Below are 144,179 nucleotides of genomic sequence, written 5' to 3' on the forward strand. Positions count from 1 at the left end.
TTCCCAATTTGGAAATGATTATGAAGATGTTTGGTCTCACATTTTGTGCTTCTTTTAAGATAAAAATAAATGTTTTACTATGCTATATACCTTTTCTATATTCTATATGGTTTTATTGAACAGACAAATTCATTATCTCAGGATAAAAGTTTTCTCAGCGGAAAAGTTCTTGTATGCTTTCGATGTGTCTGAAAGCAGTAACAATAAGACAACTGCATTGACAAAGAATGAAAAGAAAAATGGTAAGCTTACCGTAATAATGATAGGCCCTTGTAATTGTTACCTTAAAAGGGAAGTAATTTGGTATAACATAATTATTAAACTATTGTTTATGAAGGATGAGCTGCATACTATGCACATTCAATATCTTTTTTAAGAATTAGTATAAATAGAGGGAAAATGGACTGTTATTTAAGCAATATTTGGGTTGAATCTTCAATTTTTTTTTTTTAATAACATTTCTCCTGTCTGTAAGAGTAAAGCTTCTTAAGCTTTACCTGCCTGGAATTACCTGGGAATCTTGTTAACATGCAGATTCTGATTCAGTAGGTCTGGGAACACACTCAAAGTCTGAATTCATAACAAGGTACTGCGAGCAAGAAGCTAGAGCAAAGGAATTATTCAATTTAGTTATATTTTAAATAATACCAGATAACAGTGCTTCTGCTCTAAGAAAGCCTTATACAAAAGAATGAAAACAAAGTAGATGCTTTTATAATCTCCCAGTCCTTCTCATACAGCAGAATTTTTCCTTTTACAAAGGGAGTTGGCAAAAGAGTGCCTAGCAAATTCTGCTAGCGTTTTTAACAATAAATTAGAAAAACCTTCTTTGGAATCCATTAGAGTGAGGGATGCTGGGCCCGGGTTAACGTGTGTTGGAAAAAGTTCTTGGACTTGAGCTATTTTGCCCTTTTGAGAGTCAGCGTGTGTCCCATTGTTTCCTGCTTGTAAGCTTTTGTGCTATGCTTATCTGAATGAGTGCTAAGAATCAATAAGCATGATTTAGAACCAGAAGACCTGGATTTGTGTGTATCAACTGTGCTGTGTAACCTCGGTCAGGTGTCCTCGCTTTTCTGAGCCTCATTTTCCTTGTTGGCAAAAATGAAGTCAGTGCGTTTGCCTCTCTGGGTTAATGCAGAGTTTAAATAAAAGTGCTTAAAATAGTTTTTGGCGTGCTTACTATGCACCAGCCATTACTGATATAATTCTTCCTTTCTCTCACCCAAAGCTTAGGACATCACGTGATACAGGGAACAGTACTGATTTGTTTTTCTTGTTGAAGCCTTGGATTCTTTTAGGCTACTCCCTTACTTAATGTTAATCAGAATCCGAGCATTTCAAATCTGAAAGGGTTAGTAGACTCCAACCCTACTACTAATTTAAAAAGAAAAAAAAGTGCGGTTTCAGTTTTATTGAGTAACTTTTCTTTTTTTCTTAGTGCTCACAGGAATTATTCTCTACAGACATCTTAAAGATTACCTTCTAACTGAAGAACAGTTACATGAAAATAACCACCCCCATCCCAACCCTGACCTGGAAGTATTCTTTTAAAGTCCCGCAAGGGTGGTGGGCTCTGCCCCCTGCAACTAAGATTGAACACGGCACCTTGAGCTGAGCTGCCTCCCGGATGGCTCAGTAGGTTGGAGCGCATCCTCTCAACCACAAGGTTGCTGGTAACCCGCAAGGGATGGTAGGCTGTGCCCCCTGAGAGTTGCAACGGCAACTGGACCTGGAGCTGAGCTGCGCCTGACACAACTAAGACTGAAAGGACAACAACTTGAAGTTGAACGGCACCCTCCACAACTAAGATTGAAAGGACAACAACTTGACTTAGAAAACAGGCCTGGAAGAACACACTGTTCCCCAATAAAGTCCTGTTCCCCTTCCCCAATAAAATCTTTAAAAAAAATAAAATAAAAAAGAAATAAACGTAGGCATGACAAAAACTTGTGAATGGTGATAAGTATAAGGGACTGAAAAATCACCCTTTCTACGTTCCCCTACCTGCCTCCAGGGTCAATGCCACTTAATTGTGGTTTAGCACCACAGTGTGATTGTAGCGAAGATGATTAGTCATCTTCTCTAAAACATAGCACCTCCTGAAATGGGACACAGGTCTTCCTTACAATTTTCCCCCTTTTATACATATAGTGGTCTGCGCGGTTTTTTAATCATTGAGAGTATATCGGGACTCTTCACTAGACCCATGTGCGAATACGTTTTTTTTATTAATAACCCTCAAATTGATTCTAATGATAATCATGGTTGATGATGAGTATGATGATAATAGCAACTCATTTGCGGGTCTGGTATGAGCTTCTGAGGCAGGCACTGTGCCAAGCACTTCACACGCGTTATTTTAATGGATTTTCACAACAACCTGATGGGGTAGCCATCAGCATCACATTATTCAGAATGGGGAAACGGAGGCTGGGAGAGGTTAAATGACTTGGCCAGCATCCAAACTCAGCTCTTCCTGACTTCCTCCTTCAGAGCCCACGTTCATAACTGCTAAGTGTACTGCCATCCACTGAGAAGATTTTTCAAAAGTAAAGCAAACGGTGCAGATAATCCCAAAAGAAATATTATAAAGATGCAAATGATAAAAACTATTTCTATAACTGCCTTTCAAACTCCACTAGACTTCAGACTTGACAGTTGTCCTGTTACATATTTTATTTGTCTATCTTTTTTTGAGTGGAGGGTGGGGCATGAATATTAACCAGTTATGGAACCGTAAAAGGGTTATTTCCCTTTCCATTTCATTTCTGTTACCTAAGTACTTTATTCATCATCTATTTTATTAAATCTTCTTAGCAACCATTTTAGGTAGGTACTGTTATTACCTCCATTTCCACAAACAAGGAGGCTGAGGCTCAGAGAGGTCAAATAACTTATCAAAGGTCACTTTCAAAATGAGGGGGAGAGCCAGGATTTGAACCCAGGAAGTCTGACTCTGGAGCTCCTACTTTTAACCGCTATTCACATACATATGGAGCACCATGTTGTGAATAATTCATACCTTTTCATAAGGAAGTCGTATCAAAAGATTTAGAATTAGTCTTATTTTGCATTTTTTCCAAATACTGGGCATAACTGGTTAATATTCATGCCCCATCCTCCACTCAAAAAAAGATAGACAAATAAAATATGTAACAGGACAACTGTCAAGTCTGAAGTCTAGTGGAGTTTGAAAGGCAGTTATAGAAATAGTTTTTATCTTTTGCATCTTTACAATATTTCTTTTGGGATTATCTGCACCGTTTGCTTTCCTTTTGAAAAATCTTCCCAGTGGATGGCAGTACACTTAGCAGTTATGAACGTGGGCTCTGAAGGAGGAAGTCAGGAAGAGCTGAGTTTGGATGCTGGCCAAGTCATTTAACCTCTCCCAGCCTCCGTTTCCCCATTCTGAATAATGTGATGCTGATGGCTACCCCATCAGGTTGTTGTAGTGAAAATCCATTAAAATAACACGTGTGAAGTGCTTGGCACAGTGCCTGCCTCAGAAGTTCATACCAGACCCGCAAATGAGTTGCTATTATCATCATACTCATCATCAACCATGATTATCATCAGAATCAATTTGAGGGTTATTAATAAAAAAAACGTATTCGCACATGGGTCTAGTGAAGAGTCCGGATATACTCTCAATGATTAAAAAACCGCGCAGACCACTATATGTATAAAAGGGGGAAAATTGTAAGGAAGACCTGTGTCCCATTTCAGGAGGGGCTTTGTTTTAGAGTAGATGACTAATCATCTTCGCTACAAGCACACTGTGGTGCTAAACCACAATTAAGTGGCATTGACCCTGGAGGCAGGTAGGGGAATGCCTGTTGGAGCAGTGGCTGCCCTGGTGCAAGGAGCAGCTCACCTGCAAGTACGCCTTTGAGTAATCCTGTTACTTTTCCTGTGGTTACGTGACCACACTGGGTATGTGAAGACTATGGGATCAGGAATGCAAAGGCAAGTCCCTGCATTCAGGTCCCTTTTTCTTTTCTCTCCCATCTGTTCATGAATAATTCTACTTCATGTTTTGTTTTAGCTTCTAAGGAGACCTGTTGTCGACGTCAGGAATCTATGGTGTGACTCCCGCAGGCAAACACAGTCGGGTAGAAGAATGTAACTACCGCATTAGCCGACTACTAAGTCAAAAAGGCAAGTGTTTGGTAGTTCTGTTTCCTTTATTTGACAAGCCAGTGCCAAAGGTGTTCAGGGAAAAGGGGAATAAAATATTCAATTCAATGTATATTTATTCAGTACCATCCAGTAAAGAGAAACTTACATCGACTCTGAAGTTTCAGTTACAAACACCTACTTCTGGCCACCACTTCTTCCCTGTGCAGCTCACTGGCTCAGGAACTCCGGCTAGACAGTTCTTCTGCCTTTGTAAGACCTCAAGTTAATCAGCTATCGCCTGATTTCACAAGTGCTTTCCCCATGCCAGCGTTGTCATAATGTCTTTGCTAATAGCTTCCATTCCTTGTTCCCTGCCCCACGCTGAGTGCAAATGAATTCCTGATTCCTTGCCTCCCCACCCTCATCTCGGCTCCAGGACAGTCAGTTTCCTACAGTCCACTCAGCTGTTTCCTTTTTCCCTAGTCAAACAAAAAACTTAAGTGCCATCATCATCTCGCTTTTATGTACCCTTTCATCTAAGGGGTGTACATGTTCTCTTTGTTCCCCCGCAAAAATGCATCCTGAACCTATCTCTTCTCCACCTCTGTTGCCACCCAGGTCCGCACCACCCTCATCTCCGTCCTTAACTGCTGCACCGTCCTCCTTCCCAGTCTCACTGGGCCCTTTTTTCTCTCCAACCTGCCCCTCCCCCAAATTCTCACCTAACGAGCCCCACAGTGATTTTTTACATCACATTTCTGTTCAGATCACTCCCTTGCTTTAATGAGCTCTTCCATTACGTCGCTGACCCTGTCTAATTTGGCCTCTGCCCCCTATACCTTCGACCCTTTCCAGCAATATCTTCACACCACCCTGGCCACCTTTCTGGAGCCTTCTCACTTGCTATTCCCTCTGTTTTTGACATGGCTGATTCCTTGTCATCCTTTAAGTCTCTGCTTAAATAATAGCTCCACAAAATCCTACCCGCACCAGATATGTCCACCCTCTTCTATCGCAACACCCTGCCTCTTCCTTTCATAGCACTTAACTACATTTTGTAATGATTTAGTAATTTATCGGCCATCCCCAAAAGGCTATAAGCTTTTGGAGAGACCATTCATTTTTTTTTTTTTTATCCCTACTGTCTCCTCAGCATTTAGCATAGTACCAAACATATAGGTCATCAATAAATATTTGGTATATCGTATGTGTGGACAGATGAATTATTTATGTAGATATGGACATGAATATGGATGACATTGTAATAAATGCTGTGAGGAAATAAAGCAGGTGAAGGAAATATGAATGGTGGGTATGACTGAATGACAACATAAATACATGAATAGAAAGTGTAGTCAAGTAAATCAGGTATATTTGCCCTGAGTATCTGAAGCATGGAGGGCTTAGTTTCAGAGGGTGGAGGAATATGACTTCCAAAGGAGGAAGACACTGAAGAAGTAGAGTAGCAGGTAGACCAGTTGGGTTAGCGAGACCATACAGCATAAGGAACAGAATAGGGGCTTTGGAACCAGCAGACCTGAAATCAGGAGCTATTTTGCCACCTACTTTCTCTGAGACCTTGGGCCAGTTACCTAAGCTCTCTGAGCTTCTGTTAGAAGGAACTTTGTGTGGCAATTCAGTTAGTTGATGTGTCAGATTCCTGTATATAATGAATGCTCTGTTACTACTGGTTCTCCGCCTCTCTCACCACAGGGGAAGGTAAAGTAAAGCTATGGGATGCCAAGGTTGGATGTGTAATATAAGGTTGGCTAAGCAAGAGCCTTCAGTGCCAGCCTGAGAAATTTCCATTTGCTCAATAATGTAGACGTGAACCACTTGAGGAAAGTGAGATAATGAAAATGCACTTTAGGAAAGTCAGTCTAATAACATTTTATAGGAAAACCGGTGCAGAAACCACTGGAGGCAGAGGGATTTATTAGGGAGCAGTTAGGAGAACATTACCTTGGGCCAGAGGGAAGAAGGGCTCAGGGTGGATCAGGGTACAGATGAGCGAGAAGGTGGGTTGGGGTAAGAAAAGAAATATGAAGGCTTGGGATTATTGCAGGGAAAATATGCAAAGTGCCTGGCCAAGAATGCAGAAGAATGGGGTGTGAGGATTTTGGAGGTCCAGCCGAGGTGGGAGACCACGCCTGTGTTGTGGTGCTGACCTACATAAATGGATGATGTTTCTTGGGTCAGATCAACAACTCAAATACAGGAAGGGAGAAGGTGGTAGTTGGAGCCAGTCATCCAAATGGCTGCAGCGGAGAGAAAAAGAAAAGGTCGGGGAGTAGGAGATGTGGAGAGGATGGCTGAGGGGCAGTCAGGGCAGTGACGCCAGTCTGAGGAAGTGATGCCAGAGGGGGAGATGAGGAATCAGGGCAAATCATGGGGGAAAGAGGGAAGGAAGGGGAAGAAAGGTGTTCAGGACAGTGGCAATTATAATTCACTTCAAAGTGCAACCCTTGAGAACTCTGATTCCAGGGCCAGTTTTTCCTGCTCACCATGTAATAGCTAAAAAAGTGACCGGAGAGTGGTAACAATAGATACTTGCACGGTCAAGTCCTTAAAAGTCTTTGAAGGTAAAATAAGACACATGCTCTTGGAGTTAGCCATTCTTCCTTGTAAAGCTTGCTTGTTGTGATTTTTATTTTTTAGTTGTTTTGTAGTCCTTGGTGGTTTAGAGATACGGGATAGCTGTTGCAAAGGTATCCTTGGATCACCTGGATGTCAGGTCGCCAAGGTAAGGCTTGTCTCCCAGAATGCTGCTTATTTCAGAATCCGCGTGGCTGCCTCCAGCACAAACCTTGGGGATCGATAGGCCTTTGAAAGAATTAATTAGCTAATTTTCAGTTGATGAAACTTTTATGAGCTTTATGGCGCTTGCAAAACATACAGTAATTTATTTGGCAATGTTCATTTCAGCTTCAGGTTCATGACCAAAAAGAATACCTCGAAGGCTTTGTGACTGACGACTTTTGTCAAGTTCCCACCCCTTGACGGTAATCATGGTGTTTTTGCTGTGAATTGTGAGGTGGTATGTCGATTTTATATTTTACATTAATTACAACAGAATGGTTGTGGAGCACTCTGTGTTGTAAAACGCAGTTGCCTAGGCTTTATCTCTCAATTCCACATGTTCTGCAATGCTTTTCACATATTTTCAGATGAAGCAACAGAAGCTGAAGAGGGTTAGGTGACTTGGCAGAGTTCCTGCACTTGGTAAATGATGGAGCCAGGAATTGGTCCACAATCCTCTTTTTATTTATTAATTTTTCTTTATATGCTATAAACACTGGTTGTTCTACTCATCAAATTGCTGAAATTATATGGGTGGAAAACGTAATGAATGCTACTGTTATCCCCCCAAATCAGCATAAAAGCTTTAATAAGTACTTTTTAAAAATACTGTTATTTATAGAGACAGTAAAATGTTTATAGGGATTTATCTTCCTCCATATGAGAATCAATACTAAAAAGTAGGGAAAACAGAATGGGGAATCATGAGAGCTGGGAAGCTCCACCACTTACCAGCTGTGATCCCTGAGCAAGTCTCCTCGATGCTCTAATCTATAAATTATAGGGTTTAATAACTCCACAGTGACTGTGAGAATCAGATGTGCTAACATATGGGAAAGTGCTGCGTTCTTGTCAAATATCATGTGAACAGTCATCTTTAACTAAACAGGTAAGATTAAATTTTTATTCCCTGTAGTATATTCAGAGGGCAGCTTTGTGGAGTTTAATTATAATAAATGTAGAAGGGCAGCGTTCAGTTTTCAAGCTCAGATCTTTAACGGAAAACAATGTAGACTGCTTTTAGCTTAGAAATTAAATACCATTATGTTGCTGTCCTCTGTGATGCCATGTTTATATAACTGAGGTAGGAGTTTTCTTTTTTGGTTCAAGCAACAAGGTCTAGAACTGCATTATCCAGTATGGTAGCCACTTGCCACATGTGACCATTTACACTTAAATAAATTCAAATTAAATAAAGTGAAACATTCAGTGCCTCGGTCTACACTCACCGTATTTCAAATACTCAATAGCCACATGTGGCTACCATAATGGTCCACCCTGAAATAGAGCATTTCATCATCACAGAAGGTTCTGTTGGATAAGGATGATCTCTAATGAAAATAATTGTAAAGGCAGAGCCAAGAAAAGGAATTTATTTAATTAGCAGAAATATTACTAACATTAAGGAGAAAACTAAAGCTTAGAACCTCTTTCTCATGACTGTCAGATCCACTGACTGGCTTTAGTTGGCAAAACTGAATATGATTAAATACGATTGAATTGTATATTCTAGCTAGAAATATTCTTTTAAGACATCCAAGCTGTTAAAAGAGAATAAGTTTACTTAATATGACGTTAATATGCCCCCCCTTTATAGTGCTGTGTAGCCAAAGACTTGGAACTTCCTCGAGTGACTGTGGTTGATCCCATCCTCTGGGGGGATCCATGATCCATTTGTGAAACCAGATGAAGTCATTGACTATAACACAAGGTATACATCGCATAAAGTTATTTGCTTTTGAGACTGTACATGCAGCTTATAGTTCATGTGAAGTTTTAGTACAGGTACTTTTATTGGAGTCAACTTTGGAGCAAGGGTTACACTGTTTTCCTTTGATTCATTCATTCACTCACTCAAAAACATATTTTACTGAGTCCCTGCTAAAATTATGCAGACACTGTGCTAGGCCCTGGGTTGTAACCGTAAATGAGAGATAAGGCCTCAGACGTTAGGGGGCTTACATGTTGGAGTGGTAGGAAGGAGTCTAGAGAAACAGGCAAAAATATTGAACAAAACTAACATTCATTCATTTGCTCAGTCATTAATCAGTTCAATCTCAACATACCATCGTATCATTCCTATTAGGTAAATATCTCTATAATCTTGTAGGTGTGACCTTGAGTATACATAGCTTTGATAGGGCATGCAGAATAATGGTTCGGTGCACATTCCATTTTTATTAAAGTATGATATATTTCAGATCCACGTTCAAGGCAAACTTGAGATGGTACGATATAGATGTGCCTTAAATTTTTAAAAACCTCATATGAAACACCAGTAAAATCACTGATCACCTTAAAGTGGGTTTCCTAAAGGTATATGAGCCATGACATGACATATTTATTTAAATATAAAAGGCACATCTTATTCTAGAGTGAAAATGTAGAAGTGTTTATTGCTGGTGTGATTGTATTTGTTCAATTTTCTTTGAATAACAAATTCCCCAATTGCACTTAAAATAGGATTTGTTTATATGTATAACAAATATGACTTGTACACATACATATACATATATAATATGCATTATATTATATATACCATATATATGCTATCTATAGGATATATACTATCCTATGTATATACTATATATAGTATATATATGGTACATATGGTATTATATAGTATATACATATAGTATATGTAATATATGTTACATAATATGTGTGTATGTCTATTAATTTTAGAACACAATAAAATTGTGGTCATGTAAGTTAAAAGTTGTCTTGGTGATAAATATTGAATAATTATAATGAATTCTACTAACAAGCATTTTTTAACCTAAATTCCCTCACAGTTCAGGAAAAGATTGCCCTAGGCATAAAAACTCAAAGGTTGCTCTTATCAGAAAATGCATTTTATGTACTAATTTCTCTCCTGACCACGTTTAATTTTTTCCCTTTACTACTCATTTTGGCCAGATCCTGGCAGCCCCATCTATTGTATTTTTTTCTCCAGCTTTATTGAGATATAATTGACATATAAAATTGCAACATATTTAAAGTTATTGTACTCTTCTTGGTTCTTATTCTGCCATGGGTTTAATGGGACATTCCCTGACTCCTTCTTGAAAGAAGTCAGGAAATGCTTTGGTAATTATTAATAGTTCATAATGGCAAAGTGACAACTGAAGGGCTGGCATTATAAATATAAGAAACTTTGAATCTTAAAAAAAAGTCCAATTCAAGTATTACATTCTTTAAAAAAATGTTGTAAAATGAACCCAAGTACTCCATCTATGATAATTACCTCTTAATCAAAATATTTGATCGTATATCTTATTTCCTAATTACGCCGAATTATGAAGTCAGGTATGTTTTGTTTCTTACAGGAGACAATAGTTTCAATCTATAATTAAAACTATTGCAAAGGTATTTTCAGTTTAATCTCTTGCTTTTCTCCTAAATTGCAGTGAAGCACAGCAGTAGCATGTTTCTGAACATTTATTTAGTCTGTGCTTCACGGCGACCACTAGAACAGTCAGATTCCTGCAGGTATTTTCATTGGGTCCTCATTAAACCAGTGAGTTTGGTAATTTACAGATGGGAAGACTGAAACCAGAAGGTTAAGTAACTTGCTGAAAATCAAATAGTAAGTACATGGCAGATTATACAAAGATCAGAGTTCAAAAGGTACTATATGAGTTTGTAATAATGTCTTTCATCCCACTACCAGCCTTATATTATTGGTCCAAATTATAAATTTCACTAAGTTACCAGTATAACTTAGTAAAGGGGTAGTTGATAGTCATACAAATAAGATCTTTATTTTGTTCAGTGAATGTTTATCACATTGGGTCAATAATATGTTCTAGCTGTAATTGATGAAATTCACTGAGTTATATTCTTGACTTAATAAGCATTATGCATCTATTGGGGTAGGTTTTCTGGTGTGGTGGAAGATCACTGGAAGAACACTAAACCATCAATCTGTGATGTGCAAGCCGTCTTGTTGAACCTGTTCAGTGCTGACATTGTACTAATTGGACATAGCTTTGAACGTGGTCTATATGCTCTTAAGGTAAAGAATCACAGGCTCATATTTTTGCAAAACAATGTGTGTTCAGATGGTAGTCATTAACATTATGTTGTCATTGATGCTTGATTTGCCATATTAACCAAAACAAGAATCGTCATTGCTGATGACATAGTCCAGGTATCACAAACCAGAAGCAGTATATGATAGCTAAAATCATTTGGCTAATCAGATCAGAAAGAAAGTCCGTCAACAATTATGATAAAACCCAAATCACTGTTTAACATTGTCTTTAATCATCGTCTTTAATATTCAAATGAGTAAGACTAAGTTTATCAGGTTATTTTATTCACATACTTGGAGATACTTTTTCAAATTAAGTCAGATAGGCTCAAAATCAAATGTCATGTTCATTTTTCTTGGCATGATAGACTTGCAACCACTCCCCCCCACACACACCCCATGCTTTAACATCCTCCAGGTTAGAATTGTCTGTTCTTTGCTCCATGTTCTAGAACAGGAGTCAGCACACTACGACCCATGCTGGCCACCTGTGTTTGCAAACGTTTTATTGGGACAGAGCTACCACACTCATTCATGAACGTATTTCTTATAGCTGCTTTCATACCACAGCGGTGCTGTTGAGTAATTTGACACAGACTGTGCAGCCTACAAGCCTAAAATACTTACAATTTGGCACTTTAACTCTTTTGCTGCGTTGATTTATTTTTTTTTTCAAAATGTGTCAGAGATCCACAAAAAACAAAAAGTTGATATTTTGACTATTTCATGCATTTAATAATAACAATTTGAGCTGCTTTGTCTACAAATGACATTATTTTTATGTATAAAAATTTCCTATTATTCATTCTTGAAAAACACAAAAATATAGAAAAATGTACATCTGCTTTCCTAAACTTCCTTTCTGGAAGTTTCCATCCACGGTCATCAGATGGAAATACTCTTTCGGCTATATCTGACCATTGTGGCAAAAGAGTTAAGAGTTTGGTGGCCACCCCTGTTTTAGAACCATGCTACCCAATAGAATCTTCTGTTCCATGTTTTCACAAGCCAACATGGCAGACCCTAGCCCCATGTGGCTATTGAGCACTTGAAACGTGTCTGATGTGACTGAGGAAATGTTTTCATTTTGCTTAAATAGTCACATGGGGCTGGTGGCTGCCACATTGTACAGCACACCTCTAGCACCTCAGGGACCTTTCAGGGACTGTGTTTCCCTGAAAATAAGACCTAGCTGGACCATCAACTGTAATGCGTCTTTTGGAGCAAAAAACGAATATAAGACCTGGTATTATACTAGATATTATATTATATTACATTACATTATACCTGGTCTTATATTAAAATAAGACCGGGTCTTATATTAATTTTTACTCCAAAAGACGCTTTAGAGCTGATGGTCCGACTAGGTCTTATTTTCGGGGAAATACAGTATGTGTTTGTTTCAGCCACCCCTAGGAATTAGCTTCACGCAGAGAAGGGCTAGTTCTTCACTGCAAGGATCCAAGTAAGGCCATTTAATTTTCATAGGTGAGTACTAACCTTTTTCTCTGTAAACCTGCCATCGAAAGTGTAGCTCTATATTTCACACAGCAACGTTGTGTTTGCATGCGATAGATAAGACTGGAATATGCGTCTATCTAAACCCTAGCTAACTATGGGAAAAGAAAAGTTGGGGACATAAGTTTTCTGTAAGAAAGCTCTTCACAAGGACATTTTTCTGCCACCCAAGACACCACCAAACTTCACTTCTTACCATGACTTTCATATCATTTTTCAGAAATCATCCTATTCCGCCTGTCTCCCAGACCAGAAAATTTCAAACCATCACTTTTCCTTCATTCCTTGTAATCTCTTTTCCTTCCATCCAATTAACTCATGGATTTTTCTATTTTTCTCTATTTCTACCTCCACCTTCTTTTATATACTCAGTATCCTGCAGCCAGGAACCAGTCCTAGGTGGTGGCTGACACATTAAGAGAATTTAAAGTGCTTATGGACACGGCACAGTAGGTACTAAACGTTAAATTTCAAACTTGCCATTTCTCAGCCATTCTTTAAATTACTCTTGGCCTGAGGCTAATCTCATTCATTGCTTTTCCAAAACACAGCTCTCCTAAGGAGGAATCCAAAGTGGTACCTGACTTTCTTGGCTTTCAGGTATTTTACCCCTCTGCCCCCATATCCTACTGTATCTCAGGATTTACCAAATTGCAGTAAAAATTGATTCAACTTCATTTGTAAGCACAGAGGATTTGGACCTAGAAGGGACTGAGCGCTTGCCCACGCTCCCTCCACAGAGACAGACCAGTAAACCACTGAAACAGAACTTTTCTCTCAGCTGAGTCACAAGGTCGGGGGAGTCCGGCTCTCTCAACACCCCAAGTCGTTATTGGAGCCTCTCTGCTTATGCTGCCCCCTGGTGGCGCTCTCTAGGTAGGAAAGTGAACTTTGAGGTTAGGTGGCTTAGATTTGATTTTCCTCTTCAACTCTACTAGTAACTCAATTTAGGCAACTTTGTTAATCTCTCAAAGCCTCTGTTTCCTTGCCTGTCAAATGGGACAATAACATACCTACCTCGTTATGTTCTCAGCAAATTGCAGTGAGATAATCCATGTAAAGTGCTTAGTGACTGACACATCACAACTGTCCCATGCTACTTCCTATGGTAGCAGTTACTGCTGCTACAGTTATTGTTGCTGCTGTGAGTAGTATCCTTATTCTTTGGGAAGAGCTTCTGATGTGTTTCTCCTTCATACTTCAGTTGTGGACATGACAGTTATGTTTCCTCATCGGCTAGGCTTGCCTCACAAAAGATTCCGTAGGAGTCTAGTGGCTGACTACCTGTGGGAATCCTTCAGGATGATGGTAAGAACCCATTTGCTTGTGATTAATATCAGGATCCTAAGTCTGACTTGACTGAACAAACCATGAGGTCCATGGTAAAGGTCTGCTGTCTGAAATGCTTTGATGATGGGTTCTTCTCTATGGAGTCTCTAAACCTGTGGAGACTAAAGCATTGGCTTGTGTAAAAACCGTTAGATGCTCTCTGCCTGGCATAGTCTTGGGTGTTCCACAGGCATCAAAACAGCAATTACACAGACAATAGTGGCCAGATAATTGTCTAGCAAATTGCCTAGCCTATGAATTCATACATAAAACTTTTGTTAGTAGGGAGATCTAATTCCATTCTAAATTTTGCTGTGTACCTGTTTTCATATGTGCTTTTCACTAAACCAAAAAGATTCTAAAGTGGATTCGGTCCAGGTTATCTCACCCAGGGTACATGAGAGAAAGTGTGTGTGTGTTCTTAGAAGTATAGCTCAAATTCAAGGTTCATTATGCATGTGCTTGCTTTATACCGGATTGGTATATCTTCTTCTCAGAACTTTTTTTTTGTCTTTTTAGTTTTTCTGATGAAATATACCCAGCTTTAAACAAGTTAGTCAAGCACAAACAAGTACAGTCCGCAATTCCCCTGTTAGTGGCATTGCCTTGTGCACAATTACCAGTGTCTGGCTTGGAATGGAGGTTAATTACACCGGGGTGCCAAAAAAATGTATGCATGTGACTTGTATTCCTCTTCTGTTATTGGTATATATTGAGTATAAAAATTTTAATAAAGTTTTTTTCCTTTCTTAAAATGTGTATACATGATTTTGGCACCCTCTGTATATCCAGACATACCAATATAGATGCCTCTTATGCACAAGATAGAAAAGAAATTAATTTTGAGTATATTAAAATTATGTTATAACACTATGTTTCTAAAGATACTTAAGAGATGGGATGTTCCTCTGATTATGTCATTAATTGTACAAAATACAGATTTTTATCCTATGTCTTTATTTTTTCATTCTATATCTGTTAGACACTAATACCATCTTGCAGAGGATTTTTAACTATCAGCTTTGTTAAAAAATATATCTCAGAAAGAATTCCCACAAAATTCTGTTATATTATTTGTAATGTGTTCTATTGAAGAAAACAATCTTGAACCGTGGACATGAAAATATGTCACTTAACAACCAAAAATAGCCTGTATAAAAAATCTTCTAAAAGTTATATACCATAGTTTTCGCAAAGTAAGACACAAGGAAATGAAAAATATTATTAGAAGTGATGACCATATTCTCAGTCTCAGACATCACTGATTCTTCTCACCAGAACTGTAGGCTTTAGATTTTGGGTAAATTTCATCTACTTTTTAAAACCACGTAACCTTGTATCTAATGTCCTTCTTTTGTTTAGAGAGGTGTATTTTTTCTAGCATTCCTTATTTCCCCGTTCTTGCCAGGTCTATGTCTTAGGGGTACCTGTCACTTTATTGTTGCATCTCCCTGGAAAAGTGGTACAAGAGGTACATGGGGAAGGTACCGACGTGTTACCCAGTGACAGTGAGGCAGTGACAATGTGACAGGCTGTGCCTTGCAGAAAAGGAGATGTTTGCTAACCTACAGTTACGTAAAACATTTACAAAGCACCTATTAGGGGCTGTTTCAGGTGTGAGGGAATCATATTTTGGTAATGTGGCTAGTGTTGATTTTATTATAAACAAACTCAAGGCACCCACGGGTAACATCACAGATACATAGTCTCCTTATGCCTAATGTGTTTTTATATTCTGTCCTATTTGGAGGTCCCAATTTGATGAAAAAGCTACCGCCTGCATGGAACTGGTCCTCTGGAAGGTAAAAGAGGATCTGAAAGGAAAGATGAAATCTCTTTGCCCAAGAATATCTTAAATCTCTACACTGTTGTTTCAGTGACTCCTCTGGCCTCCACAGCTGGCAGTGGACTATGGTCAGGAATGCATGAGGTTTTGGGATGGTTTCAAAGAGAAGGGAGGAGGAAAAGTGCTGTTGAGGTTTATTTATTACACTTTAAAGGTTAAATTGCCGTGATGATTTCTAAAGTTGTGACTGGACTGGATGGTGTAGGGAAGAATTAAGTTGGGTGGAATGTTTGACTCACCTTCGTAGGTAGTGTGCAAATAACTGTGGGAGATAGTTTATAGTTGAAGCAATGGGTCCATGACTTTCACAAAGGTGGTTTCTCAGGTTACCTACACGTCCTTTTTTGTCTAAATACCGAAAACCATCATACTTCTTGGAGTTACAATTCTGTTAGGTAAAGATGTTTTTAACAGTTTTCTTTAGCTATCCTATATGTAAATACAAGTATGGGTTTTCCTTACAAAACTTATGGAAGTAACTGTAAACTTTTCAGGACACCCTATTAACATAAAGGTTTTGGTCATTTGGCTATTATGTAACTGTTGTTATTTGAAATAGTGTACTGTCACTTGATTTTAATTGACATCAATAACTCATTGCCTTTTTTTTTTTTTTAAAGGCAGTGTCCTGTGGATCTTTTAAACACAGTAAGTTCTAAGCCATATTCCTAATACCTGATGTTTTTGAGGGGCTTAGTTCTTTCTTAATTGCTCACTGATAATGTGGAAACTACATGCTTTATTCAATTTGACAATTTACTTTTGAGTACAAATCCATGAATCTTCAATATTAATGCTGCTAACATGCTACAAAACTGCAAAGATTTCTTTGACAATGGCATAGATGAGTCAGAGTAACCAATAGTGTGGCATCTGTGCCAGAAGTAAATTAGTCACCTTCTGACAGGGGATTGTGATGATATGCCCTCAATAAGCATATTTCAGGTTTGCTGGCTTGATATGTTGAATTTACAAGTCAATCTTAATCATTACTCAGTATCTTTTTTCTTGCTACCATAAGTACTTAGTCATCCTTTTTGTCATGTAATTGATGAGAGAGAAACTCATAATGATGTAATTTTAATTATTTCAAATAACATAATAAAAAACCCTATTGTGCATTCCAAAACCATATGCAAAATTATCTGCATTTTTAAAATCATCCTTGTTCTTGTTCAGTTTCATATACATGCAAAGTATTGCTGTATCATTTGGGTAAAAAGCAAAAAGAGCAATTGTATATACAGTTGACTGTTGAACAACACAGGTTTGAACTAGGTGGGTCCATTTATATGTGGATTTTTTTCCAACAAATACTGTAAATGTATTTTTCCTTCTTTGTAATTTTCATAATTTTCTCTAGCTTATTTGCTTATAAGAATACAGTATATAACATATATACAATATGTGTTAATCGACTGTTTATATTACCAGTAAGACTTTGGGTTTACAGTAGGCTATTAGCTTTTTTGGGAGTCTAAAATTATATGTGGATTTTTGACTGAGCAGGGGGTTCACACCCCTAACTGCCCCCTCCCCATATTGTTCAAGGGTAACTGCATTTGGACCTATCTTTAATGGCTCTTCAGTCAAGTTTTCACTTACTTGATTACCTAAGTGGTATACCAGCAGCAGTCTTGCTTTTTTGTTCTGTCTCCACTTAAACATATTGTTGCGAATGAAGAGCTTTTGGGATAAATTTAGTTTCCTGGTCATCGTTTCTGAATATATAAGGTTTATTAGATGGCAGGAATATGAAGTTTATGTGGTATGTTCACTATTTAATATCGTAACACAATTAAAAGGGATTCCAATTCTAAGCCCTCAGTTCACACTGGAACACCAGCAACAATGTAGTGCCCTCGTGCAGTACAGAAAATGGACTAAAAAGTAGAACACTTCTAGAAGACATTTCCAATCTTGTGAGCTTGATGTACCATGCCTAGTGGAGTATACCCACCAACTGCTCTACATGGATATTACACAAGTCAGACAATGATGATAATTTAAGGTGTTTTTCTTTAAAGCATAATGAAGACATTTGGGAATACCTATGAAACACATTCCTGGACAACAGGTGGGTAGGCAAGACATTTATTCACTTACTATATGATCTCAGTGTAACATGTGCCCAGAGGATAAATAGTAAACTTACAACTGATCAAAACGAAAAGTTTTTATGCTGTACAAAACCTGTAAGAATGTTAATTTGATATGATAAATGTCACGTCTCCCAAATCTAACTCCGGGCTTCCTATTTTAATTTCTTAAAACACACAAATCAATGTTACCAGAAAAACTAAAACCAAATACCATTAATTTATTTTTTAAACTTATTTATACACAGAAAAGGTCTTAGGCATCTAAGGAATGAGATTTAATTAAGTCTATCTTTAGATGTTAACATTCGGGACTGACTGGTGGGCTCTGGAAACACATGACAAAGTTGTCAAATGATCCAATGAAATTCAATGGCTTCTACAAGTGAGAGAGAAAATTGAGAGAGAGAAGACTCTTTTCCATTACGTGCATTTTTCAGTCTCTTGATAACAGTTGGAAGACGGTTTAAAGTTGTAACCCATGTCCTGTTAGAACTCATGCATTTCCCCACTTTTCTTACCTGTGTTATCAGGATCAGTGTTAAGTTGTTAACAGGATTTTACTTCTACACAGCAAAACATTTTGTAGCATTCAATATAAAGGTAAATATCAAAAATACCTAGGACAATAATGAGTTATGCATTATAGTAATAGTACTCACACTTTCCTATAAAATCCACATATTTAGAAAAATATATTATTGCATATGAAACCACAAACAGGCATTCTGATTTCAGTACATTCTTACTCCAAACAGTATATACAGTTCCATGAGTCACAGTGTGCTACAGATTCACACACACGGGGGGTTTGTGGTGAAAGTCCCAGACATACAGCGATATATATACACGTCTATATTCCATGTCACTTCTCTTGGCAGAGGCTTGCTTGGCACCAAGGTATCAAGGGTGTCTCGTGACAGTGAAGGGGAAACAGAATATACAGATGAAGATGGTCTGTCTTAGGCTGCTTCTTCAGCAGAGCAGTCAATCCCCGCATAGGTAAACTTTTCATAAAGCGTGGTATTCACGTAGGTCTAGAAGAACAAAAAACACAGGCTGCCTCAGTACTGCCTCTGCTGGGGACAGTCAGGAAATACCCAGGTTTCTTGAGCTTGTTTCAATTCAAATACTACTTGCTACTTGGGGGAGGGATATTTTTCGGTCCTTAATTCCTCTTTTGTATTTGACAAGTTTCTTCCTGAAATGCACCCCTTGACTTTTGCCAGTAATATTTCATCCTCCCACTTTCCTTGGTTTTTGAGCTTCTCCTTCTCATTGTCTCACTGGTCCCTCCTGAATGTTCCAGTTCTCTCAGTCTCCTTCTTCTGTCCACATCTCCCTGTGTGATCGCACCCACATATCTGGTTTAATTACCACTTGAGTTTTGATGACTTTCCAAATCTGTGTTCCTAACCTAGATTTATCTTTTGACCTCTAGATACATATAGCCAGCTACCTTCTAGAATGTTTTACAGATTTCTTGATCCTCCTAGTAGCCTGTAGACCAGGCTCTGTTGTCTACCCGCTGTGTGCCCTTGGGCAAGTCACTTTTCACCTCTGAGTCTGTTTCTTCATCTATAAAATTAAAGGGTCAGGCTCTATGTTAAGATTTAAGATTCCTTGTAGCTCAAATAGGCTATTTCTATATGTTCTATTGTGTGTGACTCTATCTGGTATAGAAATCTTATTTCTTTCAAAACTAACTTCCTGAAAGTCTGGGCCCACATCTTTTCTGTCTGTGTAATACCCAGGGCTTCGTCCAGAAGAACCTGTTAAATTGCATCAACTACTTTTATTAACCGCACTGGGCCTATGAGGAATCCCAACTCCAGAGTGCCTGTTTTGCACTCCAGACTCACCTTCCGTTCTTCTAACATCCTGTTTAAGGACACCAGTATCTGGGCAAACGAGGGCCTCTCGTAAGGCTTCTCCCGCCAGCACTGTCTCATTAGGTCATACCTTTGAAAACAAAAAGAGGATGAACTCAGGGACTGTGCTCCAGTCCTGGGCACGGCCAAGTGTAGGGATCGGGAAAAAGAAGAGAATACAGCCATTCCACACCTGGTCATGACGCTTAGGCAGCAGGAGACAAAGGCATGTTCCGAGGAAGTCCCTATGAGGCCTCCCTATCTTTTCTCTGTAGATCTAGTGCCTGCCCTGGGTACCATTCCTGCACGATCATGGTCTCCGCCATTCTGATCATCTGGAAAGAACTGACTTATGTTTCTAGGGCAGCATTTCCCTTGGGATACTACATCTCTCAAAATATTAGTGTTTCATTTATATATAAAAAAGCGTTTCATGCTCAAATTAATTTGCAAAATGCCACCTATTACATCTCCCTGTTAGGGCTTAGCATAGTAAAATCTTGAGAAGTCCTGCCATTAAAAACGAAAAACCTGTTTAACCCGTTTTAACATGGTACTTCCCAAATGCAACTGACTACAGAACTCCTTTCCCCTGTATCCTTTGTTTACATCTTGCAGGTTCCAGGAACATAGTTTGGGAAACATTGGTCTAAGGCAGTACTTTCCCAAATGTGGCCAGAACGACTTGCGTTATTAAAATGCAGATTCCTGGGGCCCACGTACTACACCTACAGAAGCAGAATGTCCACTAGTGAGGCTCCAGATTTCACATACTGAACAAATGCCTCAGGGAAACGTTATGGGCTCAACCACTGGCCTCAGGTGGCACAGATTTTAGAACGGTTTGTACTGTAACAGACATTTTATAATGACTGAAAAACCTTACTCCTCATGGAATCGCAAAACGTGGAATTTTAGAAACTGTCCAGTGATGGTCCAAGTCCATCCAAGTTTGCCCAGGTTTATGCTACTTACGCGGGTGATATAATGGACAGGATCCTGTTTCACTTTTGAAAATGGCTCAACTTAGATACACTGTTTCCCTTCCACTCTTCAAATCACACCAACTAGGCAGCTGCTACCTCAGCTCAGTTCTGGGAATTCTGGAATCTCTGAAGTTAATAATGCTTCCCCTTGGAATAATTCTTACTCTTAGAAAATAATATTCATAGAAGCAAAATTCTACGAAGACAAATCTGTCTTCCTTCATGTAAGAGCTCTGAAATTGCTATCCCCGAAGTTAGTCTCAAGGTTTCGTACACTTATTTATTCACGAATAATTTCATCCATTTATTTCAGCTCTTTTCTGCATTAGTTGACCTTCCTTATCTCAACCTTCCCAAGAATCATCATCTTAAATTCCTCCTGGGTTTATATGCCTGGGAAGCTCTTATTCTCTGCCCATTGCATAACAGTCTTAGTTTAAAGAACCCCCTTTTTTTCCTGGCTCTTTGGGATCTCAATGTGTGTGTGTGTACAGAGCACTCCAGAAAAATGTATACACATTTTAAGAAATGAAAACTATTAAAATTGTAATACTCAATATATACTGATAACAAAAGATGAATACAAGTCACGTTTGACTTCTGCAATGACAAGAGGTGCTCAAAGTGGTTACCATCAGCGCCCAGATACTTCTGATTGTGGTGAAGTACTGCCTGAGTAACGCTGACCAAAGTGTCCACGTGTATACAGTTTTTTGGCAGCCCCGGTACATACAGGTATATGTGTATGAAGCAGATAGTTCCTCCGTTAGAGTCAGTCTGTCCGTGAAACACACAGAAGGAAGGTTAAGATAAAATGGCCCTGAAGGAGGCCTGACTTACACCTCATCATCACAGTTTAGGGGCTTCTCCAGTCTGTAGCCCTGCGGCAGCTTCTCATAGAGTTCTGCACATGTCATCCCGCAGTAGGGGGTGCCACCTGGAAGACAGGAAACAGTGTTGCCCTAAGGCCCCTCTGCTGCTGCAGAAGGTGTCTCCTGCCCAGGGACTCGGAAGCCAAGAGACTGCGAGAAAGCTGGGTAAGGCAAGGAGGGTGCGCTCCCAGCATGCTCTTTGGCTCTAAGCAAACCCACTGCACATGAAAGCCGGACTACAAAATGACGAAGGGTAAGCCACAGACCACGCTACAGGGTGGCCATTCCCTCAGCAGGAAGATCCCTCACGGGGTTCCTGACTTAGTGCTAGTTCCCTTCCCCACATCTGTCGACACACCGCACATCTATGATACCAAGGAGATGTATCTTTTTCCTAATTGGAAGTCTGTAGTTATGCACTTCCTAGTGTATCTATAATAGTTGCCCAGTTTTAATAATAAAGGCAATATACGTTTCTTATAGAAAACTTGGAAAATAAAAAAAAAAGCACAAAAAAAGACAATAGTTTTTATTACCCTTCTGTGTACTTTGGCCTGTTTTTTTTAAAAAAGTAGTATTTATAAAACTGGGATTGTGATGTATGTGAAATGTATTTTTGGGCATGTACATTTTCACAGGAGATTAGCCTTCAAAACGTGATTTTTCTTGGTTGCATAATATACCACCTTAACGTTGTGGAAGTAAACCTGTGACAGCACTGCGACATTGTTGCACAAGCGGACAATGAACCTATAACGAAGTTCATGGCTGCCAGGTTGTTAGGATTAAATATGACATTAGGTATAGGGCTTTCAAAAAGAGAAACGTGGGAACAAAACTCATCCATGGAAACCCACAGTTCTATTTCCAAGTCACCTCTGGTGGCACCACGTCCAACAGGTACCCAGCGGATTACACAGTGAGGGAGGGAACACAGCAGGGGCCCGCTCCCTTTGCCTAGAGTCTCACCTGGGAGAGAAAGGTGGATACTCACCTAAACTGACAATCTCCCAGAGTAACACTCCATAAGACCATCTGCAGAGGGAAATAGGGAAGCCGACAATCAGCAGACAGGTGGGACAGTCAACTTTGTGCTCCAACAGCCAGGGTGACTGACTCGTAGTCAGAAAAGGAAATGTAAATGTCTGCTCACTGGCATGGGACCGTGCACACAGCAGGTGTTTATCCCCTGGCAGGCCAATGGGAGGATTATAACAGGGAAACTCTTCGTTCTGCCAGAACACCCCCTCCCCCCCCAACACACACACCCTTAAGGGGGAGAATGCAAGGTGGTACTGTGCAAAGCAGGTGACGTTCTAAGCCAAACAGATCTGATTCAAATCCCGTCCCCCTCGGTCGCTCATGTGACTTAGGACAAATTACTGAACCCCTGAGGCCTCTTAGTATAATATTCTAAAAGTAGGGATACTTATTTCTACCCCAATGCTATGCAGAGATGACATGAGACAGCATATAAAAGTCACTGCACACAGTGAGGATACAGGAATCGCCAGCCCCCACCTCATCCCCAGGCACAAGTGAAACCCCCTGCAACAGTCTCTTCAACTGCCTAGGCCTGTTTTTCCTCCTGAAAATAGGGGGTGTGAGCACGATGGCCTACGTCTCAATCCCAACCCTTCCACCGCCAGCCTGAGGCTTATCACTGCTGGCCACAAGCAGGGATGGCCTCCCCTGTCCGGCCTTCCTGCCACCTCAGACCCTCAGCGGCTGCCTCCTCTCATCCAGATCCTGCCACCTGAGCTCAGTCTGGGAAGTGCAGCCACAGGGAGGCCAGCGTGCCCCTTGCTCCTCCGGAGATCAAGCATTCTCCACGTGAAGTCTCTCCTCGGCAAGCAGAAGGAAACCCAAATCCCTAATCACCAGTGATTCCCACGCTGAGAACTGGACTCTGTGGCTGCATTTATTCCACACATTTATTTCCTGGGCTTATTGATTAGCGTGATTCCCCAGAGGGATGTAATATTCTTGCTTCTCTTTAAAACCTCTATCAAATGTATATTTTTTTTCTGGGGAAAAAGAAAACACCCTTAGCAATATGAGGCTTGCTTACTTACACGTCACTGTTGGTTGTGTATACGCTGTAATTTAGTGACTCGATTGCCATCCAGCGCACAGGGAGCCTTCCCTGGAGAGAACAAAGGGAAATGCCTCTTAGGCCCCACAAGGCCCCTTCACGAGGCTGGCAGCTGGCTTCAGGCTGTGGCTCAGTCAAGTCCACAGGGAACCCTATTTGGAATTCCTCAGACATAAGGAATGCCAGACTCGGGAGCTGTTGTTTTGTATATGTTCCACCTACAAGTGTGTTTTCAAATTCAAAGACATGCAACTAGTGTTAAGTCCTACTTACCTCAAGGGGTCCCTGCTACAGTTTTATATGAAGAAAAAGGTGTGTGTGTGTGTGTGTGTGTGTGTGTGTTCATATACTTGGTAGTCATTCCCTTATTCGCTTTGTGGCTCTCAGAGGCACTCAGAGGTTTGAAAGAGGAGACACAGGCATAGGAACCGAGAATTAAATTGTAACGTGGGAAAGGCTAAGGTGGTGTGAGGAGACCGACTGCTCCTGGAGGAGACGGGGGAAGAATTTCCAGAGGAGAAGACATTTGAGCTGGGATCTCTAAGATGTATAGCTGTCATCAAGTAAAGGGGGAGGATGTAGCGTGTCAGGCCAAAGGGAACAGTGTGCATATATGTCACCAGAGGAGGAAATAACTTCTAGCCAATGTGGTTTACACTGGGTTTGGAGGCAGGATGAAAGACACTCCTCACCCCTCAGGATACCTCGCCCTGACTCCCTCCAGCTTGTCCCCATTTCTTGGCTTATTGAGTCCAGCCTAGGAAAATTGTGGACTGGACACTGGGAACTTTGACTTCAGAGTTTTATTCCTAGTTTTCTCAAATTCACTATGATTTGGGGCTCCCCTCCTATCAACCCATCCCAAGAATCCTATGAACTTTAGTGAGAGATGGATGCCTCCCTCCCAGGGGTTTAAAAACACAAACTGATGCCGGGGCCCCACCCCAGCAGAGTTGAGTAAGAATATCTAAGCAGTAGGGCTCAGTATCTGTATTTCTAAAAAACTTTCCAGATGATTCTGAAATTCAATGAGTTGAAAATCTAATTTCAGCAATAGGCCAGAGAAGGTAGCCACTGTGCCCTCTGCTGGTGTGTCTTGGAACTGCACCCTTCTTGAAGTCTGGTTTCCAGGCAATACTTTTTCCCTAAGCTTTTCAGAATTTGCCCCCACTTAAAGCAGATGCTTCTCTGGGGAGGGGCTGTGCTTATCTTAAAGAAGCAGGACCCACCACTCATCCATCTCCTCGGGCTGTCCCCCTCTTCTCCGGCCTCCTGTGTCCTTCGCAGAATCCTTTTCCTTGCTGCGCTCCTGCATTTGGGGCTGTGGTGCCCTACATGAGGGGTAGAGGAATGAACACAGTTTATCCCCACAACCTACACATTCTATTTGGATGCTCTCCTCAGATCCCCAAAGTGAGTACTGCTCTGCTTGGCATTTCATAAAGGGCAGGGATTTTTGTCGTCTTGGGGTGATTAGGAGAACGGCACTGGGTGAGGGAAAGGGCAAGAAGGGGAAGGGATTGCAGAAGAGCAAGCTCCCTGCAAGAAGAGGGACCCTTTCCCTCTTCTTTCCCTCACCCAGTGCCTTTCCCTCACCCAGTGCCGTTCCTCCTCAGACCCCAGGGTCCCAGGGAACACTTGCCCTGCCCTTAGGAAATAGAGGTCAACCCTGGCCAGTGCTTTGTATCTCTAAGAATTCCTCCTAATCACCCAAGACGACAAAAATCCCTGCCCTTTATGAAATGCCAAGCAGAGCAGTACTCACTTTGGGGATCTGAGGAGAGCATCCAAGTAGAATGTGTAGGTTGTGGGGATAAACTGTGTTCATTCCTCTACCCCCCATGTAGGGCACCACAGCCCCAAATGCAGGAGCGCAGCAAGGAAAAGGATTCTGCGAAGGACACAGGAGGCCGGAGAAGAGGGGGACAGCCCGAGGAGATGGATGAGTGGTGGGTCCTGCTTCTCTAAGATAAGCACAGCCCCTCCCCAGAGAAGCATCTGCTTTAAGTGGGGGCAAATTCTGAAAAGCTTAGGGGAAAAACGTTGCCTGGAAACCCGACTTCAGGGAGGCACCGATGGCTTCTAAAAAGCGTTGCTGCTGATCAGTACCCAGGGCCGGGCTGTGTGGTCATCTCTAAGAGAAAAACGGACCCCTTTCAAACCTTAAGCAAAAAAGGAGTGGGAAGAACCAAAATGGTTATGTTCACTGCGATCTTAACTGCAAAAATGTATCTGTTTGTGGCAGGCAATACTGTAAAAAAATGAAAAAAAAAATGTGTCCAGGTCGTGAACTACGGCTGATGTCCTTTTCAAAACATTTTTGAATATTGTTTGTGTTCTCTTGTCAGTCACTGAAATATGTTGAAAAGAAAGGAAACATAAATTTGAGGATAAACACAGAAACCTGAGTCTCGCGGAGGCAATGTGGTACCCCAAGAATGAAAGGAGCCTCTGGATCATATGAAAGCTGGAGGCGTCCAGGATAGCTGAGCCCAGGTAATGTTGATCAAACCTGGAGGTTTCTGAGGGAGCTACCTAGGGCCTGGACGGGATACAGACCCGAGCCTCTGCACCACTGGGCTTGCATGTTCCATTATTGGCCACCTGTGACAGCGGCTTCATCTCTGGGAATATGGACCCTGCATTCATTTTAGGAATCAAAGCTTAGAAAGGCTGTCTGCTGGGCCAGGGCAGCATTAACTGGGATACACTGTCAGATGCCCCAATCACCACAGAACAACAGTGTTCTAAGAGAAGGAATGTTAGGAGAGGGGTGCCTTGGAAAGGCAGTGTTTGGAACTTACCATTGTCTTTTTCACATAAACTTCTTGACCTCGGGACAATCCAAAATCTGCTATCTTGGCTACGTAGTTTTCACCAACTAAAATGTTCCTGGCAGCCAGATCCCTGTGGATAAACTGAAATTTGGGGGGGTGGGGGGAAGGAAGAAATATATATATATTTATTTATTTATTTATTTATTTATTTATTTATTTATTTATTTTCAGCATCATATTTGTCTTTTAATTTCGTTTTGTTAGCGCAATGCCCTAGAGGCAAGAACTTTGGGAACTAGAGGAAAGAGGACAGTATGAAGATGGACTTTAAAGTCACCAGAATCCAACTCCCTTAAAGAGGTCCTCTCCAAAACCCTCCGTTAGTGGCTTCGGCCAAATGACCCACCACATCTTGGGAGACGCATTTCAGGAAAGAAAACAGGTAGTGAAATCTTCCTGTTGCCATGTAAGTCCTTTGCTACTGAGCATTGTTTGGAGCCAACTGAAGCTCAGATCGGTGAAGGCAGCTCACCAAATACATATGATGAGAGTCACTGGACGAATATGTGTCATCAGTGTTGGGCATTAACGTCTATATAAATGGAATATTAACAGTGAGATTAACATTAGGGCGATTGTAAGAAGAACTAAAGAAGAGAGGTGGACTGGGGGGAAAAAAGAGGACACATTGAACGAAACTGATTCTAGAGAATTTCTAAGGAAAGATGCCCAAAGCAAGGTCCTCACGACACACCTGTTTCTGGCTCAAGTAGTCCATACCCCGGGCCACATCTGCCGCAAAGTGAAGCAGCTGCTGGGAGGACAGCGTGGAGGCGGTGCTGTTGGCGATGGCGAAGGCCGGGTCGGTCTCCAGCACTCGGCTTTTGCGTAGGAAGTCCAGCAGGTTCCCGTGCGGCGCATACTCGATGGCCAGGTACAGGTAGCCTGTGGGGGAACGGACAGACACTGCCTTACCGGGCCCCTCCCCGGCTTTGCTATGTCCGAGATGCGTGCTGGGCCTTGGCAATGGCTGATAAAGCTGCATTTCATCTCGGAGTAACAACCCGCGGGGTGGTGCCGACTTCAGTAATGCTGGGGACAGGGGGAAGGTAAGTACCATCCCCTGCAGTCCTTGAAGGCTGCCGCGCTTGACTCGCGGCTCGCCTCTTTCCCACTCGCCTCCTGTTTCTCACCAAACGTGAACCACCATGGAGGGTTTCCTGAATGTTTCCACCTACTCAGGAATCACAGTAGAAGGAAATCAAAGCATGTGTTTCCAGAGGATCTAAGACAGCTAGTCCACTTTACCTTTATTTGTTATTCAGTACTGATTGAGAACTTACTACCAGGTTTCCCCGAAAATAAGACCTAGCTGGACCATCAGCTCTAATGCGTCTTTTGGAGCAAACATTAATATAAGACCCGGTATTTATATTATATTACATTATATTATACCTGGTATTATATTATATTAGTCCCCGTTTTATATTATATAAGACCCGGTATTATATTATGTTATATTACATTACATTATATTATACCTGGTCTTATAGTAAAATAAGACCGGGTCTTATATTAATTTTTTCTCCAAAAGACACATTAGAGCTGATTGTCCGGCTAGGTCTTATTCTCGGTGAAACGCAGTATGAGCCAGGCATGTTATTCCTGTCTGTCTCTAGTTTTCCTTCAGGTTATATAAAAAATAAAAAATAAATAACAACAACAAACAATGATTAAATAGCCACAACTGATAACTTGTTCTCTCTTGCCTTCTACTCTTCCCTAAAACCCACACTAAATCACCATATTGCCAATTAGGTTACTGGTCAGCAGAATCCAGTGTCAGAGATTGCATTTTACTTACAGAAACCAGAAAACTCAAACTTTTAAGAAGAAAATAAATCAATAGTACCTAGAAGAAATTACGGTCCATTGTACGTGTATTCCAAATTGTTTTTCTCTTTTTCTTTTAATAAAAAGATAATCTTCTTTGATTAAAAAAATAAACATTGATCTTTAGAACCAGTAAAAAGTAGAGTTGTTTCACTGTCTTGTAAAGGTAATTTTTTTTGTATACCTTTCTTTTTAATTTAAATTGTTGAATGACTTTGAACTTAAAAGATATTCTAAGAAATTAAAATTCTGCCCCCCCAAAAATGTCTTCTACTATTAAATCCTGTTGTACTATAAGGAAAGATATACCTCAATTCTGGTATGAATGTGCTTTCTCACTTCTTTACTGGATTGTAAATTTGAAGAACCAACCAATATATATGCTAATGTGACGATAGAACAAAATTTTAAAAGGTATATATTTTTCTGTTGTTGGTTATTATTTGTTTAACTTTCATTTACTGTTGTCCCATGATGATTACAGTTTTCAGGAAATGTCTCAAAAATAAATGTCATTACTTCATTATTTAACCTAAGGGACATGATCTGGCTTTCAAAATTACACCCTTGTTGGATCTCAGAATGATATACTGTACAAAGCACTAGTATTTTTAGTTTAATAAATTGAGGAAAAGGAAATAGTCTCCTTTCTATTGTTGGTTTTGTGCTGCAAAGTCAACAAGAGGTTGTCAAGTTTGAAAATAATTACTTTGTGGAGATTTTTTTGTGGGAGAAAACTTTTCCACAACACATTACGTTTAAGCATAGACTCAGAACTACAAACCCAGGTAGCATGCGGAGGAAAACCCACAGAAGTACTCAATAAATATTTGAAGTAGTAATATAAGGTGAACGTTAAGGATATGTGTGACATAGGATAGTTGTAAAGCTCCAATGTAATTGCACAGAAAAGTGTACAATTTGGAAAGAACAGATCTCTATTAGATATGTTATTATTATTGCTATTATTATTATTATTTTACCCTAAGCATCACCAGCACTTTCATATTACAGTACATTGTTGGCATTCATAAATTTACCAATCAGAATATCAGTTTGTGTTAGGAACTGAAATGAGAGGATGGACCATCAAGAAGAAGCAATGCACATCACTCTTCCTGGTCCTGAGGGCTCCCCCAGTCTACGTAGTAGTGGTCGCTGAGAAAGCCTCTGGAATAGCAAGCAGGGGGCCTGTGGGGCCAGAGATACCTGTGGGCAGTAATGGCTGCCGCACATCAGAGGGCAAATGACTCAGCCTTGGATCCTACCTCCAAAAAGATGCCAAACCTCAGTACAATCTATAAATGGGATGAGACATTCAGATTGAAACTGCAACTTCAAAAAACAGGTAACATTCTAAAATTATTATCTTTCCTAATTCAAATATGGAATGTGCCTGTTTCGAAATAAGTTCTGGCAGGGAAGACAGGAAAAGAGCATCTTACCACGATGTTCACAGGCTCCCAAGAGATTGATGATGTTTGGGTGGTGTCCGAGTTTGCAGAGAACCTCCAGCTCCCCCGCAAAGTCCCTGTGGTCGTCTTTGGAGGCGTATTCTGGGAAGGAAGTCAAGAGTCATGATCCTTCTCCGTTATTGCTGCCCCCAAACCACTATCCCCTTCTGCTCTCTGGACCTTCAGGTGCACCCAGCCACCATCGGCCTGGAAAATTGGACAGAAATCATAGAGACTAAGGAAGAACACAGTCACTGTTGACACTTGGGGCTGATACTTCTGTGTTCTTAGGGGGTGTCCTGTGCATAGTAGGATGTTTAGCAGCATTTCTCATCTCTACTCACTAGCTACCAGTAGCCCAAACGAAAATGTACCCAGACATTGCCAAATGCCCTCCAGGGGGACAAAATCACCGCTGGTTGAGAACCACTGCTCTAAAATGTTCTTATTTAAGCTCTCAAATACCCAGGGAAATGACTTGGTAGAGATGGGGCTGCCTCCACTTGTAGACTCTCCCTCTTCCAGCTGAATCTACCGTCCAGAGACAAATATGCTGAGGAATAGAACCAAATTTCATTGAGACCTCAGCAATAGCACATACACCTCACTTTATTCAATAATTGTAACTTGCTTGCTTTTTCACCAACCTGTCCTATGGGGGAGAAACCTCAGATCTCAATGTCTTTTTTTTAATAGAAGTTGCTTGGTGGTCAGGACACTGACTTGCATTTCTTTCTGTTTGTCCTGTCTCTCCACTAGCACTTTGGTCAGAGGGAGAATCACCTGGCACCAACCAGGCTGAGGGAAGGCCCTCTGGTTGATGCACAAACTGATCAGCCTGGAGTGCTATTATCGTTTTCGGAAAAATAACAGAGGGGTGCTGGTGTCCATGTGCATGCCCGGATCTGCTTGGAAAGTATGGGCCTGTTTCCCAGGGGCTAAGGGCACCTGTAAGAGGAACTAGCAGGTGATCCCACATCAGATACCCTGTTCATACCATAGGATCCCGAGGGTCAACGCCTTGGGCGCATTTTACAAATGAAGTTCTTTAGAATGAGGTTGTCCGCTGACTTCAGGAACTGCCCTCGTTCCAATGCATCGCTCTCCCTGCAGAAATCTCTGCCCTGGTGCCGTTAAGCTACTTTACTTCCTCATGTGGGTATGACACAGACAGTCAGGCTTAGGCCAGATCCCCCCCAAAATGGATTTTACAAGGTTCTACACCCTCTCTCCTCTCACTAGCCTTACCACTTCCAAAACTCCCTGTGGCTAAAGTAGCAAAGCACAAAAAGGGATTTCTGGCAGCTAAGCAAGATTTGTGTGTGTGTGTGTGTGTGTGTGTGTGTGTGTGTGTGTGTACACTCTGAACCATTACCATCTGTAAGCATAGTTAGAATTTTATTTTGTTTTGTTTTGTTTTCTGACATGTGTTTCCTAACAGTGCAGAAAGCAGTGATGACTGAGTAAGACTTAGAGTTAATTCTCATCTGAGGCTCAATACTGTAGTCAAAAAGAAGGAAAACCCATCAGCAACTTTAGAGAGTCCTTATGATGGAGAACCCCACAATACTAGTTAATTACATTCCCAGCTGTAATACACCACTATCCAAGCCTGATGCTGTAGGAGCAACACTGCAGCTTCACCATCCAGGCACACACAAACTGCCGCTTCAAAGAGAAGGGGACACAGCTCATATTGCCAGAGAGCTAGCCATTCTGCTTCCTCAGAAGGTCGTTACTATTCAACCTTGTTAAATGGGTAGGCACTGAGCAGTCTTTAGATGAACACAACTGGGAAAGTGACCTTAGATCAGTGGTTTTCAAACATGAGTGTACAGAAGAGTCATTGAGAAAGTTTGTTGAGGACACAGATTCTCACATGCCACACCAGAAATCCGAATATAGTAGCGCTGCGGGTTTGGGGGTGCAGTGGGAGAAGCCCCAGTAGATGTATTTCTTACAATGTCTCCAGAATTTTGGCTGGCAAAGTGTGGTCTCCAAACGCTTAGTATCAGTCATCACTTGGAAATTAATTAGAAATGCAAAGTCTCTGGGCTTTCACCAGACTTACTGAATCAGAAATTGTGGAGTGGGGCCCAAGAGTCTGTTTTAGGTTTTGTAGCGAGCTTTCCAGGTGACTAATGCACACTGAATTCTGAGAACTACGACATCAAGAGAAACAATACCAAAGCTGCTCCCCATAAGATAGCAGGGTAGGACAGAGATTCTGTATTCTCATCTCCCAAGGAATCAACACAGTGGTGTTTAAATAGCTCGTGCCTTCATATTTTACATCCTGACCCTATCACAGGCTGACCTCAAAGGAAACAGCACCTTCACTTGCACATAACAGCTGGATCTGACATCATGCCAATGTTTTGCTTAAAGAATGCAAGACCACAGAGGAAAGATTCAACAGGAAGTCAAGTTTTCTCCCCACCCTCCTGAAATGCTGACTCGGTCTGTCCAGGCACTGACCTTTCATCCTTTTGATGGCAGCGTCCATCCGTAATCCATCCTTCTTGATGCGCGCCTTTAGAACCTGGCCAAAATTCCCTTCCCCAATCACATCTTGAAATTTGATGTCATTCCAGTCGAGCACTGGATAAATTGTAGGATCTGGGTTGTTTTTGGCCTTCCTGTTCAGGGCCAGAGTTCCTGAGTTGAACTGCACAGCTGGTTCTTCCCTCTGGAAAAATATTTTTTCATGGTTTCGTGTCAGGATTTTTCATAATTCTAAGGTACTCGTGTGTAACACCTCCTGGTTTGTCTCCATACCAGGTAAAAAAAAAAAAAAAGAAAAAAAGAAAGAAATACATCTAATTCTGGAATGGAGATGGCAATAGGTTTTATCTAACAAACTCATTCTGATGAACTGGCTGTCCACAGAGTGTGTGGGCACAGTTCCAGGCCTCGGTTGGAAAGCATGCCACAAGTGATTACAATGCCTGCAGAGGGCCGGGGAGGCAGGGATAATTGCACGTATGCTTGCCATAGCACAACCTCCAGTTAGTCACCCTTGATTTTCTGCTCTGGAATGAGCAAGAGTTCAGTTCTGATGTAAAAAAGAACTTGAAGATTCCATCTGGGGCAGTCACAAGCGTGCCTCCGTGAGAGCTTCCCTCGCATCACCGTGGTCTGTTCCTGGCTCTCCTCCACTCTCCTCCACTTGCCCTAAAGCTTAGGATTTCTCAAGCATACTTTGGAGCAGATTCTGCCCCTGGATGACTGATGTTTAGAGCAAAGCCCTCCCCAGTGTCTCCTTTTCTCCTGCGTTTAAGTGGCGGCTGACAACATCCTGAAGAGCTCTTTCAGCACTACCCACCTCCTTGCAGGGCGTCCCTCTCCAGTAAGAGCCTGAATTAAGCCATCTCTGGCATGGAGTCAGATAACAAATCTCCCCTTGTCCTCCACGGAGGGGACTCTCAGGGACTTGTGTGCATGAAGATATACTTCATTTGGAACATGTAATTGTGCTCAATGTTTTATATACAGAATTGATAAAGTTGGGTACAAATTAATTTTGCAGCGTCCCAAACCAGAAACGAGAGAAGTGTTCAGGCTGTAGTATAATACCAAAAGGACGTCAATGGTAACGTATGAGTTTATAGACTTTTGCTACTGGTGTAATTCCTAGATGAAAGAATGAGGCTGTGCCAAGTGCCATGAACTATGACCGCAGACTGAGGGGTACACAGAAATGGGAGATACGCACATTTATGTATATTCTTATATACAGGAGGCATGATAGGATCGATGAATACATTAGAAGTAGGAAATGGGAACAGGAAATAGGAAAATGTGGGGAAAACTTGTCCAGGGCAACACACCATTAGCTATCTCACCGAGGTCTGCTTACCCCCATGCCCTTCCTCACCCAAAGTGCTTCATTTGTTACAGTGTAAGGTTACTCTCTCTCTGGTGACTTATCCCAAGGGTGATCATACATCTCATTTTGGCAGGGCAATAGTCCTGTTCTAGGCCTGGCTTCTTTCATAATTATGAAGCGCAACCTTTTCGCTCTCAAAATTATTTCATTTTGGACTGGAAATTCCACAATCAGCCTATTATCTCCCATTTAATAATTGAAGCCAAAGAAAAAATGAGACTCGTCACCTAAGGGAAAGATTTACAAGTACATCGCCTGGTGCATGTCTGTAAAGTACAGGTATGCATGTGGGTGGACTTGACGGTATCAGCAAGTAGGAAGAGGAGACACTACCACGTTTTGGAAGGCCTGGGCCATCCTCCTCTGGACGTTTGCTCTCTTCAGCTGCAGCATGATCAGAAAGGCCAACAGCACCGTCAGGCAGGTCATCCCCGCAGAGCCAAGGATGGCTATAAGCAGCATCTTCCCGCCTCCGAGCTCGGCCGGTGCTGTGCAGGGGGACACGGGAGGAGCAGGAGGGTTAGTTTGGGTCGAGAGAGAGGCCAAGCCCATCTGTGGGGGGTGTTGCAGCGCAATGGGAATGGAATGGCAGCCCGAGCGTTGCCACCTAACTGCTGTGTGACCTAGGACTCCTCATTTGCTTTCTGAAACTCAGTGCGGTGAGTCTGACTCATGGGGCTGGTTTAAGATCTTTTTAGAAAAAGTACAAAAGTGTTTTTTAAATGGCAATGTGCTAATCGTTAGTTGTTGTCATTTGTTCAACTGTTACTTCCAAGTAAAGGCCCAAGCAGATGCACGTTATCGAATAAGAGTGCAAATGACTAACTAGATGTATGACTTTGGGAAAGTGGCTAAACCTCCCTACACAATTTCCCCACCTAAAAAAGCTTTGTGATGCCAAGAGCTTAGAGTCCGTAAGATTTTCTTTTCTTTTCTTTTCTTGTTTTAAAGAGCTGATGGAGAAAATCTGAGGATACTAATGGTAGAAGAAAGGAAGGAAGGAAGGAAGGAAGGAAGGAAGGAAGGAAGGAAGGAAGGAAGGAAGGAAGGAAGGAAGGAAGGAAGGAAGGAAGGAAGGAAGGAAGGAAGGAAGGAAGGGGAGGAAGGAGAGAGGGGGAAAAGGGAGGGAAAGACAGAAGAGAAAAACTGTTAAATTTAGGACTCAGGTCTAATCCTTCTACTTCTTCCCCTTAAGTTCAAATAAAATTAAATTCAATATGTTTGTATAAAAATCAGCATGTAGAGCATGACTTCGTCTTCTCACAAGTATTCTTTCATGATCATCTATCTTTCCCTCTGTCTCCATGCATGTGTGCATAAAGAGATGTCTAGAATGGAATGGCGAGGGTTTTTTGTTTTATTAATATGTTTTTTATTTTAATTCTTCTGTTTGTATTTTATGTATAGCTTGGACTTAGGGCCTGTAACACATTTTACCAAAACACCTATGAAAATGATGTATTTATTAAAGGCGTGGTCTGAAAACTACAACTTTATAGTTCGCAGACTCATCATTCCTTAGACATTTCAAAAAAGTTCCAAAGAATCAGCACAGAAAACATAGCTTGTTTGATTTTAATTTTCAAACCCTAGAAAACCCTCAAGAGAAGCCAGATGTTTTTAGTCCTATTATATTTTCTGTAGAAATAAACTCTAGTCCAAATAGTAAATTTGCAGAAATCACCATTTCTCTCTGTCTAAAATTTCCTTGCACATGTCGCAAATGCAGAGGGTTAAGAGGTGCCATTTCAGATGGATTTCAAAGGGAAGGCACTACACATTCTGCAGCCTCCCTCCTACCTCCAACCCCCACCTGTGTTCACTTCATTCAACAGATTTTATCAATCACAAACATTGGGCAAAGTGTGTTCAGCTCGTGAGGGATCTCCAAGAGCTTACTCTCTCTGCAGTGGGAGCTAGCAGTGGACGTGCAGACATAATAACCTACATCCAAAAAGGAGAAGAAAACTGAGAATAGCATAGTGCCATCGAAACTAAAAGAGGGGTTAATTTGGAGAGAGAATGGAGTGTGGTTCCTGGAGCCCCCCGCTGAAGCACTGAGCAGGCCTGACTCTCCTAAGCAGGTTCCACGTTCTTTTCTCCACAGAATCAAATTCATATTCCTCAGAGTTTCGATTGCTGGACTGTGGGTGGGAGTAGCTGGTAGGCTAACTTAGTCTAAGGTTTAATATTAGAAAATAGAGCCACAGGGTATCCTTCCCAAGGGGATTTTCATTTTTAAGGACCTATCTAGAGATGGTGAAGCCTATGAGGACAAATGAGTTATGTCCCATGACACAAATATGGGGTAAATATCTTAAGCCAGTGGGGCTTTTCTGATACTCTTCAGAAATCATCTTATGTAAATCTCTGTCTGCTCTACCAACCTTGAGACTCGGAGAGAGTCATCAGTTCATGAGAAAAAGCTGGGTTGCTTGACCCTATGTTGTTCTCTGCAAAAATTTCCACCTGGTACATTGTTTGGGGCTCCAGGCCCTTGAGCTGATACTGGGTGATGGTGACATTCTTGATTTTCACATCAATGTGCTGGTCTTCACTCTTGCCCTGAACCTTGTAACGGATGATAATAGAAGAAATGGAATAACCGTCCAAGATCGTCCAAGAGATCACAGCTGAGGAATCTGTGATGTTGAAAATCTTGATGTTTTCGGGTTGAGGAGGGAGAACTAGAAGTTAAAAAAAATAGTAACAGTTCACTGAAGATATTCTATCATCTCTTAGGTTATTATACTATCATCTGTTAGGCTTTTAAGAGACAGTTAATGTTGACTCATGAACCATGGATGGCTAATAGGTATTTTCTCAGACGGCAATTCCAAACAATTGGCAGTGGACTCCATGCAGACTCCACAGAGAGGCACAAGCTGGGACAATGGCAACACATATATCACATATTTGTCCTCCTTACACGAAATTAAGGCCTCAGAAATTCTGTTACTCCAAAAACCTATATTACACTGTTCTTGATGCTGGGGAGAACAGAAAGATTATGAGCAATGACATTTATATAAGCCCTTCCGCATAGTAACTCATTTCATCTTCATAACAATCTTACTATAACTATTGAGGCCCAGAATGTGAAGTGACTTGGCCAAGGTCACACAGCTATTAAGTAAAAGAGATAGGATTCAACTCCATAGGCAATTTGACTCCATAGTTTATACTATTAGCCACTGTCCCATGTGGCCTGCCCTTGCCCTAAATGCGTTTGTGGAGGAATCGCAAGTCAGTGTATATGTAAGACAATGTGTTAAGCTTTTAGTAGACAAAGTGATACAGGGATTTGGAAAAAGAGAGATAACATTCCACTGAGGGGCACAAGTAGGATGAGAGAGAGATGCTGTGAGGTTTTCCAGATGTGAAGATGACACGCACAGAATCGTCCTTGCACTCTCAAACTCCTTTCTGATAAAAGGCACAGGCCAGAGGGAACTTTGTAATTCTAGAATGCCTAAAATATTTTTACTCAAAGAAAGAATGGCTCCAAGTTCTCGCCTTTGATATTACCTGTACCTAACATTTGCTAGGCTGTTTACAAGGTGTTTCCATATGCAGGCTCTCTCTCTCTCTGGACCTTTATAACCACACAGTCAAGGAGGCAAACAATGCTGAGATTTTTAATTATCCAAATTTTAGCAATGAGAAAACTGAGACTTTAGAAACGTTAGGGACTTGCACTGGTCCCAGCAAGCAAGGATTGACCCAGGCCCTTTTCCTCCCTATGAAAGTTACTGCTTATAGAACCTTCAAGAAATGTCGTAATGTACATTCTTTCCATTCTATATTCTCTGAGATTCTTTCTCATTCTAAATTTCCTCTTTCTCTGATGTTGATTCTCCATATCATACTCTTAAGTATCTGTGGTAATCTATGAGAGTCAGGTATTGGATTGTGAGCCTTCCAATTCTGGTTGTCACTTTCTCTGTCTAACAGGTGATAAATGATACAAACTCACAATTAATTAATCAACAGTCTGTCATAACTCCTTTGCATCAAGTACCAAGCTTTTTGTATAACTTTACAATAGTATAAAGTCACCATTTTTCCCCCCATAGGGAGATTACAGAGTATTGGGAATATTAATATTTTCAGATTACTACGAACACATATCTAGTATTTGTATAGTTGTGCCTCAAAAAAAATTCTACTTCATAGACCAGTGGTATTCTAAGCCTGTCACAAAAGAAGCAGTACCTTTCAAACACCTGTGGGAAGAGTAATGAATATAATTTTGGTTACAACTAAAAATCATAAATTTGCATGTATCAATTGACCCATTTGATGCCTGAAGGAAGTCACCTTTTGGGCTACCTTTGTGGACCTCTGATTTAGATTTAGTGCGTCAGGACCCAACAATCTACATTTTAGCAGCTTCCCGAATGACTCTAAAGTAGACTCTAAAACACTTTCGGAAATGCTAATCAGATTGTAAATGATTTAGAAGTGGGATATAACTACTGAAGAAACTTCTGCAAGAACCAACCTTGCTTTGAAGAAGTTGGTTGCCCATCCAAAGAGACAAATGGGTGCATGGTTTAGCAAAAATAAACAAACAAAATATAGAACTGAAATGTGAGTTAGGATCCTAACCCCATGATGACTTATTAGCTGTATCAGTTTGGTTAAGTTACTTACTCTCCTCTGTGCCTCAGGTTCTTCACCTGTTAACTGTGATGCTAATTCCTGCTGTACTTTCCTCATGAAATCATTGTGTCAAATGCAATAATCTCCATATACATATACAGGAACACATTACACAAACATATATATATATATTTTACATATGTTTGGAACCATATGCCAAATCTAATTCATTTCACTCCTTACACTTGGTCCAGATGGAATGGCTAGGCTGAGCACCAACATAAACTTTGAACTAGAAGCATTAATTTTACTTCTGAACAATCTATATGCAAGATCGGCCACTGACAACACAGCATCTTAACACACATATCAGTTAAAACTGAAATGATCTCATCCACATCCTCCTTTCCCTAATTTCCTGACTCTGTAGGGACCGGCTCCCACCCTGCCAATCTCAGCATCTCTACCACCACCAGCAGCATAATTCCACCCCCACCCCATCAAATTCCATACAACCTCCTAAGGCAAGTCCTCCTCCAGTGACTACTAGCTAGTTTGCGTTTAAGCCTATAAATATGGTACTAATGATGTGATTTGATAATATATAATTCTAATGAGGGTAACATTTATATAGAATAGTGCATGAACATCTAACTGAAAAAGAAAATGATTCACCTACTGTTATCAAAACACTTAATAAATTTATAGTAATTTAAACAGGTTGGAAATGGTACAGGAACAAACGCGCAGATCAGTGGAAGAGAACAGAGTGCTCAGAAATAGATGCAAAACCAATATGAGAACTTGGCATAGGATACAGAAGGCATCACAAGTCACTAGGGGGACAATTCAACATATGGCATTAGGACCCCTGGCTTGTCATATGTGAATAAATGTAAAAGATGAAAATATTTATGCTATATCCCAAAATAACATCCCTATATCTTAAAGACCTAATAATGCTAAAACAAAATACTAGAACTACTGGAAAAAATATATAAAGACTATATTTATAACCTTAGGGTAAGGAATAACTCCAAAATACAAAAAATAGAAATCACAAAGACAAATATCGACATGTGTGATTACATCAAAATGTAACCTGTGTATAGGGTAAAAAAACACCACAAACACGGTGAAAATAAAGAGATTAGGAGAATATCTTTGCAATGTATATGACAAGGTTAGTATCCAAGTTATATGAACAATTTTAACAAATCAGTAAAAAAGACAATCAAGCAAATGGGAAAAGTATATCAACAAATATACTTTATTAAATCCTTAAACATGGTTTGGAACAGAGATAATACAATTCAACATTTTATAGACTTCTCTAATCTTTAGTTTTCCTTAAGTGATAAAGTCAAGATCATGAAGTTATGGAGTATTAGTGTCAGAATTAGAACCTGAGATGGATTTATAATTTGGTTCTCTCTCCTACCTGCCTACTGCCTATAGGTTTGCTTATAGGTTTGTGAGAGTTCTGGTAGACAAGTTTCTTCTGAGATTTAGCTCAAAATCTAGCTCCCAGTAGAATTATTGTCCTGCAGTGTACCATATAAATACAATTGCCAGTACCTAAAGTTCCTTGTGGAGAAAAAGGAAATGACAGATGAACCATTAAAATCAGTGCACACACTTTTCTTTGTCTCTTTCTTCTCCTTCATCCCTTTCCTCTCCATCATTACATGGAATTTTTAGAGAAGATCCCCCAAATGCTTGGATGTTAGGAATAGCAATTCTAGAGAATTGTAGAGAATTATGTTTCCTGTTTTAGTGGATGAAAACTAAACCGTGTCCTCTACTGGCTTTTCAGAGCGAAGATATTGGGCACAACTCCATTGGTTTATAATAGCCCAGGCTCTGATCAAAGAAGCCAAGTATTAGCAAGTGTCAGAGTGTCATAGAAATATTTGTGTTTCAGGTGCAAGAATTTATATATGCTTTTTCTGCTGGATTTACTCAATGGTTTTTCTTCCAGTGTGGGTTTTCCATCTTGATTTTTTAAAAAAAAATACCTATTTCCTCATAACGTTTTGTTTTTTGTTTCTGGAATGTATATAAGTTGATCTGATAACCTACAAATAAGGTCGTGAATCCATATGTGGACCTCTTCATTTCTGTGTCTTGGTTCTTAAATAATTTCTTTTTGCAATGGAAATACCGTGCCAAGCAGTTTATAACTGCTGCCTAACATGTCAGCTTTGTTTAGCAATTTTAGTTCTATAAAGACTGTTGATTAGGAAAAAAAAAAAAAAAACAACAAAAACAAACAAAAAAAACAAAAGAACAAAAACAAAAAACCACAAATATACTTCATTAGTATATAACAAATATAAGAAGAGACCCAGATACAGAACAGAGCCTAAGACTTCGGGGGTGGGTAATGCACCACATGATCCTGACTTAAGAGGTAGTTGGTCTGGCCGAGGAATATCTCGTCTTTCCAAGGGCTCCAAATGCACAGGCACCCTTCTAAAGCCTGGAATCAAAATGGAACTCTCTGCTTAATACTGAGAAAACTTTCAACACTACAAAGAAACCCAAGAAGTTCCAGCTAATGTTAAATGACCAATCTGAAACGAAGAAAAGCTTGAATTGCACAATATTTTGAAAGAAAAGTGGTGCTATTACTCTCAAGTACCTATGGTAGCGCCACGAATTGTCTGTTAAGAAAAATTTTTTTTTAATTAAAGTGTATTGGGGTGACAGTTGTTAGTAAAGTTACATAGGTTTCAGGTGTACAATTCTGTGATACATCATCTATATATCACATTGTGTGTTCACCACCCGGAGTCAGTTCTCCTTCTATCACCATATATTTGATCCTTTTGAAAAAGACTATTTTTCAAGCAAAATTATTTAGCTTTTAGGAAAGACACATCTATAACTAGTTGACATCTATGTATGTACAAATACATGACAATCCTGAAAACTGCCCTATAACAGAGTAAACATGCCCTGGAAAACCTTATTCATATTAATTAATGCAAAACTCCAGACCAAGGAAAGGTAAATTTTAGCACAGTCCTGCCTGAATTATTACAAACCCACTTACACGGAGCGTGCAGTTTATTAAAATGATTTAGTGTTTTGGGGTGGGGCTCTGATCAGCCTCCATTCACAGCCAAGTACCTTTTATGATTTCTAAGAAACAGTGCGGAAGTGACAGTAGCTACTAGGTCCAAATGGCAATAGTGAAATGTCAATCAGGTGAGGCTGGGACAGCAGGAAACACTTACTGTCACTAAGGGTCCACGCGGTGAGGTCTTCACTCCATTCCCCCTGCGCCTTGGTGTTGACTCTGGCTCGAACTATGTACTGCTCTCTTGGGTGTAAGTTGTTCAGTAGCACTGATGTCAAGTTGCCTGGCACTTTAATATTCTGCTGATCACTATTCATTTGCACAGACCTCCTCTCAACTTCAACGTAAAAGTCATCTTCTGAGCTTGGAAATATCGGTTGCCAGGTCAAATTTAGAGTGGTCTGGCTTTTTGGTAGGAGATTGAGACCTCTTGGAGGAGGCAGACCTAGGGGAAACCAGAAAGATCATGATTTTGGCACAGGGTGAAGGTAACAAACAGCCCCAAAGGACAGCTTTACAGAATACCCTTGGTTTCTAGAATAATATACAACATCACATGCTCTCAAAGATACACAAACTGGAAGCCACGTAATACTTTTTTCCTACCAAAACAGAAAACTTTTAAAATAAACCTAATAGGTAGTTTGACTAATTATAATACAGGAATACAACCCCTTTGGAGAACAATTTGGGAATATTTTTCAAGAGCCCTAGAAATTACATATACTTTGGTCCTATAATCTAACTATCAAGGATTTATTCTGAAGAAATAATCCAAAGGAAGAGAAAAACCTATGTGCATGAAGATGTTTATTACTTTATTTATAATAGCAAACAACTAGAAGAAACCTAAATGACCAAATAAGGGAAATGCTGCAATTAATTATGATATATCCATCCAAGGGCTTAAAATAGATTAACTGGGGAAACTATGGGAGCCCAATAAAAATATTTGTAATACATGAGAAAAAAATTCTGATCGGTAAAAATCATGTCTACAACTGGTGAAAAATAGGAAGGAAACTGATAAAAATGAAAACAGTGCATTTGCCAAGGTTGTGGGATTGTAGGTAAATGAATGTTTATTGTTTCTCTTACCATTTTGAGTAACACATTTTAAAGCAATTTGGGGATTACTTCCCCTTAGCAAAGAGAATTTCAGACAGCTGTGGTGGCAGGGCCAGGCCTAGCCCTGCTCTGATCACATCAAGGTATGAGTTCCTACCACATGCTGCCTGGCCGTAACTACCCACAAGAACCTAGGCTACCAGACAGGTAACAGGATGGAAACAATAGGGGTTTTGAAATCAGAGAGACAGGAGCATGCCACTTCAGTTTTGTGACCTTGGGAGAATTCACAGCCTCTCCAAGTTCACATGTAACACAAAATAAAAATACCCATCTTCCATCCTCAGGAGGAATAAATGAGATAACGGATGTGAAAATGCTTTGAAAGTGTCACATGCTCTATTATCATGACCTCCTTGTCTTCTTTTCTTCCTAAGATGTCTTATCTTGTGTCAATGGACAGAGGAGGAATCTGTGTGTTTTCAGTTAATAAGAATAAACTGATTTTTAAATTCCAGATATAAAGTGTATTCAAAACATAGGATAAGGATCCTTTAACTCATACATTCACAGTGGGGACATTATTGCCCCTAAGGAGGCAAAACTTGGTTCCTTGGGTGGGAGAAAATTTTAGATATTACAATGGTTTATGAAGGACCACAATACATAAACAGAATTGTTGTATTAAAATTCATGGCAGGGGAGACATTAGGACAAAATTGACATTTTTTCCTAAGGGCAAAATGATCTAAAGAGGTTGTTGGGGTGTGACAATTTTAAAAATTAAAAAAAAAAAAAAAGTTGAGAAACATGCTCTAACTCTTGGTTAGAAGCAAGAGGACGGAGTCTATTTCCATCCACAGAGAGTGTGACCCTGACCGCCAGCTCTGACTGCTCTTAGACTAGGGAGAATCAGCTAGCAGGTCCTACAGTTTGCCTGGCGTGATGCTAAAGGTCTTAGTGATCCTTTCTCTAGAACCTTTGCAAATTGAAAGAGGTGACGTCAAGTCTTCTTGCTCATCTCTAAAGTTTAAGTTCCAAAATAAGCCACCTAGAGTGGTTAGGCAGGCTTGCAATGACAAAGCAGAACAGAAGTCTTGGAGTCTTGGAGTCTACATGTAAACCTTCGAAGTCTACACCTGGTACAGAGAAGTAACTCAATAAATGGCCATTTCCCTTTTTCCATTCCCTCAGGGACATGACTCACCCTCCCCTCCACCATCCCCCACCCCGCACCTGCCCTCTTTCTGCCACACATTCAGCATGTGCTCTCTTGCCTCCCCTCCTGGCCTCCCTGGCCTTCACCACTCAGTCAACACAATTATAAATAGTGCCACTGCCAGATGAATTAAAAAAAAAAATCAGCAAAATTCAAATGATGGGAAAAGAAGAGCCTTCGAGAATTTTCTACCCACCCACCCTTGAAAACCACTTTGAAATATTCCGAGAGATCTCTAAATACATCCTGGCTGGAACATATTCTGAGGGCTGAAGACAGTACAGTGTGGGCCTGTGAAGTGTTTTATGTTGTGTTCCATAAATACTTTCCATCTGAGTCAGATTATGACCTTCCCCTTTTGATTCGTCAACACTGGCTTGAGAGAGAATTAACGACCATTTGCCTTTTAGCAACAACCTGACCACATATCAGGGACCTCTTTGATCAAAACCACTGAGATTCCTTTATCATATAATTTATATAGAGTTTCTGGTTTTGTGTATGTATGTATGTATGTACGTATGTATGTATGTATGTATGTATGTATGTAAGTATGTATTAACTACCTGGCAGGTTCCCAGGAAACCGTTTCTTACTTGTGCAATGGTTCTATAAGCTCCAGAATAACGTTTGAGTTCTATTTGCTTCTTTAAAGATGCTGCTGGTGAAGTGAAAACTAGGTGGGGTGTGTGGAGCCAGGAAACTTGGTTAGGGATGCACAGCCCCTACAGGAGAGCTAGATGTTCTTCCCAGTTTCTCACTAAATCACACCATATCCTCTCCCTGTAGTAAAGGACTAAAAAAGTAGGAAAACTTATCAATTGGGACAAAGGAATGGCGCCTTTGAGTTCCTAGGTAAAAACAATAATAATTGGGGAAACAAAGGATGGTAAGTCCGGAGATCTAACATGTTGATGCATCAGAGACACCTCCCTGGGCAGGTTATTAACCACTCTCAAACTCCACTTTTCAATCTATTAAATGGGGAAGATGATCATTCTTAGCCTTTACAGGGATATGAATTAAATATATGTGAACTTGAAACTATGAAGTGCTGACCAGGAGACAGTAACAGATGATTATACACGGTAAGCCCTAGAAAAGAGAACTTCACAAGGGATCACTCCAATATCTCAGAGGAGAGTACCTGGGCAGCAGAAAGCTAGAGCCCCAGTTAGCGTCAAGGAAACTTCACAAATATTAAGGGCTCCTCAATTAACACGATAGAAGGCCAATAGCTAGTGACTAACACTGATCAAGGGAGAAATATTGCTACACATATCCCTCAGACTGTGGACCCAGGACCAGCAGCACCAAGCATCACTTGCAAACTTTTTAGAAATGCAAATTCTTGAGCCCCACCCCTGTCTCAAGCCTATGGACTCAGAAACTGCGGTGGGGCCCAGAAATCTGTCTTAACAAGCTCTCCAGGTGATTCTGACAGACGCTAATGTCTGAGAACCATTGATTTAGAAACACGAAGGTATAAAAAACAGCTTAAGGAGATAAAAGTGGCTGCCTATAAGAAGCCGGAGTGGGAGGTGGAAAGGTGGCGTGAGGAACGGCTGTTCTTTAGATAAAAGCCTTTCATTCCATTTGATGTTTTAACTATGTGCATGAATTACTTTGAAAAATTAGGAATTATTTTTAAAAATAAATAAACTGGGATCTCTGAGGTATGTATGTGGCAAGAGCCTGGGCTTAAGATGGAAACAGGAAGTGGTGGTAAAACTCGGGAGCCAGGGTTCAGCGCGGTTGCTATTAAGTAAATCTAACTCCTAAGGGATGTCCCTGCTTTCCTGAAGGCTCATCTGCTTCCTTCTCTGTCTCCGTGGATTGCCACAGACCCTTCCCCAGGGAGATAGACCAGGAGTGCAGCCCAAATAAAGGAGTGGTTTGGCTCCAAGCTGCTACCCTTCCTGTCACTTTCCCACCCATTCAAAAGCGAACTCCTTCCACCTCCATCCCCACCCACCCACTCACCCACCACCACCCTTCCTGGTCTTCCTTCCTCTTTCCCCTTCCTCCCCCTCCCACCCAGCACTGGAATAAATGCTGTTTGCTTCCACTGACCGATAGAAGCTGTTGTGAACCGTCTCACGGGTCCAGGGTGCCCTTCCCCGCCCTCTCCACGCCGGACCAGCTGCACGCAGAGTTCATATTCTGTGCGAGGTTCCAAATAGTTGAGTGTAACAATCTCATTTGTCACTGAGAAGAGGGAAAGTCCAGGAAACTTAAGTTGGCATTCTTTGACAATTCTTTAAATTGGAATGTTGTTATTGTGGTATGAGCTAATGTTTGGTTTTTAAAAATACAATGTCTTAGTGAAACAGAGAGGCAACTCCATCTTCAGGGCCTCCCCATTCCTAATATAATGGAAATAAGGCTATTGAAGAGAAGCTCCCAGGTTACCGTATACACATGAATACAAGTATATCTGTGCCACTTAATCATTTCTACTCTAGTCTTTTCATTTGTAGAGTAAATTCACAAATCTTCAACTGTATGGAATACCAATTTGATTTAGGGGGAAAATCTCAATTAGAATAATATAAAATAATTTAACTGCTACTGTTTTCAAGTGCATACAGTGATTGCAATCAAGCTATCAAGAAAAGAGACTCTGAGGGTTTGCTTACAATGACAGGATAAAGGATTTCTAACAGTCATACCAAATGAAGGTACCTGAAAATAGATCCCATTAAAACATGGTATATGCTGCTTTTTTCCTTAGCTATTGGCTTTAGCCAGCCTCTGTTTCTCCAGGGATCTTGCAAAGGTGGATTTTTGCCTTACCATATGATAAATTCCCAGTCGCTAAGAAAAAAGTGGGCTGTCTACTTGTAAAAAGGAGAAGATGGATTTTTACTACCATATGAAAAAAGCTGCTTTTTATTAAGACCTAGCTAGCCACTGATACTGGAAACAGCAATCCAGCAAGTCAGCCTTACGTCACTGGAATTCTGAATTTTGGCTGAGTCTACAATAGAATGTGAAGAGGTCAATAATAATACCATGACCTTATTCAACATACCCAGATCAGCTAGTGTTATTAAGCCCCAAACCCTCCTTTTCTTCTCCTTTTAAAAACTTCCTTAATTATCTACATACAATGTGTAGAGGGTCCTTTACAGAAAATCACGGGAAGAGTGAGGGTAAAGCATGAGTGGAAGGATGTGCGTTGCTTACAAGCGTGATAGTGGCAGGTCTCTCTACCAAGATGGCACAATTAAAGCAGCACTGTCCATTGAGAATGCTCAGTTGTCTCTTTCAAAATTGTGATTTTACATCAGCATGCAACAAACAGAACTGTAATTTGTGTTTCAAAATAACTTTAACAAATTAATGAATTCATTCAACTGTTTTCACGAACTTTTGACATTTTATCCCATTTTGTTGAATTATTTTTTTTCTTTCAGGAAGTTTGGGGAGGGGTCTATCGCTCTCTACCCACACTCCTCCCTTCTCTCTCCACTCCAGTCCAGTCTGCCACAACCTGAACTTTTCGGGTCCAAATTGCTCTCAAAATCTCTGTGGGTTAGAAGCCTTCTGGAGAGGGCAAGATGCAATTGAGAAAAAGACTACACAACTCAATATAGCAACAATCACCCGTCAGATTTAAGCATATTTGATCTCTTTGTCCCTGGACTTGCTGTATTTATGGCATAAACACGTATCTTTCACCATGAGCAAGCAAGACAGAGCAACTAAAAACAGGACTGGAGAGCCAGTGGAGCCCAGAAAGGAAATACTGATACAGAGAGTAACTCTGTACCCATAGTACACCTTTCAGGAAGGGTGCCCCGGAACTCAGAGGGCTGCACATTCTATCTTCAATACTCTGAAATGAAACCCTCTGCTCCAACCACCAGCATGGGGTAGAACGTTGAGACAAGGAGAAGGGATTCCTATATTTGGGGGAAAATGTTTTTCCTGGTGCCACATCTCCAGCTGGAGCCCTTCTTATCCAAACCTTACCTTGGATATGCCGCCACGCCTCATAGTGATTAACAGGTTTGTACAGAAGCTTCTTGGATTTGATTGGTCCATCCCCAAAGTAAGGCTCAGAGCTGATGTTGATGACAGCAAAGTTATGTCCAGTGTCAATCACGTTTGGGGCATTCAGGGGCTTGGGAAGAACTAAACAAAATTTCACCCATCAGATTAGTTCCTAGAGTCTGGGGTTTTATCACTGTTCTTAGGTGAGGGGAGAGTACGAGTGTCTTTGTATTTCCTCTTAACGTTCTCTGCTCAGATTCAATGCGGGCACCCAGTCGGTGATCTCACCGCCTAGTTCTTGACCCTCCAACCTGTTAGCCACAGTCAAAGTGCTTCCTTAAAATATGAACACGCCTCTGCTCAAGACCTTTTAATGGATTCCCATTACATTTAGAATAAAATCTGAAATTTGTACCGTGACCTGCCAGGCCTTGCACAGGAAGCAGAGCCCCTGCCTCCTCTCCAACCTCCTCTTCCCTCTCCCAGACCCTGCAGTCCTACTGACTTCCTTTCAGTTCATCCAGCTAGCAACTCACCAAGCTCCTTTCTGTCTCAGGTCCTTTGTAGATGTTCTTCTCCTGAAAGGAATGCTCCACCTCCCGCTATTCTCCCTTTAACTCTTACCCATCACTCTGTTCTCACCTTTTGATGTGACTTCTTCACGGGGGCTCCTAGGACCTCAGTTAAGCTTGTGGGTCGTACACTTCCACAGAACTTATACTTTTCCTTCATTGTCATTTTCAGACTTTATTAGTCTTTGTGACTTTGGGTGATTATTTGATATCGGTCTTCCTGCTAAATTAGGTATTCTCTCTCCATTCCCTCTCTCTCTTTGGTTTAAAACGACACAAACTTATTATCACGCAGTTCTGACGGTCAGAAGTCAGACGTGTATCTCACCAGGCTAACAACAAGGTGTTAGCAGGGCTGTGTGCCTTGCTGGAGGCTCTAGGGAGAATCTCTTTCTGTGTTCTTTCCAGCATCTAGACACCGCCTGCATTTCTTGGCTCAGGGCCCCCTCCTCCATCTTCAAAGTCAACAAGTCGCATCTCTCTGACCTTCTTCTACTGTAACATATCATTCTGAGCCAGAAAAGTTCTCTGTCTTTTAATGACTCATGTGATTAGAGTGGATCCCTCTGGATAATCCAGAATAATCTCCTCATTTCAAAGACCATGTATTCTCAGTGGGCACAACAGCACTACCAAGGAGGTGAAAATTGGTTCTTGGGGGATGAAAAAAATCTTAGCGATTACAACGGTTTGTAGCCTTCCAAAGAGCCACAGTACATAAATGTATATACAGTACAGCAATGATATTATTAATAGCATTTTATGGTGATGGGAGGAGAGTTTTGGGATACAATTTTTAAAAGGGCTCCTTAATGGGACGGTAATGATAAAAAGTTTGCAAAACACTGCAGTGAGCTCTAAACTCCATTAGGCAAAGAACAAGTAAGTTTGTTCACCAGGTGCTAAATAAATGTTTCTCAACTGAATTTGTCCACAGTGAGCTCCATTAGCCTGACCTTCTTAGAAATGCGTAACTATTGGGTTTTTTTCCTCTGCAAGAGTATATATTATGTAATGTAGAATCTTCCAGATTTCAGGGGACATTACAATGTTCAGTACTTTTACTTTATCTCTCTGTCTCAATGTTTTGACTCACCATCCGTAAAAATTGCCTTTGTCTTTGTTCACATATCATCTTCTTAGGGAAGCCTGACAATTCCATTTAAAATCACAGTCACCCCTTCAGCCCTGCCCCAGCAGTCTTTACACCCATTTTTGTTTTCTTCATGGCACTTAGCTTTTTAGCAAACTATACATTTCCCTTACTTATTTGTTCATTGTTTATTTCCCTATGGGAACAAAAGCTCTATGACAGAAGAGCTTTTTTTTTTTCTTTTCTCCTCATGTTGTTAGTTGCTGTATTCCCAATGCCTAGCACATACGTCTTTAGGAAAGTCTATTGACTGACTATAGGAAAACTGAGGAGGAAGTTGTCCAAGGTGAGGATGATAAAGCCAGGGAAAAGCCTGATCAAGCAGTATTCCGACTGGAGGCAGTGTTAGGTTAGGGAAGTCTGGACACACATTTTACCTAGATCAGTGTCGGATGAAGGCATTTGGAAAGAGTGAGAAAATTCATTCATTAAGTCATGCTTCCCTTGTATGATCACATAAGACCACTTGTTTGTTTGAAACATCAAAATGCATATTTTATATAGCCATTAATTCCAGTCTCTTGTAAAAGAGATACTTTTACAAGGGTAAAAAAAAATAGCTCCAACACCTTCCTCTTAGTAATTTATAATTTTGTTTTTCGGTCTTTTAATCATTATAGAAACATTCATTGTCAAGAGCAAAAATTTTAAGTGTATTTAGTTCAAGAGACTTTCCCTATGTACATACTCACATAACCGCCCCCCAGATTGAGATAGAGAACATCTCCCACACCCCAGAAAGTACCAGACACCCTTGTGTCACTTCCCAGTCAATCGGGAACTACAATCCTGACTCCTGCCACTATAGGTTAGTTTTGCCTATTCTTTAACTTTATATAAATGGAATCATACAGCGTGAACTTTATTTTGCTCATTATTATGTCTATGAGATTCATCCACAGTGTGGCAGGAATACATCCTTCTTTTATTGCTGTTTAATATTTCACTGTATGATGTCATGGCTGCATTGTGTTTCTCAAAAATTCATATGTTGAGGTCTTAACCCCCAATACTTCAGAATGTGACTGTATTTAGGGACAGGGTCTTTAAAGAGGTAGCTAAGTTAAAATGAGGTCATTGGATGCATTGCTGATCCAATATGACTGCTGTCCTCATAAGATTAAATGAGGATACACACGTATAGAGGTAAGACCATATGAATACAGAAGGAGAAGACTATCTACAAGCCAAAGAATGAGCCCTCAGAAGAAACCAATTCTACAGGCACTTTGTTCTCAGACTTCCAGCCTCCAGAACTGAGAAAATCAATTTCTGTTGTTTAATCCCCGCAGTCTGCGGTACTTACGACGGCAGCCCTAGCCAACTCTTACATGGGAATGTACCACAATGTATTTCTCCCTTCTAATGTTGATGGACATTCGGGTTAATTTTGGTTTGGGGCTATTATGAATAAAACTGCTCTGAACACCCTTGAAGATGTCTTTTTTAAACACATGAACCCATTTCCTTTGAGCATATACCTCAGAGTAAAATTGCTAGGTCATAGGGTGGGCATATGGTTAGCTTTAGTATATATTGTCAGTTATCCAAAGTGGTTGTACCAATTATACTCCAGTAATAAAGCCTAGTATCTATTTTTTTCATATTATGATTAAAGACACTGATTAACTTACTGCTGTTAATTTCCATTTTATGATATAAATCAATACAACAGTGAAGAGACATCAGTAACTTAGAACTAAAAGTGTGTCTATGCACTAATATTATACGCTATGTCTTTCGTTAAAAAAATAAAAATTAGAGCCGGTTACTCTCTTGAATCTTAGCAACATGATTTGCTTTTCTACTTATTATTATTAATTTTCCACAGATAGAAAACATGCCAAGAAGCTTAAAAATAAGATAATTTGCCTTGTCTGAATATCATTTCCTTTCTTCCAAGAACATGTGAGATATAAAAAATTATTTTCATTAAGTAAATGTCCTGAATAAAACAAATCTGGGACTTTTTCCCAGTAATCCAAAAAATATTAAGGATTCTGAGGTGGTTTACGTGGATTCCCAGGGCAGAGATCCAAATCTTTGAGTCTCTATTTGTGTTACTGTTGTGATTGACCTTTTTAAAAAAGATTATGTGGTGGGTATTTATATTCAGTTCATTTATAGAAATTATCTCTTAAATTTCTCCAAAAGATTCCTAATCATGTAATGAAGCACATCAAATATAAATCAACTTTGTCAACTTGCTTCCTCATCTGCAATACAAGAGACTAGGAAAGCAAAATGGTCTAGGAGAGATGGTGCAGGGTTTGGAATCAAGAGATCCAAGTTCAAAACTAAGATTTGCTGCTTACCAGATGTACTACCTTAGACAAGTTAACTAAACCCTATGAACCTGTTTACTGACTACTAAAGTGGAGATAACAACATCTATTACACAAGGTTCTTATGAAGAGTAAATAAGATGAAGTATGTGAGGTACTGAGCCCAGGGCCTTTACAAGAATATATATCAGAGAGCTGTTAGGTATATATTACGTTAGGTACATATTTTTGTCTAAATGGATTCATAAGGAACTTCCAAATTTAAAATTCCTTGTTGTATCTATGTACACCACTCAAGCTTACTTGGATATGCGTCCACTTCATTTCTTCTCCTCAAGCCACAAATGTCCATTCAACCACTTAAATTAATTTGAATTTTGAAATTCTCATTCACAGCAAGAGGAATACTCACAACACTGAATATGTGAATAAAATCACTCATGTTAATTAGAGCATAGCCTGGGCTTTATAATAAGTGAGTAATTCTCAAAATAAAGATTCTCCAAATCATTCTCTGCAATAATGAATAGGAAGTCACAATGATGAAGCTAGACTTCTTATGAAATATAAACACGACTAGACATATGGTACCAGACACAATTCCAAGTGTTTTATATATGTAGCAAATCTTCCCAATATACCTGAGAGGCAGATAAACTAAACTTCACTTACCAATAAAGAAAGACTGAGAGAGGTTAAATTCATTTGCTCAGGGCCGCACACAAAGTTATTAGCTATAAGGGACAAAAATCAAGCCCAGAGTTATGTGACTCCAAAAGTCATATACTTAATCCCTCTTTACCACTTTCATGTACATATAATTTTTTGAAAGGCTTAGTATCCTGAAAAATATCCAAAAGTCATTTTAGTGGTCAAATGATACTTCCATCTGGAAACAGCACCCAGTGATACATAAACACAGCACATCAAGGATACAAGCTCTTCATCTGGAAAATAGAGCTTACCTTTAACAGAAATGTTGAAAGGTTCTTCCACCATCCCGGCCACCGTGTTCACACTGCAGACCCAGACTCCTGAGTCAGGAGGTAGGATCCGGTGGATGGTAAAGGTAGCCACTGAGAGACGATCCGTACGGTTAAAGTCTTTTGGCTGGAAAGGTCAGATACAGAATGAATAAGTAAATAAAAGCTGCTAGGGAGGCATAAACACAAAGGCCCTTAACCCTGACACCATCTCATTGTTTAATAAGTAGCTTTCGAGGAGAGATTTAAAAGTTCAATGCAATGCTTGTATAATCATTGGCTTATTTCCAAAGCCTATTGTAGTAGCCCTGAAAGTTTATATTGGATTGACGCCCTCACGGATCCTGCTGTTGTATTTATGTGTTCGAGAGTGTGGGGTAAATACTTGCAAGCAAGGAGTCTAATTTCTTTTCAGCTGCTTCTGGGAACATTTGCTCTTTTGTTGTCTAATACAGAGATGGCTGAGAGGATAAAATGGCTTCCTAAGTGTTTGAGGGGTGCAGAGTGTGGTGTTGGAGGAAAAGCCAGGGCTCTGAAGACACACGGACCTGACTTCACATACCAGCTCTGCCACTTTGTCCAATAACTTAGTTACTTAACTTCACCCAGCAAGTTTCCACTTCTGCAAAAAGGGGACAGGTAACGTTAAGTAAGACGTTGGATATGGTGTGGTTGGCCCTCACCAGATGGTAATTGTTACTTCCATTAACTCATGGAAAGACCAACAGGATTTTGGAAGCTGTCAGTTGGTTTTACTACCTAATGGGTTGTTTAAGTGGAATCAGGAACATCTAATGTGTGAAAACAGGTAATGGCACATTCTATATATCCTGCCCCCAAGAGGTCACTTGGATCTTCCTTCCCGTCAAGCTGATTTTCAGTCATCTTTGAAAGAAATCTGTTTTTAAATCTTTAGATAAGAAAATACACCAACTTCCTGAGGATCACTTGTGACACAGAGAAATTTGAGGTGGCTCCTGTCTCTGTTGCACTTGAATTGATGGGAGAGAGAGAAGGGAAATGTATTGGAAAAGTAGCTTAGTCCCTTCCAGCAAGGAGGAACTGCTGTGAGAGTGCCCTAACCGTGGTGAACACCAGCAATGAGGACAAAGTGAAGCGGTAGAGGGACCCAAGGAATGCCTTCAGACCTAAGGGATTCTATGGGTCATGGTTTCTGAACTGGAGATGTGGAAGCAGGTCTATCTAGAACCAAATGGATTATGCTGAACTCTCCTCTTCTTTTTGTCAAAGCTAACGACACCCTCGCCTAGGAAAATGCAAGCCCTGAGTGGAATCTACCCTTGGGTGGGTGATTATTACACTGAAAGCATCTAGTGGTGTCGGGAGGACAGATTAAGTACAACTCTTACATGGAGCACTGTCCCATCCGGCTTCACCAGAGTCATTTCTTCATTAGCAGGTAGTGGTCTGCCAGACGCTTTGCAGATAGGGTTAAATTTACCACTGTTTACTTCTATGTGATCTGGCAAATCCTCTATCTTTGGGGTCATCCTTGGCTCGCCTGAATGAAGAAAAGAGCACTGTGAAATGTAATTGTTAACACAGCAGCAGTAGTAATAATAAACATAGCTACCATTTAGCAGGTTATGCATCCGACAAGAGCTTTGCAAATATTATATTGTTTCATCATCACATCATAAACTTGTGAGGTGTGTGCTATTGTGGTCCTTATTTTATAGATGAGGGGACTGAGTTTCAGAGCCCAGATTCAAGCTCAGATCTTTGTGAATTCAGAGTCCATGCTCTTCACCCTAATGCTGTGTTCCCTCAGTGGGAACCTGGATGTACAGTTTCAGTATTAAAATGATGATCAGGGCCACAGCTCCCCTGGTCAAACTTTTCAGCCTCTTTCTTGCTTCTTAAGAGAATTTTGACAAAAAACAAAAGCAAAAAAACCAAAAACGAGTTCTTCTTCCACTCAGCAAAGAATCCCCTGATATTGCTGATCAAGACCATGATCGTCAGTTTTGATATGTGAGCTCTAGCTCATTAACTGGGAAGTCTGCTAGTGGCAGATGATTCATCACATCCATATTGACATTCAAGAAGTAAAGTGGAATATAACGCACCCACCCCCAATAAACTTCTAGTCAACAAGCAAATCAAAAACGTCGCTGCTAATATTGAAAGAACAAAAAAATGCCTCTGGTAGCAACAAAGATATCAAGATTGCTTGCCTAATACCTGCAGAGTAGAGAATGAATAATTCTGAAATGGAACAATTTTATTCTGAACTGTAGGGTCTTAGAAAGCTTTGGATCACCTATAACTCAATGTGAGACATGTCTAAAAATAGTCCAACACACTGTTTACTGGGAGATAGAGGTGCTCCAAGAGCGGCTGTCACTTACTTGCTGTTCTGTATCAGTGGTGGGAGAAGGTAGGGTCAAGGTAAACACATCAATATTGACAGTTTATATTGATATTCTATTTCTCAGGCCTAGAATGAAACAGGTAAAGTGTGTGGAGCAGGCAGGAAAAAGGTCTAATAACTACAAAGTACGTCCTTGATATATCTGTATTATCAGACTATGATTAGAAAACATCAATTATTTTTTAGCTTAAGTGGTCATTCATGTAGGAATTTTCCAAAGTGCTTTGACACTTTTAAATCATTTCTTTCCTTCACTGTCCCCTTGCATTTTCTGCAGTTGGGTGGAGGTAAAGGTGGATGTACATGTGGACGGTGGCATGGTGTTAGGGAAAGGGGGCTGCTCTCTAGCAGCTTGGGGCCTGGATCAACCGTGTTTCTCCAAAAATAAGACCTAACCGGAAAATAAATCCTAGCATAATTTTTCAGGATAACATCCACTGAACATAAGCCCTAATGCATCTTTTGGAGCAAAACTTCATATAAGACCCGGTCTTATTTTCAGGGAAACACAGTAGGTCTGAGATTCTTACACTTTTTCTGACACCAGCTTTTGAACAGAAAGGAGGAGTAAAACACAAAATTCAAATCCGAAAGCTTGTTAATTGTCCACTCCTTTGGTAGTCCCAAAGCATTTCCTTCCCTTCCTAGACCCTCCCAGATTCCTGCTGTGTGGCAAAGTCCCAATGCTGGAGAAAGAAGAGAAAGTGAAAATCTGACAAGGTAAAGCTTTTGAGAAAACATCTCCGCTCTGTATTTGTTCTGATTTTTAAAACTCACAGAGAAAAGCCTATAAATGACTTACTACTCTCTGTAGATTTCATTGGATGTGTGTTTCTATGACATTTCTATTTACTTGATTGATAATATATGTATTATTTTAAATTTTCAAAAATACATGAAAATAGGCTTCTTTTAACTGTAAAAAGTATATTCTGTGGCACGGCTTAGCAAATTTTTTTCTGTAAAAGACTAGATAGTAAATATTTTCAGCTTTGCAAGCTGTAAGTTCTCTGTGGTAACTACTCAACTCTGCCGTTGTAGTGTAAAAGCGCATACATGATACATTATAAATGAATGGCTGTGTTCCAATAAAATTTTCATTATGATAACAGTTAATGGGGCAAAAAAGGAATAAAGTACTGATATATGCTACAACATAGATAAACCTCAAAAACAGTATGGTAAGTGAAAGAAGCCAGCCACAAAATATCACATACTGTATGATCCCATTTATAGTATATAAAATGTCAAGAATAAGCAAATTTATACAGAAAGGAAATTAATAGTTGCCAGGCTCTGGAAGGAGGGAAGGATGGGAGTTACTGCTAACAGGTCCAAAATTTATTTTGGTATGATGGAAATATTCCAAAATTATATTATGAGAAGGGTTACATAACTCTGTAAATATACCAAAAACCATTCAGTCGTACATTTTAAAGGGATGAGCTTCATGGTATAAAAATGATATCTCAATAAAGCTGTTAAAAAAATAGTGGGCCAGATATGGTCTGTAGGTCAGAGTTTGCTGACCTCTGCTCGACGGTAATTTGTGAATCAGAATTATTTAACAGAGCATTTTGAGGGTAATATTTTCTTTTTCTTTTTTTAATTTCTATCTTTCTTTAAAAAAAAAAAAAAATCCTTTCAAATGCCTCCAAAATAGTTTTTCTGTGTTGTACATATTCAGGGAAAAGGCTGGTCCTAGAGAAGAGAGCAGACGAGGCAGGCAGAACTCTCAGCTGGCCAATCATCACTTAATGTGTGACAAAGAACACATGGCTTATTCCTATTGGAAAGGGAAACAAAAGCCTGTATGAAGTTCCATAGAAAGGAATCAGAAAGCTGTCCTTCAGGACTTGGAATATATTCTTCTCAACTTCTGGATGGAAACAAAAGTGATTTGAGAGTCTTGGGCTGTTGGGGCAAGAACGATACCAGCAAAGCTTGGCCCTGACTACAGTCTGACCTTGCTTTACCTTCTTTCTCACACTGGAGCCCTTGGCGTCTTGGAGAGCAGAGGCATCCCTGGAACCGATCACACGTCTCCCCATTGGTGCACATACACCTCAGCTTACAGTCTGGCCCATAATAGCCAGGCTGGCATGCTGCAAACAAAGACATCAAAAATCCAGTGTTAACACAGGGGAAGGGAGAAAACTCAGGCTGTAGGGGGCTAGTTTAATTTTCTCTCCATTCAATCTCGCTGATTCATTTAAGGTAGCATGTGATTTATCTTCATTATTTACCTGAATTACCAGGAACTTAAACGGTTGGGGAATTCTGCTTCCAGGAGAGTTGAATAAGCTTTTACAAGGCCAACCTTCTCATAAATAACAACTATATTTTAAAAACAACTACCTGAAAGCACTGAAGAGTTGGGGTGAACCAGGCAGGTTCCAAAGGGAATTTAAATTTGGAAGATGGGAATGGTGTGTCTCCCATTTTTCAACTTTTAGTCTAATTGTTGGGTACAATTGATATCATGTGGGGTAACAACAATTCCAAAAATAATCTGCAATCTTACTGACCTGAATAACCTGTCAGGGCAACCACAGCCACTGGAAAGCAAGAGGAAAAATCTAGAAAGGGAGAGCCAGAAAGAGGAAGTCCCAAATCTTTGGCTAGCCTCTGAACCATACATGCTAAGGACAGACTCAAAGCACCTCAGCTTAGGGTAAAAGAATTGAACTGAGTTTGAGCTCATGCCTAAGAGTCAGAGTTTACAGTTTGAGTTGTATCCATTTCATTGTTTGTTAAAACAACAAAACAAAACTCAACAGTCCTCAAATAAATATATCATATGCCAGAGTCTCCTCAGTGTCCAAGATACAATCCCAAATTATTCAATGTAAAAAGAAATGGAGAATTATGACTCATGCTCAGGAGAAAAGAAAATCAGCAGAGACCAACCCAGATGTTAGAAATAGACAAGAATTTTAAAACAACTATAATAACTATCCTCAGTGAGATAAGGGAAAATATGCTCACAAGAAATGAAACAATGAGAACTCTCAGCAGAAAAATAGAAACTATAAAAAATTGACCCAAAAGACATCCTAGCACTGAAAACACAGTATCTGAAATAGAAATATCACTGTATGGACTTAGCAACAGAATGGAACCGACAGAAGAAAGAGTCAATGAACTTAAAGCTAGATCAATAAATATCCAGTCTGAAGAACACAGACAGGAAAAAAGTTAGAAAAAAATTATTAGAGTCTCAGACCTAAAGGACAATATCAAAGTTCTAATATACATGAACTGGAGATTCTAGGAAAGAGTCTGGGAGAACACTCGAATATTTCAGTTCAAAAAATCTTAGTTATTTCTTGAGCCAGGCATGAGCTGGGATGAGATAATAAATGGCCCCTTATAAACCTGGACCTACAAACACCGTTCACTATAAAGCTAATGACGATTATGTTTTAGACGCCTCACACGCATGCACCCCTTCCTGGGCCCTCGCAAAGTATTCACATAGGCACTTTTTTTAAACATTTGCAAATTATTTTTTTAATATCCTTTTTTTTAAGAGGGATTGACTGGATCTGCTCCTACCTGTAGGCCCCTTTTACTTTAAGGTGTACATTTCTGAGGCCAGGTGGGATTCCTGCATTGCTATGGCTCCCTCAATGCTCCATGGAGGAGGATGGGATGGGGGGTGGGCAGGGGTTAGATACAGCACGGAGAGGGAACTGAGTGAGGTTTGGCAGGTAGCCGAAGTTACTCGGGTGTAACTCTGCTCTTTTCCCTCTTGTTCCAAGCCCCTAACACTGTGCTGCCTCGTGTGGTCGTACTAGGTGTACATGCATATCAAGCACTTAAACTATAACTAGTCGGGATTGAGATTTCAAAGACTGAGTGTGATCAAAGAAATGTAAAACATCTCATTTACACTCTTTTTTTCTTGATTACATGTTGAAATGATTTTTTTTTCTTTGATCTATTGGGTTAAATAAAATATTTAAATTATTTCACCTATTTCTTTTACTTTTTGAGTGTGGCTACCAGGAAAATTTAAATGACGTATGTGTCCTGCTTGTATTTTACTGAACTTCTCTGCCCTAGAACATTGTTATCAAGTTGCTGGGGACCCCAACATAGCTCCCAATAGCGCCAGATGTGGAAAAAGCTGACTTTGCAAGTAGATACTGAAAATCCTTCGAGCTCCGGCTAATGCACCCCCATTAACATTCCTGAGTTAAGATCTGGCATATTTGGCTACAGGTTCATGTTAAGTTACTGTGTGGCAGTAGATGTGAAACGCTTACTGGAAAGTAGATGGGAAACACATACCTTTGCACTTCATCAAATGGGAAAGCGTGTTTTAGAAAAGGCAGAGGGAATCTTTAAGTGTGTTGAAGCTAGCACTGCATGAGTAAGGTCCACAGAAGATAAGATCTTGACTTTCTCAATTTTCAAACCCCAAATCCTGTCTGGATCTGACCTAAAGCTCTGATATTTATGACACACCAAAAAAACAAATCTTCAAGGGCTTTCCAATGCGAAGTGTGGTCTGAAAACTAACAGGATCAGCACCATGTGGGAGCTTGTTGGAAATGCAGAACCTCAGGCCCCGGTCCAGACCTATGAAATCAGAATCCATGTTTTAACAAGATCCCCAGGTGATGTATATGAGAAGCTCTTTGTATGAGGTCCAGAGTCTTAATGTGAAAGCATAATTAACTTTGGATAAAAACATCTGTGATTCAAAACCCTGTAGCTCGCTCAGCAACAGTCAGTTGACTGAGCAGTTCAGGTATATCCTGCTCTACGACTTCCAGCAAACCAGACCTCTTTGGTATAACTGCTAGAACGTTTTCTGTTCAGGGTGGGATTGGTGCCTACCTTCATTGCACTGCAGACCCTCCCAGCCTGTGGCACAGGAACATCCATAGGGGTCTGGGAGGCAGAACACGTAGGACTTGCATCCCTCTGGTCCACTGCACCTTTCTTTACAAGTTCTGCCAAATGCGTGCAGTTCACAAGCTTTGGGGGGAGAAAAAGATGCTTCAGAATCAACTATGCAACCCCTTGAAATGCGTGATTCTTCTTTTAAAGGATCTGCTCTAGACCAGTGAACATGGACAATAATCCAATCTCAGCTGTGGCGTAGGCAGGGTGAACATACCCTTAGGGCCCATTTTATAGACAATGAAACTGCCCCACAGAGAGGCCATCAGAGCCACGAACCACAGTGATGCAGGTTGTGTGCTGCACAAACTTCCGGGGTAACATTCACATCATAGACTTTGGAGATTTGCATACTTATTGCACTTTTCCAGTGGTTGACAATAAAAAGCCTTTTAGGAAAGGGCGCCTTTTTCTAATTCACACAAAGGTACCATATGCCTAGCAGAAGCCATTTATCTTCCATCCCCAACTCTGTCCAGATATAAAATTCTAGATCCAATGATGAATTTTTAATTCTACCACTGACTCATCAAATACTCTTGACTTACCCTTTTCACATGTTCTCCCCATAAACCCAGGCGGGCAAATGCATTCTCCAGTATCTTCATGGCAGACACCATTGTTCATACAAGTAGTACAGACACCGTTACACTCAGGTCCCCACTTTTGAGCTTCACATCCTTTTGTTAAGAAAACAGTGCTGTGGTGAGTAGAGCACCTTGACTCAACAAACCTGCTACACATCAGTCATTTTAGTGGACATTGGTGAATGAAGCTAAATAAAATGAAATCCCTCCTCTCTAAAAGCTAATACTTGAATGTGGGAAACAGACATGTAAGCAGGAAGTAATGGTAGAAACAAACACAAGCAGCACCTAATCCTGTCTTGGGGATGGAAGTGGGCATAAAGAAAGGCTTCCCAGAGGAGGTGCTATAGGAGCTGCATAGGCAGGACCACCTACGGAGCAAAACAGACAGGGCTGCAGATGATGTTCCAGGCAAAGAGGAGACTGAGAGGAGAGCAGGACATGCTGGGGAAGCTGGGGGAGCTGCAGGTGTGCTTAGAGCCCAGAGCAGTGGTTTTCAAAGTGTGATCCTTAACCAGGGACATCTCTATTACCTGGGAATCTGTTAGAAATGCAAGCCTCAGACTCCCCACCCCATGACCTGCTGGATGGGAAACTCTGGAGGTGACCTAGAAATCCGTGCTTAACAAGTCATCCAGGTGATTGTGATACATGCCGAAATTTGAGAACCTCTGGTCTAGAGTATGTGGAGAAGGAATATGGCTACAAAGGGAAGCAGGAGCTAGTAGCGCCCACCTAATTTCCAGGTCGAAAGCAGTGAAAGAAGATACACAAAATAGAAAGCACAGGATGGGAAAATGCTTCTAGATTCATGTGTTCTAACTACTTCTCTCCAGCACTCGGTGATTTTAAATTGTTATTAGGCCCAAGGATACCTTGTGATATAAAGTAAACCCAGGAAGGTTAGAGTGACCCTTTGTGGTTAGGAATTTTATTTAATTTCTCTTCTGAAAGGAGCTAGTGTCTTTGTCCCGGAATGTTAGTTTCACCACGGTAAGCTTGGACATTTGCCGGGCATCTGCCGACAGCTGATGTAACATGGTAATTTCTTTGGCAAGAACTCCTAGTTATCAGTATTTTCTCTACAATAATCAGGAAGACTGTCAGCATAGACCCTTTCATTTGGGCTTCCACTTTTAATGCTACAGAATGTCTAGAAGCTAATATCTACATGCCTTAATATATAACAGGAAAAATGCTTCTGCACAATTAGTGATTTGTGGAGAGCCCGACCACAGGTTATTTGCACATGCTGAAGATGAATAACAATAGCAGACACTGGAGATGAAAATGGGCTTCCTGTTATATTAAACTATATCTCTAGCCCTGTACCTAGGTGTAGACCTGTCCCGGCTTCACACCTAATCCTGGAAAGGAAGAAAAAATAAAGCTTGAGGAAATAATTGGGGATGGTGAAGTCAAGTAAAGAGTTTGTTGATAAGTAACAAGTATGCAATTAGGCTTTGTTACTTTCTTTAAAAGCCTTGTGGTCTTGTATTTTAGGAAACCATATATTTATGGCACACAGAGAGAAATCTTATAAATGCAATGCTTGTGAGAAATCTTTTGTCAGGGAGATGATTTATACTGAAAAGAAATCCTATAAATATAACCATTGTGATTTTCAACACACAGCCTTTATGCACTGACTACTCCTACGCTTCAGTTCATCCTGGAAAGGTGCCCTACAGCTATGAGAAATGGACAGGTGCCTTCAAATGCCTGTTCCTCATTTCTTACTAAACATGAGTCATACTGGGGAAAGATGCTTTTAAATTGGATGATTGTGCTGCAACTCAAGTTTCTTAGAATGATCTAAGATATTAGCTGTGTCTCTCAGTTTCACTGAAATACTCCTAAGAGCAAAAGAGAATAAACATGTGCTCCTAGCAATCTGAAAAAGAGATGACTTAAAGATCAAAATGTGTTTGAAATCTTTTGCTTTACCTTAAAAGTCCGGGTGAACTTTATTTATCTATTTTAATTTTTATTAAATTTATGGGGGTAATGTTGATTAGTAAAATTATATAGGTTTCAAGTGTACAATTCTGTAATACATCTATATATTGCATTGTGTGCTCACCACCCAGAGTCAGTTCTCTTTCCCTCACCATATATTCGATCCCTTTTACTCTCATATACCACCCCCCTTACCCTCTGGTAACCACTAAACTGGTTTTTTGTGTCTATGAGTTTTTGTTTCTTTGTCTTGTTCATTTGTTGCTTTCAGTAAATTCTAGTCATGTTTGTTTTGACATTTGTAAAAAAGCTTTACACTTTTTAATGTATATCAACATCTGATGTCTCTGATATTGCTGGAAAATCTGTGCATTTACCCCAGATTCTGAGTATCCTGGTACATGGTGCTACAGCGGACTAATGAGAAACCATCTAAATGAAATGAATGCAAATTCTTTCGTTGCCATTCAGAATCTCCATAAGTGTAGTGGAATAAAAGGAGATTTCTCCTGCCCTAACTAGATGAACCACATTTTTCATATTGCTATTGTCATATTGCAATATCTGTTTATGTATGTACCTGCTCTGAATTATCCAAGGAATAGTGACTCATCTTATTATCCTTGTCTTTTCAACACCAACACAATGCATGACACAGAGCTACCATCAACGTATATTTGCTGAATGAATGAATATAAAGCAAAGCAAAGTAAATATTCTTCATGAGTTAGATATCCCGGTCATTAGAGGAATGACAAAGCGTCCCGAGGACATAGACCTAAAGCTTGTTTGCTTTCTACAGATCAGTTTCTGGTAAAAACTACCGGTGACGGTTACTCCCCACTTTGATAGTTACAATGGGGTGGAGAGTTTTCACTAGTTCTAAGTCTTGCATTTTTCAAACCTGAAAACAGAAATCACATTTGACAGTTAAATGATCTGGCAAGTGTGGGATTCACAGCAGACTTAATGTTTAACCAGATAGATCCAATTCATCCCCTGTAGGACACCTATTGGGGGGACTGCCCAGCTCACTGTGATCCCCCTTTTCATGGGAATGGTGGTGCTGTTCAAGTGTGAGGTCCCAGTGCCTGCACTGTAGGTATGTGGCTCCACCCTTGTCTATAACTCATGGTCTACGCAAATCTACAGCTAACATATGTTAGACCAATTTTATTCTTTATCCTGGGAATTCAAAACTTGGAAGTAAAAACAATACCATTGCAGTTAAGAGAGGGTAATGGTAGGTAGCACCCTAGAGAGAAAGTCCACTCTTCCCCACCAGTGCAGAACCCCAATTCTTCCCTGGAGCCTATCTTTCCTGAAAACTTGCTTGTCAGCTTTTCCATCAATTTCCTAAGAGTTCGTAGTATATTTCCAGCCAATCCCTGGTTTTTGCTCAAATAGCCAGAGTCCATTTGTTACTTGCAACGAAAAATCCTGACAAAGCCATCACAGGTGGTGGCCTGTCAGTCACTTACTGCGGACTATGAGCCTGGTGAAGGCCGAGGTGAAGAGGTTCCCTCCTATGTACCTGGCCGAGTACACGCCAGCATCCTGAGGCTGAGCATGAGGCAGATGCACTTCTAAAATATCAGGTACTTCGTGCCGGGGCACCGAGTGGATAAAAGAACCTGGGCAGGGAGAAGAGTGGAGAATCATGGGTCGCACTCCGACACTCCAGTTTCCTAATCTGGCCCCACCACTTGATCAGCTTTCCCAGATCTGGTATAGAAAATGTGCTCTAGCATACTGAATGTGGGAGAAGAATGAAAAGGCTGAGCTACTCAATGCTCTCCCAGCAGTGGAGAAAGATACGATGACAGAGCAGATAGTCTATTAGTCTATGGGACACTCCACCAAACACACAAAGATGGGGAGAGGCTCCAGTTCTTATCTTCTGCAGGGAGAGATGAACAGGCAAAGCTAGGTGGGGAAATGTTAGGTAACCCTGCCAACTAATCAATTAACCAGAAGATACCTATAATCACTACTCCAATCTGCAAGTCCCATCCATCCACAGAACTTAGAACAGTTCCCATCAATATTTCAGCTGGATCAGGGAACTGCCATCAAGTGGTGCCAAACCATAGACGGACCGAGACAGATTTGGATTTCCCATTTGGACCCCTAGTTGGCTTCCCAGGCTCACCCTGCTCATTTCTTAACTTTGTGATCAAACATTTTATGTGGCAGAATTTGGGACCCCATTTATCACATCATGATGCGGTTTTATTGTACATTCATAATTCATACTGTACGTGCATAAATGTACAATGCACATATATTCATATATGTGTAATGAATCTCCACTTTAATTTACTTAAGTAACCAAACACATTGCCTAAGACAGCTTCTATCATAGAATTTGATTAGCTTGTCTCGGAGCAGCTTTACTTCAAACATCTGCCCCTAAGACTGCAATAATGACGCGATATGTTGCGATATGTTTTGTGTAATCTGATGTCTCACCTTCCACCATTCACTGGAAGGAAATAACACACATACTCACCATTTTTGTAAATCACGGCATCTTCTTCTTTAATCAACACCTTTTTGAAAGATATGTTCACATTATCTCCCCTGTCCACAGTCATAGTTAAGGTAGCTGGTAGGAAGGAAGCTTTTAAAAGAGAGGAGAAAATAAGTGAGAAAATGAGGTCACATGTTTTCAGGAGCAGCTGAACTTTGAACTTCAGAAGATGAGGGCTGGCACTTGGCAGGAGTCCGCTGGTTTTCATGATATTAAAAACAGTGGTAGCTAATGGGTTTTAGCCTTTCTTAACGTTAGATATCTTTTAAAGAACCTGATAAAAAAAATGGTCATTTCCTCTGGTTAAAATGTAAATATATACACACAATACACATATACATATTTTTTCCATGCCACCAGTTGGGTAGGTAACAACTTTGTGCGGATTAACATCTATTACCAAACTAAGACCTAATTATTAACGATAAACCATATTAACTATAAATCTGCCATCCTTCCCCAATCCCTCCCAAGCTTCCTCAAAGTGTAATAGAATATGAATGGCCAGATATTTGCCAAATGGCTTTTCCCTCGGTCCTTTTGAGTTGTTGTTGCTCCAAATACTTCTCATTGCTTTAGAGTACTCCAAGCATTTCTCAAATGAAATCAGCACAAAGACCCCTAAAGTGGTCTTCACATGTAGATAAAAATGAACCACCCACCAGGTAGATTCAGTAATCCTGAACTTGTGTATGCACCTAACAACAGAGCTTCAAAATCCATGAAACAAAAACTGACAGTTAAAGAAAGAAACTGACAAACCTACAAGCGTAGTAGAAACTTTCAGAAACTGATTAATCAAACAGACCAAAAATTACTAAAGACAAACATTGATTTCAGTAACACAATGAAAGATTTGCTGGTTATTCATGGACCCCTGTACCCAGCTATTTGAATATGTTGTTTGCAAGCATATTGCCTCCCTATTAAGCCACAAAGAACATCTCATGAACAATGAAGAATCAATATCCTGTAGAGCAAATTCTCTAACCAGGATGCACCTAAATTAAAAAAAATCAATAGCAAAATACCCTGCACCCTAAGGTCTAAATCCCTATAGAGTGGTTTTCGGATGGGTGGCTTGAGAAGTTGATCAACTGCTCTGTATATCATTGGACTAGAGGGCTAGCCGGTGAGGACAGAAGACACGTGTGAACAGTGCTCAGAAGGACCGGGCTTTAGATTTGTCCTCTTGTTTTCCTCTGACCCAGGCGTGGTACTCTGGCAGGACTCCCACATAAATGTCTTGGTGCAGACAGTGACACGGGCACACCCAGAAGGACAATGGTAGACGAGTGTATCAAAGGTTACTGTGAGCCCTGGGATAAGACAGTCCTGGGCTTGAGACCACCCTCTGCCATTTACTGGAACTCTTTGAGTGAGTTATTTAACCTCTGAACATCACAGTTTCCTCATATGTAATTTGGAAGTAAAACTGTTTACCTTAAAAACTTGTTAGGAATATTAAATGATGTATACCAAGCTCCTAGGTGCTTAGAAGAGGTCAGTATCCTTCCCAAATATAAATAAACAGCAACACTGCTGGGCTGACATTTGTGATACAGACTTATGTGGCAGCTTTCGCCACAGGACTGAAATGGATGAACCCAGTGGGGGAGGCAGGCAGGGGTGGGGGAGGCAGGTAGGGGTTGGGGCGGGGATGTTGGTGGGCTCCCTCTCACACCGACAAGGGGCTTCATGTAACAACCTAACATGTGCAGCTCTTGCTGTCTGTGACATGCACCTGGGCTCCTGTGAGAATTTTTTCAGACCATTGCAAGCTGTTGTTCCTTTCTACATGGTTTGTTTATATTTTCCGCCCCTTCGTGTGACGATTGTTTAGCTGACCGTGGGACTTCTCACCCAGCATCATGTTCTGAAAAGGAACCAAGATTCCCCACTAGGCTCAACTCCAATGTCGCTTTTCTTTCTCCCCATGCCGTGGCTCTTTATGATTTCAGACTCTGTGCCTTTTAAGCTCCCTCTTTTCTTAGGTGGGAGCACAGCCTCAGCAGAGTTCCACTGCGGTTCAGTCTGTCACCTCCTGCAGTAATGTCTCTAGGTTGATTGTTCTCTGCTGAGTAATAATGAAGGGGTGCTCAACCTTTGTGCTGTACCTGGGGCTTCCCAGTGACACAGGAGCCCAGCTTGTACACGGTACACATAGACTCGTGTCATATGATTTGACTGGGTCATGAAAATAAGAAGCACCTTTCAATAGTAACTACTACCACCAGGCATTGTTCTAAGGACTTTACACATATTGAATTTTCATAGTATCTCTATGAGATAGGCACCACAATTATCCTAATTTTACAAATAAGGAGATTACGGTACAGAAAGGTTATGTAACCTCTTCAAGATCAAACAGCAAATTCATGGAAGAACCAGGATCAGAACCAGGTCACTTGGTTCCAGCAACCTTTCACAGGTTACATAATGTTAGCACTCAAAAGACTTTAAAGTCCTACCATCTCATTCCCTAAATGAGATTGCTGAAGCCTAGCTTAGAAGATGACTTGGGACGAGCTAATGAATTGACAGAACTGAACTGAAAACACAATTCACTTATTCCTGAAGAGCTGGAGAAGAAAATAGATAGTAGTATAAGTTATAAACCTGAGTGAAAAATAATTGAGCAAAACTTCAGTTGTCTCCTTTAATGTAATGTTAAGGACTGAGAGTAATAAGAGTAATAATGTCGTTTTATGTTCAGTACTATTTTGTGCAACTTCCCAAAAGCCCTGTGAAAACAGGATATCCAGCTTCCCAAGGTGGGAGATGGAGTCGAGGGTGACTAAGTCTTTTACTCAGGCCTCTTAACATTGAACCAGTGTGAAAGTTGAGACACAAATTCAAGACCCCCACACGCGCTCCACACCACCAGCTCTCCAGCTCTGCAGACTCATCCTACCCCAACCCTGCATCCTCAGCTCTCAATCCCAGGCATTCTGAACTATATTGATTTCTTCAGACGGATCAGTCATGCCTAAGAAATCCCTGCTCTCTCTTCTGCTCCTTCTTTCCCCCTATGTCTCACCAACTCCTACTCACTCATCAGTGTCCCTCCAGATGTCACCTTCTCCAAAAGCCTCACACAAGCCCTGCAATCCAGGTTAAGTGTCGTCGTAGCTGCACATCCCCATGACAGTCCCACTCCTAGTGCATGTGTCCCCTACGAGACTGAGCATTCCAAGACGGCAGGTTCACATTTGTTTTGAAAGGCAGCGCAGGGGGGTGGGGAGGGCCTGGCCTCTGCGATCAGGCCTAACACTGGGACCAAGTGTGAAAATGTACCTAAGTTACAACAGCTACAAGACTCGTTTATTAATAGTCCTCACCAGATATGCACTTGGTAAATGCTAAATTATATGGCAGTGTGTATGAAGTTGCTAGGGGGATGGCAGGCACATAGTAAGTATTCAGGAAATGTTATCATTGCATCTCCACGTGTGGCACAAATAGAATCTTAAGACTACTTGTGGATGCAAGAATAAATGAATGAATCTGATTGAGAATTTTCCTATTTTCTTTATGCTTTTAACATGCTCTTTTGTGTTATTTAGATAAAAATGGCTCCTCTCTCTCAACTTCACAAATCTTATGTGGGGAGCTTGATGTTCTTAAAACTATTTGTCAAATGAAAATAGCAAGAAAAATAACCTATGTTTCTTCTGATGGAACACTCTGAAACAGATCTCTGGAGGTGAAAATCTTTCAGGCTTCATTTACACCTCCCTACCTCCGATCGAAATCACCAGTGAGGTTTGAATAAACTGCCTTTGACTTTTTCTGGATGATGCCATTGATAAAAACAATTTGGCCATTTGAAGTATGTGAGCCAATTTAAGCCGTGTTTTGGCACATCTCAAATGGATTTCCCACTTCCTCCCCATATGCACAAGTCAGCAGCAAGCAGGAATATATTGATGTTTATTCTATCCTGCTGGGCAGGCACTTCTGAGGTCCCATAATGCTTTGCTAGGGAATTAATAATGTCACGAAGACAGAGTTTTGGAGGTTTTCCTGATTCATTATAAAGAATATCATTTTTCTCGCACTATACTTCAGCCATTGGATGGTCAGCAAAAGAAGCAGAATCAGTTCAACAGCCTGAGATGTTGTCATTGTTAAATTACAGGAAAGTACCACCTATTTTCCTATGTTGTATAAACTTCCACAATTATGTTAAAAGATATTAAAAATTTTTCACAAATGAGTAGGAAAATTAATAGTCCCATTAAATTATTGCGTATTTCAAGACATTATAATAATGATAATGATTGAACATTTACTGTGAGCCAGATAATGTTGGTGATCCCATTTGATTCTCAAATGTATGTGGTAAAATCTCTACCCCCATTTTTTTCTTTTCAATGAGGAAACTATGATTTCAATTAAGTAACTTGCCCTGGGCCACATCATTCAGTTGCCAAGCTAGGCTCAAGCCCACGTCTGGCTGACTTCTGCTCTCACACGTCTACTCTATGCCCTGAGTTGCTCTGTAGGGTTTCAGCTGGAGTCACTGTACGTACTTTATAAAACAAGTGTTCAGAATGAGGGAGAGAGGTTAACACTGAAAGTGATATACAAAGGATAAGGCAATGATCAGAAATGCCAGCTCTGAAGTCAGACACTTGGCATCAAATCCCACTCCTTCCACTTACAAACTGCCATTGTTATTATTATGTAACTTATTCTGCAATGTCTCACTTCACACGAGTTTTTTAGGAACACATCTGTCGTGTAAATCAAATCTTATTCTAAATGCACTCATAGGACCTGGTTTCTTGCATATGCCAACTCATTTAAAATTTTTTACACAATTTTGAAGGTGTTATACCCATTTCACAGATGAAAAATGAGACCAATAGAAGTTAAATAACTTGCCTAAGGCTATACAAATCGTAAATGTTGGAGAAAGAATTAAAATTCGGGTGAAGATGAATCTAGAGCCATCTTCTCTCAACTGATTCTACTATCTCTATCTCACTATGTCTCATTTAACTGAATTTAACTCTGATAAAGAACAGGATAACTCTGTCCTTTATCTGTGCTGACCTGGACTGTCAGTTTGGAGGGAACATTACAGTTGGTTTTTGACTTCCATTGTTCTGGTTTAATATGCTCAGCAGGTCAGCAGGTTCTTATTTATACATCGTCAAGGACAATCTCAGGATAGCCCAGAAAGGGCACAGTGGCACTTCATATTTCATTCCTGTGAAACCACTGGAGCCCAAATCTCAGATCATCTTCATTCACATCGTGGAAATATCAGCAGGACATTATTCTTTATACAAGTCGAAGCCCAAATGACACATGTGAAACATAATAGAGATGACTTTCAGCCATGATAGCTTTGGCACACCTCACATCCCTTTGTTCAACCTCTCTTCCCTCACCGGAGAGCTGCATTCCTGGGAATGTCTGCTGTGCACTTTTCCCACTCGCCCTGGTGTCATTTAAAGAGGAACATTCCAGTTTTGCTAAGAAAACCTTTCCCTTCGTTTGTAATGAATAGTGATTTATCACTCTTGACCTTAAAATGAGCTTGCTGCCTTCAAATCTTTTAATTACCTCCATTAGTAAAGTCAAAGCAATGATTTCAGGTGGACCCTCTCTTGGTCCCTACATCTAGGACCCCATCTAGGCCTCTTGTGATTCAAAGTGTGGTGCCCCCAGGAGGGCCTTATTACCTGGAAGATTGTTAGAAATGCAGAATGTCAGGACTCTCCCGCAAAGACCTACTGCAGGAGAGTCTGCACTTTAACAAGAGCTGCAAGATTTATAAACACTTTCAACTTTGAGAAGCACTGATATAAAAAAAACTGCAGATTCCTTAGAAACAGCCAGTCAGAAAAATGTGCAGAGCTGTACTATTTATCTGAATCACTTTTATAATTAAAAATCAAACCCAAAAGAGCTCACCATGTCATTATTTCATGAAATGACATATTGTCAGTCCACAGCCTCCTATATAGTTATGATAATATTAACTTGGAAAGGACTTTTCATTTTAGGCATGACCAGCTCAGAGAAAGGGGCTGATGGGTTGAGGGGCCAGATCATTCCAGTGAGTATGAGTAGAGGTCATCTCTGCTGGCATTCTGGACCTTCCTCCCAGCAGACAGCATCAAGAACCGCAGAAGTCTACCTGCCTGTCCAGGCCTGGGAGCCTTTGGGCAAAACATAATCATATCCTCTAATTGCCACCAATGTCATGTCCTCTGATGGCCAGCAGTTTGGTGAATTGGCCCAAGGGTTTAGCTCAGAACCCACTTCTATTTTGGGAGAAGGGCTCCATCTCATCATTGTCTTGTGAGGTGGTAGCAAGGAGTAACACTCTTCCCTTGCAGAAGGCTCTCAGCACCCTCCTGCAAAGTTCTGGGGTTCTGGGAGCTGGGCCTGGATACTCGACTGCTCGGTTAAATCCTGTTCTCTTCCCAAGAATGGCAGCTTGCAGAAAGGGCCCCAAATCTTTTTCTCCCTGTATCCACACTCTGCCATTTTACTGGGTAGTGCCCTCCCGTTCTGATTTAGGCTCAGCTACTTTACTTGCTCTGGGCAATAACATGAGGCAGAAGTGAGAGAACAATACCAAGACTAGGTTTCTAGAAGCCCCCTGTGTTTGCACTTCTGCCATCTGCATCAGATCAGACCTAGCTTAGCTTGCTAAAGGATAATACACACATGGAACAGAGCCAAGGTGGCCCGGCCACGGCCAGCCTAATAAGCCTACAGCCAGCCAATACCCATGCATGTTAGAGAGCCCGGCCACCTCATCAACCCAGATGACTTACTCGTAGACTCACAAACAATAAATGCTTATTGTCGTTGTGTGTTACATAGCATTCTTGTTGGCAATAGATAATTGATGCACCAATAACCAAATAAATTGAGTTATTGGTAGATGTTCCCCTTTTTAATTTTTTATGTCTACCATATTCCCCCTCGCCCCCTTGAAAACGTTAACTTTTGTTAAGAATACTAAGGGGTAAGCGAAAGAAATAAAGAATCAGATTTTAAAAAGTGAATGAGAAAGCTCAAAATAGCCAAAAGTTCGGCAAGGTACAGTTGTTCTCACTGGTGTGATTTTTATATCACATACATGTAACATGTTCATATCTCCATAAGAGTCATGGAGGCCTTCGTAAAACATGTATTTCCTTTCATGAACTAGGCTCAATGTCTAGGGAAGGGATTGAATGCGAGGGAGTCGCATTCATCCGTAATGTTCTGTGTACTAGAGATATTAGGTTGGTGCAAATGTCACTGAGGTTTAAAAGGTTAAAAATAATTGCAAAAACTGCAATTACTTTTGCAGCAACCTAATAGCAATGCTTGGAAAGAGCAGATAAGGTTTCAAGCTCCACACTCAGGCAGCTCGTGCCGACCTTCAAGGGCGCAGCTGCCGAAATGAAGGTGTGTGTGTCCCCGTGGACCCACCTGCCCACAACTAAAAGGCACGATACCTTGTTGGCGCATCTTCATGGTCCGTATCCTTATTGCCTCTCCTCGAACTCGCCCTTCACAGAAATAAGCACCATTGATTTTACTAGCCTTTTCTCTCTTCCAAACAACTTTTTTAGCCCATTCTCTGGTCACATCTTGAGTAACTTCCAGTGGATCCTGGTGCTGGTTCATTAAGGCTTCAAAGTCTCTTCCTATGGTGATGGGCTCATTGGGGCGCCACCCGGAGGCAATACAGGTGAGGGATGTTTCAGCGTCAGACACAAGAGGTAGGGAATTGATCAAGATCAAGTCCATGGCACCGTTCACTGTTCCTAAAAGGAAGGAAGAAGCATAATGTAAGAGGAAGGTTCCTAACAGGGCCCCAAAGGATAAACTACTGCTTACAAAGGCTTCTCTAAAACGAGCTGTGTGACCAGTCTTTTTCAAATGCTACTCTGAGCAGGTGCTTATCTCCCATAGGAAAGATCAATTGTATCACCTCAACCCCACTAACCACTCCCGCCCCACGGCACACACTGTCTGCAGTGGACTAGCAGTTATCTTCCAGCCCCCCAAACAAGCTGTGCACCGTATATCTCTACTCACTCCAGTGGCTGAAACATTAGATAGGTATCCAGTAAATGCTTATGGAGTTGAATCAAATTCATGATAATGGCGCTGTCATTATTAATTATACTTATTAGCATTAATTATTAATCAGTTAATGATAATGTGGCACCGCCACAATAATGAATAATAAAGAAATACATCAACTATGTACACTATATGCTAACTTTAAGACTGTCATCATTTATCAAAGAATCGCCCAATTCCATATTAAATTCCACAAGATAAGACAGGGACTGAGTGAAGTCTATATTTCCCTCTGAGCTTCATTTGTATCATCTTTAAAACAAGGCCAATAAGACCTACCTTGCAGGATTTTTGTGGCGATTAAATGAGATAAAGGATATAACTTGCCAAGCCTTATGTCTGCTGTATATGGGGTACAGAATGACCATTATTTTAGTTCCCTTTATTTTGTTTCCTGAACACCTAGGCCCAAACCCCTCAACCGTGCCCAAACGTAAAAAAAAAAAAAAAAAAAAGTTTTTAATTTAAAATTGACCTTTAGAATTTATTCCATACATGATGAAGCATATTTTTAAAAATAAAATCCTTTCATTTCGCTACTTCTCTCTCTCTCTCACTCTCGCTCTCGCTCTCTCTCTCCTTTTGATTTCCAGGTCCTAAGATGAACCAATGGAATCTTTGTCTATTTTCTCCTCTTGTTGACTGTGGAAATAGCAGGGATGAAAGATGTTCCTTGGCTCCAGTGATGGCTGAATCCCAGATCTACATAAAATTAGGAGACTAAATAGGTCAACGCATTGGGTGATGAGGACCAACCAGAGTTTCAGAGACCTCTGTGTAGATGTGAAGTGATTCAAGTAAGCTACATGTTGTCTCATCAAATACCCATTACATTTTCTCAACAACTCTGTGAGGTATGCACCATTATCTTATATTTAAATATGAAGAAATGCAGGCTCAAAAGATTGAGTAGCTTATTCTATCTCACAGTTGTTGAAGTCAGAGCTGCAATTCCAATTCTCACTTGTCTTTCAGTTCCTTGGATATACCATGTTCTTTCCTTCCTCACCGTCTTTGTACACGCTGACCCCTGTGCTCGGAGTGCTACTGTCCACTCTACATGGCTAACTTCTGCTCATCCTTCCGGTCTCAGCTTAAATGCCTTTCTCATGGGTGGCTTCTCCGCCTACCTTTTGTATAATATCTGTACACTCTCATCCCATTATCCTCTAATTCAGCTTCCTTTATGTTTGTTTCATAAAGATGACCATAATCTGTAATTATTTTATTTACTCTCTCTTCCACTAGATGGTAAGTCCTATAAGGATGAGGATTGAAGCTATTTTGTTCACCGTGATTTATATAGGAGTATCATGCTTAGTAACAGCATACAGAGAACTTAATAAATATTGGGTGGATGGATGGATGGATGGATGGGCACATTTTATTCCAGATTCCAGATCTGTCTGATTCAAGTCCACCTATTTACTCAGTTCCCACTTCAAGAATAATGCTGTTAAAAATGAAAATGTTCTCCTGAGTCTAAACTGACTTTCTTGCCCATACTTAAAAGACGGTTTTGGTAACTGCTGAGTTTATAGGGAAAAAAGCAAATGTTACAGTTTTTACAAAATGCCATAGAAAGGTGATCCTTGGTTGTTGAGCATTTGGGGCTGACTGGTATTCATTTTCCAGACCCTTCTGGAATGCCGACGTATGCCAAGCACTGTGAGTGCCATGAAGTCCTCATATAATTTGTTTTGAATGGCAATTGCCCACGTTTGATGTATGCAGTGAGGTTTTGAGATTGTTACTATTAGGAGTTACATTTTTTAACCTAACTAGGAAGAATTTCAAAGTCAGATCTTAATATAAGTGGCAGTTCGAGTTGCATTTTTTTCTTATGCTAATTCAATACATGGGATTGAGAAAGAAAATCTTGACTAGAATAGGTTTCTAACCCCGATGCTGAAGCGTCTCTCTTGCTTCTAGACTCAGTGGTAACTTGAAGATTGCAAAAGAAGGGACACAGGTTTAAATAAGAAAAAACGTTCTAAAAGAGCATGAGCTAGGACACCTGGCAGTGAAATTACAGCCTCCCAAAATAACACTCGAGCACAGCGCCCTTTCCACGGGCATATCCAGTCCTGCCTCGGGGTGAACTCCACCTCATCTCCCACACTCCCTCCTTCCAGGCATACTCCCAGAGGGTCATCAAGAGGAAGGAAACACTAATTCTTTCAGCTCTGGTTCCATCCAGCCCCATTGCTAGGGCCAGCTGAGTGACTCGCCAAACCCACGGCACCGGCTCTGAACTCACTGAACTGCACTGGCACCAGCCGTGGTTTATTTAATGACGTTAGGAAATAATAGAAAAAGCAGTTGGTTTGAAACGACAACCACAGTTCATCTGCAAATTGTTTCTAGGTATCGATCTGGTTTCTTTTTCCTTTTGCTCCTCCCAGCTCTCTTCCTTTACTTTAGGTGAGAGGAAGGGAAATTGTGGGTCTGCGAGTCCGGACCTGATAACATTTTGCTAACTAGTGATGGAAAGCCCTCTTCCACCAGGGCATCCCCCTGTCCTCTGGAATGCCATTTACAGTAAAACATCAGAATGCTTTTATATATGAGCTTTGGATATGAAGAAAAATACCTACCAGATTCCTGGGACATATTTGAAAAATCATCTACTTCGCTTTCCTAAAAGAAGAATTCATATTTGTACTTGTCTGTATATGCCTAAATAACGGTTTGGAAGGTGATCCATGAAACTGGGAACAAGGGTGACCCATAAGGGGAGAACCGGGTAGTTAGGGGACAACGACTGGAGAAAGGTTTTTTACTGTATACTTACGTATGCTGGCTTTTGAACCACTTGGAGATTACCTCCACATAAAAATTAAATGTAAAACAGTCAATGTGTTATTATTGCCCTTCCCTTGGAAGGGAATCAAGAACTACAGAAATATATATGTCTCTCATCATTTATCCCTACGCCCACTCCAAATTTCCTTGGATTGCATCCAAATAATGCATTTCCTCTCTTCTTTGGACTAATAATAGGAAATGTGATGCCATTCCACAATGTTGGAAAAAATATACAGGTTAAAATAAAATTTAAGAAAAGTGAGAAGGAGGGTGGCCAAACTTAGCCTTTTTTAAAAATTAGAGGAACAGAGGGCCTACTGTAATGAGTAGAGTGGCTTGTGGCTTCTTGAAAGAGTTTCTGCATGGCGAGTGCCACAAGGAATATGCTGTTAGGGGCATTTTCCTAAGACTAATTGACAAAAGATAGATTCCAGCTGGGCTCACACCAATATCAGTCTAACACCTTTTCTTACATTACAGCAGCATTTTCTCCAGGTTATGTTGGGGACTGGTGTTGAGTTGTTTCATCACAGCCATTGTATGAAAGGCTCTGATCAAATTCATTAATTAGTTCCATTTACACTTCTATCATAAAGGCTAAGGGTCTGCTGCAAGTAAAAGTAAAATGCATATTGAATTTCATACATCTTATATGTTTTGGTGATTGATGCTATTTTTCCTTGGCAAAGATCTTACAAACACTTTTCATTATTTCCATAAAGTGTGTCTTGTTCACAAGGAAATATGACCTGCCATCATGGTATGGTATCTGCCAAGTTAACAAATGATTGTTCATCACAATTGAAGCATAACAATATCCTAAAACGTTTTGTTCATTATATTTTCGTGTGCTACACTGAACAGCATCTAATGTTTACAGTAACATTTTCTCACTCAATCGCATTGTGGTGCACGCAAAATGTTGTTTAAATCTTATTTTTGCATTAAGTTTTTCTTGTACTCAATATTGCTTTGAACAATGGCCCATTAACTAAGACATGGAACTATTTTTCTAAAAAATAGTCATAGAAATAATTATGGACCTAAATCAACACCCATATGATGGAACTAAATTGAATTAAAAATTAGAGACAGCTGTGTTTTTCAAACTGTGTTTCAAGGAGTTAGTTCTCATTTTCTAAAAAGTTTCTGAGAATGGTGGAGGTGAAATCAACAGAGTAGATGCCAGACACCCACACACATATATACACTCTAATGGAGCTGCTCAACTTTCATCTGTTTTTTACATTGGGACTTCACGTAAGTTTTCACTTGGGAAATAAAAATAATTTTGCTTAAATAAAAACATGCAAAGCCTCAAAGGTCATCATTTTTAACTACTTTTTTTTTTTTTTTTTTACAAATGACAAAAATAAAAGGTTAAATAAAAGGATAAAAATAAAAGGTTAAATGTAAAAGGTTATATATGAAAATACATTTTATTGCAGCACAATATGCTTATTGCAGTTAGCCTGCTGTCCCTCTCTTCCCACATTCAAGTTCAACACTGCTGCAGATAGAGCCTCCTGCTCTTCAAAGTGCTGGCAGGCTAAGAGGAAAAAGCAGGTTACATTATTGTACAGTGAGTCTATTTCACTGTGCTTCTTATCACCTCAAAATTGTAGTGTAGGTGGAGTTTCACTGATATGTATTTGGAATAAAGTATCATGTCTTCACAACAACTGTGTCATGCAGGGTTTCAGCTCCTGCTCCCCACACAAGAATGCAGGATATGGTGAGGCCAAAAAGTAACACCCACGGAGCCACAAATAGGGGAGTCATACCACTATATTCTTACTGGTGGCTGGGTTGGAGACACAGGAAGCAGGAGCCACACGATCCGCAACCCGTCGTGCACTTCTCTGCCAACCAACCAACCCCACTTGCTAACTGCAATCCGCACTTGCTAGCTCAGCCACGGCAGTTATATGGGTGGCCAATGGCTAACCAGTTACAGGTGACGGCCATCTACTACCCAAGCCATCACCTTTCCACGTGAGGCTGAGAGCCTGGAAACTGCTCTCTGGGACTCTGTCCCCACAAACTGTCTGTATGGTTTCCTGGAAGTTTAATATTGACTATGTTTAAAACATTTTCAAGGTGTTCTTGGTCATCTCACCTTTATAACAGAAGTAGATATCTTTAAGTTCTAAATATTTAAAATGGGCACTACCCAATGAGTGCTACGCTGGCCAAAAGCAGTTTCGAAATCAAGGTTTTGGCAATAAACTGAAAAAGTCTTAGCATTTCTGGAATCAAAGCCCTAAGCAATGATCCACAGAAGCAAAGACAACTCCAAAACTATCCAAAATACTTGGTGGAATTGTTTGGATTTTAGTTTAGTTATTTGTTTATAAATGCTGTCCAGAAAAGGAAAATTCTCTTTAGCTTAAAACCTCTTATTAATACAGAAGATACCACTTCTAAACTGGTAGGAGGGGCAGACATGGAATAGGCTAGTCCCACACCCATGTGTGACCATTAAAAATTGGGAGGGATATCTCTTCTGGGGAGGTCCTCTCCCAAGGAGTGAGCAGTCCCAATCCCACACCAGGCTCCCCAGCCCAGGGTTTCAGAGCTAGGGAGACAAGTCCCCATAACTTCAGGTTGTGAAAACCAGGGGAGATTGTGGCTGAGTGAGATGGAGGGTGCCTGCAGTCCCAGGTGATCCTCTTAAAGGGCCCATGTACATACTTAGTCACTGATGGACTCACTCACATGGAGCTCCAGTGCAGGGGAAGCAGCTTGAAAGGTGCCAGGGACATATGGGGAGCAACTAAGTTGTCTGGCCTCAGGGTGAGTGCTGGAGGGGTAGCTTTCACCCAGACAGTTGGAGGAGCTGGCAGAAGCCATTGTTTCTTTGTTGAGCCCTCCCCCTTCCTGGCATGCAAATGCAGGCAGCCATAATATCAGTCTCCATCAACCTGCCTAACACCATTCATTCACCCAGCCCTGGTAATTCTGAGACCCCACCCCACCCAATTTTCGGGCACACCAAAGCTGCTTCCAGTGGCTTTTCTGTACAAATGGCCAGCCTTGGCTCATGCTGCAGACTGTCCTAAGATCTCTTAAAGGTTCACAAAACCCAAACAAGCAGCATCTGGCTTTGGCATGTCCTGTACTTCTCCTTAAGCAGCCCTACACCTAGCACTAGCTACAGCTAGCCTTGGTTCACAGCTTGGCCTTTCAGGGTACCTCCAAGCAAAGTGCATATGGTGGCCATCTGTGCATTGCTTTGTGACTCATGCCAGGTGGCTCCAGGCAAGGCACAATCTGCAGTTAAACTTGGCCTGCGATGGGCCCCCTTCCAGGAGGCCCTGGGGCTGGCAGGCCCAGTGGCCAGCTTTGGAGCAAGCTGGACCATCACCTGGCCATCTCCAAGGACAATACACTCAAAGAACAGACGGGGCAGACATCAGAGCCCTGCTAATGTGAATCCTGCTCTGGAACATCAGCCCCTGCACCACAGCTCCTCCACTGCAGTCACGGCCAGTCTTCACAACAAATTAGTCCCAGAGTCAATCCATCCTACTGACGAGCAAACAGCAACCAAGGCTCAACTACAACAGGAGGGCACGCACAACCCACACAAGGGACACACCTGGAGCGCTCTGTTCTGGTGACCAAGGCGACTGTGCCACTAGGCCCCACAGGACACCTACAACATTAGGCCACTCTACTAAGACCAGGAGATATAGCAGCCCCACCTAACACATAGAAAAATACCACAGGGAGACAGCCAAATGGTGAGACAAAGAAACATGTCCCAAGTGAAAGAATGGAACAAAGCTCCAGAAAAAGAACTAAACAAGATGGAGATCAGCAATCTATCAGATGCAGAGCACAAAGCACTGGTTATAAAGATGCTCAATGGTCTTAGGGAGAAGTTCAACAAAGAGATAGGAAACATAAAAATGGAAATAGAAAACGTAAAAAAAGAATCAGCCAGGGGTGGCTGGATGGCTCAGTTGTTTAGAGTGCGAGCTCTTAATAACAAGATTGCCAGTTCAATTCCGCATGGGATGGTGGGCTGCACCCCCTGCAACTAAAGATTGAAAACAGCAACTGGACTTGGAGCTGAGCTGCACCCTCTACAACTAGATTGAAGGATGACTTGGAGCTGATGGGCCCTGGAAAAACGCACTGTTCCCCAACATTCCCCAATTTAAAAAAAAAAAAAATTAAATTTAAGAATCAGTCAGAAGTAAAGAATTCAATAACTGAAATGAAGGCTACATTAGAGGGAATCAACAGTTGATTAGATGAAGCAGAGAAGCAAATCAGCAATTTAAAAGATAGCAGAAAACACCCAGTCAGAACAGCAAAAAGAAAAAAGAATCCAAAAAAATGAGGAGAGTTTAAGGGGCCTCTGGAACAATATCAAGCATACCAACATTTGCATCATAGGGATAACAGAAGGAGATGAGAGAGACTTAGCAATTGAAAACCTATTTAAAGAAATAAGGATGGAAAACTTCCCTAACCTGGTGAAGGGAATGGATATTCAAGGCCAGGAAGCACAGAGAGTTCCAAACAAGATGAACTCAAAGAGGCCCACACCAAGACACATCATAATTAAAATGCCAGTGGTTAAAGACAAAGAGTGAATATTAAAAGCAGCAAGAGAAAAGCAGTTAGTTACCTAAAAGGGAGCTCCCATAAGGCTGTGAGCTGATTTCTCAGAAACTTTGCAGGCCAGAAGGAATTGGCACAAAATATTCAAAGTGATGAAAAGAAAGGTCCTATAGCCAAGATTACTCTACCCAACAAAGCTATCATTTAGACTCAAAAGACAGAGAAAGAGCTTCCCAGACAAGAAAAAGGTAAAGGAGTTCATCACCACCAAGCCAGTAGTATTACAAGGAATGTTACAGGGAATTCCTTAAGACGAAAAAAAAAAAAGAACAGAAATATAAATAATAAAGTGGCAATAACTACATATCTTTCAACAATTTCTTTAAATGTAAATGGATTAAATGCTCCAATCAAAAGACATAGGGTGACTGAATGGAAAATAAATCAAGACTCCTACAAATATGCCGCCTATAAGAGATTCACTTCAGATTGAAAGACACACACAGACTGAAAGTAAAGGGAAGGAAAAAGATATTTCATGAACATGGAAACAAAACAAACAAACAAACAAACAAAAAACTGGAGTAGCAATGCTTATTCCAGACAAAATAGAGTTTAAAAAAAAAGGCTATGCCAAGAGCCAAAGAAGGACTCAGTAATCACACTTCTGGGTATTTATCCAAAGAAACCCAAAATGCTACATCAAGGGGATGTGTGCATCCATATGTTCATTGCAACATTATTTACGATGGCCGAGATGTGGAGGCAAGCTGGATGAAATTAATATAAAATAATATTGAATGTCAATAAATAAATAAATCTCAGTAAGTCATTTATATCTCCATTTATTCATTTGCTAAACAAATTTATGGAGCATCTCCCATGTGCTGGTACTGCACTTGGCTCTGGACACACAGCAATGAAATAAACAGATATGATCTCAATTCTCATGTAGTTTACAAGCAAATGTGAAAGACAGACATAGAAAATTAAGCTCATAAATAAACACTGGAACCATAATAGGTACTACGAGAGAGAATTACAAGGTGTTATGGAATAGCATAATGATGAACTTGATCAGACTTGGTTGAAGTGGAGGGAGGGTTTATGGGTCAGGTATGGCTCCCTGAGGAAGTAATATCTGGCCTGAAGGAGAACTGGAGTTACCCAGGCAGAGAGAGAGGGATATTAGAAAATAGTCAGAAAAGTCTTCCCCCATAAAGTAACAACTAAGCAGGGTTTTGAGAATGAATAAGTGTTTAATGAGACACATTTCTAGAATGTTCTTTCTTATATCTATCCTAAAGTTGGCATTAATTTCTTTTTGTTGGATCCTAAGAACTACTGGAGCCATTTCTCTGTGTCAATCTCATGTTAAAGTATTTTTAGTATCTTCTCTGCCTTCTTGTTTCCCCTGAAGAAATCCAGTTTCCAGGCATGCTTCCAACACTTTAATCTTCTTTTGTTCTCCATGACCCTTTTATGTATATAGTAATGCTCTGAGCAATAACTTCATCCTCAAGTTTCCTTCTAAGAAGATATTGGGCGATTAATGAGAAGATACCAAAATGTACAAAACTGGAAATAACTAAAGGAAGATGCTAACTTTTTTATTGTATAGCTGGGAGTTGGGAGTTAGACAAGCATATCCGTGATGTGACTAGGATGTTTCTCTCTAACAACAAACTGTTCTCGCCCAGGAGTTGTGCCAAGCCAGTCTGCCCAAAGAACATGCCCGTTTCCCATCCCTGCCTCCCAGCCAAACAGGGCCGTCTGTCTGCTGGAGGAAATGGCATCCTCTCCCCACCTTTAAACACCAGAAATTTTCCATCCAGGATAAATAACACATGTTCTAGTTAGAATTAGCCTCAGTCAGTTGGCAGGAAACCTTTTATTTCCAAGGAATACACAGAAAGTCCACACAGTGAGACTTGACTAAATATCAAGCACACACGTACACTTACATGCAGACTCCATTCTGTGACATGGGGCTGGAGGAAGCATGGCACCATCAAAATAACGATTGTTTAAACTGGAAGGGCCTTTAAAGATTGCCTGGTACAAGCCTCACACTTCATAAAAGGCAAACTGAGGCCATAGAAAAGGAACAGGTCAGTGGTCACACAAAGTGTAGCAGCAACAGCTCTGAAGTGCTGATTTCTCTCCAGGGCCCTTTCTGTCATTCCAGGGTAGCAGCATAAATGGACAAATTTTTAAAGTGGGGGACTTTGGAATGTCTACAAGTCTGGCAGGATGGTACCTGGAGAACCCTGGAGCTTTGTAGAAAGTTGGGTAAGGGAGTGCAGACACTGAGGAGCGGTAGCCAAAAAGCTGAAAAGAGTACAGGACAGAGAGATTGGAAGACCCAGAAATGAGGTTTGCCCAGCTCACCAATTCCCTCAAGCTTTACAATGCTGCCTTCTAATCTTTCCTGGCCATTTTATCCGAGAGAGAAGTGCTCTCCAATTGGACCATGTTCATCCAGGACCAGAAAATATACCTGGTATGAGATAAATCTGTATTTGAAGGCAGGTCACTTTCTCTCTCTGGGCTCTTCTCTTGATTCAATCACCTTCCAAGATCCCCTCGCTGCCCTTGTGCTGCCCAAAAATGTGCACTCCCACTCCCTCAACCAAATCTCTAGATCCTTCAAGACAAAATTATACAAAACTCTTTAGTTCCTCAGTGCCCTCATTTTCATCTCTCAATAAAGAACGCAATTTGATTGATTTCCTTGCACAAAAACCAAGAATAGCTTAATGTGACAATCTGAGATCTATTAGAAGAGCAAACCAAAAAAATGAGTCCATCATGGAAGAAGTTCAGGATCATGATAGTTGCAAAGTGGAGACTGACAAAGGAAGAGGGCTAGCCTGCCTAACAGGCCTCAGATTATACCATGTAGGAAAAACGCTAGCATAGTTTATTACATACTACAAAATAGGTACTATGCTAGGTGTTTTACAAACATTGCCCACTTGAGTTCTCACAATAATATTAAAGGAAGGGATTTATATCCCATTTCATAGGTTAAAAAAAGCCCTGAAACTCAGGATGTTCAGTAATATGCCCAAGGTCACACAAGTAGAAAGATGAAACATGAACTCAGTGATACTACATTCCATTACTACCCACTATGCTTCATTCTAAGCACCATGAGAGAAGTCAGTTTTGCCTTTTGCCCACCACTGTATCTCCAACAATTAGCACAATACCTAGTATATAATAGGTATTCAATAAGTACTGATGAGTAAGTTAATGGGTAAATAAATGAATGAGTGAGACTGGCCTTCAGTGAATTAATTCATTCAATAATTATTTACTTGGTAATAAGTACTATGAGCTGGGCTCTATGCTGTATTCTGTAGGTGTGTGGTTTCTGCTTTCAAGAAGCTTACAGTCTGGTCACCCAAAGGCATGAATATACCCAAAGCCATAAAGGAAAACACTGACAGATTTCACTATAAAATAAAGTTCAAAACTTGTTCACAGCAAAATTTAAATGGCCAAGTGGGAAAATATTGTTATATGTAAAACTTAAAGAACTAATATGTATAATATATTTTAAAAATTACATAAATCAACAAATCAGTGGCAATTCACAGAGGAAAAGATGCAAATAATTAACTCCAGTAGATTGGGAGAAAATGGTCACGATATTTTGTGTTTTTTTCCATTGAGTGCTTTAAGTACACTTCTCTTGCCCTTAAATCTAGGCTTAGCTATTGGACTATCCTTGAGCAATGAAACATTAGCAAATGTGACAACCACAGGCTTTAAAAGTACTTTCGCACTGTGCTTGCCCTTTCCTGTTGTTCTATGGAACCCTGAGACCACCATGAGGAGAAGCCTGGAATAACCTACTGGAGGATGAGAGACCGCATGGAGTAGATATCATGTTTCCCCAAAAATAAGACTTAGCTGGACAATCAGCTCTAATGCATCTTTTGGAACAAAAAATAATATAAGACCCAGTCTTTATAATATAATGTAACGTCATATAATATAATATAATATAATATAATATAATATAATATAATATAATATAATATAATACCAGGTCTTATATTAATTTTTGCTCCAAAAGACACATTAGAGCTGATTGTCCAGCTAAGTCTTATTTTTGGGGAAACACAGTATAAGTCATTCCAGCTGCGGTCCAATAGATCAAGTGTCAGATATGCGAGTGAGTTATGTAGACCATCCGGCCCCAGCCAGGCCATAAGCAGGCCATAGAAACAGCAAGTCTAGCCTAGGTCGAAGAACTTCCATCTGACCTACAGAGCCATACGGTATAGCAAATATTTGTTGTTTTACCATGATGTTTTGGGATGGCTTATTATTCAGCAAAAGCTAACTGATATACCAATAAACATAGGAAAAGATGATTAACATGACTACAAATCCCAAAAGTACAAACTAAAAGGATATCTCATTATTTGTTTATCAAATTGACAAAAATAGAAAGGGTCAAATATCTAGCGCTGGCAGATAAACAGGAACATCTACATTGTTGGTGGGTAGTATAATTGATAAAATAGCTAAATGGAATAAAATATTGTTACATGTAAAAACTACAGAGTTAATATGTATAACTCATAAATTCTATAAATCAATAAATCAGTAGCAATTCACAGAGGAAGAAATACAAATAACCAACTGTAGCAGATTGAAAAAGAATGGTCACAATATTTTGCATTTCCTTGGAAATGCATTTACAAGACATGTTTGCAATATATACAGTAATTGTAAAGTTACATGAAAGCTAACCCTAATTTATCACTTATCACATGTCAGGCATGGCTCCAAGTGATTGACACAAAATAACTCACTTAATCGTCATAGCAATCTTATGGATTATGTACTATGATTATCTGCAATTTACAGAAAAGGAGACTAAGGCAAAGAGAGGATAAGTACTTGGTCATTGTCACACAGGTAATTAGTGGTAGAACTGAGATTCAAATTTAGGCAGATTTGTTTCAAAACCCATTTTTGCTAACAATGAAACTATACTGATAATACACCAGTTCGTATCAAAAATGCATCTTCCAACTATTCAGTGAAGAAAGGTTGGTCTTTTCAACAAATAGTATTGGAACAATTAGACATCCATGAGCAAGAAAAAAAACTGAGCCCTGAATTAAAACCTCCCACCTATACACAAATTAACTGAAAATTGATCATTTTAAAGCTTTTGAGATAGGGGAGAAAAGTTGGTGTTAGGCATTGAGTTATTAGCTGTTACAGGAAATGTGTGATCCATTAGGGGAAAAAATGATAAATTAGATTTTATCAAAATGTAAAATTTTGATCTAAGAAAGACAATGTCAAAATAAAAATACAAACTACAGACTGGGAGGAAATATTTGCAAATCACGTAAGTGATAAACAACTGTATTCAGAATACATGAAAACCTCCTAAAACTCAACAACAAAAAGAAACTCAGTTTTTAAAAAATGTGCAAAAGATTTGAGACACTTCACCAAAGAAGATACATGTACTCGTATGGATGGCAACTAAGCTCACAGAAAGATGTTCAATATCGTTAGCCATTAGGGAAATGCTATTAATGCTTATAATCTCAAGCGATACCCCTACGTATCTACTAGATTATCTCAAAAGAAAACAAACAAACAAACAAAAAAACCTGGTAATACCAAGTATTAGCTAGAATGTGTAGCAAATATAACTCTCATTCATTGCTGATGATAAAGTAAAATGTACCATCCAGTCACTGTGGAAAATGGTTCAACAGTTTTTAGTAAAGTTAAACATACTCGTACATGTACCATATCATCCAGCAATCCCACACCTACGTATTTACGCTACAGAAATGAAAATTTATGTGTATACAATGAATGTTTATAGCAGCTCTATTTATTCATAATCACCCAAAACTGGAAACACCCAAATGTCCTTCAATAGATGAATGCATGTAAACATCCACACAACGGGATACCACCCAACAATAAAAAGGAACAAACTATTGATACTTGCAATAACATGCCATTATGCTGAGTAAAAGAAGCCAATATCAGAAGGCTGTGCACTGTATGACTGCATTTATATGATATTCTGGAAAAGGCAGGCCTGTAGGGATGAAGAGATGAGTGGTTGCAGGGTTTAGAAGTGGAAGAGATTTGACTACAAAGAGGCAGTGTCAAAAAGATTTTGGGGGGTGATGGAATTATACGGTATTCTGATGTGGTGGTATTTACATGAATTTATACATGCATTAAAACTCATAAAGCTGTACACACACCAAAAAGTTAATTATACTGGGTTTTATTTTTTAAAATTATAATAAAAATATATCTTCCATAATTACCAGTGAAAATATGCAAAGATATGGCAAGGATATTCATAGCAGCCGATAGGCACAATTTGGAAATAACCCAAAGTTCACCAATAGGAGCATAACTAAATAAATGATGGTTCATACATATAATGGAATATTAAAAATTTGCATGGAATTATGTCCTTGATATATGAAGTGAAGAAAACAAGATGCAGAATAGTATGATCTCATTCTTAGCAAAATATAGACAAAAGTCTAGAAGTCATACACCAACCTGGTATCAGTGGTACTTCTGGCTAATGAAATTGCTGGCCTAAGGGACCAGGGTGGGGTGAGAAGAAAGGTAGACGATCACTTATTCTTTTACATACTTAGTATTATATTTCTTTTTTAATTTTTACTTTTGGAAAGGCATATGTAACTAATCCATTTAAGGGCAGTGTTCTAATTAACTATTGACACGTTTGCCTCCTTCCTTAGACAGTAAGATCCCTGAAGGAAAGGACTCTGTTTTGTTCCTTCAATTCCTCAGCACCAAGTACTGTGTTTGGCAGGCTGTGCATATTTTTAATATGTTTAAGTTGAATGGGAAGAATTCAACAGTAATTGAAAGTAATACAATACATCGTAAACCCAGGTGACTATTTTGTGAATTATTCATCACCCGGTACCATCAATGCAACAGTGGAGTAGTTAGGAGCTTCGGTCTTCAAGCTCTGTCTCATTTTCCTCATCTGTAGAATGGGGGAATCATGTATAAATCATTATCTTTCATATAAAGGACTATTTGTATTAGCACGGCATGAAGCCAGTTTGGTCTGACACTAGGGTCTGTGTCGGACCCAGAGGAAGGGTTTTATTTTTATTTGCTTGTTTGTTTGTTTGAAGTTCTCTTGGAGCTAAGGCAACCACAAAAGGAACAACTGCTCACGGCTTTGTGTCCTGCTGTGTGCCTAGCCTTCCTCACACTTCCAACCCACATGAGCAGGAAACAGGCCCATCTTGAGGTAAGGAAGATTCCCTGTTTCCTTTAAAAATCCTTTGATTCTTGCCCCATCTCTTACAGGACTGACCTTATCAGGAAATCAATTCTGTGCACAGGCACGTGATGCTGGAAAAGCAGCTTCCCAAGCAGGTTGGTGGTGTGGCGGCTGCCTTGGTGGGGACCAGGGGGCCACTCAGAGGTGAACATAAGCCATTGCTGCATGGGCCTTTTCCAGCTGACACTCAAAGGGACCACTCACCTAGCCCAAAGCCATGTGCGTCATGTGCGTCGCTGGGCCAGAGACGCCTCCCTTACACTGTCTTCATTGTCTATAAAGGTGAGTCTGTGTACAGTCTGTTGAAAGTATAGTTCGTATACTTTCCTTCTCTTTGCTCTTAAATAGGTCAGGAGCTGTTCTGAAGCATTGACCCCTCTGACTCACCAATGGGATTAGTCTTAGCTTAGTAGTAGAAGAGGGCTCAGGGGCCCGCCTGCCTCAGATCATTTTGTTTAGGAATTCCCTCATTACAATTCTGGCATCTATCGTCCTCTAGGGCCTTACATGAATTATTCCCATGATTAGGAACCCCCTTGGGAAGCTTTTTGTCTGGTCATATCCTCTCCCCTGCGTTTAAAAAATAAAAATTCTGCATACTTCCAAATTACAGATACATTTGCCAGGTAGAATTCCAATGAAACTTTATGCCTGTCTTTCCCCTATCAAACTGCGGACCTGAATGTTTCAAGAGGTGCTAATCTACGTGTCTTTGTTAAGAAAGGGTTCATGAAAAGGCCTGAATGTCACAGAGTAATCCCCTTGGGCCCCTGCCAGGCCCTCCATTTATTCCAGTGGCAATGACATCATTCCAAACACATCAGGAGCTCTTCTTAAGGAATTATCCATGGAATCTTTGCATGAGCTATACTCCCTACCTGTATTGCCCTTTTCCAAGGTTTCTCCTAGTCCCATGTTCAACTGGATAACTCCTGCTTAGCCTCCAAGGCTTGGCTCATGCTGCCACATAGCCTGGGAAGTCTCCCAGATGGCACAGAGTGGAGGCTGTGTCTTAAGAACTGCAGACATGGTATCTAGTAGGTATGGCCGTGGGACAGGCCGTGATCCTATACACAGCAGCTGGCGGGCAGCTTATCATTCTAATGGCTTATGTGAACAACTCCTCCTTTATCTTCCCAAGTAGGCAGTGTGACAGCTTAGACTCTTCTGGCAGCAAGAAGACAGAGCCTATCTGTGCAGTCACTTGAGGGAAAGCAGTCCAAAAACATGAAAGCCAGAGAGGCAATTTCATTAAATTTTCGAGATACTCTGGGCATAGGCTGGGTCCATTTTTAAGTCAAATTTAGTACACAGATTTAAACATCATAATCTCATTTTCTAAGGCCAGGCTATTCCCTGGTTCTCCTCTAGATTTTGACAAGGTGTGCCCCCTCTCCAGCTACCCTCCAACCTTCCCCACCCAGCTCTGGGTTCATGGAGGCTGCCTAAGTCGTTGGATTCAGCTATTCGGAAGCCCCAGAAGGAGACAGGAGGGTAGAAGCAAAGTGTGGTGAGAGTTTTTATTCTCCTAGCTCTTTCCCTGCTCAGCCATGCACAGAAGCCACAGCCTGGTGGACACCCTATCTTGCTATTTGGGTTCAATAACAGCTCCTCCCCCTGTTTGCCTTCAGGTCTATGTTCATTTCAAGCAACACTCCATTTTTAGTAGATCCCCTTATGTAAATGAAATTTTGTGGTATCTGCTAACTAAAACAGATAAGACCATGCTTTCTGTGGATTGGCAGGGAGATAGGAGCCCAGCCTTGTACTACTCCCCCAACCTTGGAGCAGTCTCTTGGGAACCTCCCTAGAGCTGCTATTTCTTTTTTAAAAAAGCACAGTTTGCAAATCGTTACTATCAAGTATTTGCCAGTTCTGTTTTACCATAGCAGTGTGCCAATTACACAGGAATAATTACTAAAATTATTAGTAGTAATATAGCTGCAACTTATTAAATATCGACTACCATTCAGATCCTTTAAATGTATTGTTTTACTTAATTCTCCCAACGACCATATGAATTAGTCATTTATATCTCCATATCCAAGATGAGGAAACTGACTTAGACAAAATAAGCAAGAGCAATGACTAAATGAAATCTGAAATGTAAAACATCTGGGACAGTGTTAAAATTCATTAACTCTTCCTTTTCCCCGACACAGAGTTTGGCACAGTAAGTTCTTCATATGTATGAGTATCCATTTACCTTAGTACTTTGATCATCCCACTAGAAATACATGAGTACTTTATATGTAACACCATGAATCTAAAATAGCAGCTTTCTCTTGAATCTAATTTCCCATTCACCTCCTTGCCAAAACTCAGCAAGTGGCCGTGGCTTTAGCCCAGTGATGATGGCCTGACCAGTACTACGGAAGTCCCCATTTCCATTTTCCCGGTGAGCTCACCAACTCCCACGACTTCAGTTATCACCTGTTCCAAATCTAGGTCTCTAGTTCTCACCTCTTCCCAGCTATAAAGACAAGTTATAAAAATGACTACTGGACACCTAGATATGCATCTCAAATGCAATATGCATAGAATGAGCTCAGCATCTTACCTTCTCTTAACCTTCCCTCTCTCATTATCTCGTAAGGCTCTATTTTTTCAATAACAGATGCTTAAAAACTCTCAATTATTGTCAACAGCTCTTTCTCCCTAAGTATTTATATCCCATCACCAAATTTGCCCATTCTAGCTCTGTACTGTCTCTCACATTCAACTCCTTTGCACACCCTCATTCTCTCTCATTTGAACTCCTGCAAATTGTTAGTGCATTTAGTTTCTTTAGCCCCAAACTCTGCAGGCTTTCCTTTCCTGGCCAGTGCTGACATTGTCTTTCTGCCGAGGATGCCTTTCCCCACATACATTTATCTGTTCAAGTCAGTCTCTTCCAAGATTCATCTCAAATCTCAATGGTTATAGGAATTCGTGTTCCACTGTTTTGCAGAATTCAAAAAATAAAGTTCAACAGACTGTCAAAACTGTAAATTCAAACCCACTACACTTGTTTTTGAATGAAAGAAAACAAAGGACTAAGATACGCCAAATGTGAGGTTGTATTTAAATAACAATACCATGAAATGGAAACATATCCTTTTAATACTGAAGTCTGAATCTCAGACTCCATGGTATTTGAGTGCTTTGGCATCTGACTAGCACCCTTGGTGTAACCCCTTTGAACTTCCCACTAAGCGCGCGCGCGCGCACACACACACACACACCCACACACATACACACAAATGAAAAACGCAACTACAGTGCCAACCAAGACTGCCAATCAACCTATTATCAGCATTTAGTAACCACAAGGACCAATAGAATTGGCCTTAAAAAATGGATTTCATTATTAGAATATTTTAATGTCAAAATTCCTTTTAAAATTGAAAATATGTACTGTAAAAAGTAACTTGGTCTCAAATTCCATGTTAAAGTAGCAAAGAGTTAGAAAGCTGAGAAGGATGGGAGAAAGTTAATGTGTGTCAAGTTCCTCACTGATACACAGATGCTCAAAATATGGTTTCACTATTTATTGTTCTAGATGGAAAAGTATAGGTTAAAGAGCATTTTCGAAAAACATATGGGCAACCTTTGTTTATTTAAAATAAAAAACAGGATGTATACATCAAGATGACTAGAGAAGATAAATGTAAAAATATAAGCTAAGTAAGCAAAAGACAGGAAAAGAGAAAAAATTAAAAGGAAACAGCAGGGAAATTTTTTAAAAATCAAAGCATAGAACAGTATGTCACAAGTTAAGATTAAACATATTATTTATGATTTAAAGATAAATGTTTAAAATTACCTATACAATGACAAATACTTTCCCCCAAAAATCAAAACTTCCAAGTTGATGCTTATGGAAGACCCACTTAAAACAAAATCACAAAATCTTAAAAACAAAGAGTTGGGCAAAGAATTTATCAAGAAGTGAAAAGAAAAAAGAATGAAGAAAGAAAACAAAGGTGATAATACTAGTTTCAGACAAGGTAGAATTCAAGATAGAAGGCATGAAATAGAACAAATCTTATATTATGTTGACAGAAAATAAAGTCCACAATGAAAGAATAGTGGTTATATATCATTGTGCTCCAAATTATATAGAATCAAATAGATAAAGAAAAACTAGTAAAAACTAAAAGAATGTGAGAAAAGCACAATAGTTGTGAGAGACAGCATAACACCTCTCTCAAATTTTGACTGATGAAGTAGACTAAAAATCAAACATACAATTATATATATATATTACATATATATATATAAATATATATATATATATATATATATATATATATAATCTTTCAGAAATTTATAACTCAACACCTTAAAACAGGGAATTCTTTTTTCCCCAATCATTCATACAGAGCAATACATTTAATAGGAGTCAGGGTTCTAAAGACCAGTGGGTAAGGTAAAAATTCTGTATAGACAAAACTACTCTTGACAATCCATTAAGTCACCCATAAAGAATAATGTGGAATTACATCACTTATCCACAAATGTAACAGCTTGGTTTTCCTCCAGCACTGAAACAGATCACTGTTGCTTTGGGTGAGAACCGGAAAAGTACAGTAGTCCCCACCCCATTATCCACGGTTTTGCTTTCTGTGGTTTCAGTTACCCGCGGTCAACCATGGTCTGAAAATACTAAATGGAAAATTCCAGAAATGAATAATTCATAAGTTTTAAATTGTGCACTGTGCTGAGTAGTACGGTTAAATATCACACTGTCCCACTCCATCCCACCCAGGACGTGAACCATCCCTTTGTCCAGTGGATCCACACTGTATATGGTACCCCTCAGTCACTTAGTAGCCGTCTTAGTTATCAGATTGACTGTCATTGAATCGCAGTGCTCAAGTTCAAGTAACCCTTATTTTACTTAATAATACTACTTTGGCCCCAAAGCACAAAGCAATGATGCTAGCAATTCGTATATACCAAGGAGAAGCCGTAAAGCACTTCCTTTAAATAAAAATGCACGTATGTATAGGAAAAAGCACAGTATACAGTTGGCCATCCATATCTGTGGATTCTACCAACCATAGATCAAAAATATTTTTTAAAATTCCAGAAAGTTTATCTGTGAACAATGCAGTATAATAACTATTTACATAGTATTTACATTTTATTAGGTATTGTAAGTAATCTAGAGATGATTTAAAGTACAAAGGAGGACGTGCATAAGCTATATGCAAATAGTATGCACATCCAACGATTTTGGTATCTGCAGCGGTTCCCGGAACGAATCCCGGGTGAATACTGAGGGACCAATTTGTATAGGGTTTGGAACTATCTGCGGTTTCAAGCATCCACTGGCGGTCTTGGAACATAACCCCCACAGATAAAGAGAGACTACCAGGCGGCACAAAAAGTATGTACCTTCAAACACGGTGGTGACAAATGTAGAACAAGAAGCCATTTGTGCTCCAAGCTCGGTCCAGGGCATATGCCCAGGAAGAGCAAGGGCAAGTGAAGTCACCTGTACAATTTTATATTTGTATGTATTTTAGACCATGCATATGTACTTGAATTTGCCTGTCTTACAAATAAGTTTGGTATGGCTCAGAGGTGATATTCAAAATATTTAACAACCCGGACTAACCAAATTAAAATGGGCAGTGTCCTGAGCACCAGAGAAGGTTCTGAAAGAGTCTGATAGGCTAGACATGAACCCTTTGTTGCTGAATTATTGGATCTAGAGATCCTAAGGGAGGGACCTAGTCAGCGAAGGTGGCAGGACAGGGGGAACTTAGGAGATCCAAATAGCAGGTAGTTTCCAAATGGCACAGAATTATTTTACTCTTTTAACAATCAGTACAGGTGAACTAATACAGAACAGTGGAATATCAGCCTTGCTGTAACTCATGCTATCCTTCACACACACACTCAATGAAGTCCAACAAAGGAAAACTGCCCCTGCAATAATGCCAAATCACAGCAAAACCATCCCACACCACATACAATAAATCAAGTTTAACAATAAACCATTGAACAACAACAACAAAACAACCCCTTAAAAATCACATAGCAGTCTTCTAAGTAATTATTAATTCTCAGAAAAGATCATAACTAAAAAGACAAAATTTCTAGGAAATAAAAGATAAGAATCCTATTTTCAAAACTGTGACTGATACCATTTTCAGAGACAAATTTAAAGCTTTAAATACTTTGGTTATTAATGAACATAAATAAACCAAGAACTCTACTCAGGAAACATTCGTAAAAGACCAAATAAAACTTAGGGCAGGGCAAAAGAAAAAAATAAAGCTAAATAAGGATACTAATAAACTTAAAAACAGAAAACTGGGAATTCCAAAAGCTGGTCTTTGGAGTGGGTAGAATTCACAATAGCAAGCCTCTGAAATCTATTTAGAAACTGAAATTGAGAGTAAATCAAGAGGTGAAATAGTTCTTGTGGAAAAGATGCTTCAAACCATAAGAAAATCCAATGTATAATTCTCAGCTAATAAATTTGAAAATATATAAAAATTGTTTTATTAGGAAATATTAAATTCATAAAATTAAACTGAAAAGGCACAAAGCCTGAATTATCTCATCAAAAATTTACAGGACAAGTTGGTTTTGCTGATGAGTTTATGTGATATAAGGACTTTTTTTTTCCTAATAGAAAGCTACCAATTCTTTTAAGCTAGTATAATCCTGTTACCCAACCTCAAATAAATAGCTGAAAAAAGAAAACTACTTCTTCTCTTATGAAAAAATAAAAATCCCAAATAAAACATTAACAAATTAGTGCAGCAGTTTATTAAATGATTTATCTTCTATAGATACCATGGGTTTATCCCCAGAAGGCAAGAATGATTTTAGTATATCACAACTGTATCAATATATCACTTAATACTTAATAACCTAATATGAAACGAGGAGGACCTATATGAAAATATCTATGAAATTTTACCAAAAGGTAAAAAAGATTTAAAGACATGGAGAGCTGTTTTGTGTTCTTAAGTGGAAAGACAGAACGTTAGAAAGGTAACAACTCTTCTTAAAGTAATTGATAAATTTAATATAATCCCAAAGGGTGACACAAAAGGAAAGAGAAGAGAAAAGCCAAGCAATGTGATAGGAGCCGAAGAACTTGAGCAGACATGTGTAACACTCGACGTGAAGTTGTGTGCATTGCCACAGTACAAACCCCATCTTTGTCTCCACTCATCTGTTAAGTGTGTTATACTCACACACAGAAAAAAAATCTGTGTGTCTGTGTGTTTATGATTGTATCTAGGTGTCTATCGTGTACCTGTAGGTCTGTCTGTGTGACAACATTGTTGTCATTCTTATTTTTAATTGAAGGAAAACTCTGAGCTGAAAATCTAGGTGGACACCAAGCTGAACAGAGACCACGCAGGCAGGAGTAAACCAGGGAGTGTCTGAATTAAATGAAATTAAGTCAAAACCTCAGCCAGCACTCAGTGCTCAGTGTAGGACGTTAACCATGAGAATGTGAGTGTCCTGGGAGTTCACAGGGGAAACCTGGAGGAGGGCATTTGAATTCCACAGGGAGGGACAGAAAAGTCAATCTTATCTGGGAAATGTTAACAGTGGCTATCTCTGGGTGGTGATGGTTTATACACACAGAATAAAAAGATAAACATTTTTTAAAAAATGGAACTCTTGGAAGGAAAGCAAGCAGCTTGTGCTGTGCACACCAAGCCTTGGGTTTATACTAGTGCCTTTCCTCTTGGTGATGTGTCCAAACGCCTGTGTCTGCAGGTGCCCTGCGCCGGGCTGGGTCTGTCTCAGAACAGCTCACACGGCACTGGACGACCAGGGGCTTAGCCCAGCCCGGCAGCCATCTGGCCTGCCTCCCGGGTCTGCCACACATTACTCATGAAATACAGGCCCATACACAGGTTCCTCAGTCTCCTGTGCCTCAGACTGGTCATTTGTAAAATGGAGGTGACAAAACGATCCCCTGAGTATTTCACTGAGGGTAGATAAAGGTACAGTTCTACATTCATATGAAAAATATCTTTTGTGTATTTTATGAATGATGTGTTAAGAGTGTGGCAAATAGTGGAATAGTCCACAAACAGCCATCGTGATAATGATGACAATTTATGATTCCCTAAAGCTGTGAGACCCGTGTAGAGGAAATGGGATTCAGCCCCCTGGAAAATCATCACAATAGAGCCTCTGCAGGTGTGATCTTGCCTGCAAACCTCTCACGGGGAAAAACTAACAAGAAATGAGGACCAAAGAGTAAGCCAAAGAATACTACCCAGCACAATAATAGTGCAATAGGACAAGGCTCCTTTTAAATTTTTATCTCACACCCTGTTTGGCCTTTTTCCCTATGAAGTAAAAGCCCAGAGAAGCAACACAAACATGGGTAAGAAATGAGCTCCGTCAGCATATATGTTTCTGAAAAGTCAGAAGTGCGTTCCTGCTAAGTCCTGGCACTCCAGGCTGCATTGCTGAAGCTTTCATCCTGTTACATCTTCAAATGGACTTGACTTCTAGGAGGGGCCATGAAGTGTGAATCTGAGGTTTCTCTAATGATGAAATCTGACTCCATCTAAGGAGGAGACACTTTCATAGTCTAAGGTAACAACTGGAAAACAAGATTACCACATGTTCTACAAACTTAAGTCCAGAATCCCCAGACTCAGAACTTTAAAATATGACTGATCAGCCATATTTTAAACAGAATTTTTGATACTCTTAATTTTGGCTCCTGAAGGAATTAAAAACTAGGTTAAATTGATTTTCGTGCTTAGATTATAATGTAGAATGTACTCAAAAAAAGCCACATTTTGCTCTTTTCTGTGGGCTTGAAATGAAAACCTGATTGCTGATTCTGTGTGGTTAATTTCAAAATTTTAATGTTTGAAAGGGAGCAACACTCAAATGTCAACTTAGAAGGAACTGCACACATTCAGCTGACTCCACAAGCACATACAGAACTTCAGGTCTGTAGGCAGTAAGTCTCACAGAGGAACTGGAAGATGTTTACTCTCTAATTCAAGCACACAGACATTAATGTCAACGCAGTAACTGTTCCTCCACCTAAAAGCCTGCTTCCTAGCAAACCAGCTTCCCCATGACACCTATAAAAGTCAATGTTACAAAGTTTATGACTAAACGTGCATCCCCTTTACTCATGAGAAGAGTCTCTCAAACCTTCAATCATTACCTTACCAGTCTTTACATACAGGTGTGATTATCTGGTTTCCAGTCTACAGCATATGAAAGAAACAAGCCAGCTTTCCATGCCTCATATTTCAGTTTCAAAACCTGCACTTCTAATCACTATTGACTTAACCAGTAATTCCTCATACAGAATACAGATCTATTAGGCCCAGCCTACAACTTGCGTCAGCTGTTCCCCAACATGCTTTTGTTTAAGCAAAGGCATCCTTTTATCAAATGAAATATTATGTAGAAGAAAATTCCCTCCCTGTCAGTAGCTTTGATGCCAAACGGGCATCTCCTTGGAATCCCCAGAGCTCTATAAAGCAAGTATGAAAACCACTGGCCTACAGTCTTATGGAAGATTGGTAGAAAACTCAGGCACATTCTGGGAATCAATTTGGATACAAATACTAAAAGGTAACAAGCTGAGGACACTGGCTCTCAGGTTTGGACATGTCACATGGCCACCGTGAAAGCAGAAGGAGGCCATTGGGGAAGGGCTGAGGGACATGGCGGCTGCAGCCCTCACCTTACTCAATTCAGTCGACCGTGGCTCTGAAGGTTTAGAGGGAAGATGGTGAAGCGAGGAGCAAAAGACACAGAGCCAGAGGCATACGGTGTTTTGAAAAATGCCCTTTGACAGCAGGCATTCTTGGACATTCCCAACTATTTTTTATTTCATGACCCTAGAAACAAGCCATGACTTTTCTTTATTAACGAATAATGATAGTGCGTATGACATTCTAGCAAATATTAACAAATAATGTGTATATGACATTCTAACTACATTTCTGATATTTACCCTCTTCCTTCACACTTCCCTGAATCCTCTCTCTACATACCTCAGGGTTAAGTCTAAATGATGAGAGGAAAATACGTGTTTCAGGCATTTCTGGATCATAATATGGCAGCATCAGAAGAACTGGATTAGCTCTGTGACTTCACTTTCCATGGGGTCCCTTCAGATATTTAAACTGAACAACCAAACCTCTGCCTATCTATCTTTCTATCTATCTATCTATCTATCTATCTTTCTATCTATCTATCTATCTATCTATCTATCTATCTATCTATCTATCTATCATTAAGAACCATGTTTAGTTAAGGCTGGTAGCTGAATTTTTGTAAATGTTTTTCTGTGTATCCAAGTTTTTCTACATGAACATAAACTATTTTTGTAATCAGAAGAATATACATTTTCAGGAAGTTAAAGCACACAAATGCCATAATTTGAAATAACTACCCAGAGTAGTTTATAATCCCCAACTTTAAAAATCCACTCAATACTGTGAAAGAAACATTTCTCACTATCTCTCCAGATCTTATTTCAATAGGCCATCTGAATGTCCCAATAAAAATGCCCAAGGAAGAGATTGTCTCTGGAATCTCTTTAATTTTTCTTAGTAATACTGCATTAATTAATATCTTGACAGTCAAAAACATTTTGTGTACCAAATTAGACAGCAGTCCTGATACATGTAGATCCTGTTATATTTTTTTTTATCCTGTTAGGTGATAACAATTTAAGAATAAAAATAGGGTCGGCCCAGTGGCTCAGGCAGTTGGAGCTCCGTGCTCCTAACTCTGAAGGTTGCCGGTTCGATTCCCCCATGGGCCAGTGCGCTCTCAACCACAAGGTTGCCAGTTCAACTCCTCGAGTCCTGCAAGGGATGGTGGGCTCTGCCCCCTGAAACTAAGATTGAACATGGCACCTTGAGCTGAGCTGCCGCTGAGCTGCCGCTGAACTCCCAGATGGCTCAGTTGGTTGGAGCGGTCCTCTCAACCACAAGGTTGCCGGTTCGACTCCTGCAAGGGATGGTGGGCCACGCTCCCTGCAACTAGCAATGGCAACTGGACTTGGAGCTGAGCTGCGCCCTCCACAACTAAGACTGAAAGGACAACAACTTGAAACTGAACGGCACCTTCCACAACTAAGACTGAAAGAACAAAAACTTGAGTTGGAAAAAAGTCCTGGAAGTACACACTGTTCCCCAATAAAGTCCTGTTCCCCTTCCCCAATAAAATCTTGAAAAAAGAATAAAAATAATCATCAAAAAAGTATCTCTAAAAACCACAAAAATAACATATTTTAATGGTCTTTTTAGGACATTCAGAATATAAATTATTTAAAAATATTTCTCCTTATTATGATATCCTTTTTTTAAACACCAGATCAGATTTATGCAAACACAGTGAGAAGTGAGAAATGGTTAGAAAGGAACATTTTTACTCTTGTTAACATTTGATATATATCCTTTTTCCCCCCCTAGATATATATACAAAGAAACTGCAGAAACCTACATAGCACATAGTTTTTCCCTAGGCTAAAATCAAATACAATTTCGTATCCTGAATTTTTACTTAATCTTATCATAACATTTAAAATCTTATTATAACATTTTACTTTACGCTGTCAAATTTCTGTCTAAAAAGCTACAGCGTATGAGTGCACATTTCACCAACCCCAACCATGTATTATCGAGTATTCTCACTTGTTTTTTTAATCATTGCTGGTTTGATATAGAAAAATAATATCTTGTTTTGATTTGATTTTTATGTAGAGGGTGAACTTTTTCACATGCTTCTTAACTACTTGTATTTCCTCCTTTTGTGAATTATTTGTTCCTCTCTTTTTCTACTGATGTTTTGATATTTTTCTATCAATATCAGTGAGCTTCTTTTATGAATATACTTTAATCTCATATATGCTATATTTGTTGCAAGTATTTTTCTCATTTGTTCTTTGCCTTTTAATTTTGCTTATTATAGGATTAACAGTTTAAATGTTTCTGTAGCTAAGTACATTGATTTTTATTGGTTTCTTTGTTTTTAAACTTAAAAAAATCCTTCTCCATATGAAAAGTCAATAAATATTCACTTGCATCTTCTTTAGAAGGCTTGAATTTTTAGATTTAGTCTTTAATTCATTTGGAATTTATTTTGGTGTTTGGTAACACATGTGTTTTTTAAACAATTATTTTTTTCCACAGAGAAAACTAATTTTCCTTTCCCTACTGATTTGTATCCTTTATAGGATATTAAAATTTTATAGAAACTTGGGTCTGGTTCTAGCCTTTCTAGTCGATACTCTTTACTGTACCCCACTGTTACTACAGAATAGTACTCTGTCTTATAATCTAGTAAAGCTAGTCCCAAAACATTACTCTTTCTTCCCAGAATTTTCTTAGCTATTCTTCCTGCTTATTCTTCAAGATAAAACTCAGAATTATTTGTTATGTTTCAAAAACAATATATTTGGGGATTTTCATGAGAATTATTAGGGAGAAATGGTTAGAACTTAGTGTGATAAAAATTATAAAACCTTGCTGTGAAATATATAAGAAAAGTACAATAATTAGAATTATATATCATTTTGTGGAGGAAAATATTACCAAGATGTCTCTTTACCAAAAATCATCAGTTTAGTGCAAACCTATTCATTTATTGAATCTCTAGTATGGCTCGGGCCTGGGCTACTAGTGTCAGAAAACTGCAGAAACTGTGGATCATGCATTTAAGATGAGAAAATACTTATTCTGCCAGGAACAACTAGCAGAGGCCGTGAGAGGGAGTGGTAACTCATCTGGGACCTTGTACTTCTTTATTGCTTATTCCAAAATATGGAGAAAGTATTTTTCTGAGTGAATATTTGGATAAGCCTCTTGGAGTAGGGAATAGAGGGTAAAATAAAAAACGCCCAAAATCCATGCTTGAGTAATAGTCCAGGGCTCGTGCTAAGATTCCAGAGGAGAGGGGCTTGGCTAAGAAGCTGGCTTTTGTTTTGCAGAGTTGGGGTGAAAGTGGAATTGCCTGGACTAGTGGAGGCAGTAGGAGAAAAGGAGGAAAAATGAGGAGGCTGGGAGCTGGAGAGGAACTTAGCCAGAGGAACAGAGAGATGTCTACTCGTGAATTTAAGTTTTGCACACTGTACAACACACATTGTCTTCTCCTTTGACCGACTAAAACCTCTTTGTGGCTCACTAACATTACGGAGTGGAGTCGTTTAACGTGTGTTTGGCATCTCCGAATGCTAGGTCTTGCTTCTGAATGGATGTGGGTGAGAAGAGGCCTGCTTAGGGCACCAGTACAATCTGGGCGACACAGTCCAGTGCTGGAAGCAGAAATCCCTCCACCCACTAGCCCCAATCTAGCTAATCTGGCTGCACCCAGGGCTTTCATCCCTCCATGCTTCCTTCTCTACTGTCTGATCTGATCAGTGGGCACTGATTGCCACAGACTGAATCCATTTCTTCTCCTGGGCTTACCCGGACTTCTATGGAAACTTTATTGCACTCTGACTTTAGTCATTTGTATAAACAGTCTATCCTCATTATTTGTTGATTCCATGACTGAGAATTTGCCTAAAGTTTATTTATAAGCTCAAAAATCGATACTCATGATAGCTTCCCGGTCGTTGGAACACATGCAGAGCAGAGAAAACCCTGAGTCCTCAGATGCTACCATGTTTTCCCAAAACTAAGATGGGGTTTTATACCGTATTTCCCTGAAAATAACACTGGGTCTTATATTAATTTTTGTTCCAAAAGACACATTAGGGCATATTTTCAGGGGATGTCTTCTTTATTCATGTACAACAATCTACATTTATTCAAATACAGTCATGTCACCTTCTTCTGGAACATCGTCCTAACATACTAAAATGCGTCGGTCTGACTGACAATCTTAACTGGGGTTTATTTTTGGGATAGGTCTTATTTTCGGGGAAACAAGGTAGGTTACCAACTGAAGTGAAATAAGGTATCCCTCATACTGTAAACCAGTGTTTCTTTTGCGGTATATTGAGTGCCACTTATTCACATTTTTGTGTTTTTGGTGACAATTTCACCATTTAAAGTGCCCCCCAAGCATAGTGTGGAATTGCTATCTAATCTTCCTAAGCATAAGGATGCTGCAATGTGCCTTAGGAGAAAACACGTGTGTTAGATAAGTTTTGTTCAGGCAGGAGTTACAGTGCTGATGACCACGAGTTCCATGTTGATGAAGCAGCCACAGATATTACATGATTGGTCTTTCAATAGAAACACACACAAAACTGGGTCATGTATTGATCGCTTAAAAAAAATGTTGCAACTTGAAGGAATCTAACTCTGTGATAGAACATTACTATGAATTAGAAGAAGTGACTGTATGTCTGTCTGCAACTCACACCCCAACAGTAGCTTCTTAGCAGCAATGACTTTATTTTATGCATCATGATAAATGCTGACCCAGTTCTGGGCACAGAATAGGAGCTTAAAAACTATTCATAGAATAGATGGGTTGGGAAGGAATGAGATACGTTTAAATGGGATAAGTGGCAAAGAATAACATTTACAGATTCTTGGAGATGGGCTCTTAGGAGCTATTAATACCTCTAGGGCAGGGGTGTCCAAACTTTGTTCAACGTTTTTCACCAAGGGCCGTATGCAGTAAAATACACAAACAGCCGGGCCACTCACTCGAGGTGAAGTACGTATGGCCTCACCTGGTTTATTTAAGTAAACTAAATATATTTTTGGAATTTGGAATGGATTGCGGACCGCAGTTGGCCCACGGGCCGCAGTTTGGACGCCGCTGCTCTAGGGCATAAGGAAACATAAGAAATGATAATGATAGCTAATATTTATTGAGCCTTTTTATGAACCTGTACTTTGCTAAGCATTTGATCTGTTTATATCATGTAATCCTCACAACACTTTAGTGTGGGTAATATTATCCCCATTCTACAAGGAGGTGCAATGACTTGCCCAAGGTCTCACAGCTATCACACTGTAGAGTGGGGCTCCAGCTGCCCCCATAGCCTATGATCATAACCACCTGGTTAAGGTGAAAAGGTAGGCTTGGTTATAAGCCGTGAGCTCCATCACAAAGTCATCCCTAGGAGAGGAAAAGAGGGCCTGAAACAGAAGTTCGCCTGAGTCACTGGCTCTCCCCAGCCTTTATGGGAAGAGGGTGATGCAATTAATGGTGATTTTCTCCAACCCCCACCCCCACACTCCATTGGCAGCAACACTGTTTTTTGTTTGATTCCAGAAGCAGCTGGCTGAATTCATTTATTACTCATATTGGAATCACACTTTGCTGATGGCTTCCATTCTCTAGAGTCGCTTGGTGGTCAGGGCTGTGTCTAGCTAGGCCTGTTAGGAGATTACTACAGGTCTCTGACTGTGGCCGAGCTTCTGCAGCTGTTGCATGTTTCTGGCTCCAGTTCCGCACCTCTTGGCAGAAAGTTTGTGTGAAAAGCACTGATGATTCTGGGTGTGAGATACACAGGGAGAGGGGGCTGGCAGGGCCAGGCAGCACAAAGGAAGCCCATGCTTTCGGGGCCTTATGTCTGTGGCCATTATGCACTTCTAAGAGAAAGAAAGGAATTCGTAAATGAGTAATTTGGGGGCTCTTCAGAAGGTTACTCCTTTGAGCCCTTCTGCTGGTGGAGAATGGCTGATGCTGGGCCAATTCACCAAGTCAACCCTACCCGTCCCATAGCCACTCTGGTCACAAAGACCCCCAATATCCTCCATCATGCACTGAGAGTGATGGTTGGGTGGATAAAAATAGTAACAATATTAACATTTACTTAGTGTTGTCTAAATTTAAGCATTTTTCTAAATGATTTACATGAATGAACTCATTTAATCCCCCATTTCCCCCGCACCTTGAAAAACCCAAGAGGAAGGTGCTATTATGGTGCGTATTTTACAGGTGAAACCAACTAACTTGCACCACAGCACAAAACCAGTAGTGGTTGTATTTGTTTGAATTCTTGGCCCCAACTCTTCAGTCCTCCTTGTATCCATACACTTGCTTTGGTCTCATTATGGGCAAAGTGTACTTCCCAGCCCTTGAAATTTGGACATCGCCCACAGCTTAGGGAGTGACAGCATGCCAGACCTTAAGAAGCCGCACTTGTTTATTTATTTCTACTTAGCCCTCTGGTGTTTCTAACATCACCATGAGAACAACACACCATAGGTAACCTGCTGAGCCAAGAAGGGGGAGGTCATCCAGACCACCCACACACCTGCAGCAAGAAGCAGAGCTGCCCCAGCTGCTATAACCTGAGGCAGAACCACCTAAATGTGCTAAGCATAGATCAGCCAAACCCGAATGACCCAAAGGCATGTGAGTGATAACAAACATTGGCTTAGCTACTGAGTTAGGGGAGTACTTTGTTACACAGCCATAGCTAACCGATACAATGATAAAGCTGGAATGCAAGCCCAGGCCGTCTGACTATACAGTATGTGAATTAATCTCTAATTTACATTGCCTTCTACATTATCTAGTAATGTGAAGAAACTTAGCCTCTAATGAACTTGAGCTAAGTGCTGAACTCTCTGGACCTCATTGTCAGCATCTGTAAAATGAGCAGGTTGAATCAAATCAGCATTTCTAAGGTATGAAACATTAGCTCCACATATTTTTAGAAAAAGAATTCTGTGATTCTTCTGACATTAGTATTCTGTGAAGACACTTCAGAAACACTGGACTAGATAATATTTTAAGTTTTTAACAGTTATTCTAAGTTACAGTGCAAAACATCTACCTCTATTACCATGCATTTGTGAAACTAAAATAATTCCCTAATTTGGGGACCATGCCCAGGAGAAGGGGAGAATATCTGTGATGGAAGAGGTCTTTTCCTACTTCCTTCAAACTTCTGCATATCTTCCTAGGACCTTGATCCAGACATGGCAGAGAGGACCTCACTCCTTCACCTACCAGATCCCCCTAGAATCAGGCTCACAGAAAAGCACATGGATGCAGGAACCTGCCAACATATGGGGCATCTCTCAGAAAGGCATCTCTGCTTACCTACTCCACTTAGTTCTCAACCTCAGTCCTCTCCTCCCACTTAGTTCTCAACCTCAGCCCTGCCCATCCACTAAAAATGCTTTGCAACAGCACCCAATAGCCAAATTCTCGAGTCCCTTTCCTTATACTACTCCGCCTCTGCAATTTTTGATGTAGTTAAAATTCCCTCCTCCTTTGGTTTGTCTCTTGAATACCTTCAGTTTCCTCTTCCTCTCCCCATATCACCCCCACTGTCCTCTTCTTGGGCAATGTCACTCCCTCACATAGCTTCATCCTGCATCCTAACATCTCCCAGAAGCGTCTCTGTCCACTCAGCCTATCTGAAATCAAATTACCTTCTTCCCAACCTGTCTTCCCAGCTTTATCCCCTGCTTTATTCCGTGTACCCTAGAGTTTTGCCACACAGAATGACTGCACGACTGTTTCTTAAACTCTTTATTCCTCATTTTCCATGTTTCCCTCTGCCTAGAATGCCTCTACTCATAACTTCCACCCCTGATTTTTCACAAAGCATAATCCTACTCATCCTTCTCAAATGTCACCTCCTGGTGAGACCCATGCTCTCTTCCAGGATTACTCACTCCAGCTCCCATGTTCCCAGCTGTCCTCTAATAAACATTATAACTAAATACGCTGTCAGTCTCTATTAGAGCAGAACTTCTCACCCACCAGACTACAAGCCACTTGAGGTCAGGTCCCTCTCTTAACCATCTTTGTAACTCCAATGCCAAGCAGATGCCCAGGACACAGACAGGGCTCTGTCAATCTTAGCTTGAATGAATGACTATAACTGACCCACTCATTCCTCCCCTGGTGGGCATTGCCCACTGGTTTTCTGGCTTACTGCTGGACCTTTTTTGAGGGATGCCCAAGGGATAAATGAGCTCTTGTCTGCAATTTATTAACAAATGCCCTCTTTGCAGATTTCCTAGAAGAAGCAAGAGTCCAAGAGTCCAAGACAGTCATTTGAGGCAGGTTGATCACCAAGAGACCCTCTTTCACTCTGTTCATGTCACTAGGATAATGTTAATTATGTGCCCAAATTACTTTTCTATTTTTTATTTGAACACACGCACATGCACACACATGCGTGCACACTCACATGTACAGAACCACACACACACACACGAGTTCTTAAAAGAACTCACACACTCAGTCACAGCAGGGTCTCTCAAACTGCATGAATTTATACGCCACTTTCATGATTCTTGCTGAGCCTGCATGCTACTTGTATAATTATTCTATTAACCATTCTCTTTAAATTAGCTTATCTTTTTGCCTTAGCCTCATATTAAGCCAAATATTCATAAAATTACATGAGCGATATGATACATAGACACACATATCTATATCTACATACTAATAAATATTATAACTAAAACGATGCTTCCAAGCACCAAGTAAAATCATCTTTCAGGCCAGCAGTAGTGTATGTAGCACATGCAGGGAAGCTATCAGTCAGCACATTTCATCTAATGGAAGACCATTTATTACAGCATTTCTCTGTCAGCCAGGATACTGTGTCTGGTGCTGAGAATATTGAAATGCCAAAGAAAGCTCATAGCCTAGCGGGTAAAACCAACAAGTAAACTGTAACTTGTAACTTAATGTTCTAAGTACCACAAAGCAGCAAGCACAAAGGAGCCTGTATCTGACACCTCTTGGGCACCAGTGCAAATCGTCCCCATTCCAGCTCAGCTGCAGGGGCCACTTCTGTGCAGGCCTCCGCCAGCTGTGAGCCAGACCCAACTATATCTCACTTCCTCCCCTGGGACTTCCTCTGGCATGACAGCACAGGACCCCAGCAGTAACTCACTAGCTCCTTCCATCTACGTAACTCCTGAACAAAGCGGGAGTATAGCAACGGATGAACGCCTCTCCTGTTCCTTCACAGGTGAACAGTTCTGAGTCTCATTTCTGAAGGCCTCTCAGAAAGTCTGCAGCACCAGGCATCTGTAGCAGTGGCCAGCATGGTAATGCATCCTGGTACAGTTCTGGTTACCTAGTCCACTGCTCTTGCTCCCTGGGATCGCTTACCAGACAATCTACCTGCACATATGTCTTTGCCTCAGGTGGAATCCAGGGCCCTCATCCATGGAAGGAGGTTAAGGAAGACTTCTTGGAAGAAATAACACCTGAGATAAACCTCAAAGCATGAATAAGTCAGAAAGTCAGACAGGTGAAGAAGAGAACGTGAGGTGGACATTCGGGGCAGAAGAAACAGCATACACAAAGGTCAGGTGGCTTGAATGCGTTCCCAAACTGCAAGAGCCTGGAATGACTGAAATACACCTCCAGCATAGTATGAGGGATGGAGAATTCAAAATGCCTGGGGAGGTAAGCAAAGACTGGCTCCTGACAAGGTGCTGACCACAACCAACTACCACCTCCACCCTATTCTGTGATTCTCCATTGGTAGCAGTGAATAGTAAATAGCTGTGTGTTTAAATCAACCCTGGAAGATTAGAAAGTGTTTTCTAGAATCAAGAGGTGCTGTACACAAGAGGAACGGAGAATAAGAGGAGGAGGAATTAGAGGAAAGATGGTGATGAAATGGGTGCGAAGCTATTCTCTCTCTCTCTCTCTCTCTCTCTCTCTCTCTCTCTCTCTCTCTCTCTCTCTCACACACACACACACACACACACACACACACTCCAGAATGGATCCAAAAATCTAATAACGAGCTTAGGCAGAAGTGAGGCACACTCCACTTGGAATCGAAAATTCCACAGTGAATTGCCAGGAGCAAGGAATTAGGTTTGGGATAAATGAAGTGGCCACCGACAGAAGACAAATCATCTGTTCAATCGGACCAGAGAAAAGAGGAAATTGGGGGCCGGCAGGAGAAAAGTAGGGGGCACCATCTTGCAAGCTGGTAGAGCCACAGGAAGGAATTCCCCCATGTGACACTCCAGATTTTTCACGAAAGTCCAAGAATGCAGAACTCTAAGCTTTTCTCTCCTTGCCCCGGAGACAAGGCCAAGCTTCGTGTACCAATATTGAGTTTCACCAAGGGAAGAGGGGGAGTTCCATCTGGCATGACATCAAGTCACCGGCCCTCATGGATGGAGATGTGCTTTGAAAGGACTGGCATGAGGTCACATCACAGTCTCCAGCTTTGTTTATAAGCAAACAATTAAGACCATCTGATTTTACTAAGTGGTTGTCATGTACCAACACCGACTAAGTACTTTTAAGTAGTATCTTTTTAAAGGTCTTCCCCAAACCACATGATTACATACTGTTATCAGCCTAATTTTCCAGGAACCAGCCTGACGTGACCAGGAAACACTAGTTAGAAGATAGCAAAGTGAAGTATTTGAAAGAGCCCAGAATTTGGGGTCAGTTTCAGTCTCAGCTTAACTCTGATCTCCATTCATTTCCTACTGAGACCACGGGGTCACTTTCAAGAGACGAAAACCAACTCAAAACAGTACAAGCAAGTTAGAGTGACTGGATCCCATAATTGGAAGGTACAGGGATGGGTTTCTGATCTAAAACCACAGGACCCGGTGCTAAAATAATCTCAGCGGGCCCGTCTTGGTTCTGTTCTCTCTGTTATTGTTCTCATTCTCTCCTACCAAAGACCAGCTTCCTTCAAGCACCCAGGTAAGAGGGCAGCTTCAGGTGTACAGTCTCCTCACTGGACAAAGAGAACATCTTGCTCATCCATTCCCAGAGAAATTGTCTAACTGACCCCGTGGGTCACTCATTCTCCATCTGAACCAACTGCTCTTGTCAGATGGGTGCTCAGTGATTGGCAGTCCCATAAAATCACAGAGAGGGAAATCATGGCAGCTCTTTGAAAAATGGGGATGTTAGTCCAAAATAACGCATGTCTACTACGTTGTAACATAGGGCAACTCCCTTAACCTTTGTGAGCCTCTTTCACCATCTATTAAAAAAAATGAATAATAATAGCAAATGTGTCAGGCTGTTGGGAGATATAAAAAAAGTCATATTAAACACTTGGTAAATAGAGGTATTCACCTAGGGTAGTCTTTTTTTTTTTTTTTTTGATTGCTGGTACTATTACTGTTTTGTGATTGTTTTTGACAGAGGGATCGGAATTTGAAGCCCATCCCAGATTCCCAGATGTCTAAAGCACTCCTGTCCCCAGGGTGGAGTCCCCTTGGCTCTGCTGCCAGACGCCTTGCACAACCCAGGCCCTCTGTGCCAAGGTTAAGCTGGTTCACCATCCGACGGCCCCGCAGAGCAGTGAGTGCCTCCCCAGCCCGAGCAATGTCAATACTGCCTTCCTGACTCCGCCTATTGTATCTGGAGGAAAGTGGCCGAGCATTGTCTTCCAGCGCTCCCTGCAGGAAGCATGATGTCACCCTCTAACAAAAGCGGGAAAGCTGACAGACCTACTGACATGGGTGTGACCACTGCACACACCTCCCTGGTCAAGCCCTGGGCAAGGGTCTGTAACAAGCAGAGAGCAAACAGCAGCCAGCCACGGGGCCCCTCGACAGGCTGCATGACGGGGTCCTTTGGCTAGTCTTTACGTTTTCTCCCTCTCTTTGTTACACCTATGCCACGTTAGACACGGCATCACCAGGCAGTGGGAATACACTCCGTCTAATCAACACATGTGTTGTAAAGTGTCAGGACTCTGTCCATCTGGCAGACCCACGTCCCCACACCTGTCTCTGCAGCCTTTAGGAAGGACCACAGGGAGAAAGATAGTCAAGATTCCTGAAGGGACAAAAGGAGGCAGCATTGGGGGTGGGAGGAAGGTATAAAAAAGCAGGTGTGGTTCAATCTAAAAAACATTCTGCACGTGTGATGTGAGTTAAGGACTAATCTGGCCAGACTGGTGGGAATTGGGTTATCAGTTTTAAATTCCAGAAATAAGGGAGGCAACTTTAGACATTCCCTTTCCTGAAGGCTGGGAGTGATGCCAGCTGATCCTCTGACATCCCTTCCAGGTTGGGTTCCTAACACTATCAGTGCAGCTGGCTCTTTGTAAAACAACACACCTGCAGTCTGGTTCCCCCAGGCCAGGCTCTGAGGCTGTCACTCTGCTGCCCTCATCTCACTGTCCCTTTCTGAAAACTCTCTCCTTCCTCAGTTACCACAGCACCAATTCTGTAAAATCTCAGGAAAGGCATCTGATTGGATTTGCTTCTCCTACCAATTCCCTTGGCTATTACCTTTCTCTGTTCCTTCCACTTGAAGCTTAGCATACGTTCACACCCATGGATTCACTTGCCATAAAACCAAAGATTTCTGTCTCAATCCCTTGCCCAATCCCCTTCTGAGCTTTACACCCAGAGATGCAAATTTTGCTAACTATTCCCCTTTACATGGAACCTCAAAAATCAGCATGTACAGAATACTTGCTCCATCTCAGCTCATCTCCAACCAGGTCCACCTGCCATGTTTCAGCACACTGCCTGGCACTCCCAGTACCCAAACCAGAATTCGGGAGCAGCGCTAATTCTCCCCCATCTCTCTCAACTTCCCATAAGCAACCAATCACCAACCCCTACAGTGTCACCACCTAAACACTTTCAATCCCTCTCTACCTACAGACTTTCCTGCATGAAGTATGGGGAAGCCAAACTGATCCAGGCCTACAGTGTCCAGCATGTCAATCCATCCTCTACACTATTACCAGAGCGAATTTTCCAAGACATAAATCAGACATGGTAGAACAAACACCATGCTAAATTTCAACATGCACAGCAAGAAGTACAAGATACTGAAAATGGTCTACATGGCCCGTCCCAGTCTGACCCCAACCTTAATTCTCCACCTCCAACGGACATTCCAGCCTTACTCAACTTCTTCGAGCTTTCCCTGCTCCCTCTAATGGATAGTTCTTTCTTCCCTTTCCCTTTTTATCTTCTTAGTTTTAAAATCATTTTTGGCTATGAGTAACTCATAATTATAGCTGGTAATAATTTTTGGCAGTATTCACTACTATTAGGAGTTCTTGCAAAGTGAGAAAAATCTAACCTACAGATTATTTTAAAATACTACTAATTTTATTTATACTACACTTAGCAATTTAAAAAAGTTGACATAGGTTTCTAGACATTTAACTAAATATTTACGTAATTTACATTTTAAAGTTTCATTTTCTTTTTTATTGGAGCCAATAAAAATTTTGTAGTTCTTGGAAAGCTAGATTTTGTATATACCCCTATTATATCATTTATCACATCATATAATTCACATGCCTTTATTCATCTTTTCTAGTAAAATGTGAGTTTAACAAGGGGAAAAGATGACTCTTTTTTTTTTTTACATTCCTGGTATCCAGTACAGTACTTAGCACAAAGTAAGTCCTCGATATGTCTTCATTAATTGAAATAGGTGAATGAATCAATGAATGAATGATAGGCAGGCAATAACTCAATAAATGTCTATTGAATAAAATACATGCATATCTTTTGGGTAGTATTCAACAATTGTACAATATCTCATATGAGGTAAAGTCCTGGTTAAACCCACTTTCATAAGTCTATCTTTTTTGTTTCACACCTAAGGAAGGATTTTCTTTTGACCTTATTTACATCAAATATTTAACATAAGGCAGCCTTTTAAGATATGAGTGAATACTACTTGCAACGTATATGAAATTGCTTTATTGTTGGTACAATTATTATTATGATGATGATGATGATGATGATGATGTCAATGTGGCTAAAAGCCTTTCTACAACATTCCTTCTTTCAGGTATGCTGTAGCATACCAGCATTTCTCACGATGGCATATGAAACTCCAATAAAATTACTGAACATCAAATACATGCACTATGGAGAATAACAAAGAAATAGTTTCTGTTGTCAAGGATGTTAGAGGCTAATTCAGCTATATCTATGAGCCCAAAGCTCAAAGACACAGCCCGTGTGGTAAGGGAACTCAGAAGTAGGGAAAGATCATCAGGAAGACTTGGCCTAGGCAAGTTGAGTTGATTTGTGTTTGCAGAGTAAATACAGAAAATGTCATTTCCAAACAGATGGAACAGCATGAACAAGAAAGAGCCAAGAGGAAGAGAGCATCGATTGTGGAGATGGGCCTGGCTGAAGTAGAAGGGGCATGAGCGGGGATAAATGGATAGGTGAGGAAACGCATTGGATAGTAGGCCAACTGTTCTGGCTTGTCAACTGGGGAGTGACCAGCGCAAAACGTGAGGAACTGGATTGCGTGGAGGTCCTTTTAGAAAGAGACTGCTTCTATGAGTGGCAGTGGCTCCCCTACACCCTGGCAAAGATGTGGTCCATCTGGAACGAGCACTAGGCTCACAGCAACACTTCTTTTTGGATTACGCTAGCTTCCTTTATTGAGAGAGTTCTTACTGGCTAAACACTTTACGTGCATTATCACACTTGATGCCTGTGACAACTCTGGGAAATAGACATTCTCATCCATAAAAGATGAGAAAACTGTGGCTTAGATAAATCAAGTCATTTGTCCATGGTCGTGGAATTTGGGCCTCACCCAGGTCTGTAACTTCACTATCCATTCTCTTCTTCCTCCTCCTGCGTTCTCAATTAGCTCTACCTCGGTCCCATTGAGCAGTGGCTTCAAAAGGAAGTCACCATAGTACATGTGCATGTGCTTTTTTTCTCAAAAGGCATCCAGAGTTCAAATTCAGTGTAAAATGTCTACATGTGGGTCCACATTCAGAAAACACACCCAGTTTGGTTGCATGGGAAAAGATATTGAACCCTTATCTACCTGCTAAGTGATCAGTGAGGAGCTGCAGACAGACGGAGAGATGACGAGGGTGTGAAAGGCAGGGCAGTCGGCACCACACTCCAAGAGCTCCCTTCACATTCCTAATAGATGATCTGATCACCCAGCCTAGGCCTGAACGCTTTCCAGTGTGGGACCTCACTCCTCATGGGGGAGCCGATCCAGTTTTCAGAAGGTTTTCCTAAGTAAAGCCAAAGTCAGTCTTTGTGCAGCTCCCTCCACCCCTGGGTCCTACCTAGATCTGGGGAAATACAATGTCACTCTATGATGTCTTCTATATGGAAACCCTTAAAAACACTGCTAATAGTTTCTTTTCTCCTAGCTAAACATTCCCATGCGGCATGATTTCTAAAGCTCTTAACTTCTTCCTTCCCTACTATGTTTGCTGTCAAATTTCTCAGTGTTTTCAGTGTTCAATGGAAATGCTCTGAACAGTAGAGTGAAATGATTCCTATTTCTAATTTGGGCCTTATGTTTCTACTAATGCAAACTGTTACAGCTTGTGCATTACCTTTTTAGCAAGCAGAGCATGTGTTGGCTCCTACGAATTTTGCATGTCACCAAAACTTGGTGATATTTGGTGACACTAGAACTTTTAACTAACCAGGTCTCTCTCACACTGAACAAACATAACTTATTTATTGAATTCAATTGCATAACTCGACACTTAATCTATTTTGAAATGTATCCTTTGGGTTGGGTGCACCCTTCCAGCCTAGAGAAATCTATTTGAATCCTGATTCTGTGTTCTGACCAATTACCCATCTACAGGGAATAAGCAGGTGACACAATCTCACAATCTCACAATCTCACAATCTCTCTCTCTCTCTCTCTCTCTCTCTCTCTCTCTCTCTCTCTCTCTCTCTCACACACACACACGTCTTTTTAGGGGTAGGGCCCCAGGAGACGAATTGATAATGTGAGACAAATTCGGAGATCACCCATCTTCACGCCCTAGTGGACATAGCATAGTCTTCTGAGATGGACTTGGAACAGTTCTTTGCTCCTGGAGGAATGTCTTAAAAGAACTAGGCTCTTAGAGGAAGCTCTCTAGGGTAGGGCAGAAAAGGAAATGCAGAAACTTCCCAACAACTGCAATGCTTCGGAGGGAGCATCTGTGAAGAAAGCAAAGCTCCTCTCTGAACATAATTCCCAGGTGTGTCTCTGATCTCAGCTTCCAGACCTCCACCCTTGTTTAGTCAGACTTGCTACTAGCCTTCCAAAACCAGCCCTAATGAGGTTCCTTCTGGAATCACCTTCCTGACCTAATACAGGCATACCTCGTTTTATAGCACTTTGCTTTGTTGCACATCACAGATGTTGTATTTTTTACAAATTGAAAGCAAAACCCTCCACCAGCAAAAAAAAGTATGACTCACTTTATTGCGGTGGTCTGGAACGGAACCCGCCATATCTCTGAGGTATGCCTAAATGGAATTTCTTCCGCCACTCCAGACAACATATCCACTACCTCTGAATCCAGGTTTTTATTTAAAATGCCAAATGAGACAGGAAAGAGAAATGAAGGCACGATACTAGACGTCCCATTGGATCAGTGTTGATCACATAGGACACACTATGAGAAAGCAGAGTGATTTTGTTTTTCGTACATACAACTCTTTAAAAAAGAGCAGCCTGGTTTGGTGATGATGGGGAAATAAGGAAAAGCTAGTATGTTTCTTGCAACTTGTTTGTAACCTGAAATTGGCCATGATTCTCAATTGGGAAGGGAACTACCGGACTCTAGGTCGGTTTGAGGAAGTCTTCTGAAAACTACATACCTCTTCCAACCCTCTTATGGGTTGACGTCTGCCACCCAAAGCCACCTCCGTTGAGGCAAATGTGACATATTTTTCAGTTCTATTTGTTCACATGATAAAGGAATGGGAAACAACCAACTGGACTAGAGAGATAAACTCATAAGCCTTATGTAAGTCCCATGCTCCATTACTATTGTCTACCGGTGGAGTTTGGTTTGAAGAATGGACTTCCATGCCTGGAGACGTGATCGTGGTGGATCCTTGCTATTGCACTTACCAAACACTGGGTATCCGCATCCATGGAGGCTTAGACTGGGAATGTAAGTTAGGATTCAACACAACAAACCTACCCAGAAACCAGCCTTGTTAGTGTCACCCTCCCTTTTGAACAAGAACATGAAACCCCTCTCCTTGGCTTCTCCCTGCTGAAATAAGTGTTGGGTTTTCAGGGAACTAAGGTCTAAATGTGGAGCAACACTTTTGCCACATAACTGTTTTGTTTTGATTTTGTGTTTTGTTTTGTTTGTGTGTTTGATTTTATGACAGCTTTTCTAAGTCATAATAGTCAATTTTGGGAAGAGAGGGATGAATTAAAACAGTTGTATATGTATTATTTAAACCTAAAAAGTATCTCAGAGCAACTATTAATATAAAGCCCTGGGCTTTTGATTACTATAATCCCTGGTCTAGAATAAATTCCAGATTTCATGGCACTGATAAATATGTTACACAGAAAAAAAAGCAAACCAAAGTGATCATGATGATTATTTCATTTAAAGATGCATATGATTGGGGGGGAATCATATTATTTCTATATTAATATAAACACTTTCTACAGAATATTGAAACCATTTCCGATAATCTTTCATTTTCAGCAATTTTTATTACATATTCTTAATCTTAAAAATATTATTAAAACCTCAATAAAATTGGTTGTTGAAAGCAAACGCAGAGCTATAAACAAATTACATAGAATTCTGTTCTTTATGGGATCGTTGTTGACTAGATTTCAAACATATACAAAAATATAAAAATAATGTAACAAATACGTGTTTATATTTTGATCAAATTCTATTAATGTAATATAGCCTGCACCATTAAGTTCAATAAATTTTCCCCATTTCCAATATCAATTCTATTTCCATTACAATCACTAGAATGCTTTCAACTGAAGGGAGAGATTGATGGTGATTAGAGTTGTGATTTGCACGCCAGGTTTTGATACCACTTTCAGCCAGTGGCCCATAGAGTAAGTAAACTAGAGAGGTATGCCACTATTTAGAGAATCTGAGCAGCAGACACTAAATCTCAACACATCAAGCCAACCATTCCTTGACTCACAACAGGTCTCCATACCGTCCTGTCCCCAGTGATCTGGGTAACTGCCTAAACTTTCATTTCATTGGGCCAAATACAGCATATGAATACTATATCCAAATGTTTTCAATAAAAATAATGATATAGCTTTAACCTCCCTGACCCCAACTGTAAGAAAAAAACAATAAACCTATTTTGACTAATTTGACTGCTTTGATTAAAATAGTACACAGCCACGAAATCTATAGAAAAGAAGTTTAGTTCTCATTTAAAAATGACAATCTGCACACCGCCTAAGTGGGCCCCCATAATTCTCAGCATAAACTTCGGTGTTTAAAAAATTATTTAAGATTTTCTTGAAGCAGGTAAAACCAAGTTTCTTGCTCTTTTTCAAAGTAAGGAAATAATCCCAAACGAGGAAGCAGTAAAATAATGCACCATACATAGTAAGTGAATCTCTTCAAATAAAGTGAGCTTATCAGTCCTCATAGAGTGTATGGCAACACAGGGGGCAATTATCAGAAGAGAAACTAGAAATTAGTCCATGCAACAAAGAGTTTGCATTTCAGTCCTCACATAGATTAAATGGAGCGTTATATATTAAATAAACAGTGCCTAAGCCACAGCTGCTGCTTGTTAACCAGCGCTAAGAAATAGTGGAGAGAGCCCAGAATCTCTAAGTCTGTTTAAAAAAATAAAAATAAAAAATACTAAATCAAAAAACTACAGCCACATCTTACCAGAAAGGAGCAAGCTGACTCCGTAGAGAACTAAGCCGGCTAAAGAGTCCATACTTCCCCAAATCTCTCCATCCAGTTTCCGCAGATGTGCATGAGGTCCCAAGGATCCTTTCAGACACCCAGAGGTTTGTGACTTTCCATTCTCATGTTCTACTAGGTCTTGTTTACAAGTCAGAGGCAAGAAGGAACAGCACAGAAGCAGGCTGTAACAGTCTCATTTCTGTCTGAGCACAGGGAGTTTTAAGTTCCTTTTTCCTGTTTCCTTTGTAGATTAGGATGGGAAAGGCTGTATCTTAAAGGCATTCGGTATCAGCGAGGCTGGGAGCACTGCAAACCCTTTCCATCTTGCAATTCATCAAAAACACTTATCTGTGGCTGGTGCTTCTGCCGCTTTTGCTGCTCTTGGAGGGGTAAAGGAATTTCTGTTGGAAGTGTGGGTCCTGGTCAGCATTTTCAGAAACAATAGGGGTATCCTCTCGTAGGCGGGAAACAGAATAACAAGCCCTCCACCTATGTATGGTATGCGGTGATGCCCAGCCCTTCTCAGCCCGCTAACGGCTCTCCAGGGTCCACTCGCGATCCCTGACAGAAGGGGCTTCTGGGCGTGGGCAGCAGTTAGGGCTTTTGTTTTCTCCTTTTTAACCCACGTGGTTGGAATCGGGAAAAGAAGTTTTCGTGATGAGAGAACGCAATCCAGAGGGCAATTAATTTGGGTAATTACCAGTGACGTCACTGATCAGTGTGGCCACAGAGACCAGAGTCCAAAATTGTCAGCATGTTTTCTTTTGCACAGATGGTTTATTTGTTGGCCAACCGCCAAAACATACCCATGCTACTGGCTATCGCTTTAATTTTTATTAATAATTCATGTAAAGGTGATCTAATTTCTTAAAGGACTTGTCATAGAAAGACTTTAGTAATGAGAGGGATTTTGTGGTTATTGGCCAAAGCTGTGTCAGAAGCAAATTATATGCAGAATTTTCTAAACAACCTGTGTGAACCTCAAAGCTAAGGGATTAGATTGGGCCATAAGTATTTCTCAATAAGAACAGAGAGAGTACACAGGCCAAGGGAAATTAGCCATTGGAGTAATCATACATAAAATGAGATCAGAGACGCTTAATTTACCCACATGGTAATTTCTCCATAACGCGAATTATGACTTGAGAATAGGGTCAATACTCTGTAAATCGCCCAGCCTTCATGCCTGAGGAAAGAATTACCTGCTCCTCCCTTTCCTACGCACCACAGGAAAGGTAAATGCCGCTGGTCTTGCCTAATTTCTGTCCCAGGTTTATCCCATCAGCAATGATCTTAAGAACCAATTGATGTTCCAGTCAGCTGGAGGAGAAAAAGCTCAGGCTCTGTTTTCAAGCAGAGCTAGGTTCAAATACTGACTTGGCCACAACTGTGGCCTGAGACAAAATGCTTAATCTCTTTGAGTCTCAGTTCAACAGCTGTAAAATGGAACTAATATCTCCTTCATAGGGTTGTTATGAGAATTAATGAGGGTTTAAAAGACAAAGAAACATCTGGCACTGTGCCTAATTCACAGAATTCATTCTCTTGGTCTTTTTTTCTTAATAGCTTTTCATTTTTCAATTGCAGATTATATACAATATTGTATTAGTTTCAGGGGTACAACACAGTGATTATACATTTATATAACTTACGAAGTGATCACCCCGATAAGTCTAGTACCCACCTGGCACCACACAGAGTTATAATACCATTGACTGTGTTCCTTATGCTATATCCTACACCCCCAGGACTATTTTGTAACTACCAGTTTGTACTTATTAATCCCTTCCCCCTTTTCACTCATCTCCCAACCCCTCTCCCATCTGGCAACCATCAGAATGTTCTCTGGCTCTGTTTATTCTGGTGTTTGTTGTTGTTGTTGATTTTTTTCTTTAAATTCCACACCTAAGTGAAATCATATGGTGTTTGTTTTTCTCTTACCCCACTCAGCACAGTACCCGCAAGGCCAGCTCCGCATGGACAAGTCATTTCCCATCTCTAGGCCCCAGTGTGCTCAACTGTGAAATGAAGGATTTGGACTGGGTGTGACTGATTTCCCTTCTGATTGTAACACCTCACAAGTCTCAGTGACTAAATTGTCCAATTCTTAGCATCGCCACATTTTATTCCTACGTCATTTCATGTGGGCCGTTGGAAGAAGATGCTAGCTTTGTATCTCAGTCACTGTGAAAGCCTGGGAGAGTCACAAACGTGCTTTAAGAACATGGTGGCTGAGACTGTGTGAGCGCTACTGGCCCCAGGCCATACGGAGCAGCAATGGAAGCCTTGGAATAAACAAACTCCCGGGCACCTGCACCCCCAGGCACAGCTTCCTCTGTTTGTGCTTGATGTCCACACTTAGGACGTCATCATTGCTCACACTCCCTCCTGTTGGCTAGTTCTGGTGGGCTGAAGATGCTGCTACTTGACTTCCTTTTCTAGGCTGCCTCCCTCTGTTATGCAGAAAAACAGCTCAGTGTTATCCTTCCCCATCATCCAGAAAGATCTACCCTTACCCAGAATTGTTAGTCAAGTTACTGCTCCCTCCCTAATCCAGAATGAGTGACTCGGTTTTATTCTTCTCTCTGTAATCCAGAAATGTTGCTTAGTTTATTTTTGCACTATCTGAAAGAGCTATTGTCGTGCGGGGCATCCGGCGGGGTCTCTGGTCCCACTCCCCACACAAAAACGCAGGATATGGCTAGGCCAAAAAGGAACACCCACGGAGCCATAAGTAGGGGAGTCATATCTCTATACTCTCGCTGGCGGCTGGGTTGGAGACACAGGAAACAGGAGCAACACAACTCTCAACCCTCACTGTGCCGCTTGCAGACTCAGCCACCACCTTCTTGCTAGCTCCCCCTTTTTTCTTTTTTGCTACTAGCCTAGCCACGGCAGTTATATTCATGGCTAATGGCTCACTGGTTACAGCTGACGGCCAACTAGCCACAGCTGCTGGCCATTTGATCACAGTCGATGGCCATTACTACCTGAGCCAGCACCTTTCTATGTGAGGCCGAGAGCCTGGAAACTGCTTTTTGGGGCTCTGTCCCCACAGCTATGTATTTTAATCTCATCTTCCATTTAATCCTTTCCACTGTTATCCAGAATATTGACTCCATCACATAAATACCGCTGGATTTCCTGAGCCTATGATTATACAGTTAGTCAAAAGACTGAGCAACTTCTCTCTGGAACATCTGAATCTTTAGCATGTAATTTCCAGGTATGAAATGAAGAAAACTTGTGGACAAGAGTGCCCAGACATGCTCTGCTCCAGCTTTCTGACCCATGGATCTTAGAACGTGGAGAAAAAAATCAAAGCACAATACTATGAATTTCATGCCCTGGGGGGCCAAGAGGTCAGCAGAGCTGACTGGCAATAGGTTGGGAGTTGCAAAACTGGATGGCATGCCAGGATTTCCAAGGGAAGGGAGAGGCCACTTCCACGTCTGGTAGGACTTTCCCAGTACATAACATGTTAAGGAAATACCACATACTTGGACATGGCCAAAACCCTTCTTTAGAAAGCTGGCTGTGGCCATCATCAGGGCATCTCCATTCCCTAACGAGCCTTGTTGGGGGCCAGCTGGATTTGCTCTCTACCCTCTGCTGCTCCATCCACCTAGTAAGGTTGAAGCGCTCGTCCCATACTTGCCTGATTAACTCCCAGTTATCTTCTAGGTAACTAGGTAATCTAAGAAATGTCTTCCCTGGCCATTGAATTCAAATTAGGGCTCCCCTGTTATTCTCTCACAACACCATGTTCTTTTATGTCATTGTACTGATCACAAGTGGTAATCATATACGAATCTGACAATTAAGTTGGTGAACTTGTTGCAATGATGTTGCTAACTTGTTTGCTATCAGAGGGATTATTCATTATGAATTTGTGCCAACTGGACAAACAGTTCACCAAGTTTACTATTTGGAAATGCTGAAAAGCTGCGTGAAAAAGTTAGACGACCTGAACTTTTCGCCAACAATTCATGGCTCTTGCATCACAACAATGCACCAGCTCACAGGGCACTGTCTGTGAGGGAGTTTTTAGACAGTAAACAAATAACTGTATTGGAACACCCTCCCTACTCACCTGATCTGGCCCCCAATGACTTCTTTCTTTACCTGAAGATACAGGAAATATTGAAAGGAAGACACTTTGATGACATTCAGGACATCCAGGGTAATACGATGACAGCTCTGATGGCCATTCCAGAAAAAGAGCTCCAAAATTGCTCTGAAGGGTGGACTAGGCCATGGCGTCAGTGCATCGCTTCCCCAGGGGAGTACTTGGAAGGTGACCATAGTGATACTCCGCAATGAGGTATGTAGCACTTTTTCTAGGATGAGTTCGTGAACTTAATTGTCAGACCTCTTATTTGTAACTTTATTTTTTCATGTCTCTTTCCCTCCACTTGACTGCACTCTTCATGAGGCAGGAACCATATCTAATTTATTCATCACTGAATTCCTAGATCTGAGTACAGTGTCTGGCACATAGTAGGTCTTAAATACTTAACGAACAAATAAATGAAAATACTTCTACTGTTACTCATATTTAGAATAGGCTTTTGGAGTCAGGCAAACCTAGATGACATATTATAGCTGTAATTTGCTCTCTGCATGACCTGGGCAATATAATTCACATTTCTGAACCTCAAATTCCTCATCTTTAAAATGCAGAAAAATAATACCTAACCAGCGAGGTAAATATGTACACAGTATCTGGCACAAGTGAGTATTGAATAATAGTTCCTTCCCACTCACAACCACCACCACGGCTCCTGAACTGCAATACAGATCCATTTGCAACGAGGAAATGAGGCCCCCACAGGCTAAGGAACTTGCACAGCTGTGGTTAGTGGAGGCAGTATTAGAACCATGGTCTATTTACCTCCAATTATTGCAAGTTTAATACATGGCTCTTTTTCTTCATAGTTCACCAATGAACCACAGTGTGCAGAAAAGTAGATTAAGAGAAATACGTTGAAAACATCACAAATACCAACAAGGTATGCCCAGATCTTCCTAGGGAAGCATTTGAAATGAAAATTTGACAGATGATGGAAAAGTTTGATGACACTGAGAAATGTCATCAGTTCTCACACTGTGTTTCCAAAACAGATATAAGGACTACCAGGATAGGAGCACTCCACGGCTTTGCTCCAGGGAAGAAAAGGGGTCTTCCTCAGGAGTCAAGCTCAATTTAGTTTGTCTTTTCCAGACACACTTAGACCAGAGCAAACAAAGACCACCACACTAAACCAACAAACAAGTAAACAAACAAACAAACAAGGCACTTGTCTGATATTTCATTTTCTGTTTTCTGCTTTTTGCACTTAATATATGAAAAGCCATCTACAGGAAACATCACAGATCTTTGAGACAGATTAACAAAATTATCAATGGATACAAAAAAATGTTTGTGAAGAGATGTGGAAAATAATTTATACAACGTACTATAAATTGGTATCCCATATCTAGAGGTCAATATCACAAATATGTAGCATAAGTCTTAAATGTATATCCTCTGGCCCAGAAAAATCACCCCATAGGGTATAACACTTTTATGTTATACCCTAAGCCACAGAGATGTGCCCGCAAATTTATCCATTATAGAAACATTGCTGATAATAATCAAAACCTGGAAATAATTTAAATAGCCAACAAAATAAATTTTATATAAATCATGGTACACAATGAAATACCAGACAAATGCCAGAATGTTTTGGTGGAAGCATATTGACATGTAAAGATATGGTATATTGTTGACTGAAAAAAAAACCAGTTTAAATAGCATGAAATTTATACACGTACACATACACAGACAACAAATGTACACCAAAATGTTAAAACTTATTATTTCTGGGTTGCTGGAAAACTAACTTTTATTTTCTTTTTTATAATTTTCTGTAATTTCAACATTATAAAAATAATAAGCATACATGCACAAATGGAGACGACTAGGGGGAATCCTTGAGACAGGTGACCCAGGGCAGCAGGACGTACCTTAGGACAACACTGGCAACTAAGAGACAGAACCCAAGTGAACCCCCATCTCTAGGAGGTGAGGCATAAGGTTGGGGTGTCGATTTTCCACAGCGTAGCCTTGGCTTTCTGCTTTTGCAGGGCTGTGGGCACGGGACCTCCAGAGCCATCACAGCTGGCTTGGCTTCTTTAGGCCTTTCATGAACTTTTTTGTGACCCTGCTGTCCTTAACAGTGGCTTGCAGAAAGGGAAGAGTCATCAAAAATTAAGGCTTGGCCTTCAGCCAGGACACCATCATGAAAGTGGCAACACCCACCCTGGTCTGCCTTGGAGCTGATGGCTGTGGGAAATACCTGACCCCCTCTAAACCCCATTTACTCTAACCTTTGTTGTTTTTTTTCTCTGCTTTTAGCACCTAAATGGCAAGGGCTGTGCTAGTTGTTGTGGGAAGAGACACAGATATAGAAGATGTGGTCTCTGCTTTTGAAACTCAGAATTCCGGTATGGCAGCAGTGCATCCAAACAGGAAAGGTTAAATAACAAAATCAGACATTGGGTAGTGAACTACCGAAGGGTGGGTACCGGCAGTTCAGTTTTAGCAGTCTTTGCTTTGGTATCCTTTAGGCCCTGATGTACCAATTCCTGTGCCCCTTTTCTTCCCCTGGTATTTCCTTAACACAAGTGGTATCTTTCCAGATAGACTGTAAGCCCCTTAAGTCAGGGGCTCTGTACTTTATTTCAGATAGTCCTATGCTATTCTCTCAATGGCTCAAGGGAAAGAGGAATTAGGATGCCCTGAAATCACTATGAGACCAATTTGCCACAGACAGAATAGACTGGGGTACTTCCATGACACCTCCCGATTACGCCCTAAAAAAACCTTCAAAAAAATTTTTTTAAAAAACCAAGAAAAGAAAAACCAAACTTCTATTCATCCTTCAAAATATATTCAAATATCACTTCATCTGTGAAAACTTCTCTCAGTAGGTAGGTACTGATAACCGAACAAACCACCCCATAACTTAGTGGCTTAATACAACAAACATTTACATACTCATGATTCTTAGGGTCAACAGTTCAAGCTCACCTGGACAGTTATGATCTCAACTGATGTCCGTCGTGTGTCTGCCGTCAAATGTCAATCAATTTCAAAATTGTTCTCGTTGTTCTAGTTGCTTTGTATCCTCTGCTTACTTTGGACTTAATCTGCTTTTTATGTTTATAGTTTTTTAAGGTAGAAACATATTTGAATGCTTTGTCTTTTCATAGAATCATGTCATGCTATAAATTTCTCTCTAAGCACTGCTTTAGTTGCACTCTACACATTTTAATGTATTGAATTTTCATTTTCACTTAGCTCAAAATGTTTTTTAGTTTCCCTTTAACCCATGAGTTATTTAGAAGTGTGTTGTTTATTTTGTAAAAATTGAGTGAGTTTTTGGGTATCTTTCTGTAACTAATTTATTGTGATCAGAGAACATGCTTTATATGATTTCAGTTCTTTTAAATTTGTTTAGGTTTGTTTTATGGCACAGAATATATGTAGCCTATCTTGGTGAATGTTCCAGGTGCACTTGAAACTAATATGTATTCTGCTTTGGTAGCTAGAGTGTTCCAAAAATTACATTTAGGTGAGCTTGGTTCATAGTGTCATTTATGTCCTTTTATATACCTACTGATCTTCTTTCTACCTATTACGTCAATTTCTGAAAGAGTGTTAAGGGTTCCAATGATAATTAGGATTTGTATTTATCCTTTCAATTCTATCAATTTTTCTTCATGTATTTTGAAGGTTGTTAGTTTTATTCATATTTTCGATTGTTATGTATCTTTGTAAATTGACTCACTTATCTTTATTTAAGTAATATCTACCTTTATCTCTGATAATATTCCTTGTTCTGAAGTCTACTTTGATATTGTAATAATTTTTGAAATTTATCACAGCAGATTTATTCTCTTTTTTTAACAGTCATTTATTCGTACCTCCACCCTAGAAAGGGCCATATAAAAAAGGGGGTCTTAAACTAGGTACTGAATGTTGAGATGTTTACCAGGTGAATCCTGCCAGTGGAAGGGAAAGACGTATGACAGGCATTTCTGACAAATGGACCGGTACTTTGAGTCAAAACATGGTGGTGTGAAATAGTATACCATGTTAGGGGACATATAAGTGATTGAACAAGGCTGAATAAGGGTGAGAAAGGACTTAGCCAGAAACAAGGTCCATTAAATAAACTGGGTCCAGATTTTGTATACTCTACTAAGGTCTACAACAATGTGAAATAAATGGTTTTATATCAAGGAGTATCATGATCAAGATTTCATTTTAGGGAGGTAACTCTGAGAAAACTGGGCATGTTAAAATTTGTAGAGATTAATGCCAGGTAAAATCATGACATGAATACTGCAATATAACATTTAAAGATCATGAAAGTCTGAACCAAGGCTCTAGTAGCATCAGAGGTAGAGAAAATGACGAATGTTAAAGTCATAGAAATATTAATTTTAATGACTTGTTTTGGGCTGGCACAGAGGAAGGAGGCTAGAGTAAGTCCAAGGTTGCTGTTTTGTAGAACAATGTGACATGGTAGTACTTCATTGTGAAAGGGCCACAGGTCGTGAAGCTCGTTTTTGGGGGAAAATAAAAAATTCAATATAAAATTCTATTATAGATACGTAGGTTTGGGTTGGGTATCGGATAGCCAAGTCTGGATAGATGCTCAGTTTGCAGTGGATACATCGAAACTCACGAGAGAAATCTGAGCATTGCTGAGGGTATGAATGCGATCACTCCGATGGCGTGCAAAGTGCAGGACTCCAGAGCAGCCTGGACCATAAGGAGTGGACAGAGGGAGGAGGATGAGTGGAGGAGTGTGAGACTTGACTCTGAGAGGCAGGAGGAAATGAGTCTTAACAGAGGATTGGCCATTCTGCATTGTATTCCTTGTTTCCTTCTAGGCCAGGAGTTCTTCAGGGTCAAGGAGCAGGGCTCAGTCATCTTTGCATCTCCAGTATTTAGCACACTGCTTTAACTCACAGATATTCAATGAAGTTTTGGTAAATGAATAGAGAAGGGCCCACATTTTGGAGAAGAATTTACGACCATTCAAAACAAAACCAGTGCAAATGTCCTTAGAGGGTTGATGGTAATTATCAAATTGCCTCTGATTCAAACCTGATATACTGATACGTCGGAGACACCAGCCTATAAGGGGTTGGTTCATTGAAAAGCAGTTTAAGTACAGGGCTGCAGAATCACGGACCCAAAAATCACACGGACCCCACTCACCAGCTATTTCACCTTTGACTACCTCAGTTCTCTGAAGCTTTGTTTCCTCGGATCTGCTAAATGGGGGAGCGGAGACATCTATTTTAAAATAACATTTAATTTGTGTAAAACATCCGACATAATGTCTTAATGACGATAGTTATTATTATCATCGTCATCAAATACAAACCACACATTTCACAGGTTAAAAGGCATCGACAACCACCTGTGACAACCACAGAAAAGGCTGAATCAGGCTCCGACTGGGGAATCGACCACGCTTTACTGTAGAAAAATTGCTCATCTTTCTCTCATACTAGACTGTGTGTGGGCTCCCTGAGAGCAGGAATCATGTCATACGTGTCTCCAGCAGCTATTTCTATAAAGGTTTATAGACTGGAAACGTGAAATACAGAGCCTTTAAACGCTATTTAGGAGACATTTCGGTTTGGAGAACTTTATGCTGATACCTTGGAAAACCAAATAAAGGCAGTTCGACTAGTTCCTACATAAGCAGGAGTTTGTGCAGTTCAGTACCTTTAAGTACTGACAGGTTAAATGTCCAGGAAAAGCTCTCTGAACAGAGGCTGTGTTTGACACATAAGATTTATAATGTCCACCTGTGAGTGTCCAGAGATAAAAGTGAAGCCCTTCCACCCCCACCCCACCCCTAGCACCAGGCCAGTTAGGAATCTAGGCATGTCACTATAAAATACATAAAGAGGAATTCGACTCCTAAATCTGCCTGCAAAAACTGCTAGAAACTCAGGCCCACATCTCTCCCTTCTGATTCCCTGGGGTAAAGTAAAGAGGGGATGAGAGCTACTCGCTGGCATCTGGCATTGGCCATGTGGAAGCCCCTGCCCTTTGTGACTCATGGCGACTCATCAGCTCCGTATTGTGAACTCCTGGCGTGGCCTGCCGCCGACAGAAGCCATCCTGTCACCGCTCCAGCTTTATCTGGAGCCGCCCTCCCCTTGCCCTCTGCCCTTGGGCACAGTGGCCTCCTCACTGTTCCCGGAACATTCTAAATTCACAGCCTCAAAAGCCATTTCTCCTTTGAGACCTTTGTAACAAGTTTTCCCTTTGTCTTGAAAGTGTTTTTCTGTTAATCACTTCAGTGAAGTGGGAAAGAGATGGCGAAAGAGAATAAAATTAACCTGGAAAAAATGTTAGATTGTGTTATCATCTGTACGGCCACACCCACCCAGGAGACAGCCACTGGTCTTTCTTGTCAGATACAGAAACAAACAAAAAACAATAGTAACAAGAACTTTAACAAAACAACTCAAAATAGAAAGTAATTTTTTTTTTTTTTAAATAAGGAGAAATTTTTTTCTCTTGCGTTTGGCAAACTACTCTTTAAGTCAGGGGTATGGAGCCTGTCTGTGCTATAAATTTTTGACACCAGAAAACCCATATTTGAACTGACTTCTGAAACTGGCATTCCAGCATCACATTAAGTTAATAACGTTAATTGATGATAATTATCTTTACTTTAACCTGGCTTAAAGGACAGAAAATTCATAAGCAGGAATACTGATGTGATCATTTATATGTTTAATTGAAAATGTAGCTACATACCATGTTTCCCTGAATATAAGACCTAAACAGAAAATAAGCCCTAGCATGATTTTTCAGGATGACATCCCTTGAACATAAGCCCTAATGCGTGTTTTGGAGCAAAAATTAATATAAGACCCGGTCTTATTTTCAGGGAAGCACGGTAGTAATACCTGGTCTTATATAACGTTAGATAAGACCCGGTCTTATATTATAGTAAAATAAGACCGGGTCTTATATTAATTTTTGCTCCAAAACACGCATTAGAGCTGGTTGTCTGGCTGGGCCTTATTTTTGGGGAAACGTGGTAATACCATCAGACCCATGAACAATGGATAAACACATAGACACACAACTCATGTTATGACACATTTAACCAAACTGGACTGTCTACAAGTTGAACAAGCAAGGGTCTCCCTCAGTACAGTACAGCATTGTTAAGAGAACAGGCCTCAGAATCAGAAAAGCAAATATAAATGCCTAAGCCTGCCATTCCCTAGGATGTTACACTAGATACTTAAGTCTCAGCTTCCTTATCTGTACTAAGTTTGAAACTACTTATCTCATGAAGTTCTCAGAAAGACTATATGAGATAATGTATGTACTATGCTTAGCATAGTGCCTGGGGTAGATGTACACAAAATAACTATTAGTGTTAATATTGTTAAAGCTTTAAAAGGAAGTTAATAGCCATCATTCACGTAAGCTTGAAATAATGTACCTCGGTGATGAATTTAAAAGATGAAAACAATTAATGCAAGTAATGTTCATATGATTTTTAAGGAATCACAAGAGAAAAGAGCCATCAAAAATAAGAATGCTTCTCTTTTTATTTATTTCCCCCAAGTAATGTTTACTCAAATGTGGCTTATAATATGATGAACTCTTTTAGAAACAAGGAACATATGTTAAACCTCATTCTCCTTAAAACAAAATAAAAAACTTCAACATGCAAATGGAATTGAAAAGGAACTTTCAGGTTAGAGATGGTGAATTAATTACTTGCATTATTTATTCCTCCCTCTCTACATCCATTAAAATAAAGTAAATGAACTGTTTAAGGACATAAAGTTAATCCGACAAAGAAAATGGGAGAGAAGACAGAAACTACAAAATTTTAGAAGCTGGAAAACGGTTGGCCCAGAGTTACCTCATCTAACTGACCTAACTGGCCCAGAGATGCTACTGCTCAGTGATTGGTGGAGGGGAAACAATATACACTGCAGAACCCCTGAGAGAGGATGAATTAGTGGGGATCGGTGGAATTAAAATGACAAGGACTCGATGAAAGTAGGTTTAAAAACCTGTTACATAAGATGAGATACGACTTCCGACACACTAGAGAGGCTACAATAAAAAAGTCAGATAATGTTAGGTTGGTGCAAAAGTAATGGTGGTTTTTGCAATTATTTTTAACCCTTTAAACCACAATTACTTTTGCACCCACCTAATAACAGTGTCTAGGATGTGAGAATGGGAGTGCCTGTCCGTCCGTTGCTAGTGGTGATGCGATGGCTTCAGCTACTTTGTACAACAGACCAACAGTTCCTCAGAAGGCTAAACACGGAGTCACCGCAGGAGTAGTTGCAATTGTACAACTTGTATTTACCCAAGAGAAATGAAAACATGTCCGTACAAAATCCTGTGCATGACTGCGCACACCAGCATTACGGGGTCAATGAAGTTTGCGAACTTTGTTGCACCGCTTTTGCTAACCTTTTCTGATATCAGAGGGATTATTCCTTATGAATTTGTACAACTGGACAAACAGTTCACCAAGTTGACTATTTGGAAGTGCTGAAAAGGCTGCGTGAAAAAGTTAGACGACCTGAACTTTTTACCAATAATTCATGTCTCTTGCATCACAACAATGCACCAGCTCACACGGCACTGTCTGTGAGGGAGTTTTTAGCCAGGAAACAAATAACTGTATTGGAACACCCTCCCTACTCACCTGATCTGGCCCCCAGTGACTTCTTTCTTTACCCAAAGATAAAGGAAATATTGAAAGGAAGACACTTTGATGACATTCAAGACATCTAGGGTAATATGATGACAGCTCTGATGGCCATTCCAGAAAAAGAGATCCAAAATTGCTTTGAAGGGTGGACTAGGCGCTGGCGTCGTGCATAGCTTCCCAAGGGGAGTACTTTGAAGGTAAGCGTGGTGATATTCAGCAGTGAGGTATGTAGCACTTTTTCTAGGATGAATTCGTGAACTTAATGGTCCGACCTTCATATATCAGTGGTTGTCCAGCTCTAAGCCGGGGGTAGTGGAGGATGCCTGGGACGGGGGGACAAGTGACTGCTAAGGACTCATGGCTTCTTTTGGAGATGATGAACATGTTCTAAAATATGTGGCTGCATAAGTTATTGAATATACCAAAAAGCACTGAATTATATACTTTAAATGGGTGAATTGTGTGGTATGTGGATTATATCTCAATGAAGCAGTTCCAAAACCCCCCAAAACAAGGTAGAGCCTTGAAACATTTCTTGCACTGCACACAGTGGAGTAACCAGCCCTTTTCCACCACATGGAAAAGGGGCAGGGGATCTTTTACTCTGGAGGATGTGGAAACGAGAGTTTCTGTGCACTAAACAATGAGAGGCAGTAGAATTAGGCTACAGTTCTGAACTGAATTTAAACCTTGGGCCTTCTGTCCCCATTTGGCTCACAGAAAGCTGGCAAAAGTTTCTTCTCCATAGGAGTCCAGCAAATCTCTGCAGAAGTTGACAGCTCTAGTAAGTAAGTCTGAAAACACTGATATTTCTCCAACAGATAGATCAGTATGGTGCCTCCAACAAACAAACAAACAAAAAAACCATTCCGCCAGTTTTGCTACAGTGAGGCTCATAGTCAACAAATTGAACTCGTGCTCAGAGCTGTCAGTCAGCTTTTTGGCGCCTCATTCTTAGAAAGCCAAACAACCAGATATTAGAAGAAAGCCTTTACTAAAAAAGCAGAGGTCTACAGAAAACATCCAGAAGAAAGGCAACCTGGAGGAAATTCAGACTGCTAAGGAATGTCAAAATAAAAAAGGACTAATATTAATATCAGAAATATGAGAAGAAATCAAGGTAATATTCTCATTACCTAATTTTCTCAAGTGTATTGAGAAAGCAAGCTAATAATAGACAAACATATTCAAAATATATTTTCATGCTTAATGAAACATATTTGTAGGAGAGTTTGACTTATTCTTGAAAATTTTTAAATTTTGTATCTGCTTTGTTTCAAATTTCAATTTCATGTTGTCTTTTTTAATTAGCTCACTTGGCTATGAATCAATCAGACTCCTTTCCTGTTAATCTGTAGGAAAGAGGTCTTATGGTTTTAAGTTTTTAATTCCAGTATTTTGAACAATTTCCTTTTAGCCAATTTTCATCTGTCGTATTTTTAAGTAAATATTTAGATTAAGTCGGTCAGTTTTTCTTACTATATATCTACTATGTAGAGAACTCGTTTCCTCATGGAAATTACTAATAGAGAAATTTTTTAAATGCTAACTGGCCTCTATTCCTATTAACAGAAATGGTCTCATAAATTTTTCATGGAGTGTTTTTATTTCAATTTGTAAATCATGGCGTTTTATTCTACTCTATAAACATGTATGGTAAACTGAGCGGTTAACTCTGCTAGGACTTGACTGGCGTTTGCTGAAGGACTTGACAGCATCATCTATACTTTCAAGCACAACCTTTGTTCTTGGGACTCTCTCCCTTTCCTCCACTCCTTACCACAGAAAATTAGTGAAACACGTTTAAGTGGTATATTTCAGCATGCTGCACACCACAAAACATTTAGCCAAAAGAATAAGAAGCCAATGAAGTTGCAAGAAAAAGTGTGTAACAGCCACACAATTGTGTATTCCCTGGATGCTCAGACATCCTGTTTTAGGACAGCACTTTGGAGGGGAAAGTTACCTACTGATAAAAGGAAACTTGGATCCAGATTTCCATTTCGGTACCCTTTCTTCTTCCAGTCTTCTGTCCCCTGTCCCATCCCCAACACCTCCTACCCAACTCCACTTCTCAATTACAGTAATTAAAAAAGAGGGCATATCTCAGGGGAATTTGTCTTTGTTTGAAATTTCCTTACCTGAAATTTATTGTTCTCTTTTTAAAGATGTCACATTGCTACACAACTGTAATGCACAAGGGGCATTTTCTGTAAACGTGATATAAAATGTTTTTCCATTTCTTGCTGCTAATAGAAAAGATTTATCAGTATCTATTAAAATTAAAATGCATATATGCTCCAACCTAGCAATCTTACTCCTGGGAATCTCTCCCAAAGAAATAAATATATCAGTAAATAAACACATATAAGAATATTTATTGTGGCATTCTTTGTGGTGCCAAAACAGTGGAAACAAAATGAATGCTCAACAATTGGGGATTGCTGAGTAGACAATGTTACACCTAAATCATGGAATATTGTACTGCTATTAAAATGTGAATTTGTGTAATACCCAAATGAATTGGAGGTATGTACTTCCTCTGGGTATTGTTATGTGAGAAAAGCAACATATTCTCAAAGTTTGAGAATATGGTCTTATTTTTTAATTTAATGATCTTAAAACTCCTGCATTTCCATATATATATATATTATAAATAGATCTGTATAGAATTATATAAATCAAGAGGAAAAATGGATGCACTAAGATGTTTACATGGATTACCATGGGAATGGGGTATGAGAAAACTGAAGTGGGAGAAAGAGATGAGATTTTTTAAAAATTTGATTACAAAAGCATGTATGTGATCACATTTATTCATCATTTAAAATCATATATACAAGGTGTGATAAAACAATACAGTGAATGTTTAAATTAAAAATTATTACAGTAAAAGACACATTGCCATTAATCCCTGTCAAAATACTCCCCCTTGCTTCGAACACACTTATCGCATCATTCTTGCCACTTTCTGAAGCAGTTCTGGAAGTCCTCTTTCGTGAGTGTCTTTAGTTGCGCTGTCGTGGCTGCCTCGATGTCCTGAATCATTTTGACTTTGGGAAAGAGCCAGAAGTGGCACGGTGCCAGATCCGGTGAATAAGGTTGATGAGGATACACCGTAATGTTTTTATTTGACAAAAATTGCCATATACCAGAAGTGATGTGTGACATGGAGCCTTTTCATTGTGATCAAATAATACTGTAAAATATATGTGTGTGTGTGTGTATATATATATATATATATATATATATATATATATATATATATATATAAATGTACTTAAAAATAAACATTTTGTAAAAATGAAAGGCTTAGGAAATGGTACTTGAAATTTGTACAAATCTATACTTCATCAATGGAAACAAGAAGTCAAGATAGGGAGTAAATTATCTGAGGCAATTTTAGTTCTTATAGTGAAAAAGTATTCTGTAATACATTATAACTATACTGTAATCTTAAAATGCCCTCAAATTTTTAAATCTGTGTATTCATTAAATAATATCTTCCATTTAATAACATTAACTGCTACCATTTATTGGACACTTTGGTGGCAGGCACTGTGCAGATGCTTTATTGCCTTGGTTCATTTCATCTCCATGCTATGAGGGAGACATTATTTTTCTCAACTTGCAGTAGCTAAAATTGAGAACTAGGGAAGATGTGTGGTCCAAGATTTCCCAGCCAACAAGTGGCAGGCCCAGAATTAAAACACTTATTTGTCTGACTTGAGAATTCATGTTATTAACCACTATTCTATATATGTTCCCCATTGTTCTGAAACCAGATTTCCTCTGTATTATAACCCTTTCTTCTCCTGGAAAGGTTGTTGTAGTGCTATCCCAATCTTCTTAGCTGACGTAAGATTGGTATGAGGGCTTCTATGATATGTGGTACATCCAGAAAACATTATGATTAAGTGGAGTTCATTTGCAAGAATAGTTCAACATATACAAATCAATCATACATATTGATCATACATATCAATACAACATAAAAAGGATAAAAATCATATGATTCTATCAATAGATACAGAAAAAGCATTTGACAAGACAAAACATCCATTTATGATTAAAACACTTAATTAAAGGGGTACAGAAGGGAAGAACTCAACATAATAAAGTCCATGTAAGATAAACCCTCAGCTAATATCATACTAAATGGTGAAAGAAGGAAAGCTTTTCCTCTAAGATCAGGAAAAAAGAAGAATGTCCCTTCTCACCACTGTTATTTGACATAGTATTGGAAGTCCTAGCCAGAGCAATCAGGCAAGAGAAAGAAAAGGCATCCAAATTGGGAATGAAGAAGTTAAATTGTTACTTTTTGCAGATGACATGATTCTTTATATAGAAAACCATAAAGACTCCATTAAAAAAACTATTAGAAACAATAAAGAAATACAATAAAGTTGCAGGACATAAAATCAATGTACAAAAATTCACTGTGTTCCTATATACTAATAATGAAATTTCAGAAAAAGAAATGAAAAAAATACACAATTTCTTTTGCAATTGCAACAAAAGAATAAAAATATCTAGGAATAAACTTAACAAAAATGTGAAGGAACTATCTATGAGGTGTGATCAAAATATATGGTGAATGCTGCTGCCGAATGACATCAGATGGAAAGGCAGGGATCTTTAATATGGGAAGCGATGTGTCGAACCTTAGTAACAGTGTGTGACAAGTTTCAACTTGTTTGGTGCAATCAGTTGGGCGTGAGCTACGGTTGACAGACGGTGTGTTTTAAAGCGTGCCATAAGTCATGGATCACGAACAATGCATTAACATGAAATGGGCAAACAGTTTAATCCTCCATCATGACAATGCTCCATGTCACACATCGCTTCTGCTATATGGCAATTTCTGTCAAATAAAAACATTACGGTGTGTCTTCATCCACCTTATTCACCAGATCTGGCATTGTGAGACTTCTGGCTCTTCTCCAAAGTCAAAATGATTCAGGACATTGAGGCAGCCATGACAGCGCAACTAAAGAGACTCATGAAAGAAGACTTCTAAAATTGCTTTAGAAAATGGCAAGAATGATGCGATAAGTGTGTTCGAAGTGAGGGGGAGTATTTTGAGAGGGATTAATGGCAATGTGTCTTTTACTGTAATAATTTTTTTTTATTTAAACATTCACTGTATGTTTTGATCACACATTGTATATTGAAAACTGCAAGACATTATTGAAAGAAATTGAAGAAGCCACAAAGAAATGGAAAGACATTCCTTGCTCATGGATTGGAAGAATCAACATAGTTCAAATGGCCGTATTACCCAAAGCAATATACAGATTTAATGCAATCCCCATCAAAATCCCAATGGCATTTTTTAAGGAACTAGAACAAAAAAGTCATCAGATTTGTATGGAATCACAAAAGACCCCAAATAGCCAAAGCAATCCTGAGAAAAAAGAATAAGGTTGGAGTATTACTCTCTCTGACTTCGGCTTGTACTACAAAGTGACAATAATCAAATAGCACAGTATTGGCAGAAAAAACAGACACACAGACCAATGAAACAGAAGTGAGAACCCAGAAATAAAGCCACATATATATGGGCAGATAATTTTTGACAAAGGAGCCAAAAACATGATGGAGAAAAGAAAGCCTCTTCAATAAATGGTGCTGGGAGAACAGGAAAGCCACGTGGAAAAGAATGAAGTTAGACTGCTGTCACCTTGTACCAAAATTAACTCAAAAATGAATCAAGGATCTAAACATAAGACCTGAAACAATAAATTGCATAAGGACTAAACTTATGGACCTTGGTTTTAGAAAGGATTTTATGAATTTGACCCCAAAGGCAAAGGAAATAAAAGCTAAAATAAATGAATGGGACTATATCTAACTAAAAAGCTTCTGCACAGCAAAAGAAACCATTAACAAAACAAAGAGGCAACCAACCAAATGGAAGAAGATATTTGCAAACAGGATACTTGCTCATATCTAAAATATATAAAGAACTCATACAACGCAACAACAAAAAACCAAACAATCACATTTAAAAAATGGGCAGAGGACCTGAACAGACACTTCTCCCCAAAAGGTATACAAACAGCCAACAGATATGTGAAAAAAATGTTCAACTTCACTAGCTATTTGGGAAATGCAAATCATAACCACAGTGACATACCACTTCACATCTGTTAGAATGGCTATTATCAACAAGACAAGTAATAATTGTTGGAGAGGTTGTGGAGAAAAAGGAACCCTCATACACTGCTGGTAGGAATGTAAATTGATACAACCACTATGGATAACAGTATGGAGGTTCCTCAAAAAATTTAGAGAACCAAAATTAAGAATCAAGATGGTGCAGTAGGTAAATGCTGTGTTTACCTTCTCTCACAACCACATCAAAATTACAACTAATCTACAAAACAACCACTGTTGAGAATTGCCTAACATCAAGCTGAACGGAAGCCTTTCAACTAAGGATGTGCAGAAGGAACCATCTCCAGACTGGTGTGTCCCATATCAGCGTGTGACCTTTAAAGATCAGGAGGGCTATTTCGGCTGTGGGACTGGCCTTGACTACAGTGGCGGGATCTGCCTCAGCAGGACTCTGGTGCCTGCCCAATCTGCCCCTTGGGTGTGTCGTATTTGGAGGAGGCTGGGTGATGCTCCAGCTCGTTTTGAAGTTGGCCGCTGGGGTACCAGCCCCAGGACCACCTTCCACTGTATAGAATTACTATATGACCCAGGAATCCCTCTTCTGAGTATCTACCCCAAAAAACTGAAAACATTTATCCGTAAAGATAAATGTACCCCTATGTTCGTTGCAGCTTTATTTACGGTGGCCAAGACATGGAAACAATCAAAGTGTCCGTCGATAGACGATTGGATAAAGAAGATGTAGTACATATATACAGTGAAATATTACTCAGCCATAAGAAACGATGAAATACTGCCATTTACAACAACATGGATGTATTCCGAGATTGCCTTGCAAAGCGAAATATGTCAGAGAGAAAAATTCAAGAACCATATGACTTCATTCATATGTGGGATATAAAACTAAAAGCAACAAAGGAACATGAGAAACAAAACAAAACTCAGACACAGACAACAGTTTCGTGGTTACCAGAGGGTTAGGGGGGAGGGAGATAGAAAAAGAGGGTAAAGGGGTTCAAATATATGGTAATGGAAGGAGAACTGATTTTGGGTGGTGAACACAATGCAATACATAGATGATGTATTATAGAAATGTACACTTGAAACCTATATAATTTTACTAACCAATGTCATCCCAATAAATTTAATAAAAAATAAAATATCACTGATTAAAAAATTTTAATGACAGCATCGTATGCAAAGTGAAAAGCCAGAGACTAAGAGAAGATATAAGTAAAACGTAAATGATTAGGACCCAAAAAACTAGTAGGTAACAGATATGAACAGGTAATTCATAAAAAAGAAAAGTTAATGTCCAATATGCATATGAAAAGATATTTGGCGTCACTAATCATCATGGAAATCCCACTAAAACCACAATTCAAAAACATTTTGAAATCACCAAGTTCAGGAATTCACTGGTGAGAGTGTCAATCAGCACAGTCATTTTCGTTAAGAACTAACGGAAAATGTACATACCCTATGACCTAGCAATTCTACATCAAGTAATGAAAGCCGTTCACATGTGCACAAGTAGTTGCATACCAGGAAGTTCACTGGGGCATCATAATAGAGAAAAATATGAGGCAACCTAAATGTCAAACAGTAGGAAAATTGCAAAAAAGTCCTTCGTGGTTTATTCCTTCAATGGAATACAATACACAGCAATTAAAATGAATACACACGATCTCTAAGAATCAAAATTGATAGCTTTCAACAAAGTAATGTTTAATGGAAAAAAAGAAGGTACAGAATGATACCTTTTATGTAAATTTTTAAAGCACACAAAAGAATCCTGTATGTTGTTTAAACATACATATGGAGTAAAAGTGCAAAAACAGTTTGAAAGGTGATCAAATTTAAGGTGATTAGTTCTGGGCTCTGGAACTGAAGAACGGAAGAAAAGAGATGTCACCATATTGTAATATCTATTTCGATCCTTTATGTTATGACAAAATACTAACAATGTGCTATTTCTGGGTGGTGAACACACTGGTGCTATAAAATTATTTGTACATACTGAACTTTTAGTATTTTTCAGTAAAATCAAAAGTATTTCCATGACTGCTCTTAAAAAATGAATTGAGAGGCAAAAGTTCAGTTAACATCCAAGCAAAACACAACGGTGGCTTGAAATAGGATTATAATAGAAATGGAAAGAAATAGACAAATCAGGTGATATTTGGGAAGCAACGTTTGAGAATTGCTGTTGAATTGAATATGAGGGGTAAAGGAAAGGAAAGGAATGAATATCTCAATTTTAAATCTATTTTTGCATGTAGACTTACTTCCTGCTGGAGTTTGATCTTTTTCGGCAACAACATGGATGGTATAAAACTACCTGTGCAATTTCATTAAATATCTCTTGGGAAAATTACTGGTGAACCATTTCAGGCCTACAGACAAGAAATCATACTTCCACATCATGTTGGGAGATGCTCTACTCCCAAGGAACACAAGGGAACACTAACAGAGCTCGGTTGGTACCTGTGATAGTACTAGTGACTCGTGCTCTTTGATTCTCAACTTGAGCTCAACTTTCCCTTCATTGGGATCGGACTTTCTCCCAAGTTGCCCATGGCAGTGACTAGATCTCCAGCTCTCCAGGGTCCTGTCTTGTGGAGGAGGTACTAAGGGAGGCTGATGGCAGCTTTTGAATTCCACCCCCTAATCTACATTACTGTTCCCCAAATAAACAGTGTGCTTCCTATTCAAACACTGATTTAAGACAAAGATTTCTAGCGACACTTTCAATGCGATTACCATTTCTGAAAACCCTTGCATACAAAGACTCTGGAGCCAACATAAGACTCAACAGTCCTAGGTTATTCTGGGATGTTGTCCAGCACATGGCAGTTAGGCCAGAGGTGGATCGTAGGAACAGAGGCTATAATATTTGTTTATGCCTTCTTCTTTGGCAAGTGAGTATCCCATAATATTTGAAAAAGTTGATATGAAATAGATGAGATACCAGGTCTTGAGGAACCCCTGGAGGTTTTACTTGAATGCCTCGGAAAAACTTATGGTAGCAAAGGGTTCATGAATTTGGCAGTTGGGTTAACAAAGGGACACTTGGTTTCATTTTCCAGAATCAGTATTTGCATTTACCAAAAAAAAGGTTAACATCCTATGAAACTGCATTGTTTGTTTATCATCTGTCTCCTATATTAGAATGTAAGCTCCACCTGGGCAAGAATTTTGTTGATTTTGGTCACTTCTCTATTCAATGAATATCAGTTGAATGAATTTGATAAATGGTAGTAAGCAGCCGTACTTCTTGTATAGTTGCCTTTATATATAGATATGCGTTTTGCTTTCCCCATATGGTAGACTTCACACCATTAGTAGCTCCTATTATGGGCAATAAAATTATGATAAATAAGTATGAGGATGGAAACTATAGTTGGTAAGAAAATAATCGCAGAGGGTTGAGGCACATGTTGTATATATCACAGCTGTAATAAATTACCACAAATTAGTGGCTTAAAACAACACAAATGTATTATCTTACAGTCTGGAAGTCAGAATTCTGAGAGGTCGTAAGCTGAAATCCTTCTGGGGCTTCTAGGGGAAATTGTTTCCTTTCCTTTCCCAGTTTCCAGAGGCTGCCTGCATTTCTTGGCTCATAACCCCTTCCTCCATCTTCCAAGTGCATCACTAACATTTGCTGCTAATCCTCACATTTTATCTGACTTTGATCCTCTTGCCTTCCTTTTAAAGGGATGATTGTGATTATATTGGGCCTACCCTGATAATCCAGAATAATCTTCCCATCTCAAGATTCTTAATCACGTTTGCATTGTCTCTCTTGCCACGTAAGGTAACATATTCTGGGGAATAGGATGTGGACATCTTCGGAGGGTATTATTCTGTGTACGATAGCTACTTAGGAATCTTACTTGCATTGAAGTTTTTACTTTTTGTGCATTCACAATGTTGCTTCAGTGTAAAATTAGAAAAATTAGAAAAATTTAGAGACACATAGCAGAGTTTCACCCTGCATCAACAAAATTGGAAATTCATTTCTATCTCAACGCAGTCCTGATTGTTTTTGATAATAGATGGGAGCAGGAAGAACACAACTTCTTTTAGCAATTATTTCAAAAGATTGTAATAAGTTATAAACAGGTTTTCAAGTAGTAAGACTGACCATCATCTCACTCCTACTCCTCACCTTCCAAATATAATGAACTCTGTTTTTCAGTTGCATTCAAATGCCTGTTGAGCTTCAAAGTAGTAAACTTGGTAGGGCCGGCTCTTAGCCCAAGGATGTTGTCTTTAAACATTCTTTTTTGGAATTGTCTTTAGAGACAGTTCACCAAACACACAGGAAAACGCGGCTCGTTATTTTAAGGTCACAGGTACTTTGCCCGCTGTCTTCTTCCCCTCCCCATTGTTTTAATCCACTTGCCTTCATCCCCACTCCTTCCTCTGCTGATGTTAGTGCCAGAGCTCTGTCAGGCCAAAAGGAAGGCCTGGGGAGGGCTGGGAAGGGAGCAGGGGGGGGGGCTTCATGCAGAGCTCAAGAGGCAGCAGACTGCAGTACCAGTGTATTTGATCCAGCCTCTGTTAAACACTGTGAGATAATATCTGTAATTCACTAAGTGTCAAAAAGTCATGTTGTGAAAATAAATCCTTATTAAGAACTGTCTGAACTTCATCTATCTTATATTAGTTCCCAATGTAAATATTATTTTAAATAAAAAGGTACCCTTAGTCAAATAGGCTATTCGATGTACTATTTTTTGACAGGGGAAGTAGGGGCATTGAAAGAGTGATTAGGAAAAAACTCTCCCCTGTATTGATTTTTTTTCCAAAGGAGGTCTCAGTTTAGAGGCTTTCTTAGAATAGCTCCATAATTCAAAGTGTTTTTTTTAACTCCGACAATTAAAGTTTACTATATAGGTACATGGATAAATGAAGAAATTATTATTATAATGGCATCATATGTAATAGTTATACCATATAATATAGGCTGGAAAATGTTTTTGAATAGTGGAGTTATGAAACGTCCAATGTTTACAAACCCTCTGATAGTTTCAATTCCTGAAGTTACAGATGACTAGTCGTATTCTTTCAGAAGTCTCATCCAGAAGAAAGTACCTAAAATATTCCTAACTACTATGCATTTTTATTCATCAGAATGATTAAGATTATTCCTCAATAAAATGTCTGTAACGTGAGATTAATCAAAGGAAATGCAAAAAGACCTGTAGATTATAATCTCACATGGGAAAGTTTTTTTTTTCCCTCATGAGACAATCTTCCTCTGTTTAATAAAACAGCCATTTATTTGGCTTCCCCTGGTGGCTCATCCCCTTGCTGTAGTCAGAATAAACATTTTTTAATTCTAAATCTGTGGTGTCCAGTTTGTAGCCACTATCCACACGTTATTATCCACAAGTATTCACTGTGAATTTATGTGTCGACTGATCTGCTTGGCAGAGAGGACACAAATGACCAAGATGTCATCCCTGTCTGCAAGGGGCCCACAGCCTGGTGAAGGCCCTTACAGGTCAGTAGAAATGAGTGAGGAGCTCTGCCTACCACCTGGTACCTGCCTTAAAGAGGAAGGAAGAAAATCCTTGTGGCCACATAGTACTGGATGAGGACAAGATGCTCAAATGACCCTGGTACTTTACAATTACACATCTAACATTCAGGACACATTTAATAATGGGGTTATGTTGTTATTGCTACTGGCTTTTTATACCTTTAGATGAGGCTGGTACTGAGCTCATGTTACTACTAGCAGTTACGAAAAATTATCTACATCTAGTGACACTTCAGAAGCCTATGGGAAGTTAAGTAGTCTTGATCCAATTTTTATTATATAGTTATCCCAACTACAGAATTATTACCACAGTATGAAATTAGCCCAGCACATAGAGATTTCTGAGACGCTTCCAACAGCCAAGGGGAAAGAATTTATTTAATTTGGCAAGCTGAAATTCCATAAACCTCTGGTAGAAGCAGAAAAGAAGTGATGTCTAGGGAAAAGAACGAAGAATGGACAAAAAGGTACAAAAATTAAGTGAAAGTGATGTCAGAAAAGGCAAAGAGAGTTTCAAGGAGGGAGTGGTTAATGTTAAATTAGAAATCATACTGGAATGAAACTAAGAGAGCCCACTAATTTTGGTAATTAAGATATCACTGGTTACATTAAAACCAATTTCAGTGGCATAGAGGGAGCAGTGTTTGGAAAAGACGGGGATGTGAAGTAGGCTAGTCTTTTAAGAACACTGAGTATCAGTCACGGAAGGAAGATAATGTGTTTCTATATTGAGAGGACGAAATCCATGGAGGACGGACTAAAGCCTTAAGAGAAAAGGGATGCGATATGGAGGATGGAGTAAGATTCCGAAGGACTCTGGAATGGGTATGCTAAGCACCAGTGGAGGAATCTGCCTTGTCCCGAGGGGGGCCTTCTTGTCAGACCTATGCTTCTGAGAAGGGACAGTGATGCTTCTCAGAGGGAAGAACGGGCACTGATGCAGATTTGTGTGGTGCAGGTAAGTGGTGATGGGAAAAAGTTCAAGAAATATAGTAACTACTACTTTATATAGCACTTTACACATGAAAGCACTTTCGCACACATCAGATGTATCTGAGTCTCATAATAGTCATGGAAGTAGGCTCAGGAAAATTGAGTGTGTTTCCTAGTCCTTCGCCTATGAGCTGCATAGATGCTTCTTCAAACTCAAAGTCCCAAGCCTTTTCAGTTATGTAGCAATCCTCGGTAATTATGTACAGGCCCAGGAGTAAAGTGGGGAAGAAAAGCATGTGACCAGCTGGGGGAATATGAAGGGATGTTATCTCCTCCCAGGGAGGGAAATTGTTGCAGAGGTTCGATTTACGTAGCTGTTTCAATGAAGAAAAGTTAAAGAAGTGCCTGATCATATTTGTATGGTGGACACTTTTATCATGATGGTTGAAATTGGTGCACAGATTATTAGAAGACAGGACAAAGGGTCTGACAATGTGGTAATTGGAATCCCAGGGATTTTTCCTCATTGGGGTGCAATGTGTTAGTGCTAAATTTCCTCTCCAGTCTTCATTTGGAAATGCCCTTTTTGTTTATATTACAATTTCTGAGGCTGGGACCATGTGATGTCAAAACATTAACTTAGTACAGAATTTCAGACAATCTCATATCCTCTTTTAAAAATTCTTTTCATCAGTTCACACCCTAATTCTGACTGAGAAGACAGTTAAGAGATGCAGTACCAATACTTGCCATGCTTGTTGAGGTTATTGTTGACGAAGGGGAATGGCAGTGCAGTGAGGTCGTGAAGTATCTTAGGAATCAAAAGTCTGACAAAACAGAGTATGTGATAAGGCAAACCTGTATTAGAAATCCAATCTATGCTCAATGAAAAGATACTAAACCACGGGAACTTTGGATGTTTGTTTCATGGGGGAGGGGGTTTGGCTTAGGTGGGAGTACCTTAGAGATAAAATAGTGGTGAGTGGTTTTGTAGGAAGCGGCTTGTTCATCTCTTATTACCTGACACCCTTCACAATTCGTTGTCTCTTAAAGTTTCTTATGGTTGTATCTTGTGACCTAACCAGCTACCTTGTATACTGTAGGAAAAGGAAACAGGCAACTGAACTTTTAGACCCTCTTCTCTGACTTTGATATTTCTGGCAGGAAAAGGAACTGAGTCAAGGAACAGCTTCAAGGGTAGAGGCCCCTCGGAGGGCAGGGCCAGTTGGGAATAAATGTCCATTTGGCCTTCTGTTAACCACCATGAGCAAGGGACAGGAGTCTATGTGACATTGTAAAGGCAAGAGCTCTAGTACACTGCAGGGATGCAAGCTTCATCCATCCATCTACTGTTTGGCACTTTTGTTATTTCCTCCCAAGGGATGCTTGCTTTTCTCTGTAGGTTACATGGGAAGTTACAGAAGCTGGAAAAGCAATTTTCTTTTCCTCTCCTTCTTAACTATTTCCCCTAATCTGGAGACACAAGGTCCCTGCTTTGTCCTTGGCGGGGGTGGGGGTCTGGTGAACCTCTCAGGTGGCCCTCCCCCACTCCAGTAAACTACATAAGAGAAAGTTCATGTTACAAGAAGCTAATCAAAGATTGAGAGATGCCTTTAAAAATGAACTAGTTTCCTTTGATAAATTTCAGATTGAGCTCTAATGGACTGTATCAAATATTTTCACCTTCATGTCAGTCTGGACTTCCTCTAATAGGGTGAGTTTATCTGTTGAAAATGATAACACAGAAAATGAGATATTTCACTTTGGTTAGCAGTACTTTCTTGACTCTATGCCAAATATAATTTCAACTGATTAAGTCTGCGTTTTTTTTTAAGGTATTACTATGCTGTTGTCATGGCAAGAATACTGTTTTACAAAAAGATTTTGCAATAAAACAGAAGTTAATTTTGAAAATCTCATTTTAGCTTTTGTATTTCTCTTTTAAAAGGCTTATCTAGTTTGTCTAAGTGTCTTTTAGGTAGCAGACCACTCAGAATTCTTCTAACTCATTCTTCCCCAAATTCTCTTGTGTGCTGGACTCTTCAATGGGTGTTCTTTTCTCTCCTATGACACGGCTTCTCCTTAAGTGTCATCACTCTGGCTTAAAGGAGGACAGAGAAAATGACCAAGCGGAACAGCCATGGTTACTAAGTAGGTCATTTCTACGTGGGTGACTCCTATTCCCCTTCAGGTTACACAGTCAGGTTTGCAGAGCAGCCGTTCATTACAGAATATTATAAAAGAAGATATTGAGGCAGCAGGTATAATCTAATATCTTCTGAAAATGAGCAGTAAGCATTAAGCTTTTGTTATTATAAAGCTATAATGAATAACTATTTTTAAATATAGAATTTTAAAAAATCAAGATTTTATTTTACTTTTCAGTATGAAAACACATCCTGCGTATTCTTAATTAAAACACAACAAAACTTCTAATTGTACTAATGGAGGCAGTTTGGTTTATGTAAGAGAACTAAGACAAATGAGGTAGGGCATTGTC

General features: G+C 40.1%; 1 protein-coding gene across 3 annotated transcripts; it reads right to left on the bottom strand.

Moving 5' to 3' along the window:
* Positions 1 to 17,119: 17,119 nt before the first annotated feature.
* TEK (TEK receptor tyrosine kinase) lies at positions 17,120 to 116,857 on the bottom strand. Of its 3 annotated transcripts, none has more exons than XM_033123677.1 (23): positions 116,273 to 116,855; positions 72,413 to 72,724; positions 64,920 to 65,030; positions 63,889 to 64,041; positions 60,410 to 60,541; positions 59,796 to 59,936; positions 56,924 to 57,052; positions 53,923 to 54,074; positions 52,535 to 52,679; positions 47,539 to 47,700; positions 45,634 to 45,768; positions 41,431 to 41,718; positions 35,971 to 36,270; positions 33,920 to 34,071; positions 32,173 to 32,383; positions 29,686 to 29,796; positions 27,102 to 27,292; positions 26,375 to 26,488; positions 23,551 to 23,621; positions 22,470 to 22,510; positions 21,444 to 21,540; positions 19,609 to 19,708; positions 17,123 to 18,783 (listed from the first exon to the last, which is right to left on the bottom strand). In XM_033123677.1, the coding sequence occupies exons 1-23, from the start codon at positions 116,322 to 116,324 to the stop codon at positions 18,709 to 18,711; spliced, it is 3,375 nt and encodes a 1,124-aa protein (XP_032979568.1). In that variant the 5' UTR covers positions 116,325 to 116,855; the 3' UTR covers positions 17,123 to 18,708. The 3 variants fall into 3 exon arrangements, with proteins under 3 accessions (XP_032979569.1, XP_032979568.1, XP_032979567.1); XM_033123676.1 differs by having other exon boundaries at positions 33,917 to 34,071; XM_033123678.1 differs by lacking the exons at positions 45,634 to 45,768; positions 47,539 to 47,700 and having other exon boundaries at positions 17,120 to 18,783; positions 33,917 to 34,071; positions 116,273 to 116,857.
* Between the last annotated feature and the right edge of the window lie 27,322 nt (positions 116,858 to 144,179).

This window comes from Rhinolophus ferrumequinum, chromosome 12 (assembly GCF_004115265.2).
Source record: "Rhinolophus ferrumequinum isolate MPI-CBG mRhiFer1 chromosome 12, mRhiFer1_v1.p, whole genome shotgun sequence".
NCBI classification, from domain to species: domain Eukaryota; kingdom Metazoa; phylum Chordata; class Mammalia; order Chiroptera; family Rhinolophidae; genus Rhinolophus; species Rhinolophus ferrumequinum.

Excerpts from the sequence above, each read along its gene's own strand:
- TEK (XM_033123676.1), bottom strand. The coding sequence starts at position 116,324 with ATGGACTCTTTAGCCGGCTTAGTTCTCTACGGAGTCAGCTTGCTCCTT. Across the intron at positions 29,797-32,172 it reads TGCCATCAAAAGGATGAAAG|AATACGCCTCCAAAGACGAC; the intron begins GTCAGTGCCTGG and ends CTTCCTTCCCAG. Across the intron at positions 26,489-27,101 it reads ACTACTTGAGCCAGAAACAG|TTTATCCACAGGGATCTGGC; the intron begins GTGTGTCGTGAG and ends CCCAAATTTCAG.